Here is a 116,741-nt window from a genome sequence, read left to right as displayed (position 1 = left end):
GTGTGGTGTAGGTGGTAGCAAGATGAGATTTGTATTTTAGAAATATTGCTCCATCAAGAGCTTAGAACATTGATTAAAGGGAATTAAGGCTGGAGGCAGGGAGATGAGTAAGGGCATAATAATGGGGCCTTTTGCTAAGTTCATGGCAGTAAAGACAGCGAGCAGAGGACGGATTTGAGAGACATTTAGAGTAGAAACATTAAGAAATGATGATGAACTGAGAAGGAAAAACATGAAATGATTCTTAAGGTCTCACATTTGGCTGATTAAGTTAATAGCAGCCTTATATACCCATGAAACAGAATGTGTTATAAGGAAAATAAAAAAGATAACATTTCAATTCTTATTCAACTACTCCCACCCCAGATAATTAAGGCGGGATGGGAAGAGTACGCAGAATTTTGCAGGGCTGGAAGCTGTGAAAGAAAGTGATTGGCAGAAAGAGGCAGAACTGCCAATGAGGGTGAAAAGAGAACTCTCAAGAGCCAAAATAGGAAGTAGATTGTGATTTTGAATGTGTGGATGTAAAACATCAAGGATCTTGGAGGGGGATGGTGGCAGGTTGTGGTCCAGGAAGGCTGGCTCGACCGGGTACTACCAAATTCTGCAAAGCTCCTTGTATCCAGATATAACACGGAAACAGCCAAAGCAGCCACCTGCGTACAAACCTCAGGCCTCAGACAATAAATGTTCCTGCAGGGCACAGTGTAAGCTGAGATTACAGGACTGAGCCACAGGGTTCTGGAAAATTTACTTCCTCTGAACTTTATCAGGCCCTGGAGAGGGAGAGTCCTCAAAAGGGCTGAGTTTTAATTTTTGATACCACAGATAAGAAAGATTATTTAAATTAGAAAGATAAAAATAATGCATGTTTCTATATAATCTGATAAAGGTGAAACATAGTGGAAATAATTTTGCTAATTGTGTGTAAAACTGTGAGAAGTATGGAAGAAAATGTTGCAAGATCTTGAATGACATATGTGGGAAGAGACATTTGGAATAGAGATATAAATTTGGAGGTCATCAACATATAGGTAAAAAGTAAGATGTTGGGAATATATTAAATCATCCAAAGTTAAAGAATGTAGATTGAGACTTGAAAATGGCCACAGACAGAAACCTTAGAGATATCTTCTTTCTATGTGTGTGAGAAAGAAGGGCTACCAAAAAAGAATAAGACCAAAAATTACAATCTTATCACTATCTTATAAATAACTTTCCTGAGAAGAAGGAAAACCAGAAAACAAAGATGCTTTAAGTCACTTTAAAGGAAAGAGAGTTAAAAAATGAAGAAGGATCCATGGTAAGATAAGAAGTAAGAAATTATTGAAAGGTGAACTAAGATAAATATGTCCTGAAAAATATCAATCGGATTTAGTAATTAGACCCCAATGAGACAAGTCTTAATTTGTTTCACAGCTTAATTTAAACTGTTATAGATTATGTTAGCAGGAAAATGTCATTTTAAAATATTGTGCATATAGTTTTCTTCCCAATAAGTTTAGAAGATAGGACATTCTTCTTCATCATGTTTATGATTCAGAAATCAGAGCCTTGGTAATTTTTTTAGTGTTTCACAATTAATATGAGACAGACCTTGGATTTAGATGTGTTTTAGTAGATCTCAAAGGAGAAAGGCTACTGGAGGAGGTTCGGGTTGCTGTGAAATCTGCTCTGCAACTTGGGCCATATGATGCAGAAGATCTAAAGAGAATGGGGATGCTAAGTGGTGTCTCAGGCCACTTAGCATCCTCATTCAAAAAAAAAAAAAAAAAAGACTGTTAGAAAGAGCTCTAGGATTGTGAGGCAACATAATGCTCTCCATGGCAGAGTCAATCACTCTTGAAAGCAGCAGTTTCTACTTACTGTGCATTAAGTAACAAGTGGTGTTTTGCATAATGAGCTGAGATGTAACAGATTCACTGAGTCATTCGGTTGAATGGGAACAGCTATAATCTATTGTGCGTTGAAGATGCATGTCCAGAATTAGGCCCAAACAAATCCAGAAGTTAAAAATAAATTATATAGGCCGGGTGCTGTGGCTCACGCCTGTAATCCCGGCACTCTGGGAGGCCGAGGCGGGTGGATCACGAGGTCAGGAGATGGAGACCATCCTGGCTAACACAGTGAAACCCTGTTTCTACTAAAAAACACAAAAAATTAGCCAGGAGTGGTGGCAGGCGCCTGTAGTCCCAGCTAATCGAGAGACTGAGGCAGGAGAACGGCGTGAAACCGGGAGGCAGAGCTTGCAGTGAGCTGAGATCGCGCCACTGCACTCCAGCCTGGGCGACAGAGCGAGACTCCGTCTCAAATAAATAAATAAGTATAAATTATATAAATACGTGTCTTAGATCCTATAGCATCTAGCTGTTGAATTGGTGCCTCTTCCTCAGCTTGTGCTTATGGACACATGATGGCTCTCCTAGGACAATCGCCAAAGAAGGAACTAATTGGGTCTGGCTCATCAACGGATTGATATAATACATTGATGGTAGCAGTAGACCTAGTCAGGGACTAGGCCTATAATATGATGATAAAAGGATATGAACAAATTTGAGAGTGGTAAGGGTATAGACGTTCTCTTTGAATTCAGGGAGAAGCAACCCAAGGTACAGGTGAAGATGGAGTCCCAGATGGTAAATAGTAAATAGGTTGCCTGGTTGATCGAGTACTAGGAGGAAAAACAAATGAAAAGAGAAAAGAAAATGTTGCGAATGGTGATACATGTAGACTGTGTTTCTGAGTTCTAAATATGCAATCTTTCTGCCGACCAGAGATCATCCATTAAAAAGAGGCACATGACAGCCAAGTGTATAGGTGCCTGGCTAGCTTAAATGTTAGCCAGCCTCCCTCTTTAACCATTTAAGTGCTGCCGCAAAAGTCTCATGAATGAACTAACCATGGCTGCTGCTTTTGAGGTGACCCTATGCTAAGACACGTAGGCTTTTTGAAGGCAGGTCCTCTGATCCCTCCTGAGTAACTTGTTTTTGTGACTGTCTGTGGTTGATGTCAGTCAGTTGATGACTCTGGTCTCACATAGAAGTTGGTTCGAATATATCAACCCCCATAGCTTCTCAACTCTTTCTAATACTATAGACAGGCATTTTTGTCAAGTCCATCTAGGTCACTATCATATCCAAGCTTCAGTAAGTCATTCCGGCAACATGTTAGCACAGCTCCAATACCCTGGCTAAAAAATTAAATCCTGTATGATGGGAGAGTATAAGTAAGTTTAGTATTTTTTTTTTTTTTTTTGCCCTCCAACTTTACATTCTGCCACATCTAAAAAAATCTTGTGAAAATTCTCTATATTTTCATAAATTTCATCTCAATACATGATAGCAATGCCCTAGACTTCATCTGGAGTTTAAGTTACTTCTTACTTGATACAGACTCTCTCCATGGAGGCTGGTGTGGAGGAAAAGTTAAATATTAAATTTGGACTCAATTAAACATGGACACAAACAATGGTCACCAAGTTCTGGAACAGGCTGTATGAGCCCCTTGAGGCATTCATCCAGCACTGTTTCTGAGAAGTCTCTATTTCAATCTATTCCTGTATGTTAGTTATTGAAAAACAACAGACAATCACAAAAACAAGTTGACCTTTTAGTGTTCCTTGAACCCCGTAGGGAAGGATCCTTGTGACTGGGCCTCATGCCAAACAACTCGTTACAAAAAGAACTAGGGTCCCAGACTGCGCCAAAGCTTCATGAGACCTCTCCTGTCTGTGCACGGACGAGTGGCCGACTGGAGCCCAGGCTGATGCTTCCCGGTCTGGTGATGAATCCTTCATAGTCTGGTGAGTGTAGTGTCGGACTCTGGAGCCCAAGCTGTTGCTTCTCGGTCTGGTGATGCTTCCTCCATAGTACGGTGAGTGTAAATATATACATATCTTTTCCCTTCTCCCCTTCCCGTATCAATTTGCTTATTATATAATTTGCTTATTATATCTGTATTGCCATATACTTGGGATAAAAGCTGTTTACCCTTAAAAGTATTGTGTGTGCCTTTTCTTCTCCCCTCATGCGTCTCCCGCACAGAACAGTTGGTCTAAGAACAATGCGAATTATTCTCTTTAGTAAATTGGAAAAAGGAAGAGGACAAATGTCATTTGGTAAAGCAACTGCTTCAAATGTGATCTTTGAAAGGTTTTCAGATAAGGGGAACCTGCTCTTGTTCACAAAGAAATAAAGTAGCTACTTACACAGAAGCTTCAAGAAAACCTGTGCATTCAAAATTCTCAGAGACTGCTGTCCAAATTTTCACATACCAGAATAAGGGTATGTACTCATACCAATCATGACACTATTTTTGACCTAGGATATATATCATGGCTTAGCATTCAGTCTCCTGTTAGCTTTCCTATCCTTACATTTGATTCCTGGCCTGATTTTCACCACAGTCAGGCCTGAGGCTGTAAGAGTTTTATGCCTCCTTAAACGCTACTAAGAACTCCTCTGGTTTTTAGAGCATGTTATGGCTTGAGAGTTGGCTGACCTAAACCTGTCATTTCCTTTTCTTAAGGTTTCCAAAGCAAGCAAATAAAGCCAGGCAACTTCACAGTTTTTATAATCATCTTTGGCCTCATAATGTTCAAGTGTCACATATATTACTTAACCCAAATTATAATAAGAAGAGAGGTGTCATAGAGACTGATAAAAGATGGAGAAAAGGAAGTACCATGGCAGATACTGCAGTTCACAAGATGTTAAGCATAACTTCAAATCATCAAGTTTTTGTTTCACTGCACTTTTATATATTAAAAAATATAGTTTACGTAAAGAAAAATAGTCTTTTATAGTATATAATATTCAAAGGTTAAAAAATGTATTTAGTCATGTAATCATGACCAAAACCAATACAAAGAACAATTCCAACAGTCTCCAAAATTCTTGCATGCCCCCTCCTCCCAATCTCAGTCACTCAAAACACTTTCGTTACAGTTTTATCTTTTCCAGAATGTCATATAAATAAAATCACACCATATGTGGGCTTGAAGGATGGCTTCTTTCCCTTGCCTTCGAGCAGTTGAGATTCTCCCACGTTGTTGCAAATATCAATGACTTAGCCTTTTTAAATTTCTGAGTTGTTTCCACTGTATGAATATACTTCAGTTTCTCAATTCACCAGTTGAGCAATATTTGGATTGTTTCTACTTTTATTACAACATGTTTTCTAATTACATGAAATGGACAAATTTTTTTAAAAATACACACCCAGTCAAAAATAAATTAAAAATATAAATAGTTACTTATCAGTTTTTAAATTTCACAAAGAAAACTCTAGGTCCAAATATGTTCACTAGGGACTATCTAAACAGTTTTCAAAAATAATACTGATCTTATATAAGTGTTCCAGGTAATAGAAAAGAGGGAAAACTTTCTGATTAATTTTATGAAATAGCAAAAAAATGATAGCAAAATCAGACAAGGATATTAACGCACAGAAAAATTAAAGGTTAATATCCTTCATGAACACAGACACAAACAATGTTGTAAAATATCATAAACAGAAGATTCTTGCAAAACAAATGTAACAATATACAGAAGAAATAATATATAATAGAGAAGTGGAGCTTGGTTTAGAAACATAAGGTTTCAACATTTGAAATTAAATCATGATTTACCTTATTAACACATATTAGTGTGTTAATATCAAATGCACTAATGTGTTTAAATGTATTATTATGTTAAAATAAAAGGAAGAGCTTGGTTTATTTTAATAGGTACAGAAAATATTACTTGACAATATTCAACATTTGTTAATCATATTTTTCTTAATGGCAAGAAAATTAAATAAAAATATTATATTGTCTCTGTCTTTCCATACTAGTGCAAAAACAAGATAAAGTTGTTCATCTCAACAATTCTATTGTTGATATAGTAAGAATACCAACAGTATATTAGTATTCTTAATTAGGAACTACTGCAATTAAAATAAAATGTATAAATCTCAGAAAGAAATATATTAACCTCAGAGAGAAAAAAAACAAAACTAATGTTAGCAGGTACATGATTATATATGCACAAAATAAGAATCTAAACATTTAGAATTAATGTTCATTTCATTCAACATTCGAAAATCAATTGAATATTTATATATTAACACCAAACAACTAGAAAATAAATGTAAAAAATATATTTTCAATACCATTAAAAATCAAACACATATAATTTAAAAAAAAATTTTTTTGAGAGAGTCTCACTTTGTCACCCAGGCTGGAGTGCAGTGGCGCAATCTCGTCTCACTGCAACCTCTGCCTCCCAGGTTCAAGCAATTCTCCTGCCTTAGGCTCCTGAGTAGCTGGGACTACAGGTGTGCACCACCACACCCGGCTAATTCTTTTTTTTTTTTTTTTGTATTTTTAGTAGAGATGGGGTTTCACAGCGTTAGCCAGGATGGTCTTGATCTCCTGACCTTGTGATCCGCCTGCCTCAGCCTCCCAAAGTGCTAGGCTTACAGACATGAGCCACTGCTCCCAGCCCTAGGATTTTAAACAACAACAAATAATGCAGAAGAGTTCCTGTAGCTTCTTCACATGCTTACTGGTCTTCTGTAATGTTTTTAAATTAATTCAGAGGGTGTGCAGTGGTATTTCATTGTAGTTTTATTTTGTATTTCTCTTACTTCTAATTGTATTGAGTATATTTTCATGGACTTTTGTGCCATTGTTTTTCTATATATTCCTGCATGACATCAGTTCAAATCATTTGTCCATTAAATAAATATTTAAAATATAGTAAACATAATAGCTGTATTAATAAATAAAATGTATATGAGGCATTACATAAAGATGCCTGGAAAAAATCTTACCTATATATTAAACCAACAATCAATGATAGAACACAGAAACACACAAAAAATGGAACTTAGTATTTGGAGCCACATTTATTGTGCAGCCCTTTGCCTATTCTGAAAGATAATTGAGAGTTTGCAGAGGGCTCTGACAGCCTCCCTGTCTAGGGAAACAAAAGTTGCTTTCTGATATTGGAATGCTAAGATACAGACATTAATATAAATATAATTCTGTTTCACTTTAACTTTAAGAAGGTAAAAGAATATTCACAATTTTAGCTCAAAACTGGAAAATATAAAGAATATATAACAGATTTGAAAAAAAGTAGTTATAGATTTGTAGTGAAAATAGCCTCCAATACAAATTTGAAAATTAACAAACTAAAAGATTGTTCTTAATTCAACACAAATAATGCAACAAGAGCAAACCAGTGAAAACTTCAGAAGACAAAGAAACAGTAGATAGTGAGACAAATCTAATATAACCATACTCTGAGAGAGCATAAAAATCTGGCACAGAAATAATATTTGATGACATAATGTAACCAGGCAGTTTAGATCCAAAATGCATTTTTAAACCTTTTTCCGCTTCTCTAGTCTTAGCTTTGAGATGTGCTTTGAAATTCTTCCCCTCCCTTCCTGGCACTGCACTTGGTTATTTAATTATTTGCTTGCTTAAAATTTCCAGGAGTTAATCTTGAAATGAACCAGGCCTGGATACTCAGCTGAGGAGTTCCCTCCCATTTAGAGATCACTTCAAGTCAATTACTCTACAACCCAGTCATTGTTGAGATGGTGTCAGCCTGTACTTCAGATGGACACTAACTCAAGATGGTTATTGGAGCAAGACATGTAGACCCCATATCCTGGATAATTCTCGTGTGCTTCTCATGCTTAGTTTCCCTTCTTAAACTCATCTGAAACTGTGTTTTAGAGGCATGAGCCCGGCCATTTCCAAACTGCTATTTGATTAACAAAGCTGCTTTCCCTTCACTAAACGTTACCTTTTAATAGGCTTCTCAGGCAGTGAGCACCGGGACTTGTATGTGGTTACAATACTAACTAAGAATTTCCCAATCTTCATCAAAGACTGCAGCTCAAAGATTCAAATTATGAAATCCATCTAGGAAAACAATTTTTTACAAGAGATGTGAATGTACAACCACACTGGAATAACTTACCCAAATTTTCCATCCTATCGGATCAACCGTAAATCTAGAAAAAAATGACAAAACTATTTTCAGACACTAGATTGCATCCAGATCAGGACTGTGATCCTTAAAAGAAGAAAAAGACACACACAGTCTCTGTTAGCTGGGGTGCTGTGCTTCAATGTAGTATGCAGTTTTGCTGAACTGAAAAGGCAGGACTTTGGTGCTACTGAAGCTAGAATGTATGGGCAGGATATGAGAGAGAACATGACTACACAGTGCTGAAGCCCCAGAGGGTAAGCAGGGGTTACCATTTGTTCTTGGCTGAGGAATTAGCTGCACGCAGGCAGGGTGAATGCTCATGGGGATTTTGGATGAGTTATTTCTGAGGGACTGGGAGCCAAGCAGAGGTGTCAGAGATCATGCAGGCCTGGGAGGTACAGGGATCCTGTCCCAGCCTGGTTAGAGAGACCTCACTGTGTACATTGCACATTCAGCAGAAACCTCAGAAAGGTCATGCCTTAGCAGTAAAGACTTACACCCTTGGATAAGAAAATTGACTAAAGACATAACAAAAATAAGCAAGTTCCAACAAAAATTAAAATCACACTGAAAGGGTCAAAAAGGTCTACCAGTAACTTTGTTTTAGACAAAATTAAAACATTAATTAATAAGATATAAAAGAACCAGATGGAACATACATATAATATCTGATATTTAAAATTTACTGCATAAACATAACAGCAGATTGGAGATAACAGAAATAAGAGTCAATAAACTTCAAGATATATTGGTACGAATTGTCTGATTGGCAGGAATGAGAGAAAATAGTCAAAATAAAGAAACAGCATCAGTGATACTCAGTGAGGAAAGAAAGGCAGTTGGGGGAACAAAGAGAGAGGGACAGAGACAGAGGCAAAGGGAGAAAAATATTTAATGAAGTGACGTCAAAATGTTCCAAAATTTAAAATTAAAACATCAAAGCTCTAATTCCAAGATTGATTAACTGTAAGCATTTTAAATACAAATAATGCCATACCTAGACACGTTAAAATTGAATGCTGAACATAAAATAATAAGAAAATTTTTGAAAATGCCTGAAGAGGGCTAAAAAGGACATATTATACATAGGAAAGCAACTAAATGAATAATGGTTTACTTCTAAGAGATTAATGAAAAAGCACAAAGTGCTGAACAATGAGAGAACAAACTCAGGATTGTATATTTAATGAAAATATCCTTAGAAAATGCAAGTAAATAAAGGCATTTTCAGACAGATCACATCTGTGAGGATTTGAAGCCAATTGACCCTCACTAAAACAAATGCTCTAGGGAGGTTTTTAAGATAAAGGAAATGGAACCTGATGGACATTTGAATGTAGGGTAAATATTAAAGGACACCAGTGACAGTAAATATGCACAAATATAAAATACCATTTGTTCTCCTAATTTATTTAAAAGACTTTTGCATGTTTGAGACAAAAAATTGTACTGTGGGGTTTAAAATATACATAGAGGCAGGGCGCAGTGGTTCATGCCTGTAATCTCAGCATTTTGGAAGGCCCAGGCGGGTGGATCTTCTGAGGTCAGGAGTTCGAGACCAGCCTGGCCAACATGGTGAAACCCAGTCTCTACTAAAAATAAAAAAAAATAGCTGGATGTTGTGGCGGGTGCCTGTAGTCCCAGCTACCAGGGAGGCTGAGGCAGGAGAATCACTTGAACCCGGGAGGCAGAGGTTGCAGTGGGATGAGATGGAGCCATTGCACTCCAGCATAGGCAACAAGAGTGAAATATGTTTCAAACAAACAATTTGCTAATTTCACTTCAAAATCTACATATACAAAAGTTGCCATGTCATTTTCGTCTCCAATTATACTAAAGTTAGGTGTCTTATCTCAGGGAATGGCAACAAGCCAGCTGCCTAGGGAGCATCCTTTACCTGTCCCTCACCTAGCCCTCATTTGGGATGTCACAGCAACAAGACCTCGGCCATATAACAATTGTTGAGAAATAATATCCATGTTAGTCTTCTGAGGCCATACAGCTGCAGTGTGGATGTATAGCTGTGTAATGGTAAAAAAAAAAAAAAAAAAAAAAAGAATAAGAACTCAACTTACCTGTTTAACCCTGAATTATTATTATACAAATCCTCATAACAATGTGATATAATTTCTAATAGTGCAGAGACTACAGCCAATAGAAGGAACCCAGCTGAGACATTTAGGTGTATTTGCTCCCTGACATTAAGTCTGTTTACAATACTTAGGGAAGTTGAAATGTCTTTACTAGAGAGATAAGAAAAATTGTTCTTTAACGAGAACCCCCAGATACGCTATGGTTCTCTTCAACATATTGTTTTTGTTTAGTTTACTTATTATTTTTTGTCAAATAAACCTATTTTATAATGATGTTTGGGATTGTTTTGATGTCCTATACAACATTTACTTCATCAAGCAAGTTGCAAGTTGACCTTCCACTAGATGAAAACATCAGATGTTCAGCTTATAAGAAAGAACATTCCAGGATCCTCAGAATGGGAAAGTATGCATCCTTCAGCCAAATCGATTAATTAATGAGTACCCCAGATAGGAGTGGTTATGGTCAATGTAAGGGAAATTTTACCTTGGTACGGAAATATTTTAACCATATATATTTTATCCAATTACGTAAATGAATACACTGTGAATAAGAAATAACTGGGGATATATAAGCTCAACTCAACATGCCTTGATTTTATCCCCTGTGTTTTAATGTCTTTTGATATAAACTTGTCTACAATCCCCAGAGTAAGAAGGTTTTATGGGCCCTATAAAAATTAATTAGCCAAAAGAAAAATCTAATTGGTTAGGGGATACAAGAGACATTAATACCCATTAGATAGTTCAAGTCCTAGTGGTCGCAGATGAAATCAATTTGTCTCTTTTCTATGTTAAATAGTGTAATCAAGGTTTATAGGACTGCACTGTAAACATAAAGGGTCAGTAACACCTTTTCAGACACGTTTGTCCTTGCACTAAATTATGACCCTTAATTGGTAAATTTTAACTAGACTGTAAAATGAAGATCTTGATGCTTGGATGAAGGGGCCAAACAAATTATAGTCTGTTGGCAAAACCCTATGACATTAGACAGGGGATAAATCTCTTTCTTGTTGGGGGCAAATGAAGGTTTGTGTGAGGTTAAACTTCTTGCCAACAGAAAAAAATACCTTTTCCCCTCATTGTACCTGTAACGGACTTGACCAGAAATACTGCTGTTCCTGGGTTGATGAGAGTGATATCACTACTGGTGTGACTCATTTGGTCAAATGCCTTTTATGGAGGCTACAGGAAAAACTTGCCAAACAGAGGAGCCCAGAGGCCTTATACTTGGCTGGAATGAAAGAGAATGGAACTACTGGTTTTGCTTTTACTCATGCTGTTAGCCTCTCAGAAAAATGCAGAAGAAAAGTTGAAAACAGGTGAGCTGACACAGTCTAATCAGCAAAGTCACGCAAGGCTATATAGCAGCAGCCTGATTTTCAAAGTGGTTGCAACGAACTGACAAAAACCTACCATCTCACAGGGAAGTACTGCACAGCCTTCCAAACTCTGTGATTAAAGAGTGACATCAGCTTCTGACAAAACTGCATCAAAATCTACTGATGTCACATCTGCTGCTGGTTTAACCCTACATTGGACACTTCATGCTGGTTTATCCCTACATTAAGAGTGGTCGCTGAATTGGACCACCATGATTGACCACTTATAAAATAAGACTAAAAAATATCCTGAAGTGACAGCTGAAGACAGGCTATTTGAGAGACTGAATAGAAAAGAAAATAAAATTAAAAAACAGATTGCTTGCCTTAAAACCCCAGCCCAGAAATAAAACCTAGTTATTTTATGAGTGGGTTATGGATAAACGTTCAGATTTGATAAAACCCCAGATATCCTGATAATCTATATAAAAGAGAAATTTCCAAATGGGATGAAAATGATATAGCATTCTGTTTGATATGTTAACCACTGTATCAGCTAGAAGTGGTTAAGAATGTTATGGGGTGATGTTATCTTTCTGAATTGACTTTGGAAGATCCAAGTACCTTTTTCCAAAACAATTCCCCTTCTTTTAAATAAGGCATATAAAATCTCAATATCCTTCTCATGTAGAACTTACTCCTTGTGGTATTATTGATCTCACTCCCTTGTGTATCTGTATTATAGGTTCTTTGCACTGCAATTTAAAATGTATTCTTAAATCATATGTTTTTGGCTAATTTACTGATGTATCAATAATTGAAAAATGTTGGAGATAATCTAATTATGAATAAATAGTCATGATATTTTGTACTTTAGAATTGTTACATTTTTATTGATATTTGAAATTTAGTCACATTATAAATATTACAAAACATAGGTATCTTAAAAGTGCCTGATAATTTTAATCCAGTGAAATAAGAAATTGCAGCATTGGATCTGGTTGTTCATTTGAAAGCTCTGCTTGAGTGCAGGTTTCTGTGCAATGGTAAGAAAAATAATTTAAGAATGTGGTACATCCATTGAAATATGACTTATTGTTAGAAAAATACCCATAGCAATGTGCAATAATGTTTAATAGTTCATACAAATCTGCTAATTGACAGAACAGAACTGGGGCTTTCAGAGACTTTCTATTGTGCTCCCTTGACTTGGAATTCTTAAGGATGGTGAAAATCATTTATCAAAAATTGAAGCAGCTCTTTAACAGGAATTACCATTTATATTGTGATTCTGGGTCTCTTCATTATTTTGTATTATTTTCTGTTAAGTAAATAGCATTTTGCAGACATTTTTGAAAGACATTGGGGAAAAAATGTCACAATGGGGAAGAACTTAAATGAAATAAATTGGGAATATTGCAGCCAGAAAATGAAAGAGGCATCAGGGATAAGGCAGGAAATTATATCTCCAGAGAAACACTTGTGAAGGCTCGTCAAAATACTGAGATTTATTCTTATGATTATAGAGCATCCTCCCCTTACACACCTTACAGCCAACTAGAGTAAGACACCAGTATAATAACAGTGGATTATATGTAAAAGAGAAAGAAGACACAGACTCTGTCTGAGAAAAATGATTAGAAAACCCAAAGTCAAGAGGCAGACAACTAAAAGGACACTAGAGAAATTTGTAGATTTTAGCACCTACAGCTACAAAAAACGACTTTTAACCCAACACAGCTCCTACCCAGATTAGCATAAAATTTCATGCTAAATGCCTGTTTATGTCAGTTCCCATTACCCAATACATCATGTCCAGCTTTTAGAAAAAAATTGCAAAGCATGGTAAAAGACAAGAAAAAATAAAATCTGAAGAGAAAAGCAACCCTGACAAGCAGACTCAGATAATAAACAGATGTTGAAATTATAAAAGGGATAATTTAGAATAACTATAATTACCATGTTAAAAGAAATAATGGGAAAAAAAGTAATGAGAGAAAAGAGATGGATGATGTGAGCAGAGAGATAGAAATTCTAATAAATAAATAAATAAAGTCCTAGAACTCGGCCAGGCACAGTGGATCATGCCTGTAATCTTAGCACTTTGGGAGGCTGAGATGGGTGGATCATCTGAGGTCAGGAGTTCAAGACCAGCCTGGTCAACATGGTGAAACCCCACCTCTACTAAAAATACAAAAAATAGCTGGACGTGGTGGCACACACCTGTAGTCCCAGTTACTGGGAGGCTGAGGCAGGAGATTCACTTGAACCTGGGAGGTGGAGGTTGCAGTGAGCCAAGAATATGCCACTGCACCCCAGCCTGGGTGACAGAGTGAAACTCTGTCTCAAAAAAAAAAAAAAAAAAAAAATCCTGGAACTCAAAAACAGTAGCAAAAATGAGAAAAACTTTGATGATCTCATCAGTAGACATGACATGTCTGAAGAAAGAATTAGTGAGCCAGAAGATACGTAAATAGAAACACTCCCACATGAAAAACAACAACAATAATAATAATAATAATAATAATAATAAACAATATCAAAGAAATGATATCGAATGCAGTAGCCTACCTGCAATTAGAATACCAGATGAGAAAAAAAAATAAAAGAGAGAAAGAGAGGGAGGAAAATGCAGAAAGAAAGAGAGAAATGAGATGAAGACATATTTGAAGTAACAATGAATGAAAACTTTTCAAAATTAATGACGGACATAAAACCACAGATCCAGGAAGCTTAGAGAACAGCCAGCAAAATAAAAACCAAAAGAAACATAGCTATTAATAAGACATAACTTCAGAAAACCAAAGGCAAAGAGAAAATCTCAAAAGAGGCTAGGGGTAGTGAATGGGAAACTACCTTATTTATCAAAGAGGAAGAATAAGAGTTACAGCATACTTATTGTCAGAAACCACGCAAGAGAAAGGAAAGTGGAGTCAAATTTTAAAGTTTTGCCAGAAATAAAATAATGAATAAAAACACCAACCTGAAATTCTATATCCAGCAAAATTATCCTTCGAAGTTTCAAAAGAATAAAGCCCTTCACAACTGAAAGTTGAGGTAAATTCATCATAAGCAGATGTGCACTACAAAATTGGTTAAAGAATTTATGAAGAAATAAAATAATACAGTTTAGAAACTTGGCTCTGAAGCAAGAATCAACATCAGAGAAGGATTACAAAGAGTATCAGAGAAGAATTAAATAAAGATAACATTATTTTATGTTAACTTATTCCTAGGTGATCTAAAAGATAACTTTAAATTAACAATAGTAATAGGCTAAATGATTTTTTACATACAAATAAATGAAATGTCACATGAGACAGAAAAGAGAGATTGGAAATATGCAATTACAGCAGGCTTACACTGTACTCTTAAGTATGAACTGCACATAATGACTGTTTCAAATAGTCCAGTATGGAAAGTGGGGAGAAAGAGTAACTTTATAATAAAGAAATCTGAAAAACACTACTTTAGCCAGTTAATGAAGGTTAACAACAAAAGTGCTAATCCACATTGAAAGTATGTTTCCTTTATATGATACCATGAAATTGCACTTTATTTGTATGGTTTTCCTCACCCAAACCCATAACCCCAGTCTAATCATAAGAAAAACATCAGACCATTTTCAATGGAGCGACATTCTCTAAAGCAGTTCAACTGGTAATACTCAAAACTGTCAAGGTCATCAGAAACAAGAAAAGTCTGAGAAACTATCACAGCCGAGAGGAGCATAATAAATACAAATAATATGATATTCTGGATGAGGTCCTGAATAAGAAAAATAACAGCAGGGAAAAACTAACGAAATCTGAATAAAATATGAATGTTAGTTAAATAATATATTAATATTTGTTCAGTAATTATGGCAAATGTACCATACTAATGTAAGATGTGAATAATAGTCCAAACTTGGTTTGGATATGTATGAACTCTCCGTCCTATTGTTGTGACTTTTTAGGGGACAGGTGCTTAATTCTTTGGATAGTTTATCTTTTTAAAATTGAATAACCAAAGATTTTAACTCAACAGAGATAATATGATAACCCAACAAATTCACTCAATGAAAATAAAAGCATTTTGTCATGAGACCAGTAGCAAGAGATTTAGGAAGACTTGAGCAGAGTTATTTATATTTAACAGATCACTTCATTATTTACCAAATGTACCACAAAAATACTTCCCTTTCATTCATTAAGATTTTTATGAGGAGTGTTCTTTTTTATTAGTTAATGAGATTAAGGAAATGGTTTGCCATATATCCACATTCCCGGAATGGATTATTAAGCCTCATTTATGTCACTAATTATAAGATATACATTGAACCTGAAGTTAAGAGACACGTTTATTAATTTTAGTCTCCTATATCACTGGCCAAAGGCAAAGAAGGAGGTTACTATATGGGCTAGTATAGCTGGTCCTAATTATTATGGAGAAATTAGTTTGTTCCTATATCTTTGGTATGGGGCAATCTATTCCTAGGTCACCTGTTAATAATTCTATGTCCACTAGCAAAAGTTAATGAAACATTACAGCTATCAATGCAAGTGTGGGTAGGATCACTGAGGCTACAGATAATTTAGAGATGAAGGTTTTGTTCACCCCAATGCTCACATCACCTTCCTCCTTTGACAGAGGATTCCCCATTATATTTTACTATTTGGTGGCTTCAGATGGAGACTTGAAGGCCAAAAAGGGAAAAAAGACTTACTTCTTCCAGTTTACTTGCTAATCCTATAAGCTTCCCCCTAGCAATGGCCCTTGCCCTGACCTGAATCTCATCTCTATTAAGTTCTTCCTCTGGACTCCACAGATATCATTACCAGCTAGATAACACCTCTGAGGCCTACATCTTAGAATTTGGGAGTCTCTTAAGCAAGCTTTCAGGTTTTGATAAAGCCAATGTTATTTTTCTTGTTGTTATGAAGGATAGCCTTCAGCTTGGCAACTGCTTCTTGTGATTATTACATTGTTATACAACACAATTGGTACCTGGTGTGGGTGTGGGCAAGAGACTCCCACCTATTCTTCTGACGAATAGGGGTGCTGCCAGATACTCCCTTGCTCCCCACCAAGATGGTCCCAACTTTCCCTAAGCCCACACCCACACTCCAACTGGGGCAGAGAGTGGCAGAGTCACAGGCTGCTGATGGAGGAGGGAGCTGGGCAGGGCATGGAGCACCAAAAGTCAGGACATAGGCAGCTGAGAACCCGACCCAGGAGTGGAGGGAGGCAGTGTGGAATAGCCATGTGTGAGCCGAGACTCCAAGCCCCATCATATGCTTCATTTTCTCATCTGACTTCACATACAAAGCACACATTCAAAGATAAAATTATTGTGAATTTCAAGATGGCAACCACAGAGCATTGAACTCTTTCTACATTGGGGTTTTGTGTGACTGCACCAGTTGCTTATCTACGATGCCAGCTCTGTACACTGGCAAGGTGAATGCAAACACTTTACTATTATTCAATAAGGAATGCAAATTGCACATTTTCAAGGTCTGTGTAATATGAATGAGAGGATGAGGTCTGATTAACTTTTTAATTGCTTCTACAAATTAAGTGCCTGTCTGGTACTTAGTAATTTTTTCCCTTGAATCATTTCCTCAGACTATCCGACTCAGTTGCCAGAATTGCTCTATAAAATGCAGTTTTTTGTTGTTGTTTGAAAATCATAACGATTTTATGTGACATCACTCTATATAACTATGTTTATATCACACATGTTGATAAGCTTCTCAAATACTTAATGTGGTCTAGAACAATTTTATTTCTTTTAAATTTAATTAAACATAGGTATTAAAACTGATTTAATATAACTTTTCTTTCCTTGCTTCTATTTGCTGAATACATACATTTGTGTTCCCTTATCAAAGGTAGTAGCTTCCTTTTTTACCTGATCACAGAATTTATACAGAACTGATCACTGACTTGATAATGGTTGGAGAAGAAAGTAATACACATGGCCTTAAATTTATTTATTTCTTGATTAACTGATGGAATGTGCTACCTGAAAGGAATGAAAGCAGATAACCCAACCTCATTTTTTTTACAAAGCTGCTAATGATCAATCTCCTATAAATAGGCAAAATATATTTTAGATGAAGAGGGATTTTTAGGAAATTCATTTAGCAGGATACCCTTGGTTTAGCATTGCGTAGGCAAAGCACATCTAGGACATAGGGATTGATGAGGTATGACTTTTGGTAGCATATTACATAAGCTATACCAAATCTACAAAGTATGGGATACAAAGTAGAGCTGTTTTACCATGTATATAGTAACTAACCTGTATCCCCTGCTAAAGGCCCCATACATTGCTCAGGGCCAAAGAGCTTATGTCTGATATGTGAAGGAAGGAATCACTCTGACCTCTCCCTGTTTCTCCTTTATTTATTGAATCATTAAAATAGTGGGAAAAATCTCTGAACTGAGTCTAATTTGGCAGTCAAATTATTTTCATAATTATAAACATATTTGAATTTAAACTTAAGGACAAAAATAGGTGTCTTAGCCCCATATATTTCAAGCCACTTGCCCTTTAAAATTTTGAAAGTTGAAACAATGTGTTTGACACAAAGTCATTTATCTGGAAAAAGCGGGAAGAGAAATGCTTGATGTTAATGCACACAATTATACACACTTAAAACATTTTAAAAGCTGTCAACTTCTTGGTTCATCAACCTTAACAGCAACCCATAAAATTGTTCTTGTTTTGTACATCTTTAATTTGAAAAGAAGAGAAGCATGATGTTGTACAGCTTTGATAGCATCTGTCACTCACATCAGGGACATAAGTTTGTTTCCATAATGTGCCTTATCTATATTGAAGTTTTTGCCATAAATCTTATTTTTTAAATAAGTAAATTCATGAAGCTTATAATCTGCACATTACGTACAATTTTAATATATAAGATGATAGCACCCTCTAACATTGATTTCACTTAATCTTTAACCTGACATATTGCAGGTTTTACAGTGGCAGTTCTCACATTGAGACTCCATCTGTTAATGGCAGGAAACGACATTGCTATACTCCAGGAAGCTGCCAAAAAAGTGTAAATGACTTGATATGCCATGCACTGTGGTGTTCCACTGTACTTAAAGATGCTCTTTTTGTATTTCCCAAATACATGGTAATGGCCATCAAATACAACTGATAACAATCCCTGAAGATCAGTGTCAGTTACACATTTTAAGACATGAAGGAAACAATAATTTATATCTACTACTGTTGATGTATAAAAATTCCTGTAGCATCTCTCAGAGAAGTACCTAGGCATTCTGACAGAACTATTAAAAGCGTTATTTCCTATCAGTGAGCTAAGCTAAGGCTGCCAAATGCTTTCTCAAGCTCTGCAAGTCACTGAATCCTTTAAGTCATATTACTTTGATTATATTAGTTACAGGGCGTCTCATATCTTTCCAAGTATGTCAAACTGGAATAATGTGAGCATTCAAAAGCAATTTATTTCCTGGAAAATCTTCAAAAAATGCAAAAGACACTTTTCCATAGATTAAATAGGAGAACACGTCTTGACAAATAGAGTCTTTTTCCAAGTCAGATTAATAAATATTCATTTGGCACCTACTGTGTGTCAGGAAATTGCTGAGTGCTGGGTCTAAAGATACTACAAAATATGTTTTCTTCTCACAGAAAACACATCAATAATTTACTGAAAATGATACACTTACATGGAACTGGAAGGCAATCCATTTGTCATAAGGGCTGCCAGAGAGAGAGAGAGAGAGAGAGAGAGAGAGAGAAGTAACATTGTAGTTTAGGATAGTAGAAAGAACTAGAATTTTAATTGACACTGGCTTAAATAAAAGCAACCTTTAACACATATTTTTGTTGTTGTTGTTCAATGACATTAATAAAGGTCTATGATTTCTATAACTTTATTTTCTTATCAATAAAGTGGAATGTGTTTATGCCTACCAAAGGGGGTAGGTTTATTGTGGGAATTAAATGAGATGTGCAAATACATAAAATTCAAGGGAGGAAGAAACTTAACGATCTTTTATGGTCACAGAAACTTCACATAAAATATCATACTTAACCAAGATATTGAATGCTATCTATGTTTTAATAGGTGGAAGACGGAAAGAGAAAACCATATGAAAAAAAGACACAAATTTCTAAAAAAGCATCCTGTCTTTGAAGAGTGGCAAATACTATTCTGTTTTTGAGTACAGGAATAGATCCAACTTGTAATTATAAAACAGAATGGTAAGAACATAAGTAGAGAAAGATAGATAAAATTGTTGTTTTCTATATTGGATATTTTTTCTCTGGATGTAGTCATTATTGTTTTTTCACCCAAACATGCTGTAGAAGTTGGATTTGTTTTACTAATTAAGCATTCTATTTGAAATAAGTTTAAATTAGCATCAGAAGGCAGTCTAAAGTTGTAGTATAAATTCCCTAAAAGGAGAAAGTTCTACAGTGTCGGCTTCATATAGAGACTTATACTATCTAGCGTGCATCTTATAGAAAACACATTTTTAAATATATGTTGAGAAAATTATGTTAATATCTGAAATGTAATACAAGTATATATAGTAAGCATCATAAACTTAGAAAGCAATTATTAATCATGCAGTATCAATACATTATGCAAGGTTATTTTTGTTTAATTATAATCTTCTTTATGTATTTATAGAATTATCTCACTCTCACAAGGCAACTGTAATAGGCTACTTATATTAATTCATCTCTTTGGAAATACTGTTCACACAGAATTATCACTGAAGTATGAAATTAAGTTTGCTGATTCGAAAGTTATATAGTTTTAATTTTTTTCAATGAATGTAAACTTCTCATAATTTTTCATGAATTTTAAACTATAATACAGTCCTGATATATTTTAAGTAAATTAAATTTACATTTCAAAATTACTAATTTTTAAAATTAATTCAGCATAATTTACCACAACATATAAAATGTAAAAAATTTCATGAATTATTTCCTTTTTCTGCCTAGTATTAATGGCAGATCTGCTTACATTAACCCAAGGAAATATTGACACTACTGTTTTACTCAGAGTTACAAAGAAAATTCCAAAAGACTTGCCCTCTGACTCATTCATATATTCACACATTCACAAAGTATACAACACTCAGGGAGAATTTTTTGATCTCTACCAGTGAAAAATACTGCTTCCCTGGCTTCCAAAAAGGGTATTGTTATATTACATACATTTATTTGGTTGGCTAATTTAAATATGTCCTCAACTTGAGTGTGAAAATCTTCATTCTTCTCATATTAAATAAATAAGTCAGTTAGTGTCATGAATTTGTTTTTACGAAGCTCATGGCAGCCTGTTACCTCTGTTATGCCATTGTTGTCCACATCCATTGGGCTTCTGCTGAAATGCAGCTACTGCTTTTCACCATCTTCTGGATGTCTACAACTGAGTCCTACGGCTGCTGTCTTCTTTCCATCAACATAATCTCCTAAACTCTTGTCTGGTTGAACCTCCCTTTTTTGGCATCTACAAGTCAGTTCAAATTTTGTTTTGGGATTCAAAAAGGCTTTTTTTTTTACATTAATATTACAATTACGAAAGTTAAGATGTACAGCACGAAATAACTTGTTAACACAGAGGAGTTAACAAGTGAAATTTAAAAGACTGTAGCTCTAGGTATAAGTTAAAATTGTACCAGGCTACTAATAACAAATAAATAATAGGAATTTAAACAAAATAAACCTTTCTTTTATCTATTATAAACAACAGGGTGTTAGACAACTGTAGAATATTGGATTATTTGTGGATATTTGTTCCAAATGTTTTCCTCTCTCCCTGGAATAGAAATTTGCATTCCTTTGTTTCTAACTTTTCAGTGCCTCGTCACTTGGACTTAACCATATGACTTACTTTGACCAATAAAATACAAGTGGAAATTCTACTATGCTACTTCCAAGAAAAGTCTTAAAGAAGTCTGGAAATTTTCCACAGCTCTCTACACATGTCCTCTGTCCCCAGTCAGAAGAACACATACTAGGAAGCTGTTAATTCCTTAGCTTGGATCCTGGAATGAAGACACCTGGAGTAGACTTGAAAGTCTGAAGTCCAGCTGACCCCCAGCTCAGATTAGTGAAAGTATAGTCCACCAGCCAACATGTGAACAGGAAACAAATATTTGTTTTATGTTACTATATTCAGAATAATTGTACCAAATTTATCTCAAGTTATCAGTTCTCCAGGGATAGTATGACAGCTACCTGTTGAGACCTCAGACACTTTTATCTTTTAGGCACAGTATATTTAACTGATGACTTCCATCTTCAAGCAAACAGTTATTCCCCAAATGGCAATTGGAATTTGCAGGTAACATTTCTAATATATATTTTGCCAAACTTACCTACAATAGAGCCATAAAACTGTAATCTTTTTTATTATTATTATCATTATATTTTAATTTTTAGGGTACATGTGCACAATGTGCAGGTTTGTCACATATGTATCCATGTGCCATGTTGGTGTGCTGCACCCGTCAACTCGTCATTTAGCATTAGATATATCTCCTAATGCTGTCCCTCCCCCCATATGTTTATTGCGGCACTATTCACAATAGCAAGGACTTGGAACCAACCCAAATGTCCAACAATGATAGACTGGATTAAGAAAATGTGGCACATATACACCATGGAATACTATGCAGCCATAAAAAATGATAAGTTCATGTCCTTTGTAGGGACATGGATGAAACTGGAAACCATCATTCTCAGTAAACTATCACAAGGACAAAAAACCAAACACCGCATGTTCTCACTCATGGGTGGGAATTAAACAATGAAAACTGTAATCTTTAACTAGGAATACTGCCTGTTGTAATAAAATTGTGTTTCTGTTACTAAGAAAATAATGGATATTGAACAGACATCTGGTAATCATTGCCAAACTCTGACGTAGCTGTCTATTGTAGGCTAAATTGTGTTCTCCCCAAATTTATGTGTTGACATCCTAACAGCCAGAACCTCAGAATGTGACTGTATTTGGAAATAATGTATTTAAATTGATATACTTCAGTTAAAACGAGGTCATTAAAGTAGGTTCTGACATCCAATATGACTGGTGCCTTTATAGGAAAAGACAATTAGGACACAGATGGGTACAGCATGATAGCCATGTGAAGACATAGGAGATACACAGCCTCTACAAGCCAAAAGAGAGGCATCAATAGAAAGTAACTCTACCAATATATTGATCTCAGACTGTTACCTTCCAGAATTGTGGTACTTTCTTATTGCAGTCTTACCAAATAAGTACATGTTTTGATACCAGGAGTGAGGTACTCCTGTAACAAATACCTAAAGATGTGGAAGTGGCTTTGGAACTGGATAACAGAACCTGGAAGAATACTGAGGTGCATGTTAGGAAAAAAAATCTACGATGCCTGGAATAAATTTTGTAGAAATACGGATATTAAAGGCAGTTCTGGTGAGTACACAGAAAAAAGGAAAGCTGAAAGCTTCTATTTTCAGAGAGAATGCATATATCAGTACATATATGAATGTTAAAGATGCTTGTGGTGAGGCCTCACACAGAAATGAAGACATGATATTGGGAAGTGGGGGAACAGTGATTTCGGTTATGAAATGGCAAAGAACTTGGCTGAGTTGTGTATGAGGGTTTTGTGCAAGATAGAACTTTTAAGTGGTAAACATGAATAATTAGCTAAGGAGATTTCTAAACAAAGTATTGATGGTGTTTACTGGTTTCTCCTTGTTGCTTATAGCAACCTGAGTGAGGAGAGAGATAAATTGAAGAACTGTTAGGCAAAAATGAACCAGAACTTGAAGACTTGGAAAATTACCAGTCTATTTATATTGCAAAATAATACCAAAGAATTTTGAGAAAAGAACATCAAGGATATGGCTGGGCTAGAAAGATCTGCTAGAAAGATTACAGGTAAGTGACACAATAAGATATGCATATTTGATCCCTGCACCTGGTTGTTTATACAGTATTTCTAAAACTCTTGTAATTTCCTGAGTGATGGGATTGATAGAAGAATCTTACGCAGATCTTCTAAGTTCCTTGAAATTTATTGGGTGACAGGAACATTTTCATTTTTATGAGGCAACTCTTGCTGGGCTGAACTCATCCTGAAGCTGGGCTCCTAGACAGCTTCAGGATGGGGGCAGGTCACCAGAAAGACCAAGTCGTAATTAGAAGCTAAAAACATTTAGTCCTACCCCCACATCCTCTAGCGAGTGGGACTAGAGATTGAGTAAATGCATCAGGCTCACACGAATGAAGCCTCTACGCAAATTCCTAATCTATCGGATTCGGAGAGCCTCTGGGTTTGTGAACACATCCACATGCCAGGAAGGTGGCGTACTCCAAGTACACAGGGACAAAGGTGACTCAATTAGGACCCTTCTGGACTTTGCTCCATGTACCTCTTCATCTGGCTGTACATTCATATCTTTTATAATATCCTTTATAATAAACTTGTAAACTTGAGTAAAGTGTTTCCTGAGTTATATGAACTGTCATAGAAAATTATTGAACTATTGAACCTGAGAAGGAGATTATGGAAAACCCTGATTTGTGATACTTTTGGTGCTAGTCTTGGAAAACGAATACACTATCCCAAAGTCAAACTTGCCTACTATACCCTCCTTTAATTTTTTTATTTTTAGTTGTTTTCCTATAAAATATCAGATCACTATATTATATAGATCATTTGACATCTCCTTCATGCTTTAGAATTTTTGGTTGACAGATTTATAGTGACTTTATTTTCTATACACTTTGTTTAATTATTAATTTTAAATGATGTATCTTGTATTTATTGATCTGTTGACTTAAGATCAACTTAAGACTCTCAATTGACTGATTTCTTATTTACCTTCAAACTTCTTTAAGCTATCCCTTCCCTTTTCTATTGCTAAGGTTTACATAAGAAAATTCTGTTCTGTAAATATAACAGTAACTAATGATTTGTTTGAAGATTTGTTTACATAATTGAAAACAGATAATAGCATTTACAAAGCCTTAATTAAATAAATATATCTAGAAGACTAGGCCTATTTAAAAAGATACAAAAAGATTTATCACCAAAAGTCTGCTGTTAGCAGTTAAATATTAAAAACATTATGATCAGATTCACAACATTTTCTAAATTATAAGAATAACTCAAAATTACATCATGTCTATACTTTCTTTTTTATCTGAATTGTCTTTTATAGATTCTCAGACCTATGAGATTTATTAATTGTGTTTATTTTTTCATGTTGACAGAATAATTTGCTCATCTCTCATTCATACTACTATCCAGATTCCTAACTGGGCTTCAGAAAATTTACTGATTTACAGAAAAATTATTCTCAGAACCTTGTGAACTTTTGTTCAATGTAAACAGTCACTTTCTAGGAGAGGTGCACAGCTTTTATCATAGTGCTTTTCTTCTTTATACTCTGAAGTAGAATACATTTTGGATGGCATATTTTCTTCTTCTTGATTGTTTCTTTTCTCTTCCAGAATGCATTCTCTTTTGACTTTTTCATTAAGCAACATTGTGAAAGAAGTACAATTTCTGAGTCTTAGTATATCTGAAAATATTTCTTTTATCCTCTTGGTGGACATTTGATAGAATACCAAATTTTAGATCTAGAATTTCTTTTGCTTACAATTCTGAAACTTTTATTTTATTCTCTTTTGCCAAATAATGTTGTTGATGTGGAATTAGATGTAATACAACCTTCATTCTTTTTATGGTAGCATGCATAATGTTGGTATGTGTTTTACTTTTGAAACTTCACTAGAACGCATGTTGAGCAGACTGCCTGTCTGATTGCTGGATCTCCCCCTTCCTAGAACTGCGAATTTAATCCAATCATTTTGCTCTCTCTAAAATTAGTTGACAGTACTTTAAATTTGTCAATAATTGCTATATAGTCATAACTTTGTCCTCTTTTCACTGAGCAATTTTGTCCAATTGAAAGAATACACTTCATTCCACACACTTAGATGGACTTTCACTGTGAGGCATCTTAAAGCTTTTGGATAGCAAGTATATTGATCATTCTTTTAATTTGATTCTCCACACAGGGATGGGCTTCAATCTGCTTTTATTGATCAAAGTTTTTCTTAGTTTTGGTTTCAAATAGTTGGGAATAAGATAGATGCCTCCTGCAACGCTTAAAGTTCAAAAAAGTTGAATTCTTTCATTTCTTTATTGCAAAGTGATGAATTCTTTTTCTGAATTCATCTCCTCTCTGTAGTGCCTTGACAAATAGAGCACATTGTGATAAAAATGTTTTGTGAACATATCATTGTATACTTCTCCCCAAATATCTTGGCAAACCAATTCTATAACAAATTACTGTTCTCACCTCCCAACTCCCAACCTCTGTAGCTGAAGTAGGCAGAATAGCTTGGAGGCTGGTGTTGTAGACTGCAGTGCCTGTGAGTCACACTGTGTGAGTGGAAACCTGTCTCCAACACTTACTAGCTGTGCAATTTCAGGCTGATATTGCCTGCTTTCTTCGTGTCTCCTTTCATTCACCTGGGAATAATGACAGTTTCTTTTTCATTGGGCTGTTATTAGGATACTAATCAATCAATCAATTGATCTACTGATACATAGATGAATCAGAACATTAGCTAGAATTTTCTAAGAGCAACTGCAAAGGTAATAGTAGTTATAATTACTATTTAATTAATTGTCAATAGCAACAGGACAGTGAGGTAGGGAAGTGCCTGGGTGCTAAAACCTGATGCAATATGTAGAAGAGAAGTAATTCACACTTTTTCCCTTTAATTTTAAGCTGTTTGGGGCAATTTCAAGGCAAATGGAAGGAGCAATTAACCTGCCACCATGAACTCAGGCACCTAAGTATGGTAGATAAAAAGTAACATTTTTAAAAATGCTTTTTTAAATTAGTTACCAAATAGTTGATCTAATACCTTATCTAAAATTTTCCATAGGTAGTGGATATATATTTTCTTAATCAACCAACATCACTTTCTCTATTTGTGATAGCAGAACCTCAGTTTCCCATAGAAAACCCATTTTTTAATGGGTTGGAGAAGAGCCTTAAGCTACTTCTTTCTATTATAACAAAAGCAGTAAGTGAGCCTGATTCCTCGGACCTAGAAACCAAAGAATTCCATCTCCCTGGCCTCAGTGACTCGTTAGTTTGCTTGCAAAATAAAATCTTTCGCATCACCATGGCATCCATGCATAAAATGAGCATGACGTCTCAATACATATTTTTGAAATCTGGATTATTAATTTATTTCTGGCCATTACAAGATGATAATGCACCCTTTGAGGTTTTAATAATAGGTTGTTGACTTTTTTAGCTTCAAGAAATTGATATAACTGCTTAGCAAAAGGCATTCAAAGCTCTATAGAATCATAAGTATCTACTATTAATTTTGTTTTTAATTCTACTTATTTATTAATGTGTTTTATCATTTACATATTATCAACTTTAAAACCATTATTTTCCATGTATTCTAAAGTTTCTGTTTATTTAATCACAGTTATATTGATAAAGATTTTCACATGATTGGCCCTATTAATATGACTAATCATTGACAGAAGCCAAAATTAGAACCCAGGTTTATGACACATAAAACAATTTACTATTTACAATCATTCTGTTTTTACTTTATTATTCAACTGTTACCAGTGTCTGCTATATACTACCTGAATTAATAATTTGCACAAGGCCAATAAGCTGAAGTGTAGAAAAGTTTCATGATAATGCATCTGGGAAAGGTCAAACTTTCTACTTAAAAATTAGTAATCTCTCAAAGAATCAAAAAGAAAACATATAGTCTTTACCTTGGATAACAATATTCTAATTGTAATATACTTTACTGATGAGGAAATATTAGACATTAAAGTACAGGAAAATAAAGTAAAAATAAACAATGAACTATGGAAAAATACTATGATAATCAAATGAAGATCTGTGATCAAAAATTTCTTTAGCATTAAAAGTGCACAGTTGGCTGGAATAGATATTACTCATGTGACATGTTATAGACAAGTCTGAGAAGTAAATCATTTCTTTCTTGTAATAGGAAAAAATAAAATTATTCTAAAGAATAATATATTTGTTTTATTCTGTGTATATTCTCCATCTTTAGCAGTGAATTTTTCTATTGATTATAATGAAAATGTTTTCAATTAAAAATAAATGCTGTGCTAAAATAATAATTAACACTTATTGGGTATTTCATTATGCTAGACATTGTTCTAATTATTTTGCACACTTGTACTCATTCAGTCTTCAAATTACCAGTAATAATTACTCCAATTACAAATGATAATTTCAAAATTGCAGATGGTAAAATGAGGCAGAAAACATAAGTAATTCACCCCATCTTAGAAATGGTAAATATCTGAGCTATGACTGGAAGCCAGGCAGGGCATGTCTGACACTAGATGCTTAACCACTATTCTATACTACCATGTTATAAAAAATTAAGTAAAAAAAATAATTTTCATATTTTTTTCTGTTGTGTTGAGAAAGTTGACCTAGATGTCTTGACAGCAACATGCAGAGAAAAATGACTATAGATAAAAATAGCATTTAACTATGTCTCTAAGACTCCCATAAAATTTTCAATGCTTTTCAAATCATGGTAGAGAAATTATAATTAAATACTGAAGATTCAACTATATTTTTTAATTCTAAAACTACAGACATAAAGCAACGTTTAAAATGTTACTCTCTTTAAATTTAATCATCCTGTGAAGAAAGAGCTAATCTCAAGCCTGCTTCATTAGATCAGCTCTGCCAGGAAAATACTAAGAAATTGTCCACATGGCATTGGACCATGAGATTCAGTTACATTTTTTTTTCCTAAGAAGACTGGTCTCACATAGCCTCACTTTTTTCCTGCCTCCATTACATTCTTCATGTAAACTATGCATTAACTTTTAGTTTTTCTACTGTTAAAAGGAAATCTAGAGTTAAATATTTAGAAAAAAATTTAAAGACATCAGCTTCCGGTTCAAAATTCAATAAACTAAATAACTTATTTTTATGCAAAGACTTATTATAAATTAGGAACTAACAAAAGAAGGGCCAAGGTTTTATCAAAATTTGAAAAAATTATAATGATGAATTTGTGTAGCTCTTTACAATTTACAGAACACTTTATCATAAATCGTCTCATTTTTATTTAATCATTACAACAACTTTATAGAGACCATCCAAGCATATTTCAAAAATGACAATGGTCTTCATAAAATGTCGAACAATAGAAAACCAAACTCGATAAAACCTAGGAGAGTCCTGATCCGAAGCAGAATTAGGAAAATGTGGGTTTTTATAGTCAGGTGCCAACTTTACCAAAATGAATCTTTTAATTTTGTAAATTTATATTTTTAATGTCCTCCATATTTTTTCCTCTCGTAGTTACCATGGTGCTACAACTGGCTGAACGTGCTGTTACTATGGAAACAACAGTGTATTTCTCTGCAACTCATACATTTTGGTACATTCTTCAGATCTTTTCCTCACATGTACATTTATTTTCATATGACAAATATGTAATTAAAAGTTCCGTAGTTCTTGAGCAAATAGGGCAATTTAGACAATATTTTCATACTTTCAGAACGATTGAAAATTAATGAAAGAATATGCACAATATTGTACATTTTTACTCATCTTGGTATTCAACCAGAAATTATCAGCTTACTTTTTGCATGTGTTCTTTATAGAAATAACTTGTTTATTTAAAATATTTTATGAAAAATTATCACATATTTTCTTGGTGCTTTGCAAACAAAATCAACAAAAATATATTTACTGGCAACACAAAAAGGAAAATATATTGCAATAACTCTTATGATGCCTACTAGTTAAAATGAATAAAATATTTTTGTCACTGAGTCAACTCCAGTAAGAGAAAATAAAATTATTCTAAGGAATTATATATTTATTTTTTTCTGTGTGTATTCTTCATCTTTATCAGTGCATTTTTCTATTGATTGTAATGAAAATATTTGCAATTAAAAATAAATGTTGCCTTAAAAATAATAACTAACACTTACTGAGTATTTTTTTGTAATATAAGAAAGCCAATAAAAAGTAATTTTACATATATTTTTCACATATCAGATTTAGTGAAGAAAATTCCTGTAAATATTCATGTATTACCATTGTAGGCATTACCCTTTTAATTATACTACTTCTGGATTTATATACTTTCCACTATCCTCCATACATACACTGAAAGACATTCTGACTACTAAATCATAATTCATTACAACTTCCAGAGAAATTATAATTAGGACTGTAACAAAACATATTTTTAACTGAAAATGCAAACTCAAGATCTGCAATGAAGCCCATTGTTGCACAAAATTATCTTTCTACTGATGCTTATTTTGTGTAGCAGGCTATCATCAGTTTAGAAATATTTACAAGTATTTACTTGTCTGTAGATGGCATGATGTTCTAGTCTTTCATAATCTAAAACACGTGTTTAATATACATTTTACATTTACCAGACCAGCATGTGAAACACAATTTTGAAGTTTATACATTCCTGCTACCTAAAATCGATTTGACACTTTATTTCAAAGAATTATACATGTAAGGACAAGTGTAAATTGATGCTCCTTCTGTATCTAATTTATCCTTTTATAAGAATTGCACATTAAAGAAATACGCATTTCCTTAAAATTAAATATAGGTTATTGAATATGTTTAAAATGTTAGAGAAAGACTGCATTATAAACAAATGTAGCATTTAAAAATATATTTTGTAGTCTGAGGCATGCACTGAAGTGATGATTATATCCTTATCTTGATACAATTAGGAAATATTTTTGCATGTGAGGATGCTCTTTATGGAGGGTAAATATTTGGAGTTTGTCATCTCGCGCCAAGAAGATAAAAGAAATGGACACACACAAGGAGTGAGTTTAGGAGAGGAGGTTTAATAGGCAAAAGAAAGAGAAAGGAGAACAGCTCTCCCTCAGAAGACAGAGGGGCCCACGAAAGGGAAATCTGGCCCACTGCAGAGTGCACCAGATTTTATAGGTAGGCTTGAGGAGGCAGATTCTGATTTACTTAAGGCCCACAGATTGGTTGGACCAGGTGTGACATAATAATCTTGCATAATCTTATTATGCAAAATGACTTTCCAGTTGGCTGGCACCATGTTGTCAGCATCTTACTGTACACGTGGCTGGCAAAGAAAAGGGAAGACGGAACCACCATTTTGAATATGCCTCGTTCCAGGCAGCCTTTTCCTAAGTTGGCACCACTGCCGGCATTCGCCCATGCAAACTTCCAGCTTGCTTGTCTGTGTCTGCAGCTTGATTTTACTGGCTGCTCTTAGAAAATAAAATGATTTGGGGGCCGCTTTTCATTAAAAGGAAAACCTTACCAAGAACTTCCTTACCCTATCTGCCTAAATAATTTCTTCTTAACTTCTATATCATTACTTTACATTATTTACCAGTTATTTTTTTAAAACATCTTGGGCAAAGATGTAATAAATTTATTGAAAAATGTTATGTTAATGCTCCCTTTTTTCATGTTTTGCTCTCTGCATAGTTTGTAAATAAAATGGCCTCTAAAATACTATATTTAAATAACAGCAACTATATTAGATTAATTATTGTAATAAATACTTCCCTGATTAATATATTTTTTCTCAAATTTTTTATTTAATAAAGACAAATCAAAGGAATTATTTAACAATTTTTGCACAACTATGCTTAACTGACAAAGATGACTTGTTTAAAAAGATCTTAAGGGTAGCAAAGATATATGCTAAGAGGGTAACACCAGGAAAAAAGACAAATACATTCTACCACAAGAAAATGCTTCAAGACCAAAAATATTAATTCAACAAGAAAATATTTCATATATCTTTTATGAGAGAGACTATTAATTAACTCCCTTGTGTAATCCAGTTACGTGGCATATATTCCTTTTTCTAGTTTATCCTGCAAAAGTTTGGAAAGATTTTCTCTAAACAGAGCAAGTCAGTGCTAATGGTTTCAAGTCAGGGCTGGCAGTCAGCCTAGAAGAGCATGCTCAGAAGGCCCTTGACACTTACCTGACCCCTGTCTGGTACGCTCTCCTGCTCCAAAAGGGTTCGGTTAATTTCTATTACTAATGAATTATCTCTTAGACTTACTTAATAGACATATGAATTACTACAAATATACCTATAAATTAACAGGATTTCATTCAATGTGGAGGACAGCAGCTGGAACCTAACGACACCCTGGAGGTCTGTTGGTTACTGTTTTTAGGAAACAGAAAAATACCTGCCTCATTCCAGGTAATACATAAAAATAACACTTTAACAGAAAGTGTTCATCCTGCCCGTATGCTTCCCCTAAAATGCCGTGTGAACAACACAGAATTAAATAAAATTAGGACATAGGAATTAACAAGTACACCCAAAACAGACAAGAAGTTTAAGTAAGGACTGCTTCCTGTAATCCTATCCATATGGTTTCGTGGATAATTTTCAGAACATAAAAATACAATAAATAATGGAAATACAGGGATTCATTTATTACTTTTTGCTTTACAATCAAAGACACCAATAATATTTCTATTTACTTCTTATAAAAGATTATCAATTTACTTTTAAAACAAACAAAAAACATAAAAAAATTCCAAATCAGTTCCTACAGACAGCACAAAAAAGGGGGAAAAGGAAATTATTTTCCCTGCTTTCAAGCTTTATTACACAGGTTCAAAAATGATTATTTTATGCCATCCTTAAGTCAAAGGACATACTGGCATGCTTCTCTGCACTGAGTCTTAGGACATGTTAATGTTGCCAAATCAAATTTAAATATAGTCCCAATGACATCACAATTTACAAATGCATATGCCAGGATTAAGGGTGAATAGGGGGAAAAACTCCGAATGTTTTAGAATGCAGTTTAATCAAATGAGTTAAATGAAGTAAGAAACATTTAATTTAGTAGGCTATTCTGTTAAATAATGAGTTTGTGTAGAAAACGTAATCAAACAGAACTAAAAATCATGTCTAGTAAATGACACAAATGATTTCTCAAATGTTCAAGTTTGACTTAAGTTCAAAGTCTAGTTGGTGGGGATTAATGATCTATATACTCTTTATACTAATTTTAGAACTTTAAATTCCAGAAAGACAAACTAATTTATTCATTAGTTTACTTTTGACAACAGAATTCTAAACACACAGAATTAATGCAGTGGCCTCAGCACCCTCCCAGTTAACATTTCTTTAAGTTAGATTACAAGAACAATAAGACATTTCAGAAGACATACACTCACTATGTACTTCATAGGCCTGCCCAAGCTGTCCCCAACTCTTTTGCAAGACACAAAGACGATTCACCTGATTCTAAGTCTATTCGGCAGAAATACAAAAATCATGCAAATGTTAGCATGTTTTCAACACATTATGGAAATACATTTGGAGAGATGGAGTACTCGATGTATATCATGTGGGCCACTTTAAATCAAGGGCCTCATTATTTATTCAATTTCAGACATTGCCATGGTATCTTATACCTTTATATAAAGTAGGTCCAAGGCCAGAGACTTTAGTATCATTCCAAAGAATATAGAGATATTTATATACATATTTATTTTAAAATAATATTTAAGAGTTTTACTACAGAAAGTCTGGCTTCAGCATGGAAGCATTTTTCCTTTTCAAGATTATACACCTGCAGAAAAGTAGGTGATTTCCTCCACATTTAGTTTTTTCACAATAGCAAAATAGACTTCTTATACATTGCATTTAAATTGACAAGAAACTTAAGATGTAAAGTTCCGTGTAACTTTTTGTATTGTGAACTGTTCTCTTTAAACATACTCCAGATACATTGCTGATTATTTAATACAGTACAACTTGATCAACTTAATTAGAAGTGTTATGATGAACAAACTGTTAAACCAAGTGTATGTTAAAACAGTAGGTAGAGTTAACTATTTTGATTAAAAGGGAATTTTAATGTATCCTCAAAATATACATCAATTTTCTTGCTATTACTTGTTTCTATAATGCATTTCTTTCTAAACCTAAAACCACATGCATAAAAAATAAATATCTTCAAACTCATTCAACAGTTTGCTACTTTAGGTGGTATGAAAATAAAGTATTTTATTTAATTTCATAAACATTATCTTACGCATTATTTTTTCTTGAAGGAATTCATCTTTCAAGGTCAAAATTAGTATGTGTTTACACATGAGAACATTTTCTTAATGTTATTACTACCTACAAATACATTCTTCCATAATAATACACTTTCAGTTTTCATCAGAAAGATAGCACAAGCTTTTTTAAAGTCCTATGAATAAAATCTATACAGGGAGGGAGAACACAAGTATGGTGAATGCTCCCACTTCCAACAAAGTCTTAAGAAATCTTCCTGCTTCAAAAAATAAACACAATTTCACAGGATTTTTATTTGATCATAATGTGGGCAAGAAAACTGTATTTCTATTCTTTTTGATAGTAACAGTTTCACTGAATTTGTTTTCACTTTCCATCAACAAAACACGTAGCATATGTTGTTGATGTGGATTCTCAAACCCATTCAGATCCAGTACGGTCATTAGAATAACATAGCATTCTGATTTTAAAAGCAGCTGATTGCTTATAGAAAAATGATATGCATCAGATGTTTAATCAGAAAAGAAAAATAAGAATATGTCTTTCATGTTTGATATCATTTAACTTACAGGACGATGTGAAAAGTTTGGTTATAATTTTAACAAAATTAAAACCCACTTCAACTAATGAAAAAAATCAAACACTGAAGAATCAAATATCTACCAACTTAGCTAGTATTACTGTCCAAATAAATATCTTCCATTGCACTGAACATTAGAATTAGAAATTCACTATGTGTTAAAGCATATTTTAATTATGTTCCAGAATTGCAGTTAAACTGATCAGTGTTCCTATTTCCCCACTCTTGCCTTCATCCCACCCCTTTCTTCCAGGGCTCAAAATATTAAGTCATAGTTTTGGTAGCTATTGTAGATTAGAGCTGGCATAACACAGTGTGTTCACTAGGTTTTATGAGCATGAACATTAAAATATTCCATAAAATGTACCATAATTTACTTTACACTCCAATCTAAGATGGTTTAATGTCTTGACAAAAGGTGAAATGACTTAAGTACATTTTACGTTTTGTGCATTTAGATCACCATATGCATAGATGTTCAAATGCTGAGTTCTTTGTCTTCAGTATCTCATAGTGCTGGATGCTTGAAACTATGACAGAAACTTGTAACACAGACTAACCACAAAGTATCAGATGTTTCTTGCCATTTGTGGTCTTGCAATAAAAATGTGCCAGATGAGGATCACAAGGATAGTATTAAAATCATAAGGTATATTCTGCAACTTGTTCAGATGTTTTCTGGCTGTAGGGAGGCCAGACATTTCTTAATTCAATATGTACTTCTTAGTTCCCATGCATTAGTTCTCTATATATTCTGCCCAATGTAACTGCCGTACATCAATATTGAAAGTCTTTTTATCTTCAAGGTTTAGTTGATTTATTAACATATTGACATTGTCAGTATTCCAAACCCAAGAATTACTTGTTAAATACTCAAGTAACATCACAGCTTTGTGAAGATGAGTTATTGCTTTCATCATCCATGGGCTTCTTCCAGTCATTCTGAGGTAGATATCATCCAGGAATCCTGAGGCCTTATGGCTTACAGCAATCCAGTAATGATACAAAAGGTGACTGGAGGTTAGATTTACATTGGACCATCTGAAGGCCTGTTCGAGAGGATTCCTCTTGAAAGTGGAAATTACATGGTGTTCAACTTCACCCCAGTGGAAAGGATTAGTGTTATCTATTGTACAATTATATGACATGAGGTTTCTTGGTCTATTAACTCCGGAATGCCAGGCTGCCACAAGACTCTTGTTGACAACTACATCGACAGGAACAAGATCTGCAAGGCATTATTGGAGACATGCATTGTTCGAAGAATCCCTTTCCCTGCCACAATAAAGAGACCACTTGGTCCATTAAAGTTATCAATCCAACCTGGAAAGTTCTTTCCAACTGGCACCAACAACAGATGGCCTTACAATCTCCACATTTAGCTTTGCTCCTTCTTGTTGTACAACATATTCTGCCAATGCTTTTGTTACATGTATGTGTTAGGCCTGTCTCCTATCAACTTTGGCATGATATCATTTACTCGGCCATAATCCGTTCATTCTAAAGAATCAATCAGCTTCTTGGGATCCACAGGTGGTAGATAGACAGAGTAAGACTCCGTCTCAAAAAAAAATTTAAGCATTTACCAACACTTTTTCACCCTAAATCTCTATCAGGTCAAATTTCACATACTAAGTATTAGCAGTTTATTCTCTGGGAAACAGGTATCTGGATAATATAACTTTAATCTCTGGAATTTGTTGGACAGTTTAGTAGCAGAAACACAATCTCACTGTTTTAGCACAGTCATGTCAGGGCTTTTGCAGAATATATATGGTAAATGCAATCCCAGTCAGGGTGACAATCCTTTCTCAAGCTCAAACACTATGTGATTGAAGAGAATTTCTGATTTCAGATCCATTTAGTCCATACCATTTCTACTGAGCTAGGCATGGAGGAATCCCCTAGTTAGCTCATAGTGGGTATTCATCTAACTGTTTACAACACAGACAACTGTCTGGCTGTTTTTCATAGTTTACTGGGGACTCACAGCAACGGAGATGCATTCTTAAGCTGTTCTGCTCATACCACAGAGCATACCCTCACACTGTCTTTTAGTGAGTCTCCTACCCTGTGGCAGCACAAGTCTCACTAACATCATGGTCCAGGCCCATATCAGTACTTGATTCTATTGCCTTTCTCCAGTGATTTCTTTTCTAGCCTGGCAGAAAAGAAGTGGGAAAAAAATGTAAAAAGGACAGACATGGTATTCTTAATAATGCATTTTTTTCCTATTCTGTTTCTCAGTCTCTTTTTCTCTCTTCCATTTTTTCTTCCTTCCTTCCTTTTTCCTTTATCCCTCATTACATTCCTCCCTCTCATTCTATCTTTCTTAATTAATATAATTGGTTTCCACAGCCCAGTTATTGTGAATAATGCTACAATCAAAATGGGAATACAGAGATCTCCTGGACATACTGATTTCATTCCCTTCCGATATATACTCAGTAGTGGGATAGCTGGCTTGTATGGTAGTTCTATTTTTAATTTTTTGATGACTCTTCATACTGTTTTCTATAATGGCTGTACTGATTTACATTCACACAAATTGTGTACCAGAGTTCCCTTTTCTCTACATACTACAACAAGTATTGGTGAGAACCAATACTTGTTTTCTTTCATCTTTTTGATAATAGCTGTTCTAAGGGGTGTTAGGTAAGAAACAAGCACATGTATGTTATTTGTATGTCTTCTTTTGGGAAATTTCAATTCTAATCCTTTGCCCATTAAAAAAAGTAAGTTTATTGGTATTCTTGGTTTTGTTTTTTATATTTCCTTTTGGATTAATAACCCCATAACAGATGTATAGTTTGAAAATAGTTTCTCTTTATTTTGTAGATTGTCTCTTTAATTTATTGTTTCTTTCACTTTGCGAAAGCTTTATTTGTTTGTTGTAATCCCATTTGTCCACTCTTGGTTTTGTTGCTTGTGCTTTGGGGATTATATCCAAAAAAAATCATTGCCCACGCAAGTGTCATGGCTTTTCCCCTATGTTTTCTTTTAGCAGTTTTTCAATTTCAGGTCTTAAGCTTAAGCTTTAACCCCAGCCCTCCTTTTTGAAGCCATTGTTTTTTTTTTTTTTTTTTTGATAAATTAGGTTATTTGCAATATAAAAGTGTCCTACACTATGAATATGGCCACTTGCTTCATCGTAGTTTTGTTTAAGTGTCTATGCTAACAGTTTAAAGTAGTAGTTAGATCTAGAGTTTGGGGTACATTTAGACTTCATGTGCAAGGAAAAATACTTAGAGGTAGCACTGAGGTACTTCTTCTCGTATTGCATCATAAGTTACATACCATCTAATTGCTCCACATTTCATAATTTAAAACTGATCAGTGGCTTCAGAGATGCTAGACTAATTTATGCATTATGCAATGCCCTATTGGTTTTCTGCCTCATAATTTTTGTTTTTTACTTTTTTATATTTATATATTTAATAAAATTTGTATATATTTAAGGTGTACAACATGATGTTTTGATATGTACATACACACACACACACACACACACACACACACACACCGTGAAATCATTACTAAACTGAAGCAAACAAACATATCTACCTCCTCACATAATTATTGTTAATAATTTTTTTGGTGAGAGCATTTGAAGTCTACTCTCTTTGCAAATTTCCAATATATGTTACAGTATTATTAACTGTATTCATCATGCTATGCATTCAGTCTCTAGACCTCTTTATATAACAACAGTGTTGTACCCGTTGACCATCTCTCTACTTCCTCTCACATTCCTACCCTTGGCAACCACTTTTCTACTCTCTGCTTCCATGTATTTGACTTTTTTGGATTCAACACATAAATAAATCCAAGCAGTATTTTTTGTTTCTGTGTTTGGCTTTCCTGCTGCTTCTAAAGCTCTCTCTGTCTGTGCAAACGTCCAATTCTGCATTTTATTCTGTCATAGGACTGGTAGGATACCCTGGAGGAAAAATATAGGCAAACTCACATTGAGTTTCATGTTTCTTTGAAACTAGTCTTTTTCTTTAATCTCCCTATTACTATTTACTTCTAAGTCCTCCAGCAGTACCTCCATGCATTCTTCCAGGTAATTTTTGTGGCATTACTTGGAAGAGGTAGAGAGAAGTGGTTGTATTTCCTCTCACTCAAACGGGAATCCCTCTATTTTCTATTGAAAGGCCTAGTTAGAGACTAAGGTTTTGATGGGCATTCATGTTACCCATTTTCCAAATTAGCACTGCCATTTTAAAAGTTTTCTTTCTAAGCCACCTGAAAGTAATTTGTACATATCCTGATACTTCACCATTATTATTTTAGCAAATATCTCCTTAGAGACATTCTTTTACTACCCATACTACAATTATCACACTCAATAATTAATATTGAAACTATCTAATATATCATTCACAGTCGAATTCCACATTCATATCTCTAAAAAACCAACCATACTAATTCCATAATTTAAAAATAATTTCTTAATATTTTTTTATAAATTCATTTTATATGCTTATTTATTCAAATGAAGATCCAAACAAAATCCATATGCTGCAATTACACTGACATAGTTCTTAAAACTATTTTAACATACTAGTTGTCTCCTGTATATGTTTGTTCTTTCAGTTGTTTTATTGGGAAAAAAATGAATTATTTGCCATTTAAACTTTTCCATGCTATGAGACTTGCTCATTGCATTCCTGAGTTGTCTGCTAACATCTGTCCCCCTGTATTTCCTATCAATAACATTTAAATGTTTAATTCGATTCAGGTTTAATTGTTTGGCATAAACATTTCTTAGGTTGTGTTGTATACTTCCTGATTTCTGTTTTTCTTTTTGAAATGTTAGCAGTTATTGATGATTGTAGCTTTAATTCATTATATTACTGGGGATGGCCCAAATGTGATACTCCAACTCTGTTCTTCTATTTTCAGATAGTAGCTACAATAGTTTTATGAAAATTAACTTTCCTTCACAAACTGGTTATCACCAAGTTCAGTGTCTATAGAAAAGGCAAGAAAAATGTTTACACACATCTCTTTACTAGAGGAGTTTTTAATATGATGAGTTTATCTACAAAGCTTTCTTCAACGATGATGTTTGAATAACATTAATAACCATGATTTGTTTTTGGTATAATAACATTATGAACTCATAAATATAAATATAATTGGTGTGTTTTAATTCAAAAGGCAAAGTAATCTAATAAAAGAGACATCAGGTCCCTTCAAGTCAAGAAGAAAATAGTCTAAAGTTGAGTCAAGCTGAGGGGAACCTTACAGCCATCTTGGTCAGAACCATGTGAAAGTCCTAAGCCCTGTGTAATTAAGGAAACTGTGTCTTGTTGGTCTGTCCCCAGTTGTGGTTGTCTTTCTTCATTCATTTATTCTGCTGATCCTCTCTGTGTACTCTATGAGAATCCTAACAGAGATTAATAGACTTCCTCCTGCCAGTGTCTTGTTTCAGAGAACATACTGCTTTCTGAAACCCCATTTTCTCCTCTCTGTTGCAGTTACTAGAATGTTTTCTAGATTGTGTTACAGCAGGTTGCTTCTTCCAAAATTACACTGTTGCCATTTATTGATTACCGTAGATGTGACCTCTCTCCTCTGTGACTGTGATGCTGTAGCTCTGCTCTGTGCTGATCTAAACTGAAGGCTCTGTATTCTGGTCAACTACCGCTGTATTCCTGAGCTGAACTAAACGTGTTCTGCCCCTTCTGCTGTGGAGGCTTTTATCTTCTTCTACAAAAAGTGAATTCCAGATTAAGGCCTGAAAAGAAAAGAAATCATTGATACTGTGATAGTTTCTGAGTAACCACTAAATCTTATCCCATGGCTGAGGTAGTGGGTCTTCATATTTAGATACCGCAAATGTTGACTGTCAAGGTGTTGCAGTTTAGGTAAAAAATGTCATTGAGATAGAAGAAATAACTCTTAGAAAAACAGCAGTGCTACTGTTAAAGTTCTGGCAATTTATTGTAACAGGGATTGCACATTTTATTTTTTAAATAGGATGAAATATTCATTACCAACTCTTTTTTCTCTTGTTCTTCATCAAAAACTTCTTTTGGCAACTGGATGAAATTATACGATAATATAGCTTAATTTTTATTACCACATTTTGCTCTAATTTTTCTCATGACATATTCTTTGCTCCTCTTTCTTCCCTAGCCATTTCTTCCTAATTTTAAAGCCTTTCTCAATCACATCTTCTAATTCAAATCTTCCCGTAGAACCTCATTACTCGTTGTGTTTTCCTTCACAAAATACTGGGAAACATTTAATGCATAATCAACCAATTTGGAACCATTCCTATGCATTGAGAATGGATAATCTGTAGCCCATGTGTGATATTTGGCTTAATCTGCATTATTGTAAATACATTGTATTGACACACAACCACATCTAAAATGATGTATTGTCTGTGGATGCTCTCGTACTGCAACAGCAGTATCAAGTAGTTGTAACAGAGACCACATGGCCAAAGAACCAAAAATCTTCACTCTCTGACCTTTAAAAATGTTAACACTTGATACAGATAATTATAACCATTTTTTCCCCTATAGACACAAATCCCTAGGAAGGTGCGTGGGTGGTACTTATTTCAATCTACACTTCTCTGAATCTCTGAATGTCTCTAAAGTCTAAATTGCCATGAATTTTATTTATTATAACTAAAACATAAGGAAACTATTGTAGCTTTTAAAATAGATTTTCAGCATTAGACTTTGTACTTTAATGCTTTTATCTTGATTTTATAATTTAGTATAGAATTAAAAAAACACTTTATGTTGGGAGATTTTCGTTGAGCATAGAAAGTTAAATTTACTCAACCGTGCTATATTAATCAGTCTTTGTCTCTGAATATTATAGACCCATGTACACATCTCCTAGGGCATTTTTAATATTTCTATCCACAACAGCCTAATTTAATTTAAATTATGGTCAGAAAATATGTATCAAACTCCATAAAAACAATTATTATCATAATTTATAGCATGTTTCTCAACTTAGTTGAAAATTACTTTTTATCATACAAAAGCCCTCTTAAACTTTATTTAAATCAGAAGTCTTACTTCAAATAAGTAGCTTTGGAAAACAGAGTTCTACACAATTGGCAAAACCAGGGGCGGGATTTTCCAGGCTTCCGTTTTCTTGAGGCTGCTTCAAATTTGTTTTTAATAGAATTTTGCTGAATCTGGGGACTTGGGAGATCATTGAATGAATTAAATTCACTGAGCATAACTTATTTTTCTTCTTTAATATGGTACTTTTAATCCTGAGTCTTGAATACACTTTATGTTTCCTAAACTGTTCAGTTTTCTCACATAACTTTACCTAATTGGAATACAATTTCCATTTATTTCAGAAAACTCCAGCTGTCTACTATTCATTAATATTTAACTTTGTTCTTACCATTACAAGTCCAGCCAGGGTTCTGAGTCTCAGGTCCTAAGAACACCACTATATTATCAAGACGCATGAAAGTCCCTTGTCTTAACCAGCGAAAGGTGTCCTGTGACCCTCTTCAAAGTTGACGAAAGCTATTAGAAAAACATGTGATCTCTTTGAAAATCATGTATTGCTTTGCTGCTAAAATGCCTGTGTAACTACTGAGTGTCTGGGTCAAATTCAACCTTTTACATTTTCGTTGTATTGTTAGAAGTGTCCCTGGCATAGTAATCTGTGTAACTAACACACAAATAACTGTGCCGCTTGTTCTAATATGACCTCTTGTCTATACCCCTCACAATCATAGTCTTCGTTCTATATTTTCTATTTCACTTCCCAGATCTTTTCAGATACTTGGTTCTATTCTTATATTATCAGATGCCTGTGTTAGTCTAAACTATTTCTTGTTAATATGGCTAATGTTTATAGCCCCTGCCATTTATTCTTGCAAGAAATAGTACTTTGAGTACATACCTCATTTCTGGTACTGTTCTTGGTCCTAGGGGTACAGCAGTGTAAAAAGACAAACATTTCTGGCCAGGCATGGTGGCTTATGCATATAATCCCAGAACTTGGGAGTCCAAGGTGGGACAAATGCTTGAGGTCAGGAGTTTGAGACCAGCTTGGGCAAAATATCGAGACCCTTTCTCTACATTGTTTTGTTTGTCTGTTTGTTTGTTTTATGAGACAGAATATTTCTCAGTCGCCAGGCTGGAGTGCAGTGGCGCAATCTCGGCTCACTGCAACCTTCGCCTCCCAGGTTCAAGTGATTCTCCTCCGTCAGCTTCCTGAGTAGCTGTGACTACAGGCGCGCCACCACGCCCAGCTAATTTTTGTATTTTTAGTAGAGATGGTTTTTCTCCATGTTGGCCAGGCTGGTCTCAATCTCTTGACCTCGTGATCTGCCCTCCTCGGCCTCCCAAAGTGCTGGGATTACAGGCATGAGCCATCACGCCCGGTGACTCACACCTGTAATCACAGCTACTCAGGAGGCTGAGGAAGGAGGATCACTTGAGCTCTGCAAGCCAAGGCTGAAATAAGCTATAATCATGCCACTGTACTGCAGTCTGGGTAACAGAGTTAGATACACACACACACACGCACACACACACACACACACACACAGACAAACATTTCTGCCATCATGGACATTATGTGGTGTTTCTAGTGATAAAAATATATCTAAATGTGTGTTATTTGCCTTTAGCGGGACACTGTATAATGCAAAGTTCTTCTGGCTATTAGTTGATTATCAGTGGACATTCTTAACAGCCAGATTACATTTACCACCGTGTGTACCTGTGTTTGTGTGTGTGTGTGTGTGTGTGTGTGTAATTCTCAACTAAGTTTCCCAATCACCTGCTCTGCATGATATCCCAGATTTTAAAACCCTATTTATATATCATTAATATCTGCATAAAGATTGCCTTTCTATTAAGTATTTCCAATCTAATACATAATCTCAGATGTGACACTATAAAATATTATTGATCATTAAAAAGACTTTATATACAGTGCACTGATACCTCCTTAGCTGTTCTAATAAGGCTGCTCTTTGTCAGTCTGTCAGTTTTATGTAATATATCACATGGTCTTACCAAATCTATGTACATGTTTCTAACACTTGATTAATACAATTTGGATAATATGGTTGACAAAGATTCAGCTTCTGCCATTCTCTTAATTATCTGACTGCTAATTCTGTATCTCCAAAGCTACAGTTTTATTACTGTTGTTTTGCTTTTTTACCTAATTACCTCTGATATGGTTTGCATGTGTCCCTACTCAAATCTCATCCTGAATTGTACCTCCAATAATTCCCACGTCTTGTGGGAGGGATGCAGTAAGAGACAATTGAATAATGGAAGCGATTTCCCCCCATACTGTTCTCATGGTAGTGAATAAGTCTCATGAGATTTGATGTTTTTTCTACAAGGGGTTCCCCTTTTGCTAGGCTCTCTCTCTTGCCCACTACCATGTAAGAAGTCCCTTTGCTCTCTTTTCATCTTCTGCCATGATTGTGAGGCTTCCCCCACCATATGGAACTGTGAGTCAATTAAACCTCTTTGCTTGATAAATTACCCGGTCTTGCGTATGCCTTTATTAGCAGCATGAAAACAGACTAATACCTCTTAATGCAAGTATTTTCTAGTTTACCTTATCTTGAATCTCTCCATGTAATCTCATGATTTAATTTTTATCTTTTTTTTTTTTTTTTTTTTTGAGATGGAATCTCACTCTGTCACCCGGGCTGGAGTGCTGTGGCACAATCTTGGCTCACTGCAACTTCTGCCTCCCCAGTTCAAGTGATTCTCCCACCTCAGCCACCTAAGTAACTGGGATTGCAGGAACGCACCACTATGCCCAACTAATTTATTTTGTATTTTTAGTGGAGATGGGGTTTCACCATGTTGGCCAGGCTGGTCTCAAACTCCTGGCTTCAAGTTATCTGCCCTCTTAAGCCCCTCAAAGTACTGGGGTTACAGGAGTGAGCCACCATGCCTGACCCTAATTATTCTTTACATGTGTCACTACCATTCCTGAAAGTTTCTAGGGGCTGCGAGATAAAGTGTCCTACCTGTCATGGAAAACTCATTCCTGCCCCTTCCTGCATTGTATAGGCTACTAAATTTGATCTTATTTCTTTCTACTAGAACTTTACAACTCTTTATGTTTTTTATTTTATTTTGTACATCATCACAAATATTTCACTGACACCTCAGTTTGTGTTTGCTTTCAGATAATTTCTATATAAATGGAGCTTGTGCAAATATGTGTATTTTACATTTTTCTAACTATAATTTATATTTTAGGATTCCATATGCCATATTTCATTCACAGATTTTTTTTAACTTTTAAGTTCAGGGGTATATGTGCAGGTTTGTTACATAGGTAAACATGTGTCAAAGGGGTTTGATGTACAAATTATTTCATTGCCCAGGCATTAAGCCTAGCGTCCATTAGTTATTTTTTCCAATTATCTCCCTTTGCCACCCTCTACCATATGAAAGGTCCTAGTGTCTGTTATTACCCTCTGTGTGTCTATGTTTTCTTATCATTTAGCTCCCAGGTATAAGTAAGAACATGTGGTATTTGGTTTTCTGTTCCTGTATTACTTTGCTAAGGATTATGCCTCCAGCTCCATCCATGTCCCTGCAAAGGACGTGTTCCCATTCTTTTTTATGACTGAATAGTATCCATGGTGTTTATGTACCACATTTTCTTTATCCAGAGTATCACTGATGAGCATTTGGGTTGATTCCATGTCTTTGCTGTTGTGAATGGTGCTGCAATGAACATACACATGCGTGTGTCTTTATAACAGAATAATTTATGTTTCTTTGGCTGCATCCCCAGCAATGGGATTGCTGGGTCAAATGGTATTTCTGCTTTTATGTCATTGAGAAATTGCCACATTGTCTTTCATAATGGTTGAACTGATTTACACTCCCACCAGCAGTGAAAAAGTGTTCATTTTTCTCCACAACCATGCCAGCATCTGTAACTTTTTGGCTTTTTAATACTATTCATCTGGCTGGTGTGAGATGGTATTTCATTGTGGTTTTCATTTGTCTTTCTCTAATGATCAGATATGTTTAGCTTTTTTTCATATGATTGCTGGTTGTATGTATGTCTTCTTTTGAGAAATGTCTGTTTATGTCCTTTGCCCACTTTTTTAATGGGGTTGATTTTTTCTTGTGTATTTGTTTAAATTCCTTAGAGATGCTAGATATCAGACTTTGTCAGATGCATAGTTTGCAAAAAATTTCTTCCATTCTGTAGGTTGTCTGTTTACTCTGTTGATAGTTTCTTTTGCTGTGCAGAAGTTGTTTAATTAGATCCCATTTGGCAATTTTTGCTTTTGTTGCAATTACTTTTGGTGTTTTCATCATGAAACCTTTGCTCATGCCTATGTCCTGAATGGTACTGCCTAGGTGGTCTTCCAGGGTTTTTATAGCTTTTTGTTTTAAATTTAAGTTTTTAACCCATTTTGAGTTAATTTTTGTAGACAGTGTAAGGAAGAGGTCCAGTTTCAATTTTTTGCATATGGCTAGCCAGTCATCCCAGCACCATTTATTGAATAGGGAACCATTTAATGAATAGGAAAACCTTTTCCCATTGCTTGTTTCTGTCAGATTTGTTGAAGATCAGATATTTGTATATGTGCAGTCTTATTTCTGAGTTTCCTATTCTGTTCCATTGGTTTAATGTGTCTGTCCTTGTGCAAGTACCATGGTGTTTTGGTTACTGTCATAGCCCTGTAGCATAGTTTGAAGTTGGGTAGCGTGATGCCTCTAGCTTCATTCTTTTTGCTTAGGATTGCCCTGGCTATTTGCGCTTTTTGTTGTTGTTGTTGTTCCATGTGAATTTTAAAATAGTTTTTTTCTAGTTCAGCCTCATTCACAGAAGTTTTATGGTACAACAATTTTGTACAGTATTCCTTAAAATCCCATTTGTAGGAAGGCATTGATATGTAAGACTTACAAATACTTACTTGCTATGTTGTTGGTACAATAGTTTTTAAAGGATAACATATTGAGCACAATAAAACAGCAGCCTTATTCTGAATTTGAGGAAAAACGGAAATAATTAGAATTATTATGTCATTGTGCAAATGACTTTATTGAGATGTGATTGTTATACAAAATGCTGTACATATTTAATGTATACAACTTGATGAGTTTGGAGACAAGTCTATACCTGAGAAGTTATCACAATCCATGCTGTAAACGTATCCTTCACTTCCAAAAGTTTTCTCTCTCTTTATTCATTATTATTATGTTTTGTGATGAGAACACTACATAAGAAGTATAATTTATTAAAATGTTAAATATATGATACAGTATTCCTAACTAGAGGCACTAGGCTGTGCAGTAGATCTCTAAGACATTCACCTTGATAAAGTGTCTTTTTTAAGGAAAAAATACTGTATTAGTCTGTCCTCACACTGCTAATAAAGATATACCTGAGACTGGGTAATTTATAAGAAAAAAAGAAGTTTAATGGGCTCACAGTTTCACATCACTGGGGAGACCTCACAATCATGGTGGAAGGTGAAGGAGGAGCAAAAGCATGCCTTACATGGCAGCAGGCAAGAGAGCATTTGCAGGTAAATTGCCCTTTATAAAACCATCAGATCTCATGATACTTATTCACTATCATAAGAACAGAATAGGAAAAACCTGCCCCCATGATTCAATTACTTCTCACTGAGTCACTCCCATGAAACACGGGGATTTTGGGAGCTACAATTCAAGATGGGATTTGGGTGGGGACACTGCCAATCCATAGCAAGTACCATATTAACTTTCTAAAATATAAATTATTGCTAATTTCATTGCACTCTTTTTAATAAATAAGATAGTTATCCTATATTTAAAACATAAGAATCATAAAAAGCAAGGAACATATATACATGAAATCCATATTTCTTGCTCAGTTTGTAGTGCATATTAATATATAATATTAGAAATCATAGCTATCATTTTATAAAATAAAAATTAATGTAATAAGATCATTTAAATTTTACATAAGTAGAGACATGTCTCTATGAAATTCAGAAAATTTCACAACTCTATTATAATGTATTTTTCTCAATGAAACAATTTTGTAAATATAGAAATATCATAATATAACATTGTATAGGTTAACAGAAATTAAGATTTCAAGTCATATAAGAAAAGTACTAATGTTTGTGATTTGGAAAATATAGAATAAACTTATAAACCAAAATGAATATATTCAGTGCTACCTTAAATTTTTTGGTATTTTATGAATGTCTATTTTTTTAAAGTTTTGCAAAATTAAGTGTCATTCCATTCATGGAAGTAATTTTTTTTCTTAAGTAGCACTCAAGTAGCAAAATTTAATATTTACTATGTTAAAAATGAGAATGTCAGATGCCAACAGCTGTGTACAATTAGAGGTTTTCTTTTTGTAGGCAATTAAATGAACATATGCACATGCACACAAAGACAACCCTTCTATTGAAAGCATGCTTTCTTACTAATAGTTAATGGCTTAAATAACTGAAAAAAAAAATTTCTGAAACTCTTCTCATTTGAATCCTTTCTGAAGGTTAAATTTGTTCTGTTTTATTCATTGTATTTTTCTCTTAACTTTCTCTGTTCTAGGGAGTTATAAAGCACTTAATATTTTTTCAATAGAGGTCATCATCACGGAGCACCTCAGGAGGTAAGAAAAGTAATTCATACATTTCTTATACAAACAGACTCTTCAGAGACCTCCCACGAGTACAGCCCAGTTAAAATATGTTTAATTTCATCCTCAGGTGATTTTAGCAGGAAACAATTTCATCTCTACAAAGAGCTAGCAAAGCCATATCTGCAATTTAAAGATAAATTTACAAATAGAACCTTACACTGCTCTACATGACACAGTGTGCAAATAATTTCAAAATCTTAATGGATAAAGTAAACATGATTGCAAATATATTTTAACACAAGTAATCCTTTATGTATTAGGCAATTCAAAATAATATCAGATATTCTAAACAAGTAACTTCTCAGGTGTCCATTGAGAAATATTTCATTGTAAATACTTTACATTACAATAACTACTATTACTAATATTATTGCTACTATTTTAAAAACACACACATTGTCTCTACTAAAAATATAAAAATAAAATTAGCTGGGTGTGGTGGCGGGCACCTGTAGTCCTAGCTACTCTGGAGGCTGAGGTGGGAGAATGGCCTGAACTCGGGAGGCGGAGCTTGCAGTGAGCCCAAATCACACCACTGCACTTCAGCCTGGGCAACAGAGTGAGACTCCGTCTTAAAAAAACAAAACAAACAAACACACATATATATGTTTAGTATTTACCATCTTCCAAGCACTATTTAAATGCTTTATATGTATTGCATGTATCAATTTTTTTTAATCCTTTCTCTGCAAACTTTTGGGAAATTTGTCAGTGTCCCAAATCATCAATTTCATGATGGTGTATCCTAGTTCAAGACCGTTTTCATTCATTGTGTATGTTTCTAATAATGCCCTTTCTACTTTTCATATTCTTCAATTTGAAGATTTTTAAAAAATTATTTTTTAATTATTTTCTTATCTTTTTTTTTTGTTTCCTATTATTTGGAGTTTAGACTTCATGAATTGAAGGTTATAAGATTATAGTCACACTTTTCAGAATTCTAGCAGTTGAGTCAGCAAAGAGGACTGAAAGAGTTCCACTTTGAGTCCCAGAATTTCACTCAGTTCGCCTCGTCAGAAAATAGCGAAGACTTGGAACCAACCCAAATGTCCAACAATGATAGACTAGATTAAGAAAATGTCGCACATATACACCATGGAATACTATGCAGACATAAAAAAGGGTGAGTTCATGTCCTTTGTAGGGACATGGATGACGCTGGAAACTATCATTCTCAGCAAACTATCGCAAGGACAAAAAAAACAAACACTGCATGTTCTCACTCATAGGTGGGAACTGAACAATGAGAACACTTGGACACAGGAAGGGGGACATCACACACTGGGCCCTGTTGTGGGGTGGGGCAGGGGGGGAGGGATAGCATATGGAGATATACCTAATGTTAAATGACGAGTTAATGGGTGCAGCACACCAACATGGCACATGTATACATACATACGTAACTAAACTGCACGTTGCGCACATGTACCCTAAAACTTACAGTATAATAAAAAATAAAAAAGAAAGAAAGTTTTCTGGGCTTTGTTTGATTCTACCTTTTCAGAGTCCTTCTGATTCACTCTTTTTGAACAATTAATCTCTAATCATCTGCCTGGTTAAGATAGACTCAATTACTCAGTTATGAGGATTGGGAATGAGATCTGGAGAAATGACTGCTTCTTAAAATTTCACCTAACTCTTTGGGAAAAACAAACAAACAAAACAACTTAGTTTTTCTTTTACATTCAAGATATTACCCCAATTTCTGATAATAGTGTTCTGCCAATCAGTTCGCTTCTTGATATTTCTGTGTTAGATTGATTAACATTATTCATATGCTTTTTACTTTCGCTAAGTGCGTCACAGTTTTGTCTCATTTTTGTGCTGTTCTGACAAATTTAGTTGAGTTTTTGAAGGGAGTAGAGATATATTATATTCGGTTTACTGTTTAAATGATTCGCTATACTTTTTTTATTTGAAGGAGTTGATCAACCATGCATCTGTAATGTCCTAAAAATATAAAAATTGGATAGTCATGTTCTATTAGCATTATTACTCTTAGAGGCTAATTATGGTCAGGAAAACAAGTTTTGTTTCTGTTATTGTTGCATGTTTGTTTTCTTCTTTTGTTTTGTTTGATTTGATTTTGTTTTGCCCTTATTCTCCATTTAGACACCATTATTCATTCAGGCTGCTGCTAATTCTTATCTGTACATTCAGTGTCCACAAAGTAAACACTCTCTTCTGTTTTCAAATGTCAACAACTCATTATTAATAACTTATTACAGTGTTATATTTTGTTTCTTCAAAGCACGTGATGGTTAATACTGATCGTCAATTGACTGGATTGAAGAATGCAAAGTATTGATCATGAGTGTGTCTGTAAGGGTGTTGACAAAGGAGATTAACATTTGAGTCAGTGGGCTGGGAAAGGCACTTAATCTGGGTGGACACCATCAAATCAGCTGCCAGCACAGCCAAAATATAAAGCAGGCAGAAAAAAAACGTGAAAAGGCTAGACTGGCTTAGCCTTCCAGCTTACATCTTTCTCCTGTGCTGGATGCTTCCTGCCCTCAAACACTGGACTCCAGGTTCTTCAGCTTTGGGACTCAGACTAGCTTCCTTGTTCCTCAGCTTGCAGACAGCCTATTGTGGGATTTGTGATTGTGTAAGTTAATACCACTTAATAAACTCCAGGATATTTATATATCCTATTAGTTCTGTCCCTCTAGAGAACCCTGACAAATACAGATTTTGGTAAAAGGAGTGGTTCTAGAGGAACAGAATATGAAGGATGAAGTTCTTTTGTTGGTTTTGAGTTTCTGGAGTTGGCTGCTTAACATGATTAGACCCCAAAATGCTAACGACTATACTTCTAATAGTATGGAGAACACTGATTGTCCTTGGTGTGAACTGTTTAAAGTTATGCAAAATAAATGCATTTGACGCTCCCAACTCACTGCTTGTGAGCGGCAAGGAGTTTAGTAACTCTATACATAATACCTTTGACTATAGGTGGAGAACAAATGAACATAATGAAGTTGGTTGGTTGCTCCTAAGTTCACTGGGGAAAGTGATGAAGAAAAATGATGAACTCAGGAATTATAACTCCAGTTTCAGAAGCAGATACTGAGCTTCAAATCTGCTAAGATTGCCATGAGTGAGAGTTTTACCTCCTGTAGAGAAAGAGCTGAAATTGTGGAAAATCAGACACAAGCTCTTCTCATGTGAGTGGCTGACCTGCAATGAAAGGTGCATGCACAGCCTCACTAGGTGTCTACTGTTAAAGTGAGGGCATTGATTGAAAAAAAAAAAAATGGGACCCTGCTACTTGGAATGGGGATGTGTGGGAGGGCCCTGCATGGGTCCAGGAATCAAGGGGTGGAGGTGGAAATGGCACCACTCACCATCACCCCTAGCTATCCACTAGCAAAATTTTTGCTTCCTATCCCCATGACATTATGTTCTGCTGGCCTTGATGTGTTAGTTCCAGAGCGAGGAACGCTGCCACCAGGACTCACAACAATGATTCCGTTAAACTGGAAGGTAAGATTGTCGCCTGGACACTTTGGACTCCTCCACCTCTAAGTCAACAGGCTAAGAAAGGAGTTACAGTGTTGGCTGGGGTGATTGACCCAGACTATCAAGATGAAATCATTCAACTACTCCAGAATGGAGGCAAGGAAGAATATGCATGGAATACAGGAGATCAATTATGGTGTCTCTTAGTATTACCATGCCCTGTGATTAAGGTCAATGGGAAACTACAGTAGCCCAATCTGGGCAGGACTACAAATGGCCCAGACCCTTCAGGAATGAAGGTTTGGGTCATTCCACCAGGAAAAAAAAACTATGACCTGCTAAGGTCCTTGCTGAAGACAAAGGGAATACAGAATGGTTAGTAGAAGTAAGTGGTTATCAATATCAGCTGTGACCATGTGACTGGCTACAGAAATGAGGATGGTAATTGTCATGAGTATTTCCTCCTTTTGTTAAAAACATGTTTGTGCATGTATACAGTTGTACTATAAAAATATCTTCATTTAATTTTTTTTCCTTTAGCATGGTGATGTAAGATTTATTGACTTCATATCAGCATTTAAATATTGTTAACTTTATGTAATAGCATTTGGGTTGGGGATTGGTGCACTTCCCATTGTACAAAGGATAATTGTATTATGTTAGGCATAATTATGACCTTATTATTGTCTTTACTTGAAGATTATGTATGATCTCAGGAGATGTCTATAGGTTCAGGTAGACAATAGGTGGACTTGTGGTGGTTAATACTGTCAACTTGATTGGATTGAGGGATGCAAAGCATTGACCCTGGGTGTATCTGTAAGAATGTTGCCAAAGGAGATTAACATTTTAGTCAGTGGGTTGGGAAAGGCAGACCCCCCCCCACTTAATCTGGGGGGGCACCATCTTATCGGCTGCCAGTGTGGCCAGGATATAAAGCAGGCAGAACAACATGAAATTGCTAGACTGGCTTAGCCTTCCTGTCTACATCTTTCTCCCATGCTGAATGTTTCCTGCCCTTGAACATCAGACTCCAAGTTCTTCAGCTTTGGGAATCAGACAGGCTTCCTTACTCCTCAGCTTGCAGATGGCCTACTGTGGGAACTTGTGATCATGTGAGTTAATACTACTTAATAAACTCCCATATATATGTATCTTATTAGTTCTGTCCCCCTAGGGAACCTTGACTAATACAACACGTAATTGAATATTTAACTTTATTGAGTGTGACAGGCCATCTTAACATAAAGAAATAAATCAGTTTTCTAAGAAGATTACTGATCATTGATGCAGACAAAGAAGACACAGACATACCTCCTTTGATTGTGGTTTGCTTTATCGTACTTCACACATAAGAGTCTGTTGTACCAATTTTTATGGCGACCCTATGTCTATCAAATCTATCGGCACCATTTTTCCAAAAGCATAAGCTCACCCATGTCTTGGTATCACATTTTGGTAGTCTCCTAATATTTCAGACATTTTCATTATTATTGTATCTGTGTTGGTGATATTTGATTAGGGATCTTTGATGTTACCATTGTGATTGTTTTAAGGAACCACAAACTGTGCCACTATATGATGACAAACTTTATCAGTAAATATAGTGTGCATTCTTTTTTATTTTATTTTATTTTTTTATTATACTTTAAGTTCTAGGGTACATGTGCACAACGTGCAGGTTTGTTACATATGTATACATGTGCCATGCTGGTGTGCTGCACCCATTAACTCATCATTTACATTAGGTATATCTCCTAATGCTATCCCTCCCCCCTTCCCCCACCCCAAGACAGTCCCCAGTGTGAAGCTGGAAACCATCATTCTCAGCAAACTATCGCAAGGACAAAAAACCAAACACCGCATGTTCTCACTCATAGGTGGGAATTGAACAATGAGAACACTTGGACACAGGAAGGGTAACATAGTGTGCATTCTTACTGTCCCACTGATAGGCCATTCCTTTTCTCCTCCCTCTGCTCAATCCACCCTATTCCCTAAGAGACAATATTGAACTTAGGCCAATTGATAACCCTATGATGGCCTCTAAGTGTTCAAGTAACAGGAAGATCAGTCTGTCTCTCCCATTAAATCAAAAGCTAGAAATGATTGAGCTTAATGAGGAAGGCATGAGATGGGCCAAAAGCTAGGATTCTTGCATCAGATAACCAAGCTTTGAATGTAAATAAGTTATAAAATGAAATTAAAAGTGTTATTCCACGTATGCATTACAAGAAAGCAAAACAGCCTTATTGGTGACATGAAGAAAGTTTGAGTACTCTAGATATATCGAACCAGGGATAACATTCCCTTAAGCCAAAGCCTAACGAAGAGCAGGACTGTAACTCTTGAATTCTATGAAAGGTGAGAAAGCTGGAGAAGCTGCAGAAAAAAAAGTTGGAAACTAACAGAGATTGATTCATGAGGTTTAAATAAAGAAGCTGCCTCTGTAACTTCAAAGTGCAAAGTGAGGCAGCAAGTGCTCACTTTGGAGATGGAGAAGATGCAACAAGTTATTCAGAAGCTCTAAATAAGACAATTGATAAATATGGCTATACTAAAGTATAGATTTTTAATATAGATAAAACAGCCTTCTATTGGAAATAGGTGTCATCTAGAAATTTCACAGCTGGAAAGAAGGCAATGCCTGGCTTCAAAGCTTCAGAGAACAGGCTGATTCTCTTGTTAGGGGCTCATGCAGCTGGTGATCTGAAGTTGAAGCCAGTAGTCATTTACCATTCTGAAAATCCTAGGGTCCTTAAGAATTATGCCAAATCTAATCTGCCTGTGCTCTAGAAATGAAAGAAAGCCTGAATTAAAGCACATCTGTTTTCAGCATGGTTTACTAAATATTTTAAGCCCAATGTTGAGACCTAATGCTCATAAAAAAATATTAATTCCAAAATATGACTGCTCATTGACAACGAATCTGTTCACCCAAGAGCTCTGTTGTAGATGTACATGGAGATTAATATTATTTTCATAACTGCTAACACCATACACATTCTGCATCCCATGAATCAGGGAGTAATTTTAACTTTCAAGTCTTATTTGATAAATAAATACCTTAAGGTTATAGCTGGCACAGATAGTGATTCCCCTGGTTGATATGAGAAAAGTAAATTAAAAACCTTCTGAAAAGGATTCACCATTCTAGGTGCCATTAAGAACATTCATGATACATTGGAAGAGGTCAAAATATCAATATTAACGGGAATTTGGAAGAAGATGATTAAATCCCTCATTGATGACTTTGATAAGTTCAAGATTTCAGTGGAGGAAGTAACTGCAGATGGGGTGGAAACAGCAAGAGAACTAGAGTTAGAAGGGGATCCTGAAGATGTGACTGAATTGCTGCAATCTCATGATCAAACTTGAGTGGAATGGGGAGTTGCTTCTTATGGATGAGGAAAGAAAATGTTTCTTGAGATGAAACCTTCCAGTAAAAATGCTGTGAACATTGTTGAAATGACAACAAATAACTTATAAAATTACATAAACTTAGTTAATAAATCAGCAGTAGAGTCTGGGAGGATTGACTCCAATTTTGAAAGTTCTATTGCAAGTAAAACGCTGTGGTAAAAGCATCACATGCTACAGATAATTCTTTAGTGAAAGAAATAACCAAGTAAGGAGGCAAACTTCATTATCATCTTATTTTAAGAAATTGTCACAGCCACCTCAACCTTCAGCCACCACCACCCTGGTCAGTCAGCAGCCATCAGCATCAACAAAAAGATTATTACTTACTAAAGGCTCAGATGATTTTTAGCATTTTTTTAGCAATAAAGTATTTTTAATCAAGATACATATATGATTTTGTTTAGACAAAATACAATGCTATTGTGCAGTGAATAGATCACAGAATAGTGTAAACATCCCTTTTATATGAACTGGGAAATCAAAAATTTTATGTGATTTGCTTTATTACAATATTGAGGTGGTCTGGGGACAAACTCAAAATACCTCTAAGGTATATCCAATATTCTGTACATACCTTCTTTTCTGTCTACTTACAAGATCTAAAATAAAAATTTTGCAAAACTTTTATACCTTTATATAATATATATCTTTTTGAGACAGAGTCTTGATCTGTTGCCCAGGCTAGAATGCAGTGGCACCATCTCTGCTCACTGCAACCTCCGCCTCCTGGGTTGAAGCGATTCTCCTGCCTCAGCCTTCAGAATAGCTGGGATTACAGGCATGCACCACCATGCCTGGTTATTTTGTATTTTTAGTAGAGATGGGGTTTCACCATGTTGGCCAGGCTGGTCTCGAACTCCTGACCTCAAGAGATCCACCCACCTTGGCCTCCCAAATTGCTGGGATTACAAGCGTGAGCCACCATGCCCAGCCCCTGTAATTTTAATGATCCAGGATATTTGACATCTTAAACTTGAGAGAAAATAGATGATCCATCGTACTGTCATCTTTTGTATTTCATCCTTTGAGATTTTTTAGTTTCGTTATGATAAAGAATGTATTAAACCAAATAAAATTCTGTCTTTTTAATGATCAGGTAATATTTTTACATAGTAACTAAATTCATATCAATGTAAAACATTGTAGTAGGCCAAATAGTGTCTTTTCAAAATTCATGTTCTCCTGAAAGTTCAGAATGCGACCTTATTGGAACATAGAGTCTTTGAAGAGGTAATTAGTTAACGGCCTCATGACGAAATCATCCTGGATTTGGGTTTGATCCTAAATCCAGTGACGGTATCCTTGTAAGAATAGATGAGTATATAATGAGACTTAAAGAGAAAGCAAGACCAAGTGAAGATGGAGGCAGAGATTGGAGCCGTGCTACCACAAACCACAGAACACTAGCGGTCACCAGAAGTAGATGGGGAAAAAAAGGATTCTCCCTTAAAGTCTTAGAAGGTACTATGGCCCTACTAACACCTTCATTTCAGACTTCTGATCTCCAGAACTGTGAGAGAACAAATTTCTGTTGTTTTAAGGCATCTACCTCATGGTACCTTAATATGACGGTCCTAGGAAACAGATACAAAATGTTAAATGTTAGCAGAAGAATGAAACACAGTATGTTGGAGATTGAGTTTTGTAAAATGTCTTTTATGCCTTGTTAAACAAATATTTAACCATCAGCTATATCCGGAAGCATGTCACGGACTTTGGGAATGTGTTATCTGTCCCAGTGATTTTCCTTATTGCTGCTGAGAACTCTTCCACGGGATGAATGAATGTACTAAATATTGTTAAACCACTGACCCATTGAAGAGCCTCCAGGTTGTTCCCAGATGTGGGCTATTGATAATAAAGATGCTGTATGCATTCATGTGTAGACTTTGTGTAAAAATGCATTTATTTCTCTCAGATGTATGCCAAGGAGTATAATGCTGGTTTGTACAGTAGTTGCATGTTTATTTTTTTAAAAAACTGCCAAAATATTTTCAGAGCATTTTTGCTATTTAACATTACAATTAGCAAGGTGGGAGTAATATCATTTCTGCATGTCCTTGCTAGCATTTGGTGTTGTCAATATTTTTTACTTCATCCATTCTGATGTGTGTAGGGCTATCTTCTGAGGTTTTAATTTGTATTGCTCTAGTGGCTAATATGTTGAACATCTAATATGCTTACTTGCCATCTTTAGATCCTCTTCATCGAAATGTCTCATTATGTTTTTTCCCCTATTTTCTAACTGTATTATTTGACTTTTAGTGTTGAGATTTGAGAATTTTAAAATATATTTTAGACAGCAGTTCTTTGTGGGATGTGAATTAGGAAAATGTTTATTTTTTTCTAGTCTGTTGTTTGTCAGTTGCTTCTCTTAACAGAGTCTTTCACAAAGTCAAAGTTTTTCATTTTGATGAAGCCCAATTTATCAATGTATCCTTTTAAGCATCATGTTTTTGGTGTAAACTCTAAGCTATATTTGCCTGTTTCTGAATCCTGAAAGTGTTTTCATCTTTTTTCTAAAGGTTTCATAGTTTTACTTTGTTGTATAAGTTCATGATAATTTTGAATTAATTTTTGTAAAATATGTAAAACGTAGGCCAAGTTTTAAAAAATTTTGTTTTGTTTTATAATTCTGTCCTGCGGATGTCCAATTACTCTGCCACCACTCATTAAAAAGTCTATCTTTATGCACAAAATTGCTTTTGTTTATTTATCATAATTGGTTGGGCATATTTGCGTGGGTCTATTTATGGGATCTCTACTATGTTTCGTTGATCTATGTGTCTATTCCCCTAATTATACCATACATTCTTAGTCTGTAGCTGAATAGTAAGCCTTGAAATTCAGTATTGTGACTCCTTCCCATTATCCTTATTTTAGAAAATTATTTAGGCTAGTCTACTTTCTTTGTCTTACTATACAAATTTTTAAATAATCATATCAATATCTAATGTAAATCTTGCTGGGATGTTGATTGTGATTGTGTTAAACCCATACACAACTTTGGGAAATTGCCATCTTTATTTTATGTTAAATCTTTCAATCTATGAGGCCTTATGTCACTCCATTGATTAAATATTTTCTAATATTTTTCATCACTGTTGTGTATTTTTCATGCAAAAGTCCTCCATGGTTTGGTTAAATGTACAGCTAAGCATTTTATTATATTTTTAGTGATTGTTAATTTTATTGTTTTTTAAATTTTAATATCTGTGTTCATTTTAGTATATATAAATACAATAAATGTTTGTATGCTTATCACTGAGGTTTATCAAGATAGTAAGTGATATAATAAAATGTTTTGTTAGCAACAAAACCTAGTCATGCAACCATTAGTGTGTCCTATAAGTTTTTTAAAAAAGCAATGTATTTTCCTTCTACAATATTTCCTGTTGTTTTCTATTTTTCACTGTCAATATATTTATTTTTACATTAATAACATATTATTTGCTGATCAAACAGCCAATAGCATTTACTTTTATTAAGATCCTTAGTATTTTATTATATTCTGTTCTCAAGTATCCACTGACTGCTCCAAACTGTCCTCTCTTTGAAAATTGCATAGAAATTACATGGAAATAAATAAAATTACAGAGTTAAAAGTGTAGTCTATTAATCCAACCACTTAGCCAGATGTCTATTCATCATTGTATTTATTTATTTACTTCGCTAGTTAACAGGTGTATCAAGCACATATAATGTGCCCATCATGGTCCAGGTGCTGAGAATACAATGAAAACAACATAGACAGAAATTCTTGCACCTTGGGAAGTATATACTTTTCATCTTGTCAATGAAGCATAAACTTTAATTTCTACTACATAAAAGGTATTCCTAAAGTTCCATCAAAAGATTTATTTAATTTTCTAACGTATCATGAGTTATATTTTAATTTTAACTTAAATTTCTCTTCATTTTAATTACTTAATTTCTCTATTGTGATGTTTCAGTGTGAGAAAACAGAGCACATTGGCAATTCATGTTTTTAAAAGAAAATTTACCAAATGGATAATAGTAGACTGAAACATTCAAAATAATTTCATGTTAGTTTCCTAGTAAAATTATCCACATCATTTTTTTACTTGAAGTAATGAAGATAAACAACACTTCATTTTTTAAGAAAGAGAAATGGTTATTTACCTGTGTGATAGTTTTTGCAGTGAAATTGAATTAGCATGCCTTTGTTATGTCTCAAGAAAGCAGTTTGAAAAATTGAATACTTTTTCAGAAACCTTTGGGTACTTCAAAGGCATTTCAAAAGATGGGGAAGGAGAATTCTAATAACTAGGTACATATCAAGAAGACAATAGAAATGTTAACAGATCAATATAGACTGAAATATGGTTCACAATTAATAATAATATCAAGATCTGTTTAATATTAGACTGTTTCCATTTTCATTCAGATTCTATTCATAAAGCATCTCTTTAGAAAAACTGTCGTTATTTTATCTCTACCCTACATAAAAGTGTGGACCCACAGTGTATAAAAACCTAAAATGAAAGTCAAAACAATAAAGATATTAGAAGAAAATATGGTGAAATGTCCAATTGGGCATGAAAGTAGTTTCGTTTAGTATTTAAGTTTCAATTCTTTAATGTTAAATTAAAAAAAGAGATTAAAATCTTTTGCATATTGATGGAATTTAGTGCAGAGGTGTTTTTAAATCTATGAATGATGAACGATTTCAGATCTTCTTGGCATAAATTTTTTTTCCTTTAGCAAAATAATAATATACATGGACTGCATGATCAGTGGGTGTTTGCTTTCATATCATTTCCTTCATTACTATTTTGCAAGAAAAATAAAATACATAGGTCCTGAAACCTGCTGAGAAGCTTGTTTTGACCTGAATATGTAACAGTATATTTAGTGCACTATGGCTTCACTATTATTAATGGTACTGTAGAGTGTGTAAGACTTATAGTATCTTCTTAAGTCCTTAACTTACTACCAGATAGTGCCTTAGGCCACCTGTAGATAAAACTCCCCATGGTGTGATACTACAAAGTTTACTATGAACCATCATATTTTAGGAAATACATTACAAAGTTCCAAATGCTTGAGATTAAAATGATAAGATGGGAAATCAAAGATAACAAATGAAATTGTTAGATGCCTTTAGCTGATCTAACAATAATGAAACAATACAACAAAATACTATCAGATAGGATTGAAAATCAGCAGAAGTGATAAATGATGGAGGAAAACTTAGATGAAACTGAGAATTGTGTCTAGGGTAAAATGCTTGCTATTCAGACCAACAACAAGTGTGCTGATTAAAATTGTGATAAGTTGGGCATGGTGGCATGCACCTGTAGTTAAAGCTACTTGAGAGGCTGAGGCAGGAGGATCACTTCTACCCAAGAGTTTGAGGCTGCAGTGAGCCATAATCATACCACTGTACTCCAGCCTGAGCAATGGAGCAAGATCCCTTTCTGAAAAATAAAATAACATAAATTATGGGAGCCATTTGGTCCTGCAGTGTTAAAGATAGAGGTAAAAAAAAAAAAAAAGCTAGCATGAATAGTTAAATGATTCAGCATTTCCATTAGTTTCCTATTGCTGCTGTAACAAATTACCACAAATATAATGGTTTAAAATAACAGAAATCTATTGACTAACGGTTCTGAAAGTCAGAAGTTTAAAATGGATTTGACATGTCCAAAAACAAAGTGTTAGCAGGACTGCATTTTCTTTGGAGGGCTGTAAGGAAAAATCAATTTCCTTGACTTTTCAGCTTTTAGAGTTACAGCTGTTACATTCCTAGGCTCATGGCACCTTTCTTCATCCTCAAAGACAGCAGCATAGCATCCTCAAATCTCTCTCTTTTTCTATCCCTCTGTTTCTATGGTACCCTCACTTTCTCTCTTCTGTGGTCAAATTTCGTTCTGTTTTCCTTTTATAAGGACAGATATGATTACACTTAGAGCCCACTGGGACAACACAGGATAGTCTCCTCACCTCGAAAGAATTTAATCACATATGCAAAATTTCCTACGCCATATAAAGACACATTTACAGGTTCTGGGGATTAGGATCCAGATATTTTGGGGAGCTATTATTCAACCCATCACAATTCCAAGAAAAAATCATTTATTTAAGAGAAAAACAGATTCTTGTGTTGAAACTAAGGAGAACATTTCTGTTATCCCACACAATGAACACATGATAAAAAATATAAGATCTTTAACTTGGAAAGTATCCACAAAGTAAAAACCAAAAAATTTAATTAACCTCTTTTATAAAGTTTACCTTGTGATACAATGATTGTGGAATGTCAAAGAACAATGCAGGTTTTAAAAATTCATTTTAAAGGTTTCTGTCAGTGCATATATATATATATATATATAAAATATATTAGTTTGGCTTAAGTAAGAGAAAGTTTGGTAAGGATTCTTCCAAAACATAAATTTAATAAATTAAGTTAATAATTAAGTTGGAGAAGAACTAGAGGTGTTTTTTCTAAGGTGATGGCCACATGCTTTTAACATTGGAATGAATGTTCAGCTAAATATTATTTAATTATACTTAGTTTTATTATAAATATAATTGACATTCTCACTCAGGAATGAAAGGAACATGAGCATATTTATTATAACACTGCATAAACAGAATATAATTTCCAAATTTCCAAATCTTAAAAATATGAGAACTATTTATGTATTGTTCTGTTTTCATTTTAAGTGGAATATTTTGACTCTGTATAAGTCATATTCTCCTGTGCTTGATATGTAACCACGTCTTGGAAGCAACATACTCTGAGGTTAAGGTCTTTTCCTAAGGAAACATTTAGGATATCAATATAATAGACCCACTATTTCAGACACTTTATTGAGATATATTTTCCATATATGCATGTATGTTTTGTGCGTGTCTATCTATAGATGATATTAATATTTTCATTTTTGCTTCTCTTCAATAAAATTACAACCCCAAATTTTAGATGACACAACATAGGTGAGTTTGATTCAACAAAGATTATGTAGAACACCAGTCATTACATCAATATTTAAGCAAAATTACCTTTCTGTGTCTTACATAACAGGATTGACAAGTGGGAATAAAAGTGTATGGCTTCATGTATTTGGTCATAATTGTTCTAACAACTTGTTACAAAAGTGAAAATAATAGATGAAGATCCCATTATTTTTGTAACTTATACTCTACTGAGGCAAAGGGAAATAAGCAAAGTAAATTACATACATTAGCAAAATAATTGCTGTGAAAGAGAGTGGAGTAAAGAATGAGAAAAGGGATCAGAAATATAACTATTGTGTTGAAATTTTAAACAGTTTGGAGAGGGTAGAAGGTGATATTTGAATAAAATTGCAGATGTCATTAAATATCTGAAGGAAGAGTATTCCAGAGAATAGCCAAGGCAAAGACAGGATCTTGTTAGTTGTATCTGAGAAAGAGCAAGAGGTCAATGTAGCTGGAGCTAAAACAGAATTTGTAGGAGATGGTTTCTGTTATGTCTTAGTCGTGTGAGCTGCTTTACAAAAGTACCATAGACTGGGAGGCTTAAGCAACAGAAATTTATTTTTCACATTTCTGAAAGCTGAAATCAGGGTGCCAGCATGGTCAAATTCTGGTAAAGACCCTTTTCCAGGTTGCAGAACGCTGACATCTCATCTATGGCCATACCACCCTAGTGTGCTTGATCTTGTCTGATCTCAGAAGCTAAGCAGGGTCGGATCTGGTTAGTATGTGGATGGGAGAATGACTGCACCTCCTCGTGTTCTCAGGATAGTGCAAAGAAAGTGAGAGAGGCCTTTGCAAAGGTCCTTTATATACGGGCACGAATCCCATTCATGAGGGCTCCAACCTCATGACCTAATTACTTCACAAAGCCCCAGATGCCATCGTAACAGAGAGTGGGATTTCAACATGTTAATTTCGGATGCATGTCCATTCAGGCCATTGAAAAATATAAGTTTTAAGATATACTTATATCATTTTCAGTTTTCCTTATGGAGGATATTATTTTTGGACCTACAGGCTATTCAGGCTTTTCGTTTGTTTGTATTGTTTTGTTTTTTAGCTGGAGTCTCTCTCTGTTGTCCAGGCTGGAGTGCAGTGGTGCAATTTTGGCTCACTGCAACCTCCACCTCCTGGGTTCAAGCAATTCTTCTTCTAGAGCCTCCCAAGTAGCTGGGATTACAGGCATGTGCTGCCATGCCCCGCTAATTTTTGTATTTTTAAAGTAGAGATGGTGTTTCACCATCTTGGCCAGGCTGGTCTCGAACTCCTGACCTCAGGTGATCCGTCTGCCTCGGCCTCTCAAAGTGCTAGGATTACGCGCTTGAGCCACGGCACCCAGCCCACTATTCAGTCTTAAATACTTTTTTTTTTCTTCTCTGTTCTGTTACTTTAAGTTTCTAGAAAAAAAACAGTATCATAACATTTTTTTGTATCCTCAACAGGTAGCTAGAGATGGATGAAAAATACACCTCAATACATAAGGGTTGCCAAATGGAATAAACGAAAATATAAAACTTACCAGTAAGAACTCAAGGAAAGTATTATCTTTCAATTTGCTATTTACCAGCAGTTTAGCAAGAGTAATCATGTTTCTACATTCTAAATTTAAGCAGAGTCCACTGTTCATTTTCCTCATTGGGATAAAATTACTACAAACTTGACATTACTTAAATGTATTTAATTTATTACATACCTTCCCGAAAAGGAAGGTACACCTGGCTGATTTCCTGAGAGTTATTAATAGTAATTATATTTTAATATCAAAGTAGTTTATTTTATGGTTCACCAAGTTAAGAGCCAAGTTCAGTAACTCATAGGTAAATACAATCCCTGTCTTAAGTTTATTTTTTTTGAAGTTCTTGTAGATAAAATGTTTCTACTTATATACCCACCTAGTATCATTTCTATAATATTTGTTAATAGTAAACTTTTTTCATAAAATATTGTATAACAGATAATAAATTAGTTATTCATATATATTCAACATTGAAGAACAGTTGGTTTTCACAAATTCTGGTTGGAGTAACTTTCTACTCATGAATGCTGTAAAATATTTTATTTCACAATTGCAACAAATTTAACCTTTTTTTTACTTTATCTGCAAACATACTCAAAGCTGAAATTGCATTCAATATGCATTTTCGGTAGAGTGTGTGATAAAAAGAACATATAATTTAAACCTAGAAAGAGTTGGATTCAAATGTTTGCTGTGCTACTAATTTCTATTTGAAACTGGGGAATTTGTATATATGTGTATTTATTTTCACAATGTAAAATAAGAATCATGATAATCAACATATTGGAAAGTTTTGTAGGCTAGCATGACAAAATTGTTTATATAGCACATTTTAAACTAATATTACTGCATTCTCTAACTACATTTCTATGAAGTTTTCAGTCTGGAAGCTAGAAGAACTTTAATATCCTAATATATATTTAGTGATACACTATTTATATATTCTTAAATTATTTTAAATAATTGAATACCCTTTAACAATCTACCCAGTTATTAGAATAGTTTGTTACTTTGTTTTCTTATTTTGTATCTTAACAAATTATACAGCATGTTTACAAACAATGCTACCCACATAGGTGGTGATTCATTAGTTAGACAAATAGAAACGAAAATCATAACATTTAACAAAGGTCTTACATATTTGAAAGTCTTGGGCTCCTGGGCTTTTTGGGAGACAAAGGCTTGCAAATATAAAACTAGAACAAATTAAAATGAAGGAAACACTCATGTTCTTAGGTGATATATTTAACTTACTGGTAATTTGCTTTATTTATTTTTGTGTGAAGGGGAATGAGTAGGACATTTGTAAAGTACGGAATTTTTGGCAGTAATTTCTGACTTTCTAAGCAGTAGACATATTGGATTATTTTGTGTGAGAGCTCATACATCATGAAAACATCTATGGTTCATATAGAACATTATTTAAATTTTCATGATAGAATATATTTTAATAGGACAGTTATTTTGCTCACTTTGAAAGTGATAATAAGCCCCTTATGTTATTTTTAACTCTTACCTTTTGTTTCTGCAATAAATGTTCAAAAGATCGTTACATATAATACTATCTTGATAATATAAATACAAATGTGTCATAATGTTCTAAAATGGTACTTTGAAGAAACAATTCAATCAATGTGATACATTATTTTAATGGAATGAAACAATCTGTATGATCATTTTAATTGAAGTTGAAATATCATTTGATAAAATTTAACACCCCTTAATAATAGAAAAACAAACAAAAACAAAACAGAAGCAAAAACAAAAAACCTGTTAAAAAAAATGGGTAAGGCTGAGAGCAGTGGCTCACACCTCTAATACATCACTTTGGGAGGCCAAGGCAAGTGGATTGCTTGTGTCCAGGAGTTTGAGATCAGCCTGGTTCAAATGGTAAAACTCCATCTTTATAAAAAAAAAATAAATAAATAAGTAGGTGTTTGTGGTGGTGCATGCCTAGTTCCAGCTCCACGGGGGGCTGAGTAGGGAAGATTACTTCAGTCTGGAAGGTTTGAGGCTGTAGTGATCTGAGATCGTGCCACTGCACTCCAGCCTGAGTGACAAGGTGAGACCCTGTCTCATAAATGCCCAAAACTAACAAGCCAAACAAATTGGGTACAAAAGGACCATACCTCAACACAATGAAAACCATATATGACAAGCCCACAGCTAGTATCATGTTGAATTGGTAAAACCAAAAGTCTTTCCTCTAAGATCTGTAACAAGACAAAGATGTCCACTTTCACCACTCCTACTCAACATAGTACTGGAATTCCTAGCTAGAGCAATCAGACAAGAGAAATAAATATAGGGCATCCAAACTGGAAAGAAATAAGTCAAATCATTCTTGTTTGCAGATGATCTGATATTTGTAAAACCCTAAAGACTCCACCATAAAACTATTAGAACTGAAGAAGAAATTCAGTAAAGTTGCAGGACACGAAGTCAACATAAAAAAATCAGTAGAATTTCTATATGCCAACAGCAACCAATTTGGAAAAAAATCGAGAAAATAATAGTACTTACAATAGCTAGAAATAAAATAAAATACCTATGAATTAACTTTAAGCAAATAAGTGAAAGATTTCACAATAAAAACTATAAAATAGTGATGCAAGAAATTGAAGATGACACAAAAAAAATGGAAAGATATTCCATGTTGGAAGAATCAATATTGTTAAAATGCCCATACTACTCAAAGTAATCCACAGATTCAATGCAATCCTTATAGCAAAAACAACTCTTTTTATTTTTTTTTTTTTCTTTTTGAGATGGAGTCTGGCACTGTTGCTGGGGCTGGAGTGCAATGGCGCGATCTCGGCTCACTGAAACCTCCGCCTCCCAGGTTCACGCAATTCTCCTGCCTCAGTCTCCTGAGTAGCTGGGATTACATTCGCACACCACCACACTCAGCTAATTTTTTGTATTTTTAGTAGAGACGGGGTTTCACTCTGTTGGCCAGACTGGTCTTGAACTCCTGACCTCGTGATCTGCCCGCCTCAGCCTCCCAAAGTTCTGGGATTACAGGCATGAGCCACTGTGTCCTGCCCCAGCAAAAACAATTTTAAAATTTATATAGAACCACCAAAGACCCAGAATAGCCAAAGCCATCTTGAGCAAAATGAACAAATCTGTGGGAATCACACTACTTGACTTCAAATTATGCTACAGAGCTAAGTAAACAAACATCATAGTACTGCCATAAAAACAGAAACATAGATCAATAGAACAGAATAGAGAACCCATAAACAAATATATTTATCTACAGTAAACTCATTTTCAACAAAGGTGCCAGTAACATACATTGGGGAGAGTACAGTCCTTTCAATAAATAGTGCTGGGCAAAGAGGTTATTCATATGCAGAAGAATAAAATTATACCCCTATCTCTCACCATTTAATCTATTTTGATTTTATTTTATTAAAAAATACATTTTGATTTTTATTAAAAAATCATTAAATTTTTTAAATAAAAAATCATTAAATTTTTTAAATAAAAAATCATTAAATTTTTTAAATAAAAAATCAAATTCAAAATGGATTTGAGACTTAAATCCAAGACCTAAAACTATGAAACTACTAAAACAAAACATTAGGCCAGGCGCGGTGGCTCACGCTTGTAATCCCAGCACTTTGGGAGGCCGAGGCGGGCAGATCTCCAGGTCAGGAGATCGAGACCACGGTGAAACCCCGTCTCTACTAAAAATACAAAAAAATTAGCCGGGCATGGTGGCGGGCGCCTGTAGTCCCAGCTACTCGGAGAGGCTGAGGCAGAAGAATGGCGTGAACCCGGGAGGCGGAGCTTGCAGTGAGCCGAGATTGTACCACTGCACTCCAGCCTGGGCGACAGAGCGAGACTCCGTCTCAAAAAAAAAAAAAAACATTAGGGATACTCTCCAGGACATTGGTCTGGGCAAAGGTGACAAAGCAAAAACGGACAAACAAAGTTAAAAAGCTTCTACATCACAAAGAAAACATTAAACAAAGTGAAGGGACAACCCCAGAATGGAAGAAAATATTTGCAAACTATATATCTGACCAAAAGTTTAATAAGTAGAATACATAAGGAGCTCAAACAATAGGAAAAAAAAATCTAATAAGCCAATTTAAAAATGGGCAAAATATCTGAATACAGATTTCTCCAAAGAAGACTTATAAATGCCAAGCAGGTATATGAAAAGGGTGTTTAACATCATCAATTATCAAAGAAATTCAAATCAAAACTACAATGAGATATCATCTCACCTTAGATAAAATAGCTTTTATTCAAAAGACAGGCAATTATGAATGATTGCAAGAATGTGGAGAAAGGAACTAATGTGTTGGTGGGAATGTAAATTAGTACAATAACTATGAAGAACACTACTGAGGTTCCTCAAGAAACTAAAAGTTGAACTCCCATGTGATCCAGAAGTCCCAATTTAGTTAGATACCTAAAAGAAAGGAAATCAGTATCCCTAAGATATGTCTGCATTCCTATGTTTGTTGCAGCACTGTTTACAATAGCTAAGATTTGGAAGCAACCTAAGTGTTCATCAACAGATGAAATCAATGGGTTTACAAAGTGTAAAAATATAAAAGAATATTTTATATTTATAACAAATGTTTATCTTGGTAAATCCAAAATTTTCAAATATAAATGAAATAGAATAATTTATATATACAATAGGATTCAAATGCAATATTGTAAATTAAACAATTCCAATATTTTGAATTATGGTAATCATATGTAGAAATTACAAAAATTTTCTATGTAGATTCTAGTTGCTTCTAAAAAAATAAGCTCATACTATATAATCACAATGCAATATGTTTTTAAAATTATTACATAATTTGTAATAGAAAATTCAAATTTATATATGTATGTGTATATATATTTAATATATAATTTCTATATGTATATTATGTGTAAGTTACATCTATATGATTTATGTGTTTATAGCATGCATTGTCTTCTAGTGGTTTAAATGAACTCAAGTTTTATTAATATATATTTTGTGTTAGAATGTGAACTTCACAGATTTAGTTTTGTACATTTGACACTGAACACTACTACTAAAAATATTAAAAGCATGTGTGTAGCCTGCAGTTACTAGAAAACTCTATTTTAGATGCAAGCAGAAATGAAACAATAGGCTTCTAGGGGGATTTTCTTAATAAAGCTGCATGCTTCTAATATCATATCCTAAAGCCAGGAAAAGCATTATGTTCTCCTTAAATATTGTAAAAATGAAAAACTTTCCAATCTTTAAAGTCACACGTGGCTCTCAAAATCCCAAACAAATTCTTTATTATGGAGCATTAAATTCAGATACAAGCATATTTGTAGGAATTCTTTGGAGTAAGATTTTTTTTTCATAATTGAAAATTATCAAGTGTTTTCAACTTACTTTGCCATCTGTCCTTCTGCTTTTGACCTACTCTGTTGGTCATTTGAGCTCTGTTGAGAATCTTCCAGAAGGCATCATCATCCTACCAGATGGGGGTCAGCTTGAAAATCCCAACTGCAGCTGTGTTTAAACAGACCATGGCAGACACTGTTGACAAGTCCCCTCTTTTACAAATTTCATGGCATTCTGATGACTCTGACTGCAGCTGCTCTTTGGCTTATACTTTCAAGAAAGATATGTCTCACATCTTTATAACTTAATATTATTGTCTTCTACATGCTATCAAACAGGCATTTTCATTTCTACAGTGATGGCTTTCAAAGTTTTTCTTTTCTAAGCATGTGCATGTTATTCATTTTATAATATTTTATAGTTGTCATTTAACAAAACACATCAAAGAAAATTATGTTTTCATTTCTATGTGTAATTCAAAGCTGAGAGTATGAATCTCATTTAAAAATTCTCATTTGGCTACATATATTTGCTTAATTTTTAAAGATGGAATTTCTCCGGTTTGAAAAATTGATGCCAAAAACTAAAGTACACAATTTCATAATCACATAATTGTGATAATAGACACATTTTAATGGAATGTTTTATAGTTATCTAGAACTCCATTAAGCATATAGTTAGGCTATAGCTGTTACATTATTTCTAACTTAGTTACAAAAACAAGATAACAATGAAACAAAGGAAAATAACATGAAGAAGCATATGCTATGTCATAAATTATGTGATATAATGAGTGAAGTAACAATGCTGAGAAAGTTTGATGATGTAAATTCTAAAAAATTATTTCATATATGTATTTTATTAAATCCCATCATATCTGCTCCATTATATTATTTGAAGTTTAATTGTTGTCTTTCTTGAAGATTTTCATATTCTTTAGGATGGAACATTTTATTTTCATCATAATAAATATTGCAAATGATCTGGTAGGAGCTGAATGACAATCCTGCCTTCAACTCTTTCCATTACAGTTGTAGAAGACAATGGCTGAATGCAGCTGTGGAAATCAGTATCAAAGACAAGAAAAGGAATAGGAGTAAGGAGAGAGCCAAATCTTAAAACATAAAGTAAGCATAGATAGATTCCAAATGTGAAAACAGGGATTAGACACAAATGTAAATAGTGAAGTTACATTCACAAAAGTTGTAATATATGCAAGATAGAGTAAGAATTAGAACACATCAATAAAGACAAAATATGACATATGCAACAAAGAAGGAGGACTGTGGGATGAACCTGTATTATAACTTACCCTGCTTTACTTCTTACCAGCACTTAGAATGTCAACCACCTTCCTGAATATCTGCTTGCCTATCTCAAATGAAATTATAGTATTTTAAAATAGGTTTGTCGTGCAAATTAAATATGATAGTTAATGTAATGAGCAAGAAAAAAACTAAATATATGGAAACACTACAATGCATATTAGTTAAAATTGTTTAAGTAAATGGGAGATTTCAGTAGGATGCAAGACTCTTCTATGAAAATAATCGAGTTAAATAAAGAAAAATAAAAAATCCTTCTATCTGTGCATCCATGAAGAATGCACTGAATGAGCCAGTGCACGGCCCATGATAGTAACTTTGTATTTGTTAAATAATAGTTGAACAAACGAATAGTAGGGCCCAATTGCCATAAAAGTCTTTGTAAAAATAGAGCATTACCCTGCTTCAGATCCCTCCAGGTTATTTGGGAATATTGAGGATATTGTGGAAGTATGTTTTATTTTGGATTATTGAGATATATAAGATACACCTTGCATTATTGAATGAAAGGCAGAGTAACCCAAAATCTTCAGCACCATAACCCATCTCACTGAACTATTTATGAGTTCGCATGTTGCGAGTGGCCTCCCACCTCTTTATACCCAAACATTTTGGATTTCTCCTTAAATTTTCAGAGTCAGATGAGGGATGTTGTGTGAAATGTGATAACTATATATGTTGGGCCATTTTAGCCATTTGATTCCAAAAACAAAAGAGCGTGGACGTTGCATTGCATCTTATGGACAAATGTTAATTATTTCCAAGGCTTGGAATGGCCCTACCAAGTAGCATTCCCATTTCCAGCTTTGGTAGAAGGTGTAGATTTTTAAAGGAGAGAGAGAGATGGACATCCGATCTTACCTGGAGTATCTCTATAGGATCTACACACTTTCAGTGTATTTTGAAAATATTCTGTGTATTTTCATATTAAGTATTTCACTGAAGCACTCTAAATTACAAATGTTCAAATGCTGTCTATGTCCTATGTGGTGCTTTTGTAGTTTTTTTTAACATAAAAAATGTGAGAACTAAAATAAATTTGTTGTTCCTTTCTACTTTTCCTATAGACCACGTATGTGTTCCTCACATACAGACCAGAGATCAATTCCTCTGTTTGTTGCCTCTTGCTGGAAGATAGCCCTTTTGAATGGGGTCTTTTCAAGACATTTCCAACTTCAGTACTTTGCAGAAGACCCCAATAACCCTCATGAAACTGGACCCTTGCCCCATGTTGGTCATCCCATGTTGATTCTCCCACCTCTGTTTTTACAGGGAATTGAAGCTCTTCTGACAACTTTCTTTAAAATGTACTGGTCACTTAATATTCTCTATTTAATCCACCTCTTAAATAATCTACAAATCTATAATGCCCTGTACCTGTAAATGTGATGTTATTTGAAAATAGAATATTCACAGATATAATCAAGTTAAGATGAGGTCATTAGGGTGAGCCCTAATCCAATATTACTGGTGTTCTAATAAGAAGACAAAAGACACAGACTCATTTGGGCATGGAACAAATTCTGCCCTAGAGCCTTCAGAGACAGCATGACTGTCAACACCTTGATCTCAGACTTCTTCCCTCCATAGTGGGGAAAGACTAATCTCTGTTGTTTTAACCCATTCACTTTGTGGTAACTTGTTACATTTTTTCTAGTAAACGAATACATGTACCAAGTTCTTACTGTTTCTTTCTGGGACAATAGTCCCCTTGCAGATAGTTCACTGTATCTATTCTGGTTCCCATATTAGACACAATCCACTCTCTAGACCAGCACTATTCAATAGAACCTTCTGCAATGAGGAAAACACTTTAAATCTATGCTATCTAATATGGTAGCCAATATCCACATATGGCTATTAACCACTAGAAAATAGACCAGTGCAGCTTTATTGGCCAGCACAGTGGCTACAGTATTGGAAAGCACAGTTCTAGACACTGTAATCATTTCAGCCAAATCTGATCATCTCTGCTTATGCTATGCATAGATATCTGTTTATGCTGTACATAAAGGACAAAAGGTATATTGACCCTCCAAGCGTTTCTAACAAGATTTCCCTCTTTGCCAAGTGTTAATCCACCTGTCTGTCCTTCTGCCAGATTTTAAGTATACAATGCTCCATTCCATCTTCAGCTCTTTACCCATCCATATTTATGTTGATGATCTCTCTTCCCTACATTACTTTGCCCCTCTTTATCCTTTAGATATCAGTTTATTGTCACTACCCTGATATCTCAAACTAAACCATATCCATTCATAATATGCTGTCATCTACTACCCTCTTTTATTGTGCTTATCAAAGCTAGTTTATCTTTTGTGTAACTGCATTTTTAATGCTTCCCTCAATAAATATAATGCCCCATTATCCAAAAAAAATTCTGTTCTTGGTACACAATAAAAATGAAACATGCCTGTCATATGGCACACATTTTAATTATTGGTTGGGAAAATTAGTGAAGTCATCTTGACCTGACATGTATTTTTAATGATAATTTATATTATTACATTAAATAAGTAATTTTCCAACTTTTAAAATCTAGAAAGACATTGTGCTCAGGTTTAAAATGGAATCTAGCTAATTCATCCACTACTGATTGTCATTACAAAAATCTATGTGGATACAGAGAAAGGCACACATCTCAATAGCATTGGAGGCTAAAAAGCATAAGCAATTAATACCAAAATCTGGGAGGAATTGCCACTAATTAAAAAGCAGATGGAATGGGATTGAGATAAAACCAACCTAGGCATTTGCTTTTGGCATACCCTGGCTTTACTTTACAAAAGACAGACCATACTAAATAGGTATGAAGGTACTTTATGCCTCTTCAACCATCTGTCCGCTGACTCTAATATCTGGTGTATTTTTATGTAGAAAAGCTGACCTATTTCATTATTCTGTGATGTAGATAACCACTTTCTCTTCACTTCAAATGTTACATTTGATATTGGATAATCAAAATGTTGCTTTAAATAAAATATAATAACTTCATTTAATCAGTTAATGAAAAGCTGATGATAACATTCGGCATTATGGAAATTTGTAGCAATAAACAGTAATTTTGCGGGTATGAAAATATTTTGAGAGAAAGATACTCTATGTGGCCTATGATGTAGGGATTATAGAAGAAGAGTAATGAAAACAGTAGTAAAAGTTATGGGTCAATATTTTCTATATGTTCTGCCTATTAAGAGTAAAAAAAGATTTATGAAGTGAGGACAGAAACAAGACACAGTGAATAGAACAGTAGGTGAAAACTGCTATAAAACAGACATTAGACCAGGAACTACCTACATTTACTGTCAAGATGAAAATATGATTTAAATAACATAACAGGCATTGAGCTTCTCCATATTCATATTCTCATATTGTTTGTTACCTGGACTTAAGTGACCAGGTAACAAACAATATGAATTTCATGAGACAAAGAGCTTACTATACATTTCATTTCCCCCATGAACCTTTTATCTTGAACATATTCATCAATTTTGGCAACCCTGGCCTTATTTAATTGTCTTATATTACATGCTCTATTATTCAAAATAAACTGTGATATATAGTAAGTACTTGGACACATATTATCAATTCACAAAATTGGCAGTAATGTTAAAAGAAAGTTGATTAGAAAAAACAAGTAATACGTAAAAGGGAAGGGTAAATGAGTCTGAAAGAATCAGAAGAAGCAGATACTTCCAAAAGTCATTGGACACTGGAGACTGTCATAGTCAAAATAGTACAGAAGTATTTTGTCTCTGTGAAAATGCAGTATGTTGAGAAAGAGAGACGACTGAAGGGAAGAAAGCTTGTGAGTGATCTGAGACACAGCAGAAGCTGGAAGAAATAGCAGAACTGAGAAAACTAGTCTTTAGATTGAAAAGAACTGATTTGGTGGAAAAAAATCAAGTGAATGCTACGGAAGGCAGACTGGAATAGGATTTTTACAACAGAAAGGAATAGTACAAAGGGAAAATTGTGATGAGAAAGAAAATTATAGACAAGAATAGGAAACAGGAGCCAGTATGTAGAATATTATTATTCAGATGGGAAAACTCAGAAATAAACAACAATAACAACAACAAATCAAAACATACACAATATACGTGGTATGAATCTTTTTCATGTGTAATGGAAACATTGTATGCCGATTACTAGGTTGTAATTAGATAACCATAATCCAAGCAACTATAAGACAAGGCAAATAAACTAGGCATACCCTAGGAATATGACTCAGATTATAACCACAAAGTAAAAAAATACAAAAATTGAAAATCAGATAAAGTTGCATCCAGAGAGATAAAAAATGTTTCTAATTTGAGATTACACTGCGACACCAAATGCTACTAAAGTGGAAATTTGAGGGAAAAATTTTAGTTTCAAGGGCTAATTTTGTGATTCCCCAATTTCTTATCTGATTCAGTTATAAGAATATTAAAATATATTTTAATGAAAATATCTTCGGATATAAGACCTCCTGAGTGTATATGTTATAAACTTCAGAGTGTCCATTACAAAAATACAACATGAAAACTAAACGTCTACTTTTGAAAATGTCCTAACCTATTTTAGTTTTATTTTCAAATTATCTTCTCTTTTTCTTTTCTTTGTTGTTATTTCTTTGCTCTCTCTTTTCTGTCTGTTCTTGAAATGAAAACTAAAATAAGTTAGGTATAAATCTCACCATATTGATAACTACATTAAAGTGAAATGGACGTAACATTTCAAAAATAGATTGTCAATGGATAAAATAAACAAGCCCAATTATATGTTCTCTAAAGGAGAAACACTTTAAATTTGATGAAATATTATATAATTTTCTGAACACTGATTGTAAACTTTCTAAAATTATTTGATGGGTTTTCCATTTATACTGTGCTCTTATTCAGTCTAAATTCCAATCAATGATAATAACATTTGGCAAAACTACAAGCTATCTTTATAATCATTACATGTAATACACAAAGTTACATGATAAAGTTAACAAGAAAGTGTCATAATTTTAGTTTCAGTAAATCATGTTTTAAAAAAGAATAAGAAGACTCAAAAAGAGGTAAAATTTTGCATATACTCGTATATTTACCATTTCTGATACTTGCTTATCTTTTCTGGTATCGGAAAAGAAAGTCTCTTGGCAACAGATTCTCTTAGTTTATTTCTATTTAAAAAGCCTTTATTTTGCCTTCAATCATGAATGATATTATCACTGAGAACAGAAGTCTGGGTTGACAGTTTTGTTTTGTGGAGTTTTTTTTCCCCTTTTATTTTTTTGAGCAATTTAAGGATGTGCAATCCTCTTCTGTCCTCCATCACTCTCATTTCAGTCGATAATTGCATTTATGTTTCATTGTATGTTATAGGTCATCTGTCTTTTACTGCTATCAGAATTCACTCTGTATATCTAACTGACTGGTTTGACTATGCTGTGTCTGGGTGTGGCTGATTCTTGGGGTTTATTTTCATGGTCTTTAAAAATATCTATGTAAAAGTTATGGATTTTACAAGTATGGGTAATTTTCAGCCATGATATCTTTAAGTCTTTGGGTTTTTTTCTTTTGTCCTATTCTCACAGTCATTCCTGTTTCATGTACTTTTGATCATATGATACCATCTAACATCACCTTGATACTCTAGTTATTATGATTATTTGTAATATTATTCCTATTCTTCATTTTGGATAACTTATATTGTTCTACCATTAAGTTTGTTTACTCTTTCTTCTGAAATGTTCATACAGCTATTAAGTTGAGTCAATAAATATTTAATTTCATGAGTTTATTTCTCACTTCTAGGGCCTCTGTTTGTTTTTTAAAGTTTATATTTGACAGAAAATATAAAGTACTTGATTTGGAAAGATAAAAATCTAAATTTTACCTTTCCGTTTTTCTTTAAAAAAATGGAAATAAATTAAAATACATGCTCATATACGATCTTCAGAAGAGGTTATGAGTGGTTGCTTTTCATACATTGATGTTTTTATGTTGGTAAATTAGAAAAGTCCTTAGCTACATAATCGAAACCACAGACAACTTATTCTAGTAAAATCACCTAGATTCAAAAATGAATATATAAATTCATTATATACTTTCATATCATGAATCCAGTTATGATTGTCTTCTTGATTTCTCTCAATAACTCCCACCAAATATGAGATTGGAAAGTATCTAACATTTAATAAATCATAATCTAGGGCAATTTCATATGATAATTCAATGGGTTGTTGAAATTTTATCCTTTCATAGAGGAGAAAGTTATTACTTCATAATTTGAAGCAACATTTTGTTAAGACTATCACACACACACACACACACACACACACCAATTTCTGTGGGTTGAAAACATTAAAAGTTATTTAAAGCAGGATTCAGGGCTACCAAGAGTTATAAATAAGTAAATATGAATTATATTTTTCAAACTTCATTAATCAAGTATTTTTCCAAGAACATTTAATGATGGGCCTAGTATAAACACAGCTTTTCTTTGTTGAAAACTAGTTAACAATCATTTCTCCTCCTACAATAGTAAAAATGGAAGAAAAACACATGAATCACTTTCTGAAAAATTACGAATGACTTAAGAACAAGTATTTCCATAATAATAGATATTTTGGTGTCTTTTTTTTTTCTGATTCTGGGGATTGTTTAGCTATTTGAAATGTGTGAATACTTAGTTTTAGTTCATATTCTGAAGATAAAACACCTTACATTTATAGCTTCTTGAGTCTAAGGTAAGAAAATCTTCCAATAATATTGCATGGGTAACAGTGACATTTATAAAAGAGCATTTAAAAATATCCTCTTTCAACTTGTTGATACTGCATTGTAAGGGTATGATGCCTGTCACTGTCACAACCATATTTTGATAATGAGAGTGGTAAGAAGAAACACAGTAAGAAGGGCTGAGCTGAAAGCTAAAAATCCCTTGTTTTCTTAAAGTCATAATTAAGCCATTGATTTGGTTGAACATTGAAATATATTCCTTTAGGCCGGGCGCAGTGGCTCACGCTTGTAATCCCAGCACTTTGGGAGGCTGAGGCGGACGGATCACGAGGTCAAGAGATCGAGACCACAGTGAAACCCCGTTGCTACTAAAAATACAAAAAAATTAGCCGGGCGTGGTGGCGGGCACCTGTAGTCCCAGCTACTCAGAGAGGCTGAGGCGGGAGAATGGCGTGAACCCGGGAGGCGGAGCTTGCAGTGAACCGAGATTGCGCCACTGCACTCCAGCCTGGGTGACAGAGCGAGACTGCATCTCAAAAAAAAAAAAAAAAAAAAGACATATATTACTTTAGGGCTTTAGAGTTTTCCTAAATTTTTAGGCCATTTTACTTCAGAGTGTCTCTCTTTAAAGCCAAAACAATCAGATAAATTTGACTTTTTAAAAATATTTTGCCAAATAACACAGACCAGCAGAATAAAACAAGGAAAATAGTAGGAAAAAGCAGGAGATTTTGCAAAATAGATAGAATTAGCAGAGAAAAACTGTGTGAGTCTATGCGTATGTGTGCATGTTAGAAAAAAATAAAAAGAAAAGAAAACTGTAAGACAAGTTAAGCCACTTTCTTTTCTCATTCATTAATATGATTGAACAGGCCTGTTTATGACTAGAGTCTTTTGCCAAGGGCTGCAGCAAATGCCTAATAGCCTTGAGATAGGACTCTTAGGTATGTTGTTATTATTATTATTATTTTAAAGCTATTCCCCTTCATTGTGCTGTTGGCAGTGCTGTCTAAAGATTACCTCTGAACTCATCACCAAAAATTGGATTCTAAAAATCAGACTTATCTTTGCTCATATTATGGGAATAAAACAAAGGACTGCATGTTGCTTGCACTAGTAAATGTTCACTGTATTTAAGTTCTCTATACTTGATAGTGCCATTCAATTATTTCTTTTTGTCCTCTTTCTCTTTAACCAGATAAATCCTTTCTTATATACAAGTAATATTATGAGTATTCATTTATTCACTTAGTGGAGGATTTCTTTGGTCTTTGTGTGTGTGTATATATATACACACACACACACACACACACACAAAATCAACATATGTATATACACAAAATATATATACACACAAAATAAACATATTTGAAAGATACATATATATATCTTTCAATATATATATATCACATATCCCACACATATATGGGATATGTATGTATATACACATCTTTAAATGTTCAATGAAAGAATATCCTATATGACTTTTAGGTTTTGCAGTCTTAGACTTATGACTTTTTATTGTGTCAGTGTGATATTAATACCTCATACCCTTAACTTTATTAAAATTGACAAACAGGTTTTTTTCTTTATGGCTTTTTTAAACTTTTACTTAAATTTCCATACAAAGTGTTGGCAAAAAAGGCACAATAACTACATTGCCATATCCATTCACATAATCTCCATTCTTAGAATGTTCCAGCCCAACATGATATCCTGCAGGATTTGACATCTCAGGGAAGCAAAGGTCTGCATTCATCAGTGAGATATAGAAAATGAAAATTTTAACCAGTAAATTACACTTCAGTCATCCACTCCGTCATTTCTAGAGGGCTGGGCTGCTAATTTACATGTTGGTGTATATAGTATTATGATAAAGCAGCAGATAATGACACTAATTGTTATGCGCGTAAGGCAGAAGGAATTTACCACTTGCACTAGGGACAAAAACCAAAATACATAATTTCAGCCCAGAGTTTATAGTCACTTGTGTTCTTCCTGAAGAAGCCAAACTGTTCTTCCACATAGGTAAATCAAATAGCAGCTGTTTTTATTTCATTTAATTAAAATGTTAAAAATAAACATGTCTGAAATGGTAAAAACTGAAAAAATACCAAAGCACAGTGAAAATTGTATCTGTTTACTACAGACTTTGCTTTGGCACCCTGCCTGCATAAATTAACTAACCTGCTTTCAGGAAAATTACAAAAGGGTTAGATTATATTACATGCATGATTCATATAAACGTACACAGTAATTATAATGAAATTGGGGAAACCAGCCACTTTGGCTGATAGTATCAAGTAATATTAAACAAGTGATAATTTTCTTAAGATTAAATTCATATCTGACAATTTAAATGTTTCAGCATGTTATTTTAGTATTTGGAATAAGAAAGTTGAATGATAAATTGTTTTCTTTTTTCTTGATTTCAAGTATAAAGTTTAATGCTGTGTAGACTTTTTAAAAAGGTGAAAATAAAACAATGATGTCTAAAATGTTTTGTCTGCAAATAGATTTAACATTTGCTCAATAATTTGAAGAATAAAGTGAAAATCTTGCTCAGAATAACAGAGAAATACAAGGTTTCACTTAAACAGGTATTTTGATGGTTCCACTTACACATTTGTTTATATGGTGTTTGGGGTTAGATTATGACACCACAAAATTCTTACATTGAAATTCTAACCCCAAGTATCACACAGAGTGACCTTATTTGGAAATAGAGTCTTTACGAAGACAATCAAGTTAAGATGTGGTCATTACAGTGGGCCCTAATACGATTTGACTGGAGTCCTTGTAAGAAGGGGGAAATTTGAACATAGACACATACGTAGGGAAGGCAATGCGAAGACACACAGAAAGACCATCTCACAAGCCAACAAGAGAGGTCTTAGGCAGATCCTCTCACAACCTCAGAAGGCACCAACCCTGCCAACGTTTCACTCTCTGACTTCCAGCCTCCAGAAGTGTGAGACATAATTTTCTGTTTAAGGCGCCTGATTAATAATAATTTGTTGCAGCAGCCATGGCAAATGGAAACATTTGGGTTTCTAAAGACCAAGGCAGCTGGGCGTGGAGGCTTACACCTGTAATCCCAGCACTTTGGGAGGTCGAGGCAGGTGGATCATGAGGTCAGGAGATCCAGGACCATCCTGGATAACACGGTGAAACCCCATCTCTACTAAAAATACAAAAAAAATTAGCTGGGCGTGGTGGCGGGCACCTGTAGTCTCAGTTACTCTGGAGGCTGACGCAGGAGAATCACTTAAACCCAGGAGGCGGAGCTTGCAGTGAGCTGAGATCGCACCACTGCACTCCAGCCTAGCGTGACAGAGCGAGACTCTGTCTCAGAAATAATAATACAATAAAGACTGATGCTCTGAAAAGCGAAAGGATAAAAGGGAGGCATTTGTGGAGTAGGTGCTCATCACTTTCTCAAGGATATTTACAAATGTAATCGTATTTACCGCATAGAATCCTCGTAAAAGTGACTTAAATTCCTGACAGAGCAGGAGCACTGTCATCTCTGACAAACACTCCCTTTCTAGCCTTATGCATTTCAAGGAAATGACTTCTAACTACAAGCAGCCAGAAAAGAGCAGACAGTAAAACACAGGTAAGACAGGCTCAGGCACAGAGGAAGGCAGGGAGGAAGTCTCTTGTGTAACTGCCAAACTTCACCCTCATACAATGGGGCCCAAGTAAAACAGTGGGCCTTAATAAGCACATTTCCTTTCTCTTCAGGTGCACTCAGATAGGGAAGCTAAAGGCAGACTCGGGGGATATGCCTGCAGCTGCAGAAAGATGTATGGGAACAGACACACAACTCTCCCTCTCAGATAAGCACAACAAAGAGACATAGAAGCAGTCCAAGTCTCTGATAATCTCTCCCACCCTGAATCCTTAAAAACTCTTAGTCTGTAAGAGAGTGCGGCTTCTGACCTAACTCGGTCAGAAGTCCCTCCCAGGTTTGAAATAAACCTGTTGACTGTCGAGCCACCCTTTGTGTTTCTCTCCTCCTTTAATTCTTACTCTTCCACTTTTAAATAGGAGGAAATTGAGGCACACAGAAGGTGAAAAGAACTAAGGTTCAAGCCCAGAAATGACTAATACCCATGCCTGTGTTCTTCCTACTTCTATTCTGCATCTGCACTCTATCTTAACACAAATATTGCAATTCCATTTTATTTCCAAAACTAAATAGTATAAATATTAAGAAGGAATTATAAAGTTCCAGGACATTTTTTGGGCACATGAAAAGTTTTAGAAACACTACATTACTGTATATATTTGTGACTATTATTTGCTACTATAAATCCATTCTTCCCTAAGTGTTAAGTAAAAATGATCATTTTATTAATAAGAACTTGTTTATCAGGTGATTCTGATGAAAAAAATGGTATACACAGTAAAAAAAAAAGTTACTATTTCTAAGCCTTTTTCTTTTTTTTGGAGATGGAGTTTCACTCTTGTTGCCCAAGCTGGAGTACAATGGCAGGATCTCAGGTCACTGCAACCTCTGCCTCCCAGGTTCAAGCAATTCTCCTGCCTCAGCCTCCCGAGTAGCTGGGATTACAGGCATGTGCCACCACGCCTGGCTAATTTTGTATTTTTAGTAGAGGCAGGGTTTCTCCATGTTGGTCAGGCTGGTCTCAAACTCCTGACCTCAGGTGATCTGCCCGCCTCGGCCTCCCAAAGTGCTGGGATTATAGGCATGAGTCACCGTGCCCGGCCTTCTAAGACACTTTTAGTGAGATAATGTTGAAGTTGAATTTATCCTTCTAAAATTTATATGTTGAACTCTTACACCCCCAGAGTGATTTATTTTGAATTAAGGTCTTTAGGGAAGTAGTTAAGATTAGAAGTAGTCATAAGGCTAGCCCCTCATCTGCTATGCCTATTGTCCCTTTAAAAGAGGAAGAGACCCCAGACAGCTCTCTCTGAGCACAAACACAGAGGGAGGCCTACATGGGCACACAGTGAGAAAAAGAAGTAAGTGGTTGTCAAAATCCAGGAATAAAAATGTCTTAATCAGAAACCAATCTTGATGGCACCTTGATCTTGGACTTCTAGCTGCCAGAACAGTGCAAAAGTAAATTTCTGTTGTTCATAACAGCCAGTCTGTAGTGACTTGTTATGATGACCCTAGAAGACAAATGCAACTAGTTATTATTAACCTGTCATATTTAGAATCATTTATAGGATAGCTGTGAATATCTGTATTTGTAGCTCATTCTCTCTGTGCCTTTCTCATGGGCTCTATGGCTGGCTTTCTCTCTGTTCCTTTCTTTCTCCTTGTTAATCTCTTTTGTCCCTCATGTACTGGTTGCTTCGAAGAGGGAATACAACATAAAAATAGATAATTTTCAGCTTTTTAGGGTAAAACTATACAGTCATCCCTCTGTATCCAGGGGGAATTGACCACAAAAACCCTTGTGGATACCAAACTCCACAGATGCTCAAGTCTGTGATATAAAGTGGTGTAGTATTTTCATATAACCTATGTGCATCCTTCCATATATTTTATATCATCTTTTGATTATTTATACTTAATACAGTGTAAATGCCATGTAAAGAATTTTTGTCCTGTATGATTTGTGAAATAATGGCAAGGAAAACAACAGTGTGTAAATGTTCAGTACAAATACAACCATCCATTTGTTTTTAATAATTTTCATTTGCAATTGGTTGAATTCATGGATGCTTAACCCACAGATAAAGAGAGCTGACTATAGATACTACAGATACTACAAATGATTGGGAACTTCTTCCGTTCAGGGACTACATTTGAGAATCCTAGCAACAGAAATCCCTAAACCTTAATGGGGAATAGCCTATATGGCAGATAACCCTCCTTTATCTATTGTGGTTTAGAACTCATAGAGGCTGAAAAAACCCATATATAAAATAAATGTAAGGTGTATCTAGACAGAAGTTCCCAAGACATTCTCAGCAAGCTCTACAAGTTTCAACATAGTCACAACAGACTGACTGGTGTGTGTTCCACTGTAGCATGAAATGTTTTCTGACAGCCCCACCAACTTTTCTAAACACCAGAGAGATTCAAAGAAGTAGCATTGTGAGCATGTACTGAGAGTGACTGCAGAAGAGGAACATCTGGATTCAAAGACACTGTTAAAAAACAAGACAACAATGACTTGTGTGGCTGTCCCAGCAGATGCCAGCTTGACAACATAATGATTGGGAAGAAGATCAGATGCCTACCTTTTTTCCTTTCTCTACAGATACACAAGCCTGTTATCAAAAGTGAAACAACAGACTGAGATCCAGTTTCCAGCATCTGAAGAAATAGAAACTACAGATATAGTTGGGCTATAGAGCAATAAAGAAAACTACATTTCTTGCACAGCTGTTTGTTGTTTGAGTGTTGTAGGGAGAGTTTTTGTGTATTAATACTTTATTTCACAAACTAAGATATTAGTATATGTTCACCTGATGTGATCTATTTTCAGATGCTTTTTAATATTTTATGTTTTCAGATCTAAGATCTTTTTGTTTTTGTTTTGTTTTGTTTTTTTGAAACGGAGTCTTGCTCTGTCGCCGAGGCTGGAGTGCAGTGGCGCGATCTGGGCTCACCGCAAGCTCCGCCTCCTGGGTTCACGTCATTCTCCTGCCTCAGTCCCCCCAGTAGCTGGGACTACAGGCGCCCGCCACCACGCCCGGCTAATTTTTTGTATTTTTGGGAGAGAGGGGGTTTCACCATGTTAGCCAGAATGGTCTCCATATCCTGACCTTGTGATCTACCCGCCTCAGCCTCCCAAAGTGCTGGGATTACAGACATGAGCCACAGCGCCCGGCCCAGATCTAAGATCTTAAATTTAGTGTTTTACATCTTTTACCATATCATCTGGTACTGCTATATCTTATCTCCTTCTTAGTTCTCTCTTAACATTTTTTTCATTGTTTCTTATTTGAATTTCTCCAGCATGCTCTCTTGTCATTCTAATTTACTTGCAGATTCATCTTGCTAAACTGCCCTTCTGAACACCCTTCTAGACAAAAATGTTTAGTATTTATCCTTTACCTCTAGGTTTAAGTTTTGTAATGTGTGTCATCTACACTTACCTTTGCATGGTAGCCAACACTAAGTGTCCTGTTGATATTCATGCCACAACCAAACTAGACATATCAGGGGTTCTCAAAAATAGGTTTCTACTTTCACCTTTTTGAGAAAGCTGTTCATACATTCCTTATGTCTGTTTTTTTTCTTTTTCCTGTTTTAAGACCTAGTTTTAATCATTTGTTCCTTGTAAAACTTTTCTGATTGACTTCTTGTTCAGGATTTCTCTGACGTCACTGTGGTGGACCTGCCTTCCTTCCTGATCTATCAAATTCAAGTTTTGTATTTTTTCTTTGTACTATACGTATATTTTCTCTCAACATTTTTTCCCCCAGACAATCAATCTCTTTACTTCTTGCAATTACGTATGATTTACCTTGTAGGTAAATTACCTTGTAGGTTTGGATGATACATTTTATTAGAAACACGTTTTTAAATTTATAGATTAATGTATGAGCAACAATGAAAACATTAACTATTCTTTAAATATATATCGTATCGGCTGGGCGCGGTGGCTCAAGCCTGTAATCCCAGCATTTTGGGAGGCCGAGGCGGGTGGATCACAAGGTCAGGAGATCGAGACCATCCTGGCTAACACGGTGAAACCCTGTCTCTACTAAAAATACAAAAAATTAGCCGGGCGTGTTGGCGGGCGCCTGTAGTCCCAGCTACTCGAGAGGCTGAGGCAGGAGAATGGCGTGAACCCGGGAGGTGGAGCTTGCAGTGAGCCGAGATCGCGCCACTGCACTCCAGCCTGGGGGACAGAGAAAGACTCCGTCTCAAAAAAATAAATAAATAAATAAATATATATATATATCGTATATCACACAACATACTGTGCTTTTTTTCTCCTAAAGTTTTTTAGATGTATTTTTTAACCTATGAATATCTAATTATATCATCATTCCACCCAGTATGGAAACAAATAATGCCAAGTGGTCATTCCACAGAGAAGTGCCATTCTATGAAATTATATCATCAATAATAAGAACATGTCATATATCTTTGAACATGATTTTTCCTGAGTTTATAGGTTCTCTGCCAAGAAGTTACATTTCATAAAATTTCTGTTTTATTGCTTTAATTGGATAAGAAAACTTTATAGTGTTTTATAATGTCAAAAAGAAACACAAAGCAGTACCTCATTAATACCTCTAGCTTCGTGAGCAAATATCTACAAATTCCTGACATTTCCTAGACCTTATCCACAGTTTCTCATTCTACTTTCTACAACTCATTCCCTTTATATTTGCTGAGTCTCCACTCTCCTTTGATAGGCAATCCTTGTTACTCCTTGAGCTTTTTTGTGGCTGATCAAACTTGCAGAGCTTCTTTAAGCAGGCACATGTTATTGTTAATGGTCTTACTCTTGAAAGTTGAGTTCAAACTCACCTAATTCACCACATTTAAATTTAGATCAGCTTTTCTTGACTTGTGATATGGTCTCCTGAAAAATTCCATATTTTATTCCTTATACTTAGCATTTAGCATTATTGCTCCAGCTGAGAACTGTAAATTTTTCTCTGAATAGAATTTTTAAAAACCTCCACTAATGCTAGATCTTGTCACAAACTATTCTGATCAGGTCTTAAATGTCAGACTGGAAAATAATGGGTCTATGAAAATGGAGAAACTCTTTTTTTAATTATAGTTTAAGTTCTGAGATACGTGTGCAGAACGTGCAGGTTTGTTATATAGGTATACCCATGCCATGGTGGTTTGCTGCACCCATCAACCTGTCATCTACATTAGGTATTTCTCCTAATGCTATCCCTCCCCTAGCCCCCAACCCCCTGACAGACCCCATGTGTGATGTTCCCCTCCTTGTGTCCATGTGTTCTCATTGCTCAACTCCCACTTATCAGTGAGAACGTGCAGTGTTTGGTTTTCTGTTCCTGTGTTAGTTTGCTGAGAAGGATGGTTTCCAGCTTCAACCATGTCCCTGCAAGGGACATGAATTCATCCTTTTTATGGCTGCATAGTATTCCATGGTATATATGTGCCACATTATCTTTATCCAGCCTATCATTGATGGGCATTTGGATTGGTTCCAAGTCTTTACTATTGTGAACAGCACCACAATAAACATACACGTGCATGTGTCTTTATAGTAGAATGATTTATAATCCTTTGGGTATATACCTAGTAATGGGATTGCTGGGTCAAATGGTATTTCTTGTCCTAGATCCTTGAGGAATTGCCAGTGTCTTCCACAATGGTTGAACTAATTTACACTCCCACCAACAGTGTAAAAGCGTTCCTATTTCTCCACATCCTCTTCAGCATCTGTTGTTTCCTGACTTTTAAATGATTGCCATTCTAACTGGCATGAGATGGTATCTCATTGTGGTTTCGATTTGCATTTCTCTAAATGACCAGTGATGAGGAGCTTTTTTTTTTTCATGTTTCTTGGCCGCATAAATGTCTTATTTTGAGAAGTGTTTGTTCATATCCTTAACCCGCTTTTTGATGGGGTTGTTTGTTTTTTTCTTGTAAATTTGTTTAAGTTCCTTGTAGATTCTGGATATTAGCCCTTTGTCAGACGGATAGATTACAAAAATTTTCTCCCATTCTGTAGGTTGCCTGTTCATTATGATGATAGTTTCTTTTGCTGTGGAGAAGCTCTTTAGTTTAATTAGATGCCAATATACTACAGGTTTAGCTGATCCACACGTTTGTTAAATCTTGATTCTGCCATTCTGTTTAATTCAAGCAATTGTAACATTCTCTCCTTATACTTTTAGCCACCATTTCCCTGATGATTAATAATGTTGGTGAGTCATAATGCCTTTGTTGGGGATGTCTTAATACTAATTTTTTGTCTATTTTCAGTTGGGGTGTTTGACACGATATAATTTTTTTGTAACTGTTTATAAAATTCTATCTTTCTCCTTTTCTCTCTTCCTCTCTCTCTCTCTCTCTCACACACACACACACACACACACACACACACACAGACACAGACAAAACTAGTACATTTTCTGACAGACTACGGTTAGTCTATTTCGTTTATTTTAGTATATTTTTAAAAGTAAAAGTTTTTGATATCTACCAAGTCCATATGTCATCTTTTTTTCTAATTGTCTGCCTTTTTGTATTCTATATTGCCTAATCCAAAGCCATAAATGTATTTTTCCTTTATTGATTGGTGGAAGTTAGTTTTATAATTTTTGCTCTATAATTACTTAATGAAACAATCTAAATTAGTTTTTTTTGGATAATGTGAGATAAAAGATGAGCTACATTTTTTTTAACTGGTGGATGTCCAATTATACAAGCGTAATTTTTTAAAAAGGCTTGTTCTTTCTTGAAGTACCCTCTCAGAATTATTAAAGAAAATTAAATATACATATATGGATATGTTTCCCAAATCTCTTCTGATCTTTTTATGTATACATCTATATTTAAGAAAATAGCCCACTATCTTTATAAATGTAACTTTATATCTTGCAACAAGGTAGTTTAAAACTTCTAACTTTGTTTCTTGTATCCAATCTCTCTGAAATTCTGTATAAATTTTAAAATTATCTTTCCATTCTCTCTTATAAACCCAACTATGATTGTAATTGGGAATGTGTTTAATGTATGCATTAACATAAAGAGAATTGACATAATCAGACATTATTTTCAGGACTAGGGACCTGAAATAAGTTTATCCATGTATGTTTTCTCAAATTTTTCTCTGTAACTTCTTAGTGTTTATTATATAGCACTTTTATATATGTTGTCAAGCTTAAATATTTCATATTTCCAATAGTACTATAAAATATACTTCCAATGCTACTATATATTTTAAAAGTATTCCATTTAAAAAAAAATTTCTCAGCAAAGTTTTATGGTTTTTATTATATGGCACATAAGCATACCTTATTTAATTTAAACATAAATCTTTCCTATTAATAATCCTACTATAAAATATTTTTAAAAATTCATTTCAGCTTTTTATTGTGCATATGTAGAAATACAATCAATTTGGTACCCTATTACCTTGCTAAATTCACATATTAGTTCCAACGTCTTTTCTATAAATTCCTTTACAGTGTCTGCATAAATTTCATGGATTCTGTAAGCAAATATAAACTTAATTTACTTTGCAAATATATTTGCCATTTATGTATGTATTTTTTTTGTTTATTGCACTTGCTAGGACCTCCAGTATAATGTTGAATACATAGGTGCTAAATTTTATCAAATGTTTTGTATCTTTTGTCATGATTCTACATTTTCTCTCTTTTAGTTTCTTAATATGTTGGATGTTATTGATTTGCAAAACAGTTAAACTTACCTTTTATTCCTGAGATAAAATGCAATTTACTTTTATATATTATCCTAACTATTAACATGTTTCTCATTTCAGTTTGGTAGCTTTTTAAAACAATTTGTGAATCTATGTTCACAAGGAATATTAATATTTAGCTATAATTTGTTTCTTTGATTTTCCTCTTGAGGCCTTTCTGCTTGTGACATCTTACTCTATAGAGGTAATATCAGGTTGACACTACTTTTGTAAAACAATCTGGGAAATATTTATTCCTCGTTTATTTTCTGGAAGAGTTTTTCTGAGTTTTGCTGGTATTAATTATTTCTTAAATAGCTGGTGTAATTCACTGTTAAAGTCATACAGGCCTGCAGTTTTATTCATAGGAAATATTTTAAATGATAAATTTAACTTTTTAATTAGTGTAGGTATATGCAGGATACCTTTTTTCTTAATTGAATTTATAAAGATTTCTTAGAAAGTAAATTTTATACTGCTATTTCATAAATAGCTAGCATGGAACATGTGGGCTTTGAAGGGTTATATATTCTTATTATTTTTTCTAAGATAAAAATAACTGCCATATATTAGTAATCAGGTTTCTTAATCTTGCGGACATACACTGTTCTGAAATAGAGCTGCTTCTTTTGGGATACGCTCAGAGGTACACTGGCTATTAAAGTTCAAAATACCATTTCCCTTAAGCCAGATTATAGCTATAAATGCATTTATGTTTTTGAGCTGAATTTTACAGAAAATCTCATATATTACTACGTTGTTTGGAAAGTACTTCTTCTGATCTTATTTTCTTTATTTTTACTTTATGTAAACTATTCTCCATTTCAAAACATATTTGTTGCTTTTTATAATATCCAATAGATAGATACATGTAGCCATTTTCTCCTTCTCTGTCTAATCCCTAATATAAAGATTCTTATTCCAACTCAATTCTATTGTCTATGACATTTTCTAGGCACTTTTATATATATTGCATCAAATTTCAGTTAGATCCTCCAGATTAGTTAAGCAACTCCTCAAATTAGTTAATTTCTTTCACTTGTGACATCATAACTCTACTCGATGGTTGACAATGCCTGTGTTTTAAACAATGTTCCAATTCATGTTATCTGTTTACATTATGTAGCCAGTTACTTAATTTTTGCATCGGTTTCTATTCTAATGTCTAATTTTGAAGATTGATGAAGAGACTGTATTTTCAAAATTCTTCCATTAGAAATAAAATTCATTCTACCTGCTTTTCAGCCTCAGAGGTTTTGACATATCAATGTTCACCATTCATGTCCACTTACCAGAGGAATTGTTAATTTGGACTAAAGTGTTAACCATATCTCGTGCATACTCATTATCTCTGGACCACAAACTATAATCCATTTCAAGTCTCTTCTCAAGATTATTTTAGTTCTTTTCAACAGGGAGTCTTAAATTACTATTGTATATATTTTTGTTATTGTTAGTTCTTTAACTGTATGTTTGAGAGCATCTCTGATATTCAATTTGGTTTCAGTTATGTTTTTCCTCTGGTTTTTGTGTGAATATTATGCAAAATATTGATTGATACTTAAATGTAAAAATCTTTAAGTTCCTGGTATAAACTCAAATGCAAATAATGTATTTAATCTTTTATATACTACTGGCTCAAGCTTGTTTTTCTTTACTTGTTTTTCTTCAGAATTTTTGCATTTATACTCAGGAGAGGGATTCACTATATACTCTTCAACTTAATCTACTCTTGTTAGGTTCAATTTTCAAGGTTATACCAGCCCTAAAAAATGAGCTAGGAAATATTTCTTTTTCTTTTTAAAATATGGATGACTTTGATCAGTGTTTTATTTTTTCCTACAAAGAAGTATGGAAATTTCATCAGTGAGGAAAACTATTCTGGTCTGTGGGAACGTTTTAAATTGTGGATGTGTGTGTATATATATATATATATATATATATATACAATCTCTTATTCTGTCAGTTTTAGAAAGATAAATGTGTGGGTGGTAATTTATGGATTGTCCATTTTATCTACATTTTAAAATGTTTTGTATTCAGCTCTCCAACATATTCCAGGTTCTATTGGTTTCCTCTTTTGGCAAACATTTCTTGACAGGTACTGATATTCAAAATATCCCACCCATGATCTTATACAAATTTCAGCCTTACTTCCCTTTGTCAGCATCTCATTGTCAATTCTATTAAAATTCTCAGACTTGTCCCAGCTTCTTTAGAATTTCCAGGTACACTGAGGAGAAAAGAGCTACTTTAAAACTAGTAGGTGCATGGAAGAGAAGAATGTTGCTTAAAATTAGCAGATGCATTGAGGGCAAAGGCAGCACTCAAGTTTGGACTCCCCTCTCTGCTTCACTTTTTTCCTGAGATCTTAGCCCTAACAGCCCTTTGTGCTTTGATAGATTCTTATGCTTTCTGACATCAATTTTCTGTGTTTGGTTGACATCACCAGGTGTGGTGGTCCCAAATGAGCTAGCCCACTCTGGTGATCTTGCATATCCTACTGTGAGCAAAGCAAAGGGATAATGGTCCCAGCTGCTGCAGTCTAATTCATCTCTATAGTGGTGCTGAACATGCTTCTCATGGTTGTTCCAACTGATGACTGAGCATGACGGAGATTCTCAAGCTAGCTTATTCCTATGAGCTGTGAGAATCCTCAGACAGATGATTTTTCCTGTAGGAATTTCCATTGGCCTTGCCAAATTTTCTTAATACTGCACTGCAATTGAAAAATTTATTTCCTTTCTCCTTTTTTCACAGAGGTCAGGACAGAATTGCTGTTTGACATCTGTCCCAACTTCCTTATGCTCTCCGGAGCAGAACACTTCACAGCAGTTATCAATCCCAGGGGGAAGATACAAACACTTCTTCCTATTGCATCTTGGAACTGGAGTCACTGAGAAAAACGCAACATGGTCAAGCACTGGGTAGAACAACACACTTTATTTACAGAGAGAAGAGACAGAACAAGATACACTTAATAGAGTGCTGTGATCCCTTATGGCTAGCACGTCACCCAGGCAGGTCACCCAGGCAGGCAGCTGAGAATGGGTGATTGGCCTACATGCACCCCTGTCAGGCTGAAGCAGAAGAACCCAACCCCTCCTCCATGGAGTCTGAAATAGTAAAAACTGGGTGTGTTCCTGAGGACCATTGACTTATGAGCTTAAACAGAACAAAGGAGTGCACACTGAGCTTATAAGAAAAGATACTTTCATATAAGACAATAGGCCCTGCAGAGGCTATCTGGGCTTTTTATGTTTTGCAGTAAAAAATTTCTAGGATCAAGGCCCATTCTTATGCAGTCAACTGGGGGTGGAAAGACCCCACAATCAGTTTGGTACCCTATTACCTTTCCCAGCAGCCTTCCTTCCCTGTTGAGAAAATTCTCTCAAGGCATTTACCAGCAATAAGTTGTTTGATCCTCTAGAATGTCTAATGCCATCTTGATGTTGGATTCTTGTGTTACCAAGCTAACACAAGTGCCAAGAATGGCCTGAGAAATGCAGCAGTAAGATGGGGATTTGTGACTGGCCCACCCCCTTGCTGGCGGGTGAGAAGGATCCCATCTCTGTTGGAAGGTGAGGCTCAAATCATTCTTGGCACAAAGTCCCAGGTCAGTCATCTGCCAGTTGGCGTTAGCCAGTGTCAAAGGACAAGACTATAATACATTTAGTTAATGATATAACTGGCTTTCTTTCACGATTCATGAATTGGGGTAGCATTCTATTCTATAGAATAAGAGCTTCCCTGAGCTGAGCAGAAAAGGATGGCTTCATAGGCAGAAAAAGACTGAAGAAAGAAATTATGAATGGAAAGTGAATTGCTTGTTCCAGGGTTACTTTCCTTACAGAGTTAAAACAAGGGGACTTCCTTATTATGCTAAATTGGATTGACTGGAATCTTGCTTGTTTTTCTTTTTGAAATTTTGCCCATTTCAAAGTTCAGTTTGATTAAGTGGCACTTATCAGGAGTGACTACATTCTGGTTTGGTCTGGTCTACTGATGTCTAGTGCAGGAAGCCAGTTCAAGACAATGACCTCTCATAAAATTTGGTTAACATCATGCTTTATTATTAGTCACGTGAAAACTGCCTGAATTGTCACAGAATGGAGTGGCAAAGTTGGAGCCTACACGTGGATCCAAGAGCTTAGACTCTTAATTATAATAGCTGATCTAGCTGCTCCTTCCTCTGAATGACCATCTTGTCAACCTTTAATACGAATATCCCTTAAAGAAACCTAAAGGACACTTGGTGGTAAATTGACTATACTGAGCTTCTCCCTTCCATGAAGGTCATGGATACCCATTCTGGTTACAAGTCTGCTTAGCCACCCTTGAGTCTGAGCCAAAATCCTTCACTGGGGCTTATGGTATGCTTGATAACAGACAGCAGAGCTTCTGATCAGGAAACCCTCTTGACAGTGAAGGATGTGAGGGACAAAGCCCAAACCCATGGGCTTCACTCATTGTATCACACACAGAACCATCTATAAGCAGCTGGTATCACAGGATGTTGGAAGAGCTTCTAAACACACCCAGGTGTGAGACAATAATCAAAAAGTCCCAGGTGTGAGACAATAATAAAAAAGGATGTGGTATTTCATAGGAAGAAAAAAGTTGTTCGTCATTAGAAAGAAGAGAAGGTCTTGAAACCAAGGAGGAGAAAAACGAATAACTCCACTTACCACTCTTCCTATTGACTTCATGAAGGATTTGGGGCTTCCCATCCCTACAAATCTGGGTTCGTCAGCTTGAAGTTCCTGTCCCTCAAAGCTCGTGTATTTTGGTGACTAGAAGCAGCAAGTTTACCAAGTGAAAAATTGTCACTATACTGACAGGAATAATTGATCTTGATCAGTAGGAAGAGATAGGGCTGTTTTTAGGAAGGAAATAATCTTTGTGATGTCCAGTTAATTCATTTGAGTTTCTCATAGTAATTCTGTGTTGTACTATGTTGTGAGTAAACATATGCAGCAAACCTAGACCAAGAAGCATAAGATTATTAAGCATTCAGAATCCACACAAGAAAAACCAGTGTGACTTGCCAAGTTAATAGCTGACAGTGAGAAAAATTTTTAATGTATAACAGAGACAGGGAATGAGTACCAATTGGAGCCTGGGGTGCATTTGCAGCCTGGGCCTATAATTCATCCTACTAACTTTCCTCTTATGACTTTCCTCTCAGGAACAAAGGCCTGCAGATACAATAGAAAAGCCTTCACACAGATCTGCTGGAGAAGTAGATCCGGGTGAAACAGCAGGAAAACTGTCATAAAAATGCATATCTCAGATTTCCTACTAGTAGGGTCATAAGCAACTCACGACTCCAGCTGCCGAGATCTAAATCTGTCACTACTTTTGCTCGGAGACTATTTCCTATGGAGGGAGTATTCTTAACCAATTACTGCATTTGGCTGTGATCCAAAATTTGGCTCAGTCCTGTAAGTTTCCAGATTCTTCTAAGACTGAACTGCACTGTAATCTGAGAATTTATGTTTTCTCTTCCTTTCATTCTTCTCTTTCAAAGGGTTTAGTACTACACTGTAGTCTGATGGTTTTCTAGCCTCATCTGGTTTCTCAATACATAAAAGTTCTTCCAGTAAATCTTTTACATACATAATGCTTTCTTGGTCTCTGCTTTGTAGAGAACCTGGAGTAATGCATCTTATTCATACAAGCTAAATTTAATAATAACATAAATTATTGATTTTATTTAAGGTACTAGAGGAACACAAATAGAAATTTTTAAGATAAACTTTATAAGGAGGATGCTCTGCTAGTACAGTAAAAAAAAAAAAAAAAAGAGAAGGAGTTTCATGATGACTAACTACAGAAAACTCTACTAGCCTCCTCTACAAAGAAGAAGCAAATTATGAGTAATCACAATTTGAATGGATCATCCAAAACAAAGCATGCAAATTCAACAGAGAAGTGACAGGAAACACCTAAGCAAGGAAGGAGGGAGAAGCCTGGAAACCTGTTTGGCTAGGACGGGCTGGAGCCTAGAGAAACTCCCCAGTATGGAGGAAAGGTAAGTGAGAGAACAGACTACTGCAATCTTAGCCATGGTAGAGCCTCTCAAACTTTGCAGGTTCTAAAATAGGGAGCTGCCTGAGACTGTATGACAGCACTTCTCCAGAGAGAAAGCTGACATTGAGTCCCACTCATGCCCCAAGTCTTAAGAAGCTCCAAAAAGGCACTATTTTGAGAACCCAACCATGAACAGACAGCACCTTACACTGGGGCCTAACCACACCTGCAGCTCCACATTCCCGGGGCCCCACTGAGTTCCCATGCCTGCAGCCACCACCATGTGGCTGGCTGCTGTCACAAGGGTGGAAGAGTGGGGCATTGGCAGCAAACTTGATTCCTCGAGCAGCAGAGCCACAATTCATTTTCATGAGCCCACACAAAGTTCCCCGCCCGTCTCTGCCATCACTGCAGGCTGCTGCCACTGGGGCTAGAGTGCAAATGAAGCACACCTTCCCCACCTGCCTGCCTCTGACTCCTGCCCACCATCTTCAGTAGCAGGACTTCAGTGTACCCAATGCTACTCTCCACCCAAACATTCTGTCAGGGTCCTGCAGATAATTTCACCCCTGCCTATGACATCCAGTACCTATACACACCTTCAGGCGGCCTAAGGACAAGCCTGTGCAACCTGGCTTCACATCCCTCATGCAGGAGCATGAAGTCCAGGGACCTGGTAATTACCAAACCCCTGTCCACCACCATTGGTACCTGAGCACTCTTCCTGGAAGCCTGAGGTTGGGCCTCCCTTACTCTACTGCTACCACCACAGCTGGCACCTACCTGCCTGTACCACATGTAGCCCTGGAGACTGGTCAGCTTAGCTCAATACAAATATCACCAACACCAGCCTTCACTGCTCAGAACTGAGAGGATTGTCCCAACAGGGCTATCGTCATCTTCCACACCAGGCCTGCTGCCCAGGAGCCGAAGAACCCACCCATACCCCTGACCCACAACTGCCACTACTAGCTTCCAAGCAAGCCACCTGGAAGCCCAAGTATCGACCAACCTGGACCAACTTATACCAGTGCCAGTGTACATTGCTCTGGTGCCCAAGAACAGGCATGCTCATCCCACAGATGCCATCATGGGGCCCAAAGACTGGCATACAATTTATCCCTGTCCCCAGCAAAACTTCACCACAGCCTCCACTAATAACCACACCTTCAGTCACTGAGGATATTACAGACACCACTGATGCTGATTTATAGTCAAAGAAATCATATAGAGACTACATGACTGCACAAGTGCAGAACCCTACCCAACCAACTCCATAGATACATCCCCCTTAAAAGTCCTCCCATGCTAAAGCCACTCCAAAAAAATCAGAAAAAGCAAATGTTACACAATATTTGCAGATATCAACATAAGGACACGTAAAATATAAAACAGCAAGGAAATACGACACCTCTAAAGGGACACAATAATTCCTCAGCAATGCATTGCAACAATAAAAGGATTAAAAGAATTACAACACAGAAAAAATTTAAAACATTGATTTTAGAGGTGGCAGACCAAAATGCCAAAATAGGACCTTCCAGTGATCATCCCTCCTGCAAGAAGACCAATCTGAACCACTACGCACATAAGATAGCACCTTCATAAAAACCAAAAATCAAGTCAGTGATCATAGTATCTGGTATAACATCATATCAAGTAAAGAGACACTGAAGAAGGTAGGAAAGTCAGTCCCACATTGCCTACAATGCCCCTCCTTCACCTCCCAGCAGTGGCCACATGGCACAAAGAATCTGTTTGCTTGGGGGAAGGAGAGCACAGTGATTATCAGACTTTGCATTAGAATCCAATGCTGCCTTGTCACAGTGGAAATCAACATAGGGCAGAATTGAGCCTGGGCCCATGGAGGGAGCATTGAGACAAACCTTAGAGGTGAATTGTCCATCCCAGTGGTCAGAAACTGAGTTCCAGCTAGCCCCACCTGTGGCCTAAACTGTCTTTCAAATTTATTTTAAACCCCAGACTAAAGTGTTCGGGGGTCATAAATAAATTTGAAAGGCAGTTTAGGTCACAAGGATTGCAATTCCTGGGCAAGTCCTGGTGCCATTCTGGGCTTGGAGTCAGTGAACTTGAGTGCATATCACCTAGTGAAACACCAGCGGGGGTGGCCAAGGGGTGACATCGCCCCTCCCCAATACCAGGCAGCACAGCTCACAGCTCTAGAAAAGTGAAGAGGACTGTGTCTTGCAACTTGAATGCAAGCTCAACTATAGTAAAATAAGGCACTAAGCAGACTCCTAGATAATATGACTAGATAGATCTCTATGAGGAAAACTGCAAAATACTGATTAAAGAAACTGAAGAGGACAGAAACAAATGGAAATTCATTCCAGGCTCATGGAACCCGTATTAGTCTGTTTTCACAGTACTATAAAGAAATATCCAAGACTGGGTAATTTAGAGAGAAAAGAGTTTTAACTGACTTACAATTCCGCATGTCTGGGGAGGCCTCAGGAAACTTATAATAGTGGCAGAAGGTGAAGAGAAAGCAAGCACCTTCTTCACATGACAGCAGGAGAGAGGAGAGAGAGCGAAGGGAGAAGACATGCTTATAAAACTGTGAGAACTGATTCACTATCATGAGAACAGCATTGGGGAATCCACCCCCATGATCCCTTGGTCCCTCCCTCAACACCTAGGGATTATGGGGATTACAATTCAAGATGAGATTTGGGTGGGGACAGAGCCAAACCATCTCAGAACCAAAGAATGAATATACTAAAATGACAATACTGCCCAAACAAATCTGCAGATTCAATGCAATATTTATCAAAATATCAATATCATTTTATAGAATTAGAAAAAAGTCCTAAAATTTATGTGGAACCAAGAAAGAGCCCAAATAGTCAAAGCAATTCTGAATTTAAAAATAAAACACAACAAAACAAAGCTGGAGGCATCGCAGTACCTGACTTCAAAATATGTTACAAGGCATAGTGACCAAAACACCATGGTGCTGGTATAAAAACAGACATATACACCAATTGAACAGAATAAAGAATCCAGAAATAAACTCATATGTTATAGCCAAATGATTTTTGACAATGGCACCAATAACATACACTGGAGAAAAGACACCCTTCTCAATAAATGGTGCTGGAAAAACTGGAGATCCATATACAGAAGAATGCAAGTGCACCCCTATCTCACACCATATTTAAAAAGTCAACTCAGTACAGATGCATGACTTTAATATTAGACCCATAACTACAAAACTACATTAAGAAAACATTGGGAAAACACTTCAGGGCACATGTCTAGACATTTCGCGGTCAAAACCTCAAAAGCACAGACAACAAAACCAAAAATAGACAAATGGGACAATTTTAAATTAATAAGCTTCTGCCCAACAAAGGAAACAACAAAGTGAAGAGAAAACATTTTGAATGAGAGAAAATATTTGCAAACTATTCAAGGGACTAATATTCAGACTATGCAAGGAACTCAAATAACTCGACAGTAAAAAAATAAATAAATAAAAATTAATCCCATTAAAAAGTTTACAAAAGAATAGAAAATTCTCAAAAGAAGTCATGCAAACTTCCAATAGGTATATGAAAAAATGCTCAACATCACTAATCATCAGGGAAATGCAAATCAAAACTACGATGAGATCCTCTTAAACGAATTGAAATGGCTATTAGTAAAAACAGAAGAAAATAATTGATGCTGGTTAGGATATGGAAAAAAGGAACTCATATAATCTTGGTGAGAATGTAAATTAGTACAGTAACTAAACAGTGTGGAGGCTACAAAAAAAAAACACTAAAATTACAACTAGCATATTAACCAGCAATCTCACTACTGGATATTCATCCAAAGGAAAAGAAATCAGTATATTAAAGGGTTACTTGGACTTACATGTTTATTGCAGCACTACTGTCAATAACAGAGATATGAAATCAACCTAAGTGTCCATCAACAAATGAAGAAATAAAGAAAATGTCACACATATATGTAATTAAATACTATTTAGTGATATGAATGAAATTATGTTATTTACAGCAATATGCATGGCACTGGAGGATGGCCCTGGAGGTCATTATGTTAAGTGAAATACACCAGGCAGAGAAAAGTATGTTACATGTTCTAAATCATAAGTGGGAGCTAAGAAAGTTCATCGAATGGAGGTAGAGAATAGAATAATATTAATAGATACCAGAGACTGGGAAAGATGTGTGTATAGTATGGGAAATAAAGAGAGCTTAGGTAATGCATCCAAATTTACAGCTGGGTTGAAGTAAGTTCTAATGTTTGAAAGTAGAGTAGGGTGAATATGGTCAGCAGTAATACATTATCTATTTCAAAGTAGCTAGAAGAGAGGACATGAAGGGTACCCAACATATAAAAATAATAAATACTTGAGGTAATGGATACCTCAAAATACTCTGACTTGATCATTACATATTCTATGAATATGTAACAAATACTCACATGTATACCACAATATGTAAAATATAGTGTATCAATTGAAAAATGAAAGGTGTACTCTCACCTGATAGGGTAAAATAGACAAGGAGATGTAACAGCATATCCAATTGTTTAGAAATAAAGAAATGCATAGCGCATTCAAGAACCAAATGTTATTCTTTGTGGATTTAATTTTTGCTACCAAACTTATATTTTGAAGTAATTCAGAATATATAATACATAATTTAAAAGTTTCATCTTTGAAATTATTCATCTGATAAAAGATCAATTACAGATACCTAATTTTTGCCTTTAATCATTTCAACATTCAAAGTGGCTATTGCTGTTCCGAATTAGGCATAAACAAAATTGTGAAGTAACTAAAATTGGCATTGGATATTATTTTTTAACATGCGAGTGTTTATCTCACTTTTAATTTAAAAAAACCCATAAAATGCTCAGTGCTGTTAGAATATAAAATCTGAAAATAAAATTTAATATTTATTTAGAAGGTGACATAAAAGACTGCTAAATCTCAATGTTATTCTGGAATTGCTCTTTGCACTTATTTTTAGCCATGGCTTTTAAGTGCAATGAATAATGAACTCATAACTTTGGAGGATTTGATTAGTCCAATGCAGCATGCTGAAAGTAGCTTTTAGAGCATTCGGTTTAAATAAAAAGAAAATGCATAAGCTTTTACACTTGACTCCACAATACATTTGAATTAATTTTATTATAAAATTTCACCCCATTTATTCTATAAAAATGGTGCTCCAAGATGATATTTTGTTTTATTTTTTATTTTTAAATTGAGATAGGGTCTTGCTATGTCATCCAGGCTGGAGTGCAGTGTGGCACAATCGCAGCTCACTGTAGCCTCAACTTCTCAGGATCCCGTGATCCTCCTATGTCAGCCTTCCAAGTAGCTGGGACCACAGGCGTGTGCCACCATGCTTGGCTAATTTTTGTATTTTTGGTAGAAATGAGGTCTCAATATGTTGTCCAGGCTGGTCTTGAACTCCTGAGCTCAAGCTATCCACCCACCTGGGCCTCCCAACGTGCTGGAATTACAGGAGTGAGCCACCGCACCCAGACTCTAAGATGATATTTTAAAATATCTGTGAAACAGACACAAATTTAAGGGCAAGGCATGAATCACCCATTGTTAAATTCAACATGGCAGAAGCATTACACAGTTTTTCAATTCGTCCACCCACTATATATTTTATATCAGAACATCACTATGTACACCACGAATATGTACAATTTTTATTTGCCAATTAAAGTTAAAAGTAAAAGATACAAAAGGCACTAACCAGAATAAATACATAAATAAATAAATAAATAAATAAATAAATAAATAAATAAATAAAAGACAAAAAATAAAAATAAGCAGAGTCTCTTCCTGGTTTTATTAAGACCAGGTGCAGTTGTCATCTGCTCAGACTCCTACTAATAGTGCTCAAATTTGGACTTCAGATATTAGAAAATCTTGAAATTCTTTCTTGTGAGTGCTGTATACAAAAGTTTGCATAAATAGTAAACGATTTCCTAGTTACATCTCTCTGAACAGCTGTTAGGGTGACAAGTTAAAACTGAGATTTGTCCAATTTTTTTTTTTTTTTTTTTTTTTTTTTTTTGGCGGGGGGTCACTTTTGCCCCGGGTTGGGGGGCGGGGGGCGGTCTCGGCTCACTGCAAACTCCACCTCCCGGGTTCACGCCATTCTCCTGCCTCAGCCTCCGGAGTAGCTGGGACTACAGGCGCCCGCCACCGCGCCTAGCTAATTTTTTTGTATTTTTAGTAGAGGCCGGGTTTCACCGTGGTCTCGATCTCCTGACCTCGTGATCCACCCGCCTCGGCCTCCCAAAGTGCTGGGATTACAGGCGTGAGGATTTTTCCAATTTTTACTGAACACTATCAGTTCTGTATTTCCTATTTTTTAAAAATATATTTCTTGAATGTATTAGCTTTCAAAGCTTGATGCCCACAAATGGAACTCAAAAAGGAGAAATTTATGCAAACAAAGTAATAGTAGTAGCAGGAACAAGAAGCTTTAGCCATTGATAGCATCAACACTGGATTTTAGATAGACAATTTACAATCAATATTTTAATGTCCAAGCAAGGTTAATATAAAATAAATATGCCCAAAAAGTAAACTGACCTTTATTTATTTAACATTTTTATTAGCTATTTCCTAAGTATCAGGTGTTCTTTAGATATTGGCATATTTGAATGAATGAAATTTGAGATGATTCATTTAACGAACTAACCATTGTAATTGGTTTTTCCCCATTTTGTTGATCTAACCATTGCAATTGATACAATTGATTATAAACAAAATAGGGGACAAAAGTAACAGAAGTAAAGCAAGACAACACCAGACACAGTCATGTTACTCTCATCATTTCCCCTTTATTCAGACAGGTGTCCTGGTGTCACTTTAAGAATACATTCTGACATTGACTTTTTGATGCTTTCATAAAAGATAAGCCCACTTTCTTTTGTTATTCCACAACTGATGGAAAAATTTGCTAGGTCAGCTATAATTTTTCTATTTTAATTAGATTTATTTCTTGCTTGCAGTCTTTTCACTACGGAAACTAAAAATCTGATAATTGTGAAGCCACTTTACTTATAGTATAGGTTTTAGATAGATTCCCTTTATTTCTAGACAGTTTACATATCTAGTATTCTGTTTCCAGGCAATAACAAACAACTATCCTACAAGAAAAGCCCACCTGTTAGCACTGTATAAGAGATTTTGTCCAGTTCTATGCAGGTACCTTTTTAAAAATTACACCAAATAAAATGTCAATAAGTACACTCAACATTTTTCTTGTAAATCACTGTTGCATTATGGCAAGTCATGCTTTCTAACTTTTCACATTGCACAGTACGTTGAACTGCACTCCAAGTGTTTGTTCAAAACTGAAACAGTGTTTGTAAGCAAGTGGTGATAATCTATTTTCTGGGAACAGGGAAACAATTTGATACTTTGAATTCACAATGCAATGAATTTGAAACGTTGATTTACCATTCCTGGATGTAGTTTTACATCTTTGTTGTTTCTCTTTCCTTAATTTTTGATTCCTTATAAGTGAAATATTTCTGTCTGCTCTGTGAATCAGCATTAAGATTTTTGTTCTCAATAAATTTTATGTTATATCTTATCTTTTTTCATACTTAAAATGGTGGTTTTTTTGGCGTTATCACTAAACAGTATCTTCCCCAAATAAATGTCTGCTATCTACTTATCACAACTCAGCACTTTCAAGTTAAAAAAAAAGAAAAACAGTTTAATGTCTGGCAAAGTATCTATGCCCATTAAAGGTTTTTGTTTTCTTTTGTTTTTTCATTCCTTAAATCCAGTTCTTTACTCAAATCTGTTATTTTGTGTATCAATATACCTTAGGTTTTATTATTTTTAGTAATATTGTTATCATTTATCATTAATTTGACTAACTGTTCATTTAGGTTTCTGTTGACTTGTTCAATGAGATTTATATATTTTTGATGAATATAAAACTAAGCATTTGAAAACACTTTATATTGAGATAATTTTTAGACACAGTTGTAAAACTGGCATGGACAGTCTTCGTCTACCTTTATTCAACTTCTCTTGTATTGTCACCTTTCATATCAACAGAAAAAATTATTGAAATTTAGCCTATCCCAAAAGAAACAGCTCTGTTTCAGAACAGTGTATGTCTGCAAGATTAAGAAACCTGATTACTAATATATGGCAGAGATTATTTTTAATCTTAGAAAAAAGAATAAGAATATATAACCCTTCAAAGACCCACGTGTTCCATGCTAGATATTTACGAAATAACAATATAAAATTTAGATATTTCTCTTGGTATAGTACTATAAAATAAATTAGAGAATTTATTGTAGCTCACCAGTTTTTTTTTTCCGTTATATACTTTTGCATGCTAGTATACAGTCCGGAATCACACTTTGCATTTAATTTTCTTAGTTTTCTCCAATCTTGACAGTCCCCAGTATTTTATCTTACCCGACCTTCACACATTTGAAATACACTAGACAGTTATTTTATAGAATATCTTTCAGTTTGAATTTGTCTGAATGTTTTCTTTTTATTAAATTGAGGGTATATGCTATCAATAAGAATACTATGGAGGTTATCTATCCTCTTTTTCATTGCCTCAGACCAGGGGATACCTTATGTCTGTACAGGCACATCGTGTTTTCTTGTGCTTTGCTTTATTATGCTTTGCAGATATTGTGGGTTTGTTTTTTTTTTTTTTTTTTTTCAAGTTTTCTGGCAACCCGGTACAAACAAATCTATAGGCACAATTTTTTCAACAGCATTGGCTTACTTCATAGTTCTGTGTCACATTTTGTTAATTCTCAAAATATTTCAAACTGTTTTATTATTATTATATTTGTTATGTTGATCGGTGATCAGTGATCTTTGATGTTACTATTGTAATTGTTTTGGGGTACCACAAATTGTGCCCATATAAAACAATAAAATTAATAAGTTCTGTTTGTTTTGACTACTCAACTGACCCCTAGATCCCTCACGTCTCATCACCTCCTTGGCTCTATCTATTCCCTGAGGCACAACGATAGTGAAATCAGGCCAACTAATAAGTCTACAATGGCCTTTAAATGTTCAAGTGAATGGAAGAGTTGTATATCTTTCACTTAAAATCAAAAGGTAGAAATGATTAAACTTAGTGAGGAAAGCATGTTGAAACCTGAGGTAGGCCAAAATCTAGACTTCTTGTGCCAGTTAAACAAGTTTTAAGTGCAGAGGAAAAGTTATTTAAGGAAATTAAAAGTAATACTCCAGTGAACATATAGATAATAAGAAACAGGCCGGGCGCGGTGGCTCACGCTTGTAATCCCAGCACTTTGGGAGGCCGAGGCGGGCGGATCACGAGGTCAGGAGATTGAGACCACGGTGAAACCCCGTCTCTACTAAAAAATACAAAAAATTAGCCGGGCGTGGTGGCGGGCGCCTGTAGTCACAGCTACTCGGAGAGGCTGAGGCAGGAGAATGGCGTGAACCTGGGAGGCGGAGCTTGCAGTGAGCCGAGATCACGCCACTGCACTCCAGCCTGGGCGGCAGAGCGAGACTCCGCCTCAAAAAAAAAAAAAAACAGTTTTATTGTTGATATGGGGAAAGTTTCAGCATAGAAGATCAAACAAACCACAACATTTCATTAAGCCTAAGCCCCAAATTTGGCTTTGAGTTTGTGATTAAGAACAAAGTACTAACTATCTTCAATTCTACGAAAGCTGACAGAGGCAAGGAAACTACAGAAGAAAAGTCGGAAGCTAGCAGAAGTTGGTTCATGTGCTTTCAGAAAAGAAGTCATCTCCACAACATTACCGTGCAGGAAGAAACAGTAAGCACTGATGGAAAAGCTGCAACAAGTTGTCCAGAAGATCTAACTAAGATAACTGATCAAGCTGTCTACACTTAACTGATCAAGGTGTCTACACTAAACAACAGATTTTCAGTGTAGACAAAATAGCCTTCTCTGGGAAGAAGATGGCATCTAGGCCTTTCATAGCTAGAGAGGAGAAGTCAATGCTTGGCTTCAAAGCTTCAAAGGACAGGCTAATGCAGCTCTTGTTAGGGGCTAATGCAGCTGGTGAATTTGAGTTGAAACCAATACTCATTTACCATTCTAAATATCCTAGCACTTTTAAGAATTAGGCTACATCTAGTCTGCCTGTGCTCTACAAATAAAACGATAAAGTCTAGATGACAGCACATTTGTTTCCAGCATGGTTTACTGAATATTTTAAGCCTACTGTGTAGACCTAATGCTCAGAAAAAAAGATTCCTTTCAACATATTACTTCTCATTGACAATACACCTAAATCATCCAAGAACTCTGAGGGAGGTGTACAAGGAGATTAATGTTGTTTCTCAAGGCTGCTAGCGCAGCATCCATTCTGCAGCCCATGGATCAAGAAGTAATTTCAGCTTTCATGTCTCATGTAAGAAATACATTTTGTAAGGTACAGCTGCCAAAGATAATGATCCCCCTGATGGATCTGAACAAAATAAATTGAAAACCTTCTGAAAAGGATTCACCATTCTAGATGTCATTAAGATTATTCATAATTCATGGGAGGAGATAAAAATATCAACATTAACAGGGATTTGGCAGAAGTTGATTAACTTTCATGGCTGACACTGAGGTGTTCAAGGCTCAGTGGCAGAAGGAACCGCAGATGTGGTGGAAATTTCAAGAGAACTAAGATTAGAAGTGGAGCCTGAAGATGTGGCTTGATTGGTGCAATCTCATGATACAACTTGAATGGATGAGAAGTTGCTTTTTATGAATGAGCAAAGAAAGTGTTTTCTTGAGATGAAATCTACTTCTGATGAAGATGCTGTGAACATTGTTGAAATGACAACAAAGGACTTAGAATATTACACAAACTTATCGATAAGGCAGTGGCAGAATTTAAGAGGATTGACACCAATTTTGAAAGTTCTACTGTTGGGAAAATGCTATCAAAGAGCATCACATACTATAGAGTAATCTTTCATCAAAGGAATAGTCAGCTGATGTGGAAAAATTTATCATCTTATTTTTTAAAATTGTCAATGCCACCTTCAGCAACCGCCACCCTGATCAGTAGCCACCAACATCGGGGCAAGATCCTCAATCAGCAAAATGATTATAACTCGCTGAAGGCTCAGATAATTGTTAGCATTTTTTAGCAATAAAGTATTTTTTAATTAACGCATGTACATTGTCTGTTTAGAAATAATGCTATTGCACACGTAATAGGCTACAATATAGTGTAAACATAACTTACATATACACTGAGAAACCACAAAACGTGTGATTTGTTCTTTCATGATATTCACTTTTTTGTCATGGTTTGGAATCAAATCCATGGTTTCTTCATGGTATGCCTGTATGTATTATTGATGTTGTTATCCATCTCTTGCTTAGCGTGGCATCTGCTAGGATATAAAATTACTGTTTTTTTATCGCCTTGGAATTTATTAAATGTAAGGGGGAGATATTTTGAGACTATGCAAATACGCTGTTTCTGCTTAAACAGTCATCTCCTAAATTTAACATCCATAATTAGATCTTGCCTGCAGCAATTATTCCTGGGTTATTCTAATTGTAGTTTTGCATTTTATTCTACATTTATGAACCAGAATTATTTTGTAAGGAAGAGTTATTACTTCTCCTCCATGTATTTTTGCATCCAGTATTTATTTATATGTGCATAGATTCATATTTTGAGGACATCCAGGTTAAGTATTATTAACTTTTTTAGCACTCCATTGCTACGTGGCACCACAGGATGCTCCAAGATTATTTTGTATTTTTCTGCCTCATGCCTGGAATCAATCAGACCCCCTAAGGAACTTGGAATTTTTCACTTGAGGAATGACTGTTAAGAACCAACATCTGGACTCTAGGTGTGTTCTTTGCTACTGACCTGTCATTGCTTCTAATCCCTCTCAAGGATCAAGCTGGGAAATGTGTGGATGTATATTAAGTCATGCATACACATATTAATTTATGCCTTTTGATCTGTATGTATATGTATATGTTAGTGTATATGTGTATGTGAATGTTATATATAGACACACACGTTAAATATGTATGTATACACACGTTAAATGTTAAATATATATGTATACATATACACATATGCACATAAAATAACATTTGCTCATACTGACATTTCTGACTCCAATCTATTACCACCACAGAGTTTATTCTAGTATTTCCCCATTTCCTGATGTTTTTTTCTCTTTCTTCAGCAGTGACTTCTATTTTCTAAAATATATTTAACTTTTTCTTCAAGCCTGGAATATAAATAGTATAGATTCAGAATCGCTAATGCATATCCCTGTGAGGAATACTAAATTGCCCAATGAAGTACAATGTGTATAGAAAGAATTTTTTTCATTTTATTGTCTTTGGCCTTACAACATTTAGTTGAAAAGCTGTTTTCAAAATTTACTCAAGTCAGCTCCTTTTTTCCTAGCCCTTTCAGTAGAGTTATATGATTTATTTGTAATAGAGTTAGATTCATTTATCACAGTCTACATTTCCTCTTTCTTCCCACATCCTGATAAATCTTTTTAAATGTTCCATTCAGTAAAATTCACACTTTGTAGAGTACACTTCTATGGATTTTGAAAAATGAAATTAGTTGTATATTCACAACTATAATTCCATATGAAATGTAATATTACCCATAAAATTCCTTTGCTATACCCCTCCATGGTAAATCCATCTCCCCTCCTCCCCAGACCCTGGCAAGAACTGATTTCTTTTGAATACCGGTTGTTTTGTTTTTACTCACATTTCATATAAAGGAATCACATAGTATGTTGTCTTCTGAGTCTGGCTTTTTTCACTTAGGACAATGCATATATGATTTGTAATGGTTAATATTGTCAAATGACTGGATTGAAGGATGCAAAGTATTGTTCCTCATTGTGTCTGTGAGGGTGTTGCCAAAGGAGATTAACATTTGAGTCAGTGGACTAGGACAGGCGGACCCACCTTCAATCTGGGTGGGTACCCTTAATCAGCTGCCAGTATAGCTAAATTAAAGCAGGCAGGAGAAGGTGGAAGAGCAGACTTGTCGAATCTTCCAGCCTCCATCTTTCTCCTGTGCTGAATGCTTCCTGTCCTCAAACGTCAGACTGCAAGACAATTCAACCCTGATGTTACAACAATTGATAGATCGATGCCACTTATTGCTAAGCAATATTTCATTATATGAATGAACCAGAGTTTGTATACATTCATTTGACTCATTTTCCTTGATCTTGCATTTGTGGTTTTGTGCCATTACTTTCAAGAAATTAGGTATATTAAATGGATTGACAATGTTGCATGACTTTTGAATGGTCTCTTTTGGTAGTTTTTCACTAATTTTTCCCTTTATGTTTCTGTTTGAATAATTTCTATGGATCTAAGTTCAGTGAATCTTTTATGAATTTTGTCCTGTTTACAGATGAGCATATCACAAATATTTCTAATCGTCTTACTGTTTAACATGTCTAGCATTTCCCTTTCCTTCGTTATAATTGTAATCTCTGACAAAATTTTCCATTTGCATATTGCTCACCCTTTCCAAAATAATTTCAAAAAAATTTAGTACCTGATTAATACTAGTCAGTTTCTATATCTTGGTCATAACTGAGTATGGTTTTGATGGTTGCTTTGTCTCTTTTAAGTGTGTTTTCCTTATCATTTTATAGCCTTGCGATTTTTTCTTAAATCCAGACATTCTTTTCAGGACAGTAGTTATGAGTTAAGTAGCTTTTATGACCATGATTCCATCTAATAGATCTTTATTGTTAGCATTTGAGTTAATCTAGGTAAGAATTGTACTGGGGTGTGAAGGTCATTGTTACTGTGGCTACATTACTATGCAATGTCTGTTCATAGAAAAAATGAATTTTTTAAAATATGCCAACTGTTCTTACTCATAAAACAGAACAAAAAATAATTGCGTATGAATGGGAAAAATATAGTTAATAATCCTATAATACTTTTCTTTCTCTGATATGGTTTGGATTTGTGTCCCTGCTCAAATCTCATGCCAAATTTTAATCCCCAAAGTTGAAGGAGGGTCATGGTGAGAGCTGATTGGATCATGAGGGCAGATTTCCTCGTTGCTGTTCTTGTGATAGTGAGTGAGTTCTCGCGAGATTTGGTTGTTTAAAAGTGTGTAGCACCTCCTCCTTTGCTCTCTTCCTCCTGCTCTGGCCACATAAGACGTGCCTGCTTCCCTTTTCATTATGATTGAAAGTTTCTCGAGGCCTCTCCAGCCATGCCTCCTTTACAGCCTGTGGAACAAAGAGCCAAAAATCTCTTTTCTTTATAAATTACCCAGTCTCAGGTATTTCTTTATAGCAGTGTGAAAATGAATTAATACATTCTTAAGAAAAGTCAATCCTAAATCTCAATACACACATTGCTTTAACTATGAAAACACACCTTTCAAGTATGCCTTGCACATACTAGTTTTGTTATGTGTTTATTTGAAATTGCATTAAGAAGCCTTAAAACATCTTAAAAATCAAGAACTATTAGATAATAAACAACAGTAAGATAATATATACTCTAACTCAAATGAAGAGTAAATCTCAATGATAGGATTTGTATACATTTGTTATTATGCTTATATTGAACATAAAATAACTATAAAAATATTAAGTAAGACACCTCTATCATTATACATTATCATTGTTTTAAAATATATAGTCCTAAGTTATTATTGTCCTGATATTATGTAATAATTTTATAAAGTTTATTTGTATTAACTTTTAATGTTAAATCAAATTACATCATAATTGAATGCAAAATTGAATTATCAGAAGAAAAACAGAAATATTGACTCTCAAAAATAAATTGATTTTCAGTCTTTATAACCACTCTGTTTAAGATGACTAATAAATGTAGTTATATTCATTAAGGCTGGATATGATAGCATGTGCCTACAGTCCCAGTTACTCAGGAGGCTGAAATGGGAGGATTGTTTGAGCCCAAGAGTTTGAGGACAGCCTGGGCAACATAATGAGACCCCATCTATTATAAAAATAAAATTTTATTAAAAAGTAGTTATATTAATAATAAAAATTATTTTTAAACTTAGAATTTGATTTACATGTTATTAAAGAGTCATATTAAAGAATCTAAAGTATATTTTCCACCATTCATAACTTACCAAAAGAAAGCAATAATAAAATAGTTCTCTGACATTTATTTATTAATTGTTTATCACTAATATATACCATATTGAGTATTTGGATTAAATCATCCATGCTAAAAAAGTGTAGCATAAAATATTTTTACTTTAAACACTTATAAAATTGTAAGATTAGCAAGTATCTACATTTGCTGTTTCTATGATTAATACCTTCATAAATATAAACTCTGTTTATATCAAAACTCTTCATTCAGAAGAAGAGACTTCCTGCCCAAATTTTATCAAAATATAAGCCAAAATATAAGCCAGTGGAAAAATGTTTGAGAAAAAAATGAAACAATGAAATAGTTTGAAATTGACAAAAATATATATTTACCTGAAAATATGGCTTCAGGCTTTGCCACTTTGAATTTAATTTGCAGTTTTAGGATTAGCACATAAAAGTGAAATGAAGAATAAAATTCTTCAAAAATACTTCTCAGTGAATTGCATTTATACAGCAAAATTTTCAAAAGATTTGTTCAATAAGCTATTGTTTAAGAAAAATTAAAATTGTTTTGATTCACAATTCTACTCCAGCAAGTGAAGTTGCATATTATTAACATCGTCTTCATATTTCATAAAAGTAAAATTATTGCTCAATGCAGTGCATTATATTTACCTAGTGCAATAGTTGGAATACAATTTGGCATCGCCAAAACTCATGGTCCCCAGTGTGGCAATACTGGCAGGTGGTTCCTTTAAGAGGTGATTGGATCATTAAGGTAGATTAATGCCTTTTTCATGGGAATGAGTTTTCTCTCTGGTGGGACTGAGTTAGTTACTAGGAGAGCAGTTTATTATAAAGTGAGGCTGCCTCTCCTAGTTGTTCTCCTTGCACCTGCCTGCTTCCTCATGAGCTTCTCTACCGCATTATGACCCAGCATAAGGCTCTCACCAGAAGCCAACCAGGTAAGGCTGCCAGGTCTTAGACCTTTCAGCCAGCAGAATTTGAGCTAAATAATCCTCTTTCTTTTATAAATGACCCAGTCTCAGGTATCGTGTTACAGCAACAAAATATAGACCAAGACACCTGGCTTAGCTCTTGCACATACTCAGTTCCCTGAAAGGACATGTGTATTTACATTTTAATTATATTTAGATTCACAATTTGTGAATGATTCCCTCACAAATACACGAACATTATTTACATGCCTTTTTCATACTTCCCAGATGAAATCATAGATGTTTAGTAAAATACCATATCTGACTTAGTAATGCATTAAGAACATCTTTTATCATTGCACACTATTTTACCCAGTGGAATACGTGTGTGTGTGTGTTTGTGTGTGTGTGTGTATAATTTATTTTCAATTACTTAATCTTGAATATTTTGTCCTTTAAAAGTCTGGCTGTTATTGTTTATCACGGTGGTTGATGTGTATCCATGGTTAACTTTTTAATAGGTCATTAAATTTATCTTCATATCACTTTCAAATTTTTATTATAGGTAAATACATTTTTGTAAATGAAATTTATGTGACCATATACAGACTACACATACAATAATTGCACTTTCAGCCCACTTGTTTTATTGTGCTTACACTATACTTTTTCTTTCTTTCTTTTATTTGGAGCTAAATTAATTTTACTAGTTTATTAAAATAATGATAATCTATGGTTATTAAATATTTGTCTTTATTACATAGTTTGCCAATACATAAGATGTTTCATTCTTGACTAGGGTAATAATCTTTAGTTACAATAACATTTCTCTTAAAAATACTATTAAATACAGATTGTTTTATGCACAATTTGTAGACAAATATTTCTAATAAATCAGGATAAATAAGCACTAGGTATCAGGCTATAATTTAAACCTTACTGACGTGTTCATTCATATGCCCATAACTCCATGAGCTGAGAAACAATAATGTCTCATTTCCCTTATATTTTTAGACTGCACAGGATGCTCAGCATATTAAGCATAAATAGTGGTTGTAAACATATTTACTAGTTATTTGATAAACTTTTCTCTCTCTATTCAACCTCTAACTTGCTTCATGTACTTTGGGAATAAGCTTGGTTTATCTGATTTTCAATTTATTCATTGATAAAGAAGCTTGATAAAATGCAAAGTAATTAGAAGAGCATCTTTTGTTCTAATTAAACCTTTAGCAATCCAGTATGTGAAATATAAATAATGGTTTTAGTTGAATTCAGGAACAATCACAGCACTTTAATCTCTTGGCTTTTTTTTACTCAATGAAAATAATCTGGCTACATCCCATTTTACTCATTCACACATCCTTAAGAGAAGTCAAAGGACAGCTCACTCGATTAGAGAAGGCCCGTCTTTCCCCTTACAGTGGTTATGATACAGCCCCTGGCACAAATATTAAAACCACAGTGCTGCAAACTTTCTGTCTTACATCCACAGGGACAATTGGGTTCCACATTTTGGGCAATATATAGTTTGCCAGTATCCTTAACCCCATCACTAGGCATCAGCGTGGACCCCAGAAACATATTCTCCCCTATATCCCATCAATTACATCCTTATCACCTCTATTTGCCTTGTATTTACCAGGGCTGATCTCATGATGCCTTATTTACAGATATATAAGGCATTACCCAGTCTCATATCTCTTACATCTCAGTTCCACAGGAGGCCTCAGATTCTTGAATCAGCTATTATTTCCTATACTCTACCGCCTGTCCTACCACCTTTTATTTTTCACTACCAGTTATCATTCCTCTGTATTCCTGATCCTTTTCGCTGGGCTCTCTGAATTTCATGGTTCATCAGTAGCAAAATTTTCAATATCCATATCTTAACCTGTATTTTGTATTGTTGTTGCTATAACAGAATACTTGAGACTGGGTAATTTATAAAGAAAAGAGGTTTATTTAGCACATGGTTCTGGAGACTGAGAAGCTCAAGATCAGGTGAGGGACTCCAGCTTGGTGATAACAGAGCAAAGAAGCAGATGTGAGCACATGCAGAGGCCAAACCCAACAGGCAGGCTCCCTTTATAACAACCTCTCTTGTATTAACTAATCCAGTCTATCAGAGTAGGAGTGACAACCCACCTACCCCCACAAGATGGCATTAATCTATTAATCTGTTTCTAAGGCATCTGCCTTCATAACCCAACACCTCCCACTAGGCCCCACCTCCCAACACAATCATACTGGCAATTAAATTTCAGCATGAGTTTTGGTGGAAACAAACCACATCCAAACCATACCAATCCTCAACCTCTTATATGTCATTGATTGTTTTCTTTTTTTAAAAAAAATCCAGATTCCACAGGGACTCTGTTTCCTATTCAGCCTCTGTTGCTTTTGCCCTATGGTAACACATGGATGTATTTAGGCATGAAAATGGAGTAGTGATCAAGAGGTCTTTAATATTTCCCTCATCTTGACAAAACTTTAGATAAGTTTTCTCTTTTCTTAAATCATTTACTTTAGAAAACTTGTAATTGCAAACTTTTTCTGGCCTTTGTGATGTGAAAACTTCTTGCCAGATTTACTATCCAGAATTGTCTTTATCAGAGTACTAGGGGCCATTATTTTGAAGGGTAAACTTGAAGGAAGATGGGTCCCCTGTCTCTGTGGTAAAGTAGGAGCCTAACTTTGGTGGGTGCCTTGATCCAAGTGGTAAAATCCCCTCCTCTCATTAAACAAATTTTACTTTTCCTTTTAGTAAAACCAATTAATAAGCACAGATGGCCAGAATCTCCCCACCTCAGCTCTTGGAACTCTTACCCTTTTTCTGCTCTCCCTCCTATTGCTGCTAATAGTATCATAATAAAATCAATTTCTGCTTACTCATCTTGTCTAGTGCAGTTTTTCTTTGCCCATAGGTAACCTCTGTGATTCACATTGCCACTTTTATAGTTTTATCCTCACACAGCCAGATCCTCAGAGAATTAGTCAGGATTACCTAGAGAAGTAGGACGAATGAGGGATAAAGGAATTGGCTCATGTGTTATCAAGGCCCAGAAATCCCACAACCTGCCATCTATAAGCTGGAGAACTAGAAAAACCAGGGCTGTAATTCAGTCCAAGACTGAGGGCCTGAGACCCAGGAATTCCAAAATCTATTTGTTACCATTCATCACCATAGTTCAGACAGCAAACAGAAAAGTGACATCAGGAGCAATGGAGACTGACAGCCTGGGGTTTCTACTGTATATTGTTTTTCCTTTTCTTTCATGATCAAATAGACTGAATTGTGCATTACATAGAGAGTAATTTCACCATGCTCACGCTCTTAGCTCATGTCCTTATACCAGAGCTTGAATTATTATAACTACCAAGAAAAGGCACAGGGAATGATGCAGAGAAAATAATATTTTAAAAAACCAATGTATCTTTTAAGAATAGAAGGAGAATACAATAATAACCTCAGGGATAAAATTGTTACCTTGACAATTTTAAGTTTATAGAAAACAAGAGGTTTCCAATACTTCATTAAAGAGAGGCAGTTGTATATATGGAAAGCAGAATTATTTTACAGATTTTTGGGTAAGGTACTTCATATTGAGCTCACATTATCTTTGACCCTGAAAATAATGCAGATAATTTTTCATCTTTTATATAGATAAAGAAATTAAGTTCAAATGCAGGTGATATCTTAGCCCATCCCTCCTAAATATAATTTAAAAATTGTTAGTGAAACATCAATTTAAACAAAATAAAAATTTTATCGTATATTGGAGGGTTACCCATACAAATCTAGCATGAATCTAATTTTCTTTCCTATCAACTTTTCATTCTTATTAACTGGCCTGTCATTTCAAACAGCCATTTTTCCTCTAGTATACTGGAACAAATCTCAGGTTTGTATGCAAAATACTAACATTAGAATTCTTATTCTCTCTCTTAATAACATTGCAAATTAGTTTTTAAAATATTTTTATAGCCTTGTTTTCTTCTACAAAATATGAATATCAGACCCTAAGTTGTTTCTTATAAATACCCTATGAAGTGTGCTAAAATTTGAATTGCCTGTATTAATAGTAAGTATTGAAGTAACTGTTCTTTTTAAAGAATATATAATTCTATGACTCCTTCAGTTTTCTTTTAAAAATCCCTCTATATACCACTTGGAACCCATTACTTTTAATGGCAAAAACAGCAATTCTAAACAATCACGATCTTTTGAAGATAAGAGTCCTATGTATGAGCAGTGTGTTCCCAGGATAAAATTTAATAAGAATTCATCCTACAATACAGGCTTTTCAAGTGATGTGTTCTGTGCTGGGAGTGCAATTGCAGAGAAGGCAGCATGGCAGACAATCTCCAGGAATCAGAAGGGCCTAGGTTCACTAATCAGCCTCTCTACTTTCTATCTTGTGACACTGGACATCCTGAAACTTCATTTGATTTAAAGATAGACTCTCTATGGTGTAGTTATTTTGAAATAAAGTGACATAACATGTAACTTCTTCTTAAGGAGGTCAATTTTTTATTTGAGCAGAGAGTAGATAATTACAATTGTATTTTAGTAATTACCCAAAACATATATATGCATCATGGAATCAGTCTTATATACCAGTCTTATTTACCAAGTCATAAACATGTAGCATAGCTCTTCTGCTTTAGAACAGATAATAATTTATTAAAATATTTGTAACACTGTAAAAAAAGTTTATATCCCTTAAAAAGAGATTATTTGTCTTTAGAAAATGAGGCATGCTCATGCCTTAAAAATATGTTTAACAGATAGATACTTATTATATGTATTCTATAACAAATAAGAATTCATTTCATAATATATGACTACCACAAAAAACAACCACTTTAAAAATATTTCCTCCAGGCTGGGCATGGTGACTCATGCCTGTAATCCCAGCATTTTAGGAGGCCAAGGCAGGAGGATCACCTGAGGTCAGAAGTTCGAGACCAACCTGGCCTAAATGGCAAAACCCAATCTCTGCTAAAAATACAAAAAATAGCCAGGTATGGTGGTGCATGCCTATGATCCCATCTACTCAGGAGGCTGAGGCAGGAGAATCACTTGAACCTGGGAGGCAGAGGTTGCTGTGAGCCAACATGGTGTCACTGCACTCCAGCCTGGGCAACAGAGCCAGACACTGTCCCCCCTCTCCGTCCCCTCCTCAAAAAAATTTCTGATTATATTGTTGTTTACTGCTAATGACAAAAATCCATGTATTTTATACTGCTTTAACATCCAAACAACTCTGTAAGATATTTTTTCATTTAATTTATAGTATGTATTTCTTCATGTATTACAAAATTACAAAGATTAAAATTCACTTTTGTTGTTGTTGTTGAGGCCAGGTCTCGCTCTGTCACCCAGGCTGGAGTGCAGTGGCGTGATCTCAGCCTACTGCAACCTCTGCCTCTCAGGTTCAAGCGATTCTCGTGCCTCAGCCTCCTCAGTAGCTGGGATTACTGGCACTCATCACCACGCTTGGTAATTTTTGTATTTTTATTAGAGACAGGTTTCACCATGTTGCCCAGGCTGGTGAGTGGGCAACAGTGCTGAGCTCCAGTGATCCACCTGCCTCGGCCTTCCAAAGTGCTGGGATTACAGATATGAGCCACTGCGCCCGGCCGTAAATTTACTTTTTCTTGTTTTTATTTCTATTTCGTTTTTATATATGTCCAGAATGACAGGAAAATATTTAGAAGAGATTGGAAACAACAACAACCACCACCAGCAAATTTTCAATCCACACATTTATATACTCAGCTATACCCTTAAATGCCTTGGATTATTTATTTATTAGATGGAGTCTGGCGCCGTCACCCAGGCTGGAGTGCAGTGGTGCGATCAGGGCTCACTGCAAGCTCTGCCTCCCTGATTCACGCCATTCTCCTGCCTCAGCCTCCTGAGTAGCTGGGACTACAGGCGCCCACCACCAGGCCCGGCTAATTTTCTGTATTTTTTTTTTAGTAGAGACGGGGTTTCACCGTGTTAGCCAGGATGGTCTGGATCTCGTGACCTCGTAATCGGCCTGCCTCCGCCTCCCAAAGTGCTGGGATTACAGGTGTGAGCCACCATGCCCACGCCTTGGGTTACTGAAAGATCTTATTAACGTTAATTAAGTGTCTCATAGATGATGGTACATGATATTAAAATAAGCCTTCCTTTGTGAAATATTGGTTTGAATGTTAGGAATATGAGGTACTCTGAGCGTCATTTAAAAGTTTATCTAATTAATATTTATTCCCACTTTAATTTTATGTATTTCTAAATGGCTAAGAATTACATTAACAAACACATGTGTCTATTAGTCACCTCTTTCCCCTGCAGTTCTGAAAATATGCTACAGACGTTCTATTAGGGGACAGCTCCAGTAACAGAAGGTTGAACAGATGGCTTATTTCCAATTTTATTTTCCCAATAATAAAAGGGCTTTCATTGTTGTTAACATCTAAAGTTCATTCAAGAAGATACCTACTATAATAGATTTTTTTTTTAAAGAAAAACCATACCAGCTAATTAGCTAAGAAAGAAGCTTTGCGTTTTGTGACAGAAGCTTTTTCCATTGGCTTTAATCAAAAGAAAAACTAAACTGGTAGAAATTTGCCTTTTAAGTTGAAAAATATTTTGTTTTTCCTAGTTTTAGCAATAAAAAATAAGGCAAAACTAGAAAAATAATGACAGCAAAGAAGAGGGAAGGTGAAAAATGATGCAGTCCAGAAATAAGAAATATTTTTTAGTCT

At 35.0% G+C, this 116,741-nt stretch overlaps 1 pseudogene; it reads right to left on the bottom strand.

The window, feature by feature from the left end:
- Positions 1-34,613: 34,613 nt before the first annotated feature.
- LOC116467508 (fatty acyl-CoA reductase 1-like) lies at positions 34,614-94,291 on the bottom strand (annotated as a pseudogene).
- Between the last annotated feature and the right edge of the window lie 22,450 nt (positions 94,292-116,741).

This window comes from Hylobates moloch, unplaced genomic scaffold (assembly GCF_009828535.3).
Source record: "Hylobates moloch isolate HMO894 unplaced genomic scaffold, HMol_V3 SCAFFOLD_4, whole genome shotgun sequence".
NCBI classification, from domain to species: domain Eukaryota; kingdom Metazoa; phylum Chordata; class Mammalia; order Primates; family Hylobatidae; genus Hylobates; species Hylobates moloch.
This window is presented reverse-complemented; position numbering and strand designations above follow the sequence as displayed.